At 47.8% G+C, this 144,179-nt stretch overlaps 3 protein-coding genes and 1 long non-coding RNA gene across 6 annotated transcripts; 2 read left to right on the top strand and 2 right to left on the bottom strand.

The window, feature by feature from the left end:
- Nucleotides 1-5,936: 5,936 nt before the first annotated feature.
- On the bottom strand, nt 5,937-10,611 carry LOC112873765 (26S proteasome non-ATPase regulatory subunit 4 homolog). 3 transcript variants are annotated; one of them, XM_025936811.1, is made up of 10 exons: nt 10,381-10,611; nt 10,156-10,269; nt 9,922-10,027; nt 8,951-9,071; nt 8,667-8,876; nt 8,252-8,590; nt 7,625-7,723; nt 7,177-7,274; nt 6,995-7,072; nt 5,937-6,455 (listed from the first exon to the last, which is right to left on the bottom strand). In XM_025936811.1, the coding sequence occupies exons 1-6, from the start codon at nt 10,390-10,392 to the stop codon at nt 8,305-8,307; spliced, it is 849 nt and encodes a 282-aa protein (XP_025792596.1). In that variant the 5' UTR covers nt 10,393-10,611; the 3' UTR covers nt 5,937-6,455; nt 6,995-7,072; nt 7,177-7,274; nt 7,625-7,723; nt 8,252-8,304. The 3 variants fall into 3 exon arrangements, with proteins under 3 accessions (XP_025792596.1, XP_025792597.1, XP_025792599.1); XM_025936812.1 differs by having other exon boundaries at nt 8,951-9,065; XM_025936814.1 differs by lacking the exons at nt 5,937-6,455; nt 6,995-7,072; nt 7,177-7,274; nt 7,625-7,723 and having other exon boundaries at nt 8,416-8,546.
- Nucleotides 10,612-33,863: 23,252 nt separating this feature from the next.
- Nucleotides 33,864-34,431, top strand: LOC112877944. Its single transcript, XR_003225615.1, has 3 exons — nt 33,864-33,879; nt 34,090-34,292; nt 34,398-34,431. It is a non-coding gene; the product is annotated as an uncharacterized LOC112877944 (long non-coding RNA).
- Nucleotides 34,432-34,825: 394 nt separating this feature from the next.
- Nucleotides 34,826-56,008, top strand: LOC112873084. The gene is made up of 7 exons (XM_025936110.1): nt 34,826-34,970; nt 35,064-35,276; nt 35,374-35,466; nt 35,966-36,070; nt 36,170-36,394; nt 55,238-55,621; nt 55,716-56,008. Exons 1-7 carry the CDS (start codon nt 34,944-34,946, stop codon nt 55,983-55,985), a joined length of 1,317 nt encoding a protein of 438 aa, XP_025791895.1. The 5' UTR covers nt 34,826-34,943; the 3' UTR covers nt 55,986-56,008.
- Nucleotides 56,009-56,083: 75 nt separating this feature from the next.
- Nucleotides 56,084-138,227, bottom strand: LOC112873083. The gene is made up of 3 exons (XM_025936109.1): nt 138,070-138,227; nt 56,551-56,823; nt 56,084-56,472 (listed from the first exon to the last, which is right to left on the bottom strand). Exons 1-3 carry the CDS (start codon nt 138,225-138,227, stop codon nt 56,346-56,348), a joined length of 558 nt encoding a protein of 185 aa, XP_025791894.1. The 3' UTR covers nt 56,084-56,345.
- Between the last annotated feature and the right edge of the window lie 5,952 nt (nt 138,228-144,179).

The following is a 144,179-nucleotide window of genomic DNA, read 5'->3' as shown; positions in this document are numbered from 1 at the left end:
GTGAAACAAATGAAAAAGGAAAATCATACCATTTTGTGATATGTTTATTTTGCGCAATCATCTAGTTGCAGTTTCATCCATCGTTTGTCCTTTTATAATTGCACCAATTTTCCTCAGGTGGATAGCTAGATAATGTCCACAACAATCTTGATTGCTAACACATCTGTATTTGCACCAAATTTCCTTGGGTAGTAAAATAGAAGTTGTTTTCAGAATGATGGCCTATAAAACGATCACATTTATAATGCTATTCATAACTACATGAGATTATATCTTTTAATAAAAAATAGATAATACATGTCTACATGCATTAAATGATATTCATACTCATGTTATTCCTGCCGGAGCAGAATTGCAATATTGGATCAGTACTAGATACTTTAGTACATCCATTGTGTAAACATTTATTTTCAGACAATGAAATGGTAGAAGGGAGTGTACCAGAAGCAGATGTGCATGTTGTTTGCGCTGCTCAGCTTCAGCCCACAGAAAATAAGCTCGTGGTCCGGCTGTTTGTGGTGATTTAAACTATTGGTAGTATCATCTAGCTTTGCTTCATTACTAGAGCATTGAAAAACTTCAACTGTTCCTTAAGTATAAGATGTCAGATATAAGAGTTGCACATTTGTATTTTTCCAAAATATTTGCATAGCACATTAAGTTCATGATGAATTCCAGGCATTTTCCCAATTAGCCACAGCGTCTGTACGTACATGATTTCCTATGTCTTGTCTTTAGATCTTAGTAGTGAAATAAGATGTGACATATCCGTATCATTTCATGTGCCTATTTACAGATTATACAGTCACATGATTGTTCGGCCCTGCCTTTTTTAAATGCACACTCATTTATATTGTTTGCGAGAACCGTCCAATTTAACAACATTTTAAGCGAACCGCCGGCCATTATCATGAAGAGAACTAACACGCGCTCGCACAAATAGTGTGCCACGGGTTAACCCACATCTAGATTATAAAGGACCAACCCATCATTCGCCAAAAATGATATCAAATCCGGTAGTCCCGGTACGTGCTCCACCATATGCCCAAGATCATGCATATACACATACCGTCACAAGCCCATATATCACCGATGATCCACAAAAAGCAAGTTTTAATAAAAAGTTAAACAAATAGTCGTTACAAGAGTAATACAGAGAAAAGTTCCAAATCTGAAATTTAAAAGTTCAATTACGAGATACAAGCCTTGGACTCACAATTAACATTAGAGAGGGTTATATTCAAAATGATATCCCCAATTACGATTGTGCAGCGGAAAAATATAACAAGATAGAATAATGGCGTCTTTGCTCAAGGACACCATCATAACCGCATTGGCCTACTCCTCACCCGCGCCGGACTCGGCGGGGTAGAAATGGCCAAACACCACTTCCGGCTCACCTGCATCTTAGTTAATAAAGCAGCATGAGTATAAAGGTACTCGCAAGACTTACACGAATAAATAATAACCAAGAATTATGCACATGAAGGCTTACAAAATAAGGCTTTAAGGTTAAGTAATTTACATAAGCATGAGCTCTCTAATTCCACCACCTAGCTTCCTAGCATTTTAATTAACTTGCCCAACCCACCTCAAGTTTTAGTTAATTGAATTATCCAACCACTAAATATCATACATGAGGTAACAAATACCTGTCCAACAAAAATCGGTACTTCTACGAGGAATTCATAGGATAAAGAGCTTGCTCATGACCGAGAGCGCGGCAATTCGAATTGATTGGTTAACCTTGCAAGGGTTTACTTCTTTACCCACACGACGTGAGGACCATGCAACTTACCCAACCGATCACGTTAGGCAAGGGGGTACTCGCGTCAACCTTTTCCGACAAGTTCTAATCGTTGAACATCACGCCTAACGTGCGCAGAGAGTTACTTAGGTCCACTGGGGACAGCCCTAAGTCTCTCTATAAAGCCCTATGGCCACGCGTCTAGGATCGTGCATCAAAGATTAAAACTAGAAGGTAATCGGTTTATCCACCCCATGAATGGATATGTGGTACTACGATGAATGCTCAAAACTGAGGTCATCCACAGACGGTCCTTAACCTATTCAAGCGGACTATGCCTCCGAGACTCCTTTCTCTAGGCCCTACCTTTCGCTCGAATCGTGAAACAACTTCCCAACTAAACCGTCCCGAACTTCCAACCTTTTTAAACTGAACAAGCGCGAAAATAGCTAAAAGTGGTGTAGTGAGCAAGGTGACCCTATTCCAATGTTTCTTGCAAACTAAAAACCAATTCAAGCAGACGGTCCTTAACCGATTCAAGCGGACTATGCCTCCGAGACTCCTTTCTCTAGGCCCTACCTTTCGCTCGAATCGCGAAACAACTTCCCAACTAAACCGTCCCAAACTTCCAACCTTTTTAAACCGAACAAGCGCGAAAATAGCTAAAAGTGGTGTAGTGAGCAAGGTGACCCTATTCCAATGTTTCTTGCAAACTAAAAACCAACTCTAAGCATGGCTAAGCATTTGCTTAATCAATTAGTTGTTAACTACACATGTCAAGGATATGAAAGTAAAAGCAAGGAAGTCATAGTATGAAATTAGGATCAAGGAATCATATAGCATAAACATATAGCATAAACATGTATACTCAAGTGAGATAACTAATCTAAACAAATTAAGCGGGTCAAGGAATCATGCTTAGTTGCTTGCCTTGGTTATCTTCTTGCTCAACGACAAACTCGGCTCCCGGCTCGGCTTCGACGGTCTCGGCGGGCTCAACGGGTTCGTCCTCTAGCGTTTCGGTCACTATAATGCATGAATGAGATGTATGCATTAGAATGATGCCGATGATGTGAAAATGATATGGTATGTATGATATGAAATAGAAGAAAAATATCACTCCAAACAAGGAAGCAATACCAATGATAAGGACAAGGAAACTCGATCACTACACTTTAATCATAAGGACCAATAACCGAAATTCGCTCAAACAAGATACTTAACAAGCATAAATCATAATTTAGATTAGGCACACAGGGAATCTCAAAAGGAACTCATGACAGTTGAATTTGCAGCAAAATTATTTTTATAGAATTACTTATGCATTTTACAATTTTCAGCTGCCCTACACAAGTTAAATCCTAAAAGGCATGCACAATATTTCCATAAATCCACAGAAAATTACCAGGAAGCATAGACATGACAGCAAAGGTAACAGAAGTGGTTTTGACATTTTATCATTTTTCAAACCCAAGTTATGAAATTAATAAGCTTGCAGGGCAGAAAACTGTTAAACACACTAAACCCTATCAAACAGCCTAGAGCTATTTGCACAAGCTGCACCATCAGTTAGCACATTTCACAGGGAATCTAACAAGGTTTAATTTGGAATTTTTAGAGCATCACACAACAAGTTAAGCAATTAACTTGATTTAGAAATAATAAAATATAACTCAAAGCACAGGACTCCAACATGGTCAACCATAATTTTTCCTGGTAGATCTATCACAGGGTAAACAAAAAAAACAAGTTTCACCATTTTTCGAGGTCTACACAAATTTCTACGCATTTTACAAGATCACAGTATAATTCAAATAAAAGAAAACGGGCAGCAACCGCTAGATCCACCCGGATCTAGCGCTCCTGGGCGCCGACAGGCGGGCCTAGGCTGCCAACCCCGCCCAGGCGGAGTCAAGGCCAGCCGCGGCCTTGAATCGTCATGGGGCGCGGCTAGCGCGCGCCCGCAACACGACCCACGCGCGGCACGATGCCGTAGCGGCCGACGAGGGCGGCACGGCCCAAGGCGCAACGGGGTGGAGGCGCGCGCGCCCAAGCAGCACAGCACGGCGGTGGTGCTCACCCACGGCACGGGCGAGCGGGGCGAGGCGGTGAGCAGCGGCGGCGGATGGAGGCGCATGTCGGGGAGCGACTATGGGCGAGAGAGAGGCGGCGGAGGGTCGGAACCGAGTGAGGAGGAGGAGGGGACGGTGCACGCCCGGGCAATCGGGCGAAGGCTCACCGACGGCGGTGGATGGTGGCGGCCGGCGGGCGGAGGGAAGAGGAGGCGGCGCTCGGGCGGAGCTAGGGTTTTGTGGAGAAGAGGAGATGACGCGTTTGAATGGGAAGGGAGAGGAGAGAGCGGGCGGCCGCGGGGTTAATCCCGCCCGAGGCCACGCTGGCCCAACCGGCGGGCGTCGAAGCGACGCCGCCGCGCAGCCGGCCAATGGGCGGGAGCGGAGGCGCGAGGAAGACGGAGGGAGGGGCTGATGGGTGGGGCTAGGGGCGCGGGGAGAGACTGACCGGTGGGGCCGGGCAGGAAAAATAACCGAAAAAGAAAAGCTCTAACTTCCAAATTCAAAACTGCCACTTCTCAGGCTTCAAAAATCGTCAAAAATTTACTGGAGGAAGATTAAATTACCAAGAACATAATGCAACAACAAACACTCAAAAAAGCTATCAATGATTTCTCACAAACATTCGAGCAAAACCATAGTTTTCAAATTTTCCAAGAATTTTATGACTCGGGTTAAATATCCAAAAAATCTCAAAAATTATTAAATGTTCAACATTTGAAATCTAGTATTTGAATAAAATGTTTGGGGGCATAGCCACATAGCAAAATTTGAACTTTCTTCATAACCTTCACTTAAACAAAGCAAGAAAATGACTTAACCCTAGCCAATTACATGCACATGATGCTTCATTATGCTTGGATGATGCTCATGGTGATTTTGTTTAATTTGTTAATCATGTTTAGTGTCTTTGGGTCGTGACATTGTTAAAATCATGATTAGAGCGGGCAAAGCGCGCCAAATGTTCTAGTATCCTTAATTAGGATCCATCAAGTTAACACACATGCATGCATAAAATTGTATTTATTATGATTATTAGGATCAAAGAGTATGATCAAAGATACTTGCCTTCCTCAAAGTTCTGCTGCTGCTGCTTAGAGTTTTAAAGCCTTTGTCTCAAGGAACCTCGAACTGCGCACGTTCTATCGCATCACATAAGTACGTACAAGCAAACAAGAACAATAAATAAAAATAGTACACCAAACAGTAGAAACAGAACAAAACAAGGATATAAAACTATTGTACTCATCACAAGGATCACATGGATCACATGAGCACAAGAATCAACTAAATCGGAGTTAAAATAAAGAAGTTGGGACTAAAATAAGATTTCAGAGGCTTATCTGCAAAGAATTTGAACTTATACGGATTAAATCTAAAGAAAATAAGGCTAAAAATAAAATTAAACTTAAAACTAAGGGTTTAGATCGAAAGAAACTGAAGCTACGCTCAACTAAACCTGAACCATGCTAAGTTAATGACTCCAACCGAGTGAATAGATTCCAACATGAGGATTTAGTCGACTGAACTACCCTCAACTATGATAAAGCCCCAATGTGTATTTCATCTCCCAACATAACTAGAAATAGCATGTGTATTATACTAAGCCTGTGTTATGCTTGGGCTGCCTATTCATTTTTTTCAAAAACAAATAAAGTACTAAAGTGGGTTGGGCTGATTTTTTGCAGCCTTGTTTACCCATGCTCCTCGGCCCTGGTGGATCCATGGGCTAGGCTTAGCCCAGTAGGGTTGGACCGTGCCAAATTTGCTCATGACTAATTCGAACTATGGAATAATTAGATACATTCTGCAACCCTGCTGGTGGGAAACCGACAAAGAAGTTTTTGGTTTCCATGACGGAACACGGCCGACGGGAAAGGTTTAAACTTTCACTGACGGTAGCGCGACTGACAGGGAAACTTTCTCCTGCCGGTTTACAAAGACACCGACAGGAAACTCTTACCTGTCAATCAGTCGCTGACACAGCATCCGTGACGCTCGCTGACGCAGCATCCGTGACGTTACCGTCAGGAAAGACCATCTGTGATGGTATATGGTTTCAGGGAAAAACTTGTCTGGGGTAGTGACATAATACTTCAACAACTTGCAAACACGCAGTCCTAATGTTGCCTCTCGCATAACAGTTTATATTCATGGTAACATTGTTCTGCAGCGGCGATATGATGAGAATTCAGAAAGGTCAGACATCCAAAGGATACACCAATGTAATGTAACTTCTCTCCCAACAGACTACTATCTGCTCTCCCATCTCCATCAGTGGTCATGGTCAACCTCAAGAAACGGTCAGATCCAGTACAGAACATTCCTTTGATCAATTTTCGAGAATGCTAAGTGAAAGCTGACGGTAAAGCTACCACCACTTCCATCTCAAAGCTGGATCCACTGACCACTATATACTGAGAAGAAAACCCCCGGAAATCATCGGGCACACACTTACAGTAGTTGCACAGCAGAGCTGCACAGGCACGATGGAGAGTTTCAGTCAAATCCCACAATGGAGCTTGCAAGGGGCAGCTAACTATTGACTTTTGTCACCCTCAGGTTCATCTTTCTTCTCCTCAGTCCTCACGCTTCTTGTGTTGCTTCTTTTTATGCTTCTTGCGTTGCTTCTTTGCCTGCACCAATTGAAGCAGACATGTCATCGTTCCACCACCGAGATTTTAGGTACACCATGACAGGAACATGCAGATTGTATAGTGAACAGATATACTAGTGGCGATGCAAAAGAAAAATATATTTTTGGTCAAGAAAGAAAAACTAGCATATTATAGGCACGATACAGTCCTGAATGCATAGAGTTCAGCTAGAGATAGAGAATAATAATCCTTTTCTATCGAGCAATGCAAAACAAAAATTTTATAGGCACTCAGTCATGATTTATTGTTACTCATACAGAAGCATACTGCTGTCAAAACTTCAGTGTATTAGCTAAAATTTCACTATTGTTTAAAGATCACCTACTACACTACTATTAGAAAAATGCAAACTACATGATTTGTAGAGCTGATTCTAAGAATGCAGCAAAGAGAAATTGAGATCCATAAACGAATTTTCAGACAAGAGGTGTGCTAATGAACCAAAAGCGCATGATATAACTGGCTTTTCATCAACGTTGCCAACAAGCTGAGCCCCTTATAAGAAAAGAAAAACATACCTCACTCGGGCCAATCAATAATTCATGCCATTCCTGCAGATCCTTGTTAGATAGATTGTCAAGGTTGATACCAGGAAGCTGCAAAAAAATTATGAGAAGTGTTTATTGGTATATCAATAGTTGGTCCTGGTATTAGAATAAGCATAATGGTTACTGAAAGAATATCAAGTCCCAGGCCTCACTGCAAAAGTGACAGATTGCGCAAATGGTTGATCCCCAAACACTTCACTCATGTCAGATTGATTGCCAGTTTCTTCTTCCTGAACAGACGTCTGAAGAACTGCATGGCACACAGAACATGAGAAAACTTAAACTATCACTGAAAAAATGTGAGTATCACGGTGTATTATTTCTACACGTATTTCAAGGACAATCTTGACAAGGTAACTTGCTTTTATTAGACAATAGTGGAATTCACCTTTCAGAAGAAAAAAAATCAAAATAGTGGAACTCCGTTTTGTATAAGTGGGTTAACCACTGTAGGATGGATAAGGACATTGACTTATGTAACTATTATTTCCAAATAATTGTAAGCTTTGATCTTAGATTTTGTTCACAAATCCTTTTAATCACTGGATGATGGTAAAATATGAAGATATAGATAGATGTTGTAGTAACCAAACTACTGACCTAATTCCACCTCATCTGCAACACCTAACAGTCGTAAAGTTCCATGGTTGCCATCTTCTATCAACATCGCACAAGCTTGTTGCAATGATCCACCTCACCCTGTATTACACCAATACTATAAATTTTCCACATGACCAACTATAAGAAGAAACAATGTCCTTAATCATTCAAATCGTGTTGAAAGGATGAGCATCCTCAAATCCAACCAATCTAAAAGAAATATACAGAACTTGGGTATCGCAAAAAGAAAAGAAGCAGTCATATGAGCATATGAATTCCACATATTCGGGTCAGATGCTTTAGACTGATAACACAGCATGGCCTTAGCTTACCGCATAAAAGCTTAATGAAGCATTTATATTAACAATGCAAAGATCAGTTAACAACTTTTTTGAGAAATATGCCACATTATTTTAAAATAGCATTGACCTGTCACTTCTTATCTGTTCTAACAGGATTGCAAAGAATTCTTATCCAATGCATATTCAGCAAATAGTCTGGATACATGAAGCCATTGAACAAAACTAACGAGCCTTTCCTTCCCAAATCTAACGAACACTGAAATAACCACACATAGCAGAAAAGTCTATTCTGGTGGCCTGAACTTTGATCAAAGGCAGAGAATACCTTCTGGCTGAGGTGGTTTCACAGTGTATAGTTTTACGGAAGTATAGATTGGATTAGCTGAATGACACTAAGCATACTGTCTGCAGATTTCTCTTGTCTTCAGTATATGGGTTTGGTTTAGATTCTGCGTCAGCCATAACAATGTCATCATTCGAGGTCAAAGATTGGCCTGTGCTTTTAGTTTCAGAGGATTCTTCTGCAGCATCTTCTTGCCTTGCTCTCTCTTCTTCTATAGAGACCTGAAACGCTAGTGCCAGCTCTGGGTCTACATTTGGGTCCACACCGAATTCAAAACCTGCAGCCAAAACACTTTCTTGGTCTTCTGCTAATATTGATGAACTGCAGGAGGACAGAGCTATTAGAGATAAGATGCTGCTGCATCAGGTTAGAACCTGATAACACAATACATGCTTACCTGAGGATGACATTAGAAAGGAAATCTTCTCCTGGAAGGACATGAATTATATGACTGTTGCCACCACTACTCACTGCAGCAACAAGAGCTTCTAGTTTCTCATGCTTTTCACCGTCAGACTCACCGAAGTCAACAACATCAAGAGCAACATTGTTCTTCTTCAGCTTTTTCCCGATTGCCTCTAGCACATCCTTATCATCTATTACTGGGCTGCAAGGGAGAAATATAGAAATCGAATAATGAAGTATGATCAGTAAAACAGCACTGAAGCCATCAGACTATACCTGCCAACGAAAACAATTATTCTCTGCTGCTGCTGTTTGTTCTGCCGATCCTTAAGTGCAAGTTGGGCAACCTGGATAGCAACAGTCAAGTTTGCTTCACCACCAATTTGCAGCCCTGAACCTAAAAATAGACTCTTGAGTCCTCTATAACATGGTGGAAGCAAATTTTCCATAAGCAGCATTTTGAACAATCATTTATGCACAGACAAGATAAAAAAAAATATAATACCTAGAAAGTTGTATTATCTGGTATCTACAGGGGGACAAGAAGATCCCAGAATCTCGTAATTCCCTTTATGTCAAACATATAACACAGAAACACTCCCTGGATGCTGAAGTACTTACATATTATAAGGCTCCAATAGTTTTCCTACAACATAACTGGAAAAGAAATGACTGATGAAGGTGCGTATTTCAGACCTTGTTGATGTACAAATTACAAATAAAAGACAGTGGAAGAGATAATTTCTTCATTATGCCATATTGTAATGAAATGGAATCCACTAACTAGGTTAGCAAGTCAACCAAATTCAGCAATTGCAGTATCAACTAATATATAAGTGTCTGCAAAGTGAGGATCACTAGATATGTGCAGGAAGCGAGTCCTCTAACTGAATGCAGGGTGCTCATGATGCTTAATTTTCAGTATTCAACTATAACTGCTACATAGATGAACAACAGGATGCATTACCATGTTGCACAAGCAGCATTGCAGAGATATTTACTCGGTAACACCTCTTTCTGTTTCTTACAACATAAATTCTGGAAACGTCAGCTAACTGGCTAAGGTTATAACTAGCACTGGTAGTACACAGAAAACATGTAGTCACATTACGCCATACAAGTTACAACTTGAATTATTTGATAGATTGCGCAGCGACTCAGCGAGCAACCTTGTGCAGTTTGGGATTTATCAAATGACATGTTGATACAGCAAATTAACTCAGGTGGCTAGCGGGGATTTCGCGTACCGTGCATGCGTGCGAGGACTTTGCCGATATCGTCGGTGGGCTTGACGATCACGCTGACGCCCCTGCCTGCCATGGCCAGCACCCCCACCGAGCTCTCCCGGTTCGCCTGAGCGGCCCAAATCCACCGCTCCCCGAGAATAAACCCGTCAGACCCCGCACCCCAAAACTCTAGCGAACAACAGAGTAACAACCTGTGGCGGCGACGCGCGCGCGGGCAAGGGAGAGAAGCGAGACCTGCATCTTGGCGTTGCAGATGGTGGCGACGGCGTCGGACTGCTCCGCGAACCGCGACCGGCGATAGTCCCCGTTCCGCATCCAGTCCGAGTTGTCCACGCAGATCATCGTCGCCTGCGATTGGATTCGGACCACCACCGAGACCGTCAGGAATGGTCAAAAATCGCTGGGCGTCAGCAGATTGGGGCAGGAAGGGGAGCAGGATGGGCGGGGAGGCGTACTGACCTTGAGCACCATGGCGGCGGCGGCGGAAGCAGGGGAGCGGCCGGCGAGGCGGTCTAGTGGGTGGTGGGTTCTCGGAGACGAGCGATGGTGTTGCTCGGAAGCGTGAGGGAGGAGGATGGATTTTTGAGTAGGGTGCCTACTCGGAGACGGTTTGCGAGGAAGGCGAGAGAAGGTTTTGTTTGGACGGGCACCTCCGCGTACTGCGCGTGCTTCACCACCGGATCAGCAACCTGCGGGCTACCGCCTACCATGGTCAGACCACCACCTTTTCTTCTAGACACAAGGAAATCAAATTTTAAGATATTGGACTGCAGCAGATTCTATTTTCCCCTTTCATCTCATCTCCTCAGCTCATATGTGCGATCTACATGTCAGTGCATCGATCTTTATTTTTCTTTTCATTTTTTCTTAACTAATAGAGATATATGTGCCACGTGCATGTGTTTTTAAAAATATAGTAAACAAAAAGTTTATATTCACAGTAAATGAACAAATATTGAACATATTAAGTTAATACCAAGAAAACTTACAACTCTCCATATATTTTATCAATCAAGCAGGAGTTTTGTATTTAATTAGATCAGCACCGTTTGAATCAATAGTTTGTAGACCTCAAATAATTGTGAGCGAATTGGTAATTTTGATCAAAGTAAAGTAACCATATAACACCTTTCATGTCACCGAATCATAGGACAAATGATAAAATATCGAACGGTCAGACCTTTTCTGAATATGTGCATATTAAATTGGACAGGAAGGGATAATGAGAACCATCTAGGATGCAAAAAGCTAATGGTACAAAAGCAAAAACTTATTTACCTATACTAAAAAATCAATGAAACTCACCCGATGTAAGAAGTTGATTTTTAGTGCTCATCACTCAACTTTGTTAAAAAAAATTTGAACAAGCCAAATTAGTGCAGATGATCACTAAAAATATAAATAAAGTGATTTAATTGAAAAAAGACTTTATATAGCACGTCTCGAAGGCACGTGCTATATATCGAACGCCTGTGCACTCAAGTCACTCAAGTTACAACGTGACTGCATTACCCCCTCCCCCAGCAGCGCCCGCCTCACCCCACCCTGACCGCTAGGCCAGACCTCGCTAGTTGACCGACCCAGGCTAAATTGGAAAAACTCGACCCGACGCGTCATTGACGGGGCTTAGGCCCAAATTTGAGCTTGGGCCAAAATTTCAACCCGTCTTGAACCCAAAAGGCGAGGGTTCCTCTGAGCCCGGTGGCAGAGGACAGCAGCAGCAGCGATAAGGGGATATTTAAATATTTGCCATCCTTGCGGAGGGTGCTTCTTTGAGATGCTAGTTTTGTGCGAGCTCCTACATTTTTGCCACCGGACGCGTTAAAATGCAACAGTTTTTTGGCAGAACCAATCTGAATTACATCGACTCAAGTACGTAAGTCCTCTTGCAAGGGCTCCAACGTACTTCAAACGGTGTAACCCCTTGGCCTGTCGGGTAACGTCTCGATTAACCACCGAAAGCAGGATCCAACAAGGTACCTCGCACGAAGGCGAGTCCAGAGATACAATTATCATCATATTTTACATCACAAGCACTTATATTACAAGAATTTATAGAGTAGCATAAGTTCTAGACTGATAAAGTTATTACAAACCAGTTTTAAAAATTTAAGTTCACAGCAGCGGAATTCAAAGTACGATAACTGTACACATCGCCAGTATGAACATCATGCTAAGCCATGGCATGACATCACTCGTTATGATCGGTGTTGGCCGGGGACGGGCCCCACTCCACGGATCAACCATCAGGCAAAGCATAGGGCCAAGGCATGGGAAGAGTAGGGTCTTCAGAGACATTACCTGAAATAAAGTCAAAATGCAAGGCTGAGTACTCTAATACTCAGTAAGGCTTACCCGGAATTAGGGTATACTTAGTCCATAACTAGACCATGAAGGTTTTGCAAAGGTTCTGGGTTTAGCTTTTGCTGAAAAGCAACAAGAGTAGATCCTTAATTTCATATTTTAACTTTCAGTTTCTAATTCCTTTAACCATTCTAGGTAAGCACCTATAGCTACTCAAGCAAGGTAGAGCTTCTTTAAAACATATCTCAGTATTACTCCTCATAAGGTTTCTCTTGTTACTCTATGTGGCAAAAGAGTTAAGTAGTCTCAATCTCCGCAAGAAACGGACGATTCTGAATCGAATTTTAACCCTTGCAAGGTAAACCTAACTCACACGCTTGGAACACCAACGGGTCGTTCCAAAGTAACCGTTTGTCTTTCATTCCGGATCGTGGAACAAAGCCACCACAAGCGACTGCAGGACCATACGCACATTCAATGTGCAGGACATACGTATGTATCGCGACTATATGACCGTATTCCCGTCTGCTCTGCAGAACGTACTCTCACAGTCGGTGCATGTAAACATAAAATAAAAGTCAAGTGGTGGGGGACGAGTTCACTTGCCGGGCCGATTGGTTACTAGGCTTACCGCTTACCATATTTCACGGCATGTGGCTAGTACTTTCAAACACTTAACTGCCACTACCACACACTGCGACCTTAACCAATTTCATCAACACAGACGGGGTATCCTTTCTTTCCAAGATACTACACGTAATCCCGTCCGTCATCCTTATAGTGATTGCAGTATTGTAAGCAACCAATTCCTATATCGTGCGAGTGACAGGAAATCACTCAACTTCTACCGGTCCTATTAGCATAGCACTAGTCGGACTCAGTTTCTAACATTCAGTACACGGGTTTCTAGGAATATGCATCTAGGGTTTTGTCAGACTCGGGGCCACCGGGCTGGGCACGTTACGAAGTTTAAGAGATTAAGCCCGTCTTATCTCTTATTCATTTTTTTTATCTCTTGTTTATCCCGTTTAAATAGGAGATAGAGCTAACCAACACGGAGAGGATCTACTCGAGATGTGTTCTGGCGTGATCCCTCGACGGGAGTTGGTTAGCATCTTTGTAACTCTGACCTCTCGGATATATAAGGGAGGTCAGGGACCCCCCTCAAAACAGAAGATCATTAGGTCAGTCTACACCAAAGAGAATACAAACCACCATACAGGACGTAGGGTGTTACGCTCCGTGCGGCCCGAACCTGTCTAAAGTCTTGTGTTCCTTGCACCTTCGAGTTCCTGATCTCGGCGTCCCCTCACCCAAAACTTACCACCTTGGGTATATCCCTCGGTGGGCAGCCGGTTAAACACCGACAGCTGGCGCGCCAGGTAGGGGAGCGCGTCGAAGATCCATCGGCGAGCTCGATGGCATCGTTCAATTTCGCCAGGTCAGATCCCTCTCAGGGCACGACGTTCGTTTTTGGCTCGTGGGTTTGCATCGCAGATGGTGCGGGCAACTTTCGGCGATTCCTCGTCGACATGACGCCGAAAACCGTCGCTGCGAATCCTCGCAGCGGCCTCAACAAGTTCATCGACAAGCTTGACAACTTGTCGCTCTATGCTTCCGCGGCACAGATCGAGATGGAATCTGTTCCAAGCTCGACTTCTTCTGGTGTCGCGACAACTTCCCCTGGTTTGGACTCGTTCCAATCTAGGGATCTGCATAACCGATCTCAACTCGGCTTGTGCGAATCGGCCACTGATCTTCAGGAGGCCAACGCCTCTGGGTCCCTCTCCATGTTAGAGAAGGACCTGGACTTGCTACTCCAGGTCGGAAAGCCTGAAGCCACCGCGTGTCGGGGGGCTTCGGGTTGTTCCGGTACCGGTGATCTGGTGGTCACCTCTCTGTCGGAGGGGCACGTGGTGCACTGGAGGGGCATGACGCTCCCCAATCTACTCGAGGCAGAGGGTCGACTCGTGGCCCACCTTGAGCCCTTGCCTTTTCAAGAGGGCAGGCCATTGGCCACCGTGGCGGAGGGGTCGACTGAACTAGTCGACGAAAGTTCTCATGAGCTTTCCTCCCGCAAGGTGCTGATGGCCGAAGAAGGCGAGGGCGATGGGGACCTCCTCATCGTCAACTTTGAAGCAATCTCTGAGGATGAGATCACAGCCGACGCCGGTGACGAGAACGACGCCGATCGCGAAGCGCGGAGGGCCAGGAACAGGGCCCGCGCGATCCGGCGGAGGAGGGCCAACGAGCGAAGGCGATCTATGCATCGCGAGCTCAACCCTGAGTTTGCCGCCGTAAGCGAGCGGGGTTTCCGGACTCCGGTGGCCAACATCACCAGGGTAACGGCCATCCTCGAGCGCAGCCATGATCCGGAAGTGCGTCAAGCTCTCCTTTATGCACAGAGGGCCTGGATCCAGTTGGATCAGCACAACCCGGCGCCCACCATCAGGGAGGAGCGCGTGGGTGAGAGCCGGAGCCAGGCTCATAGCCGAACGGCTGGCGGCCGTCCTCGACACCAGCCCAGCAACGACAACGCTCGCGGGAGCCAGATCCCTGGCGGGAGGCAGCAGCCACCGCAAGGGGGTCAGCCACGACAAGCCAATCATCGACTTCCTCCGGAGGATCTGCGCTAGCACATCAATGAAGGCCGTGATGCGCGGACCGTGATTTCTTCCAGGCGCAAGACCCGCGAAGAAGTCGAAAACGAAGGTACTGACTGTAGCAATTGATTTCCTGCTTTCTCTGCACGTTTCAGCAGCTACAAGTACCCAGAGGGTTTCAAACCCATTGGCATCACCAAGTACGACGGCAAGCAGGCTCCTCAGCAGTGGCTCCGTTGTTACTCCACGGCTATCGAGGTAGCAGGGGGCTCAAACGTTACCAAAGTCGTCTACTTCCCGATGGCTTTGGATCCTGCGCCGCTCACTTGGCTGGAGAGCCTCGGCAGCAACTCCATCGACTCCTGGGAACGACTTAAGAAGGTCTTCATCGACAATTTTCAGGGAGCGATTGCTCGTGCAGGTACTCGACATGATCTTGCCCAGTGCAAGCAAGAACGCAACGAGCTCCTGCGGTCCTACACGCGTCGCTTCTTCGACGTCCGCGCCACCATCGTGGCTATCGATCATCCTTCGCGGGGCAAGAAGTCGACGACACAGGAGGAGTTCGAGAAACTCCTGCAGAAGAAGTGCCCATGGCATCCGGGCGCTAGCCATGCCACCATTGACTGCTTCCACCTTCGGAGGACGTTCAGCAACACCGGTGGTGGAAAGAAGAATAAGAAGCCTGCTGACAAAGAACCCGAGGATGACGACCACGATGACCAGGGGCGCAATCCGAAGTTTCAGGATGCCTCGAAGGTTGTCAACGTTATCTTCGGAGGAGATGAGGATTTCGGTTCCAGGCGGGACCAGAAGCTGCTTCTTCGGGAGATCTTGTCCATTGAGCCGGCGGTACCACGACCACTCCGTTGGTCAGAGGTCCCCATCTCGTTCTCTCGTGATGACCAGTGGATGAGCTTTTCAGAGCCCGGTAAGTTCCCTTTGGTCCTGGATCCTGTGGTGGCAGAGGTTAAGCTTACCAAGGTCCTCATCGATGGCGGAAGCGGGCTCAATCTCATCTTCGTCAGCACTCTGAAGAAAATGGGCCTGGATTTCAAGGACATGCTGGTTCCCAGCAAGTCCCCCTTTTACGGCATCGTCCCAGGCAACGCGGCGCATCCGCTTGGTACGGTGGTCCTCCCAGTCACCTTTGGCACGCGGGAGAATTATCGTACCGAGTTCATCAAATTCGAAGTGGCTACTTTTGAATCTTCTTATCATGCAATACTGGGTCGTCCGGCACTTGCCAAGTTCATGGCAGTGCCGCATTATGTCCATCTGCTTCTTAAGATGCCAGGACTCGATGGAGTGCTCACCCTCCGCGGCGACTTGAAGAAGTCATACGACTGCAATCAGGAGGCGATCCAATATGCTTCGACTACTCGCGCGCCAGATGCTTCGGGAGAAGTACTCACGGCCGCGCAGTAGCTTTCCCAGTCCGGGCTGGAAATTCCCCCCAAGAAGGCCAGCAAGTCAAGCATCCAGTCGACTGATGGCGTGGCCCTCAAGACGATCCAGCTTCAGGAGGGAGATTCATCTAAGACCGCCGTCATCGGTGCGGGCTTGGATGACAAATAGGAATTCGCGCTCATCAACTTCCTTCGGGCTAACCGAGACATATTCGCGTGGAAACTAGCGGATATGCCAGGGGTGCCCAGGGAGTTGATCGAGCATGCCTTGAATGTACACCCGACGGCTACGCCCAAGAAGCAACGCCTGCGGAGGCTTGCTCACAACAAGCGTGAGGCCATTAAACGAGAGATCGCTAAACTCCTCGCGGCTGGATTCATTAAAGAAGTAATCCATCCAGAGTGGGTAGTGAATCCCGTTCTTGTAAAGAAAAAGAATAACGAATGGAGAATGTGTGTCGATTACACTGATCTCAACAAGCATTGCCCTAAAGATCATTTTGGGCTGCCGCGCATTGACCAAGTTGTCAATTCGACAGCTGGTTGTGTCCTTCTTTGTTTCCTTGATTGTTACTCAGGCTATCACCAGATCGCGCTTAAGGAGGAGGACCAAATCAAGACTGCTTTCATCACCCCGTACGGGACTTACGCTTACAAAACAATGTCCTTCGGGTTGAAGAATGCAGGAGCAACATACCAACGTGCGATCCAGATGTGTTTCGCGGATCAGCTGCACCGGAATGTTGAGGCCTATGTGGATGACGTGGTCATCAAGACCAGGGATTCTGATAACTTGATCGCAGACTTGGAAGAAACATTTAGCAGTCTACGCAGATATCGGTGGAAACTCAATCCCACCAAGTGCGTTTTCGGAGTACCTTCAGAGAAATTGCTCGGGTTCATCGTCAGCAACCGGGGCATCGAAGCCAACCCTGTAAAGATCACGGCCATTACTGATATGGAGGCTCCGGCCACAATCAAGGATGTGTAGAAGCTGACAGGTTGTATGGCGGCCCTGAACAGGTTCATCTCCCGACTCGGGGAGAGAGGACTACCTTTCTTCAAGCTCCTAAAACGCCAAGACAAGTTTCAATGGACGGAGGAGGCCGAGCGGGCTCTACAAGACTTGAAAATTCACCTCCAGTCACCTCCGATCCTTACAGCTCCGCTACCGGAAGAGGATCTACTACTCTACATCGCGGCCACAACCCACGTTGTCAGCAGTGCTATTGTAGTCGAGCGAGGCGAAGAAGGCCATGCGTTTGGAGTGCAGAGGCCTATCTACTTTGTCAGCGAGGTCCTCTCCGAATCAAAGGTACGGTATCCAGCTGTTCAAAAGCTCTTATATGCAATTTTAATTACATCAAGAAAGTTGCGCCATTACTTCGACGAGTACAAGATCACTGTGATTACGGATTTCCCGCTGGCGGATATTCTCCATAATCAAGATGCCACGGGACGCATATCTAAGTGGGCAGTGGAACTGGGGGCTTTGTCAATCGACTTCAAGCCACGCACTGCAATCAAGTCACAGGCTCTAGTCGACTTCATGGCTGAATGGAGGGAGAATCAAGTCCCAACCCCAGTGGATAAGTCAGAGCACTGGACCATGTATTTTGATGGGTCCCTGAAGCTCGACGGTGGGGGCGCTGGTGTTTTGCTTATCTCCCCACGTAGCGAACACTGAAGTACATCCTTCAGATCCTATGGAAGGTATCCAATAATGAAGCCGAGTATGAAGCCTTGCTTCACGGGCTTCGTTTGGCGATATCACTAGGGATCAAGCGACTACTCGTATATGGCGATTCTCTTCTTGTTGTTCAGCAGGTCAATAAGGAATGGGACTGCAACAAGGAGACAATGGATGCATACGTACAGGAAGTGCGCAAGCTGGAAAGCAAGTTTTCCGGCTTGGAGGTTCACCATGTGCTACGGGAGAACAATGTTGGTGCGGATATCCTGTCCAAGTTGGGGTCAACGCGCGCTCAAGTCCCGCCGGGAGTTTTCATCTAGGAGCTCGATCAGCCATCCATCAAGCCTTCTCCGCAGGTAACCATCGACTCGGGTTCCCAACTACCTGATCGAGAGGTTATGGTGCTGGGGGAGGACTGGCGAGCGGCCTTTATCGACTTCATTCAAGACCAATGGCTACCAGCGGGAATTGATGCCAAGAGTGCAGAAGCGGCACGCATCTTGCGAAGAAGCAAGGGCTTTGCCCTGGTCAACGGCAAGCTCTACCGGCGTGGCGCTCGGTCAGGAGTTCTCATGAAGTGTGTCACGAAGGAAGATGGTTACGACATACTGCGGGAGATCCACGAAGGCATCTGCGGCAACCATGCGACTTCAAGAACGCTAGTTGGGAAAGCATACAGGGCCGGCTTCTGGTGGCTCACTGCAGTCACCGACGCGTAGGATCTCGTGCGCAGGTGCCAAAATTGTCAATTCTTCGGCAAACAGACGCATGTTCCGGCGCACAGCCTCATCACTATACCGCCATCTTGGCCTTTTGCTTGTTGGAGTCTCGACATGATCGGGCCCTTCACGACGGCGCCAGGCGGTTTTACCCATGTTTTGGTGGCTATCGACAAGTTTACTAAGTGGATCAAGTACAAGCCAATCGCCAAGCTCACGCCAGGTCGAGTTGTTGATTTCATCTCAGATATTTTGCACCGTTTCGGCTTCCCCAACACCATCATCACGGACTTAGGGTCAAATTTCATGGCCAACCAGTTCTGGGGGTTTTGTGAGAATGCTTGCATCGAAGTTAAGTATGTCTCAATCGCACACCCACGGGCCAATGGACAAGTCGAACGGGCAAACGGCTTGATAATCGACGGTCTAAAGAAGCGACTATATGATGAAAACAGCAAGAAGGGAGGCAAATGGGTACATGAGCTGCCGCATGTCGTCTGGGGGCTTCGGACTCAGCCGTCCAAAGCCACAGGCCAAACACCTTTCTTCCTTTTATATGGATCTGAAGCCATTTTACCAGCCGATATCATGTGGAAGTCCCCAAGGGTCGAAATGTACAATGAAGGCGAGGCGGACGAGGCGCGGCAGTTAGAACTCGATTCTGTGGAAGAAGCTTGTTGCACCGCTCTTGTCCAGTCAGCTCGGTACCTGCAGGGGATCCGGCGATATCATGATCGCAACGTCAGGGAGCGGTCATTCAACGTTGGCGAACTGGTCTTGCGCCGTATTCAAGACGAATCGGGCCTACACAAGCTCAACTCAAGGTGGGAGGGCCCGCAGGTCACACGGCCAGGATCATATCGACTACAATGCCCCGAAGGTCAGGACATCCCGAATTCCTGGAACGTCCAAAACCTGCGCAAGTTTTACCCAAAAGCAAATGCCCGGTGATATCCGAATCCTCGAGGGCTTGGAAGATCTCCTTTCCTCGATACATATTGGAGGCTACGAGCCACAATATTCGGGTTGAACATTCCTTCTCTGGCGCACGACAGCCACGGCCACGTGCAAACACTTGTGAAAATCGGCCACTCGTCGTGAATGATAAGAAAGTTATGGCTACATTCATAACTTATCGCCTTTATTTTTTATCGCACCAACTGCTCCGGCTAACTCCTCCACATATCGAGTTCCGCCGCGACCTTGGATGGTCGCACGTGACCGCAGTCGCATTTTTTCCAACTCAGTTGATCCGCTCGACTGGCTTAGAAACAGCACGTTGGAAAGGCTCGCATAAAGAGCTACCTCGACTACATCCTGAGTGGCTGCACTCAGACCAGTCTTGTTTTTGCCAAAAGAATGGCCAAACCACGGCAACGACCGCACCTGCTCCTAACAAGCTCGATCCGTCCATCCGGGTCTTACTCAGCTTACGGAGCACGCTCACAGCAGGAGCGACTAATCGACTACACTCAGAGTCGTCGCACTCGAGGTAGTCCCATTTTTTTTTGCCCTATCCACGGCAATCCCGCGACGATGATCGCGTTCCTTCCTAACAAGTTTAGACCCACGAGATCGGGTTGTGGACAACTTGTTAGACGAGTTCCTACATGGAGCTATGGCTACCTCCAGGGTCGTTGCACCCAGGATAGTGTCTACTACTTACGCCTTGTAAACCTGGACATCAATCCAACACAGGCACAAACACAAGTAGAGACATCAAAATAACCATATATACACGGAAGTGAACGCTTGTTTCTCATACCCTAATCCTGCAGTACACTGTGTACAATTTGTTCTGCTACAGGCTGGGTTTCTCGCAGGTACTCATCGAATTGCTCGTCCATGCAGTCCGCCGCCATCCCCTGCGCAAAAATGCCCAGCTGCGCGTTTGGCACGAAGGACTTCATGTACGCGAGCGCATTGCTCACGCACGCGACTGGAGCTTCGGATAAGAACTTGAGCATTTTCTTCGGGGCTTCGCGAAGTCGCTCCAGCAGGGGCCGCGGGCTCGCTTCGCCTTCTTCTGGGGGATCCACCATGTCCACCAGCTCCTGGGCGGCCCCCCGGAAGTGCTCCAGCTCCTCGCGCAGCTGCTCATTCTTCTCGCCCAGCATTTTGACCTGCTGAAGGCAGTCGACGAACTGACGTTCAGTATCGCCAACCACCTTCTGCAGCCTTTCGACTTCATCTGTACGATGATACAGTATATTCTTCACGTCAGTAAGCAGCTCCTCTTTGTATTTCGTTATTTTCCTAAGCTCTGCGGCAAGGGTACTTCAGCTTCTAAGGGACTTACTAAGGAAAAGTACTCGAGGGAAGCGAGAGCTTACCTTGGTGCGCCTTTTTCTCTGCCTTGAGCTACTCCTGGTACTCTGCTTGTTGCTCCTTGTGCTGTTGTTGGAGCTCGGAGTTGGCCTTCTCCATGTTTTTCAGGTCATTCTTGTGCAGCCAGGTCTCTCGAGTCCTTTCTTGCTTCAGTATATCAAGCTCTCGCTGCAGATAGCAATTCTTCGTCTTCTCCTCGGAGATGCGCTTGTTCAGGGCAGCTAACTCTCGCGCGTCATTCACAACCGCGCGGAGTTTCTCCGACTTCTTCTGGGACTTGGTGATTACATGCTGCACAAAAGGCGGAGATTGAGTCACAATCAACTCACCAATGTGCACAGCTTGCGCGCATTATCCAAGTATTACCATGGAAAAATCGTATAACTCCTTGAAGGTGCTCTTGAAAGTCTTCAGATTTTCGGCCGTCAGCAGGAGGTCGTCCACCAGGTCGGTGGTGATGATGTTCTGGTACCCTGGCCCGGTCCTCAGCACCTCACGGGGGCTCCCCGAGGGCCCGGCGGTATCTCCGGACGGCGGCTGTGGGACACCTGCAAGTATACAATGTAGTTAACACATTGTGCCCAGACCTCGGTAACCAGTCGTGGGCAGGTAAGCGCGTACCTGTGCCATCGGTAGGAGCGGCATCAGGGGTCACGACTTGTTCTCCGCTACCAGGTCCGGCTCCTTCTGGTCGGGGCTCGGGAGGCGGCAAGTCAGGAAGCGCTGCATCTGTCTCAGGGGCCAGCTCCGCGGGCACTTGTTCTCCAGACGCCGGGGGCTCGGAGGCCGCAGCAGCCGGGTCCGGTTCCGCACCGGAGGGTTCAGCCCGCGCCGATGGCTCCAGGGCTGCAGTAGCCGCGCCCGGATCCAGCCGAAGCTGCACCGCGCTCGCAGCCCTGATAATGGCAAAGTCATTATTACCCAAGTGGGCAAGAGCAAGATCTTCAAGCGGCCAAAGAAAAACTCACAGTGTCGACTTCTTTTTGGCGGCTTTCTTCACCCGCCAGCCCCGTCGAGGAGCATCTGTTGCCGGTGGCGAGGCTCGGTCGGCCGACTGAGGGGCCCCTGCCACGGCAATAGTCACCGCATCGCTGGCGGATGGGCCCGTCTCCACCCTTTCGAGCTCGGTCCCGGGTGGCAGAGCAGGGAGACTATAAGTGGATACTGTAAGTATTCAGCCTCATTGATACTTAGCAACTCGCCAAAACAACAATTCGATACCTGGAGGACTCGTCTTCTTGCGCCTTGCGTTTGCGCACTTGCCACTGGCCCTTTGGCACCGGAGGTAGAGCGCCGGCCAACTCCACGCTCTGGTCGGAGGAGTTGTCCCGGTGCGGTTCCCCTTCGGCTCCTCTTTCCGCATGCGAGTCCACGCATTCGGTGGACTCGCTGCTGCCTTGGGCCGCGGCAAGGCGAGCCTTCTTGGCCGCCGTGGCAGTAGCAGGGCGCGGTTCTCCTTCGGCTTCTCCTCCCGCCTGCGAGTCCACGCGTTCGGCGGACTCGCTGCTGCCTTGAGCTGCAGCAAGGCGAGCCTTTTTGACAGCAGAAGGGAGGAGATGATATGCTCAGGGGAGGTCAGGCTGTGGCGGGTAGCTACAATATAGCTCCGTGTGTCCCTACAGAAAGTTCTTCAGTTAAGCAATGGTACAATAGCAGGTTTCTTCAACAAAAAGAAGTCGAATACTTACCGGCTTGGGCGGATTTTGTGCGGAGAACAATGTGGGCACGTACGGCACGGTGTTCACGTCTAGCAGCACCCGTTGAACTCTCTGGAGCGCGACTTCATCTGGCAACTCCTCTGTGCACATGCGAGAAGGGTCAGCGGGGCCTGTGTACTCGAAGCCCAAGCAACAGCGCTGTTGGATGGGTTGGACGCGGTGCTTGTAAAATGAGAACATGACGGAGGCGCCGGTCACTCCCCTCTTCTTCTGTGCTTCGATGGCTTCCAGCAGCTCTCTGACTGGAATCATCTCCATGCCGGAGGGTTCAAGGTTCCATTCCCCCCTCACCACAGGTGGTCTGTTCGACTTCGCCGGGAGTTGGGGAGCATGGTTTTCAATGTAAAACCACTAGTTTTTCCACCCAGGAAGGTTTGAGGGGAATTTGTAGGAAAGGTATTTCTTGCCGGCCTGCTGACGCAGTTGGATGCCGGCGCCCCCCACTACAGCAAGTTTCTTTGTGGTAGGCTGGGGCTTGACGCGGAAGAGGAAGCGGAATAGATCCCAGTGGGGCTCGATTCCGAGAAATGCTTCGCAGAAGTGGATGAAAATGGAAACATGGCAAATGAAATTAGGGTTGAGGTGATGGAGCTCAAGCCCGTAATAATAAAGAAGGCCACGAAAGAAGGAACAAGTGGGGAGGGCCAATCCCCGTTCGGCAAAATGGAAGAATGTCACGATTTCGTCGACATTCTCTATGGGGAAAGGTTCACGGAAAGAGGGGCGCCAGTTAACAAGGTTTTTCTCTTGCAGCAACCCCTTGGAAACTAGTTTGTTCAGATTGTTGAGGGAGTACTTACTGTGTGTCCACTCTGCGGTCGACGGCTCCGCCTCTTTTTTCTTCCCCCCAATCTCCGACTTCTTGGACGCCATCTCCGATGCGCTAAGCCTCGAGATGCTCGGGGGCTGCGGGGAGAGGGGTGGGGAGGTTGGAGTGGAAGGATCTCCTTGAGGGGATGGCGGCGGCATTTGGCTCGGATTGGGGTTTTGGTAGTTTTTGGCGGAATGCGGACTGAAAGCACAATTTTCCCTCCTATTGCCGCGGGGTTAAGTAACCAGCGGGATGGGGAAAAGTTACTGTTCTGAAGTTCAAGAGTCGTTTTGTGGAATATTCCGAAGGTGAGGGGTCATTTGGTGATCTGATTGGATTAAATATTCGATTAATCATTTTTTCAGGGCTAATTAGCCCGAAAAAAGGGGTTTTTCAAATCTTTGGTCTAATTACATCATTTGTATCATCACTTTGGTCTCCTCTTAACGTGTCATTGTTTAGCCTGTATGCCACGATTTTTGGACCCTTATCTCCAATTTTGTGGGATTTGGATTCAAGGCTCGGGGGCTGCGGGGTACGTGGCATCGACTACTTATTTTTCAAATTTCTTTGAAGGATAAGGAGGATTACAGATTAATGGGACCCTCAGCCTGATTCTCCGATTCAACCTAAGGCTTGGGGGCTACTCCATATGGAGTGCGATTTTTCAATCGCACACCATAGCAGAAATAAAATTCGGGGCATGAGCACCTCATAGCTTCGATGCAGCCAAGGAAGTACTCGAAGGAGGATTTCACGACGAAGCTTCAGAAGAAGTCGAAGACTGCTTCGAAAGTACTCGATAAGCCTGCAGTATTCAGCTACGAAGAGCTCGGGGGCTTGTCAGACCCGGGGCCACCGGGCTGGGCACGTTACGAAGTTTAAGAGATTAAGCCCGTCTTATCTCTTATTCATTTTGTTTATCTCTTGTTTATCCCGTTTAAATAGGAGATAGAGCTAACCAACACGGAGAGGATCTACTCGAGATGTGTTCTGGCGTGATCCCTTGACGGGAGTTGGTTAGCATCTTTGTAACTCTGACCTCTCGGATATATAAGGGAGGTCAGGGACCCCCCTCAAAACAGAAGATCATTAGGTCAGTCTACACCAAAGAGAATACAAACCACCATACAGGACGTAGGGTGTTACGCTCCGTGCGGCCCGAACCTGTCTAAAGTCTTGTGTTCCTTGCACCTTCGAGTTCCTGATCTCGGCGTCCCCTCACCCAAAACTTACCACCTTGGGTATATCCCTCGGTGGGCAGCCGGTTAAACACCGACAGGTTTCCAGACAACTCCTAAGAACTTAATGCACAAGTATTTATATATATAAAGGTAAATTGCAGTGTAAATAAAATAGTGGATTTATGTCCGGGGCTTACCTTCACTGGCGAGGCTAGGGTCAGAGATGTTAACAATTTCTTCCGAACTCGGGTTCGGAGCTTCAGTTAATTCTCCGATGATGTTCCCAGAGTCTTCAGAGGTCTCCACTTTGGGTTCCGGGAGAATCTGATAGTCTCCGTCGGTGAGAAGCGTCGAGTCTACATGTGATGAAAATGATGCAGTTTAGGAAATGTATAGATTGTTATTCTACTTCACGATAAAGTTGCAATCCAATGAACATAACATTACATTTTAGCAAACAGCACAATTGCCCTTTACTGGGCAGTCATTTATCGAGTATTAACCCGTTTACTTAGCTACATTGGGTAACATTGGTGGTAACCCTAAACATTTAATTAACTATATGAAGTAGCATGTTTGATTATCTTAGATAATTAAATTAATTACATTTAACATCTTTATTTATTTGACTAGTTAATTATCTTTAATAACCCTAAGTTATTAATTAATATGGATCTACTTAACAAGTTCTATTTATTTTGGTTGTTCTACACCTGATCATGGGTTGAGAATTTTTGGTCATGCTACATTACTCAAGAGCAATATCTCAAAATATTTTCATAATTTTTCATGAACTAGAGCTATGGTTTATGAATTTTTCTTTGAATCTAAACTTAAATTCACTACTGGAGTTATACTTGGATTCTAACTCTCAAAGTTTTATTTTGGATTAAGCATACAGAAGCAAAGCTAAGGTAAAATTTTCAGCTTTAAACATGAAGGAATGCATCTAGAATTAAATTATGAACTTTCTATCAACATACAACAAAGGTACTCGGATTTCTAAGAAAATGAGCAGTAAAGAACTCGTAATTTTTACACAGAGCTATATATGGTACATACAACCTAGGTTCCAAAATTCAGCTACAACACATGCATATAACATGAGGTACAAATAAAACACTCATTTCCTAGTATTTAATTTAGATCAAAAACTACACACATACAGCTTAAACTTACTATACAAAAGTAGTCGAGTATAACTTAAGGATTCAAGCAAAACTAGTTTGGCATTTTTCTGAATTTTCTACAATTTTCTATACATTTTTGAAGTTTACATCTTTTGAATTGGGGGGGGGGTGCAGAAATCTTGCAGAAAGACCCTTAGAATTTTTGAAATCTTCACACATATGCCCCTAGCTCGTCGGGGAAGAAGATCAGGGGGATTGCCGGCCAAATTCCGGTGAGGGGAGTGGCGGGGGGTGGAGAAGGACTAGTCTACAGGCACCAGGAGCTCACAGCGCATCCATGGGTGGGCTTGGGAGGAAGAGGGGATGGCCGGAGGTGAGGTTCCCACGGCGGCTGAGGCGGCGGCGGAGGGGAGCTCGTCGGCGAGGAGGTTCCCGGCGAGGAGGAGGGCCAAGCTCGGGCTTGACAGCTGCAGCAGGATGAGGGGAAGCTTTTGGGGTGGTCGATTTGGACGGAGGAGGGATGGAGGTACAGGCTTGACGGCGACAGGAGCTTACCGGCGAAGAGGGGATCGACGGCGAGGTAGTTTCGGTGGAGGTCCGGTCACGGGGAGTGGCTTGGGAGCGTCAGTGAGGTGAGGGGAAGCTTCCTAGGGGGTTGTAGTGGTGCGGGGTGGACTAAGGTGAGCTGCCCACGACGAGCAGGAGGGCGCCGGAGTTGAAGGAGGAGGCGGCGGCGGCGTTCAGGTTTCTGTGTGTGCACGGCAAAGGGAAAACGGGAGGAATGAGAAGAGCTGGAACCAGAGGAGCCCACGGCAACTAAAGCTGGGTGAGGGAAAGAAGGAGACGCCGGCATTTGCCACGGCGACGGCGAGCTGTCGCTCGGCGGGAGCTCGGGCAGGAGAGGAGAGGGGCGTGTCAAGCGCGCGGGAGGCCAGAAGAGGGGAGCTAGAGCGGCGCTCGGGCTGGGGATCGACGCGTGGAGGTGGAGCACGGCAGGAGGTGGTGAGGAACGGCTGGGAACGGCAGGCGGCGGTGCTGCAGAGGAGTAGAGGCAGAGCAGAGCATGTGCCAGAGGAGGAAGAAGAGGGGAGGAGGTCCGAGGGACCTCGTTGGAAATTGCAAAACCTCAGGGACTTCACTGTAAACATAATTTTCACACTAATCCAAAGCTCTAATGAGGAAATGGTCAAAATAGAGGTTGTAGAACTTTTCAAATCCTACAACTTTGCTTTAGGGCTCAAGTTTAGAAACCTAAAGTATACTGCTTTATTTTACACTTTTGCACTCAATTCAAACTTAACAAAGTTTTTGTCCTTAGTAATGTAAATTTTATGAAATCTTGGGCTTATCTGCAAGCATTTATGATTGGTCATGATGACTTTCACCTTTTTCATTTTGACCCTTGGTAATTTTTGGATGTTACTTTTATACTTCAACTAAATTACATAAGAGGACTTGTACTTTCATAAATTTACACAAATACCCTTATTTTCATAACTTTACTTAGTTTTCACACAATTAAATCCACACCAAACATTCTTCCTATTGGTTGGCTCTATTTGACACTTAGGGTGTCACAACCTTCCCCCCTAAAAGGAATCTCATCCCGAGATTATAGGAATGATGTAATAAGAGGGTAGATAGCTAAGAATTCTTGAGGAAGTCTGGGAAGTTCTTCTGAAGATAGTCTTCGGTTTACCAGGTAGCTTCTTCTTCTGTATGATGATTCCACTGGATCTTAAACATTTTGACTGTTGCTCTTCTAGTACTTCTTTCCTTGGTATCTAAGATTATGATTGGATGCTCCTTATAGGAAAGATCGGGTTTGATGTCGATACTTTGTGTATCAACGATTTCGGTAGGAACGCTGATACACTTCTTCAGCTGAGATACATGGAAAACATTATGAATAGCTGCTAGCTGAGGAGGAAGTTGAAGTCGATAGGCTACGGGTCCACAAATTTCAAGGATTTCAAAAGGACCAACGTAGCGAGGAGCGAGTTTGCCCTTGATACCAAATCGTTGAACACCTCGAGTAGGAGACACTCGCAGGTAGACAAAATCACCTAGTTCGAACTGTATGGGTTTCCTCCTTTTGTCTGCGTAGCTCTTTTGTCTTGATTGAGCTGCTTTTAAATTGTTCCGAATGATCTTCACGTTTTCTTCTGCCTCGGTGACAAGATCAGGCCCAAAGATTTCGCATTCACCAGTCTGAGACCAATTTAAAGGAGTTCTGCATTGACGACCATATAAGGCTTCAAAAGGAGCCATTTTGATACTTGACTGATAATTTTATTATAGGAGAATTCTGCCAGAGCTAAACATTTGTCCCAATGCTTGTCGTATTGGATCATGCAAGCTCAAAGCATATCTTCTAGGATTTGGTTTATCCTCTCTGTTTGCCCATGTCTGCGGATGATATGCGGAGCTTCGGATTAACTTGGTTCCAAGAGTTTGTTGAAATTGCTCCCAGAAACAAGCAACAAACTGTGCTGCACGATCAGAGATGATCGTTTTAGGTATCCCATGGAGATGCACGATCTGGTCTAGATAAATTTCAGCATACTTCCTAGCAGTGTAAGTGGTATGTACTGGAAAAAAATGAGCGGTTTTGGTTAATCTATCCACGATTACCCAAATGGAATCATGCCTCTGGGAAGTATTGGGTAAACCTACGATAAAATCCATACTGATATCTTCCCTTTTCCAAGAAGGAATAGGTAAAGGCTGCAGCGTACCGGAAATCCTTAAATGACTGGCCTTAACTCTCTGGCGGACATCGTACTCAGAGACGTACTTTGCTATTTCTCTTCTCATACGAGTCCACCAGAAATTCTATTTCAAGTCTTTGTCGGTGTTTAACCGGCTGCCCACCGAGGGGTATACCCAAGGTGGTAAGTTTTGGGTGAGGAGACGCCGAGATCAGGAACTCAAAGGTGCAAGGAACACAAAGCTTAGACAGGTTCGGGCCGCAAGATGCGTAACACCCTACGTCCTGTATGGTGGTTTGTATGCCTTGGTGTAGGATGACCTAATGATCTTCTATTTTTAAAGGGATCCCTGACCTCCCTTATATATCCGAGAGGCCAGGGTTACGAAGATACCAACCAACACTAGCTAAGGAATCGTACCAGAACATATCTCGAGTAGATTCCCTCTGTATCGGTTAGCCTTATCTCCTATTTAAACGGAATAAATAAGAGATAAACAGAATGAATAAGAGATAAGTCGAACTTAATCTCTTAGACCTCTTTAAACTACGTCATATACCCAGTCCCGTGGCCCCGGGTCTGACAAGCCCCCGAGCTCTTCGTAGTTGAGTACTGCAGGCTTATCGAGTACTTTCGAAGTAGTCTCCGTCTTCTTCTGAAGTTTCGTCTTGAAATCCCCCTTCGAGTACTTTCTTGGCTGCATCGAAGCTATGAGGTGCTCATGCCCCGAATTTTATTTCTACTATGGTGTGCGATTGAAAAATCGCACTCCATATGAAGTAGCCCCCGAGCCTTAGGTTGAATCGGAGAATCAGGCTGAGGGTCCCATTAATCTGCAATCCTACTTATCGTTCAAAAAATTTGAAAAATAAGTAGTCGATGCCACGTATCCCGCAGCCCCCGAGCCTTGAATCCAAATCCCACAAAATTTGGAGATAAGGATCCAACAACCATGGCATGCAGGCTAAAAATGAAAACTTGCGAAATTACCAAAATGATGGTATAGATGATGGGTATTAGATTATTAATTTGAGAAACCCCTTTTTTCGGGCTAACTAAGCCTAAAAAAATGGTTAATCGAATATTCAATCCAAACAATCCACCAAATGACCCCTCGACTGCGGAATATTCTCAGAAGTGACTCCTGAACTTCGGAACAGTAACTTTTCCCCACCCCATTGGTTATTTAACCCCGTGACAACAGTAGGGAAAAAACCGCACTTTCAATCCGCATTCCGCCAAAAGCCACCAAAATCCCCAATCTGAGCCAAGAGCCGCCGCCATCCCCCCAAGGAGATGCTCCCGCTCCAACCTACCCGCCACTCTCCCCGCAGCCCCCGAGCATCTCGTGGCCAGCGAATCGGAGATAGCGCCCAAGAAAGCAGAGATCGAAGAGAAGAAGAAGGAGGTGCAGCCTTCAACCGCAGAGTGGTCACACATAGGGATGGCAACGGGTACGAAATATCCGCGTACCCGCGGATACCAAACCCGACGGGCGCGGATACGGGTACGAGTCTGTGCCCGCGGATACGGGCGCGGGTACAACTCTAAACCCAACGGGTATTTTCTAACGGGTTTGAAAAATTGATATCCGAATCCGCAAATCCGCAAACCCGCTGACATGTGGATCCGAATAACCCGTATATATATAAATTTTAGGGTTCCAGAGGCTCCCCGTCCCGAACTCCCGATTCCCCACCCTCCAGCCGCCGCCCCCTCCCCTAGTCCCCTCCGCACCCCCCCGACCGCACCCCCCCCCGCGCTCGCGCTCCCCCGCCGACCGGGCTCCGCCTTCCGCCGGCCGGAGCCCTACCCCCCAGCTCCGCCCGCGCGCCCCGCCGGCCGCCCCCCACCCCCCGGCTCCGCCCGCCGGCGGCGCACGCGCCCCGCCCCCGTGGCCCCGTCCCCGGCGCTGCGGGCCGGCTCCGCCCGCCGCGCCCCCCGGCCCGGCTCCGCCTCCCGCCCCTGCGGCCCCATCCCCGGCGCTGAGGGCTGGCTCTGCCCGCCGCGCCCCCCCCGGCCCGGCTCCGCCCGCCCCCCCGCCCGCTGGAGGCGCCGCGGCCGCCGCCCGGCCGGCAGCGTGCCTCCTCCCCTCCGCCCGCCGCACCCCGCCTGGCTCCTGTCCCCTCCCCCCCGGCTGAGGCCCGGTGCCCCGGTCTCCTGCCCCCCGGCCAGCGCAGGCCCCCGCCGCGCCCCCACACCCCCCCCCCACCCGCGGCGGCGCAGCAGGCTCCCGCCCCCGCTGAGGCCCGGCCTCCCGCCCCCCGGCCGGCGTAGGCACGCGGGTACGCGGATATCCGCGGGTTCGCGGATATCCGCGGATAGCGGATACGGATGTCATTTCGTGCCCGTGGCGGGTTGCGGGCGCGGGTGCGGGCACGGGTTTTAGCGTGCGGATACGGGTTTAGAAAGTTAATATCCGCGCGGATTTTACCCGTTGCCATCCCTAGTCACACAGTAAGTGCTCCCTCAACCACCTTAAGAACCTAGTTTCCAAGGGGTTGCTGCAAGAAAAGACCCTTGTCAATTGGCGCCCCTCTTACCGCGAACCTTTTCCCATGGAAAATGTTGACGAAATCGTCACATTTCTCCATTTTGCCGAACGGGGATTGGCCCTCCCCTCTTGTTCCTTCTTCCGAGGCCTTCTGTATTACTACGGGCTTGAGCTTCACCATCTCAACCCAAATTCTATTTGCCACATTTCAATTTTCATCTATTACTGCGAGGCTTTTCTTGGAATCGAACCCCACTGGGATCTTTTCCGCTTCCTCTTCCGTATCAAACCACGACCCACCTCCAAGAGCCTTTCCGTTGTGGGGGGCGCCGGCATCCAACTGCGTCAGCAGGTCGGCGACAAATATCTCACATACAAATTCCCCTCCAACCTTCCTGGATGGAAAAACCATTGGTTTTACATCGAAAACCATGCTCCCCATCTGCCAACGAAGTCGAACAAACCACCTGTAGTGAGGGGAGAATGGAACCTTGAACCCTCCGGTGGGGAGATGGACCAAGTCAAAGAGCTGCTGGACGTCATTGAGGCACAGAAGAAAAAGGGAGTGACCGGTGCCTCCGTCATGTTCGCATTTTACAAACATCGCGTCCAACCCATCCAGCAGCGCCATCGCCTGGGATTCGAGTACACAGGCCCCGCTGATCCTTCTCGCATGTGCGCAGAGGATTTGCCAGATGAAGTCGCGCTCCAGCGAGTTCAGCGTGTGCTGCTAGACGTGGACGCCGTGCCGTACGTGCCCACATTGTTTTCCGCACGGAATCCGCCCAAACCAGTAAGTATTCGACTTCTTTTTGCTGAAGATAACCGCTTTTGCTTCGTTACTTAACTGAAGAACTTTCTGCAGGGACACACGGAGTTGTACCACAGCTACCCGCCGTGACCTGACGTCCCCCGACCACCACCTCCTCCCCTCTACTGCCGCTGAAGCCAAGAGGGCTCGCCTTGCTGCAGCTCAACGCAGCAGCGAGTCCACCGAAGGCGTGGGCTCACAGGCGGGAGAAGGAGCCGAAGGAGAAACGCGCCGAGACAACTCCTCCGAACAGAGCGTGGAGTTGACCGGCGCTTTGCCGCCGGTGCCGCAAGGCCATCGACTGGTGCGCAAGCGCAAGCCGTAGGAACTTGAATCCACCGGGTAAGAGTCTATCGGTTTGTTGTAATGCGGTACCTTAATTCTGAGTCGTACTTATGACATCCTCCTGTAGTCCTTCCGCGTCCCTCGCCCAAGCTGGGCCCGAAGAAGAAGAGACGAGCCCCCCGGCCGCCGCCGCCGTCACCATCACTGTGGCGGGGACCACGCCACAAGCTGGTGAAACCCCGCCGCCAGTAACGGGGACGCCGCGTCGGGCCGTGCGAATGAAGAAGGCCATTAAGAAGAAATCTGTACTGTAAGTCTGCCTCTTGTTGCACTACAAACAATTTGATCTTTCTACTTATGTGTTGACTAACTTCGACTTCATTAGTGCTGCAAGTGCCGCGGACCTCCAGCTGACGCCAACTTCGACTGCCCCAGCCCCTGGGTCCTCGACCCGGGAGGAATCATCAAGTGTTGGGCCAGTCGCCGCTTGTAACACCCTAATGTAATTTTCCCAAATTTTAAGGAATTTATTTGGGCTTAAATAAAATTTCCAAGGTTTTCTCTAATTTATCTCGCATTTAAAGTAATTTTATAACGCAAGGAAATAAAAATCTATTATAGGGTCAACTTGCTTGTGCATTCATGCTGGTGCATTGTTTTATTTGTGTTGGGTTTGAATTCAAATAAATTTGAATTCAAATGGAATGGTTTGAGGGTGGAAAAGGAAAAAGGAAAAGAAGAGGGAAAGAAACCAGCCCAAACCCTCTCAGCCCGGCCCACTCCCCTCTCCCTCTCTCTCTCTCAAGCCCTTTCCCCTCCTCACTCCCGCATGGGCCACGCCGGCCCACCCCTTTTTTCTCCCTCTCTCTTTCCTCTCCATGGCCGACCCATTCCTTTCTCTTAGCCCGAGCGTCCCTTCTCTCTTCCCCTCACTGCCACCTAGGGCCCACACGTCAGTCCTTTCCCCTTCCTCCTCGCGCTGCCCTCTGTTCCGCTGACCCCCGCCCCGCCGGCCGCACCTTGGCAACCTGGGCCCGCCTCTCTGCCTCGCACCCGCGCTGCACCCCGGCCCACGACCGAGCCCCCCCTTTCCAGAAGCTTCGCCGCCGAGCCAAAGCCGCGCGGGGTAGTTGCGCCTGATCCGATTTCCCCGCGTGCAACGATCCCCGCCGGGATTCTTGCGCCAGCTCGGGCACGCACGCCAGAGTTTACCTGTTGCCCTTAAGTGATCCCCCCGCACGCCCTGGAGCCCAAACACTGAAGCGCCGCAAGCACTAGCCGCCGCCGCCGCCCTTTTGAAGCTCAGCGGAGGCGCCCTGCTCCGCCGAGGTCCATCGGCCCCGACCCGCCTCCGGTCTTTTCTTCCCCCCTCGGTGAGCACCCCAGTGTTCCCAGGCCCTTTTTGCACTGGCTGTCGTTGTCTCTAGCCTCCCTCAGTGACCGGACCGCCGTCCACCCGTGGCCGCCGCCGCGGTGCAGGGCCGAGCAACTCAGGGAGAGTGCTCATGCCTCTAGGGAAGAAGCAGGCACCAGGGCGAGCACCCATGCCTCCAGGGAAGGAGCCAGCAGGGCAAGCACTCATGCCTCCAGGGAAGGAGGCACCAGGGCGGAGGGGTGATGCCAATCGTGGTGAGATGCCAGACATCCCGCCCCCCACCACCAACTCCAATCCCGCACACTCAACCCTAACCCTTGGCGAGATGGTGACCAAGAATCCACCAGGGAGGACAACAGCTGCACATCCAAGGCAGCCTGCAGGTGATTTCTCTAGCATCTCCCCTCCATCGACCTTTTGCTTCCTGTCGGGTCTATTAGGGAGGGTTCTCGTGTGCTCGCGTGGGTGCTGGCTGGTCAGATTGTGTACTTTCATTACCTCTTCGAGGGTTGGTCGAGCAGATTGTTGTGATGGGGTCCTATCTTTTATGGTTGTTGATAAATAGTAGTATTACATTTTTGTTTCTAGTAAAGGCTTTTCTGAATATGAGAAGGAAAGAGCTCAACATATTATGAGGAACAACCAAATATTTCAAAGACTTGGGATCGGTCAATTGGCATCACTACTTAAGAATGTAAGTGCAAATGTGGAGGATGATGGTCCTCAAAAATCAGGATCCGAGTACAGTCCACATGACAATGAGGGGCTTGAGGATGATGATGAAGTGATCAGCAAGGTATAGTTTGTCTTCTGTACACTACAATGTTTCTGTAATGGATATCATCTTGTATTGACTTTCCATTTATAATTTTACTGATTATATATTCCTCTAATCTACTAGAGTGTCAAAGTATCTTCTCAAGGAACACGAGGATCAAAAAGGGTGAGACCACCTAGGTTGCAATTGGAGCGTAGAGTCACAAGACAGAATTCTGCTGCCACCATAAGCTTAACCGCCTCAACAGAAGAAGCATTAGCAACTGTACAAACTGAGAATTTGAACCCTACTGCTGATGAAGGCAAGTGATAATATAGACATGTTTTATGTAACTTTGATGCCTATAAACTTTATATCTTATTAGTAAGTACTAAGTTATCATGCAAGGATAGATTACAGCATTTTTATTTGACACTTGCTTTTGTAATCTTGCTAGATGAATTGGTTGAAGTTACAGAGCAAGTACGAAGAGGAAGAAGTATGGGGAAAGATTTAGATGGGATAACCAGAGGGTTAGGAAGCAAAATATGTATCCATGTTTCTAAAGGGAAGAGAAGGCCGGCGGTACCACTCCAAGCGGCAAAGCTTGCGTCAGAGGCTGGAATTGTACTTAGACAACATGTACCAATCTTTCCTCATTGGAAGCATTACAAGAAGAATGATCTTGAAATGGATAACTATATTGGCAAAGTTGCTGTAAGTCACTTAAAGTATTATAATTGCACAATAAGTATCATTTTCTCCTTAGTATTCTTAGTCACTAATGTATTTTCTGTATTTGTTTGTTAGGGACAATTTAACATGGACACTGACAACAAGGCAGTGAAAGATGCATGTATTGACTTGTTAAAGGGTGGACAACGTCAAAGGAGGTATAACTTAAAATTGAAGTACTTCAATGGGTTATCACAAGATCAGGTGCCGAGAACATCACCAGTGGCTTGCATGAGTGATGCACAATGGCTTGAATTGGTGGCCATGTGGTCAAAGGAAGAACACAAGGTATTGCTATGAAAAATCATGATTTAATTTCTATTTTGTATAGGATAAGTGTGCATTTGTCTACTAACATAACCTAAAACAATTCTACTATGTATAGGAGAAGTGTGCAAAAAACAAAATTAATCGTGAGTGCGTCCAATATCAGCAGCGCACAGGTTCACAGTGCTACGAGGCACAAGCTTATGTTGCGGTAGGAAACTTGTTAATGCATGACCTGTTAGAAGTAATCCTTGTGTGACTTTGTTGCGTCTTGACATTGGAGGTTGGCATCAGTAATTTAGTATGTTTTATATTTCTCTAAATAGTAAGTAGTAGAGGTCAAAGGTAGTAGATAGCAGTAGCCAGCTGCAGTAGTAGTCAATTTTGTTTCTGCTAGCAGCAGCTTTGTGTAGCTGGTTATTACTTCTAAAACTTGTGCGTGTGTATGTGCTCATACCTGAAAAATATGTTATGTGTGTAGCTGGTTATTACTTCTAACTATTGTGCGTGTGTATGTGCTGAAACCTGAACATTATGTGATCCAAAGTGGGCAAAGTGATCTGCCCAGAATTATTGTGCGTGTGTATGTGATGTATGAGATTTGGAGAGTTAGGGAGAATATAGTATTGTTGATAGGGGCCTACATAACCTGTATTAGGACTTAATTTGATTTAAGCTTATATTTTCAAATGGATTCCTCACTATTTCAGAAACAAGAAAGATTTAAAGATTCAACGCCCACTGCAATTGACCTCTTTAAGGAAATGCATTGCAGCAGGAAAAGAGATTTCAGTGAGCAAGTAAAGCAAGCTATTGTAAGTTCTGAATCTTGTGATTTTTGTAGGCTGTTTACTTCTATGTGCTTGAGATAATTGCTAGGTGCTATAATTGATTTTCTATTTATTTATTACAAGGTTGATATGGAATCAATTATTGATGAATCTATAGAAAATGGAGAGCAGCAGAAGACTTGTATTGAAGCTGTCTCTCAAGTTCTATCCAAGAATAGCACCTTTCTTGAAAATTTGGGTCTTAAGAAAGTATCTCGGAAAAAATCCAGAATTGATGTTTCTTCTCACATTGAACGTCTTCAGTTTGAACTAGATGCTAAGACACAAGAATCAGCAGGACTTCGTGAAGTAGTTGACGCTTTGACATCAAAAACAGATGAACAGTCGCAAGAAATTGACGACTTGAAGAAGTCATCAGCTAAGACAAATGCTTTGCTTCGTCAACTAATTTCCTTTAGCGCTGGTATATTCATATTCTTTGCTCTTTCTTATAGCTAGATGGTTTCAAGTGTTCGCTCATTTCATCACGTGTTCCATTCCTTGATTGTACAGGTGGGTTCAATGGAACAAACTAAAGCTATGATGCATAGAGCAAAGGCAAATTGGTATGTAAGATTTGTTACCTCCTTACAATTGTGTATGACTCTTAGCTGTTTATGAAGTGGTTGAGAATGATGATTTCCTTAGACGTTGTCTTATAATTTTCTTTGTGTTGAATCTGATCGGTTTGTTACATGCTGTTTGTGTGAGTTTGGGAAGGGGGTACAACTCTATATACATGCATGATGAGTGTGATCTGTTGGTTATGCACTTAATGATTTGTGGGGAAATGAATGGCGTCACTTGTCAATTCCTGGCCACTTATAGCTGGCATTTCATTACCTCCTTTTCTCTGTCCAGCTCTATAAGGTTCAGCTTAAACTTGTCGATTTTGTGTGTCCAGCTCTATAATGCAATGCTGAACTATTCGTTGATATTATCGTGATGATACCTGTGGCACTATTAAGGACGGCCGCAATATATAGTACTATCTTGATTGATAATGCATGCCGAGTGTAGAAATAAGCTGCAGTTTTATACAATGAGTATGGACCTAAGTGGAACATTTTTCTCCTATAGCTTCGGACTGATATATACAATTCACTTGATACTTGTTTTATTCTGATTAATACATGTGTTTCCAGGTTGCATAGAAGCAATCATTTTGCAGCACCATGGGGCTTCTTTTGGACATGATTCAAGTAGTTTGCGCGGCAACATGAAGTCGTCGTTGTGACATGGAATTGAGGCAGTTTTTGAGATATATTTGGCTGTTGGCAATGAATTTGTAATCCTTAAGTCAACTTTTGAATGAATACTTGTAATGCTTAGCTGTTGAGCACCATGGATGTTTATTGCTGTAAAAGTTTGAATTGCATAATATTTGAACCAGTTTGCTAATGTATTACAATGGATTGATTATTGCAAATTGGTCTCATTTGTGATGGTCTGATGATTGTGTTTTCTTTCAATCTGTTGAATTAAATTAGCTTATTAATGGGCTATATTAAAGTAGATCTTGACTCAACTTATAGTTGGCCTTTAATGGGTTGAAATATAAAAATATGTGTACTAACTAATCCATATATACAAACCCACTAATAATTATGACGATTAAATTTGTCACAATTTTGTTGCCACATCAGCTGCCACATAAGCTGCCACCTCAACTGTGACATGTCATGCGCCATATGGCAACACCATATTCATTTAATTATGACATTCTGATTACATATTATGACGTTTTAAATCGTCACAAATGTTATGACGTATTACGGATCGTCACTAAAGTTTATGACGTTTCTTTACGAAAACGTCACTGAAAGTGCTTAGTGACGCACCTTCTATGACATATTATTTTCGTCACCGTAGCGTCATAGAAGCTAACTTGTGACATAAAAATGACTTTCTGTGACATATATATAGCGTCATACAATGTCACATTTCTTGTAGTGATCATTCGAGGCAGAACCCACTCTAGAGGCGGAGATCAGGCAGCATCAGAAGGATGATAAGAAGCTGCAGGAGATCCGTGAGTTGCTCAAGGTTGGCAAGGCACCGCATTTCAGAGAGGATGATCAGGGTACCTTGTGGTACAAGGGTCGTATATGTGTGCCGGATGTGAATGATCTCAGGAAGTTGATCTTGAGTGAGGCTCATGATACAGCATATTCCATTCATCCGGGCAGCACGAAGATGTATTACGATTTGAAGGGACGATTCTGGTGGTATGGAATGAAGCGTTCCGTTGCGGAGTACGTGGCTATCTGTGACACTTGTCAGCGTGTCAAGGCAGAGCATCAGAGGCCGGCAGGTCTATTGCAGCCGTTGAAGATTCCAGAGTGGAAATGGGAGGAAATCACTATGGACTTCATTGTGGGATTGCCTCGTACTCCGAAAGGGTACAACTCCATATGGGTAGTAGTGATTGCCTCGAGGAGTTCAACGTTTCGGCATCAAAGGAAAACTTGCTCCTCGATACGTTGGACCCTTCAAAATCCTTGAGATCTGCGGACCTGTAGCTTATCGTCTTCAACTTCCACCTCAACTAGCAGCTGTCCATAATGTTTTCCATGTCTCCCAACTCAAGAAATGCCTCCAAGTCCCCACAGAGATCATAGATCTACAGGCTATCGCTATAGAACCTGATCTTTCTTATGCCGAGCATCCCATCAAGATCCTAGATGCCAAAGAAAGAAGTACCAGAAGAGCGACGATCAAGATGTATAAAATTCAGTGGAATCATCACACTGAAGAAGAAGCAACTTGGGAAACCGAAGCTTATCTCCAAAAACATTTTCCGGATTTCCTGAACGACAATCTTTAACCTTGAAAACTCCAACTCTATCTTGTTCCGAAATCTCGGGACGAGATTCTTTTTAGGAGGGAGGGTTGTGACACCTCAGGTATATGGGAGCCAGACTTAGTGCATTGCATGTAGGATGTACTCTTGTGTGTTGTTTAAGGACAAGATTTTAGGGTGTTTTCTATAATTTTAGAAAAATATAAGGCTTAATGTGCAAAATGTGTGTGAGGGTGGATAATTTTGAAATATAGGAAGGGCTGATTTGCAATAATGTTTTACCTTTAAACCACTGTAAAAAGTGAAAACAAATCAGGGAGTTGTTTGAAATGTAAAATTTAAAAAGGTTTTAAAAGAAATTTAACTAGTTGTATGGTTTTTAAAATAACTTTGAATCTTCAACTCTTATGAAGTCGAACCCTAAAGAAAAGTTGTAGAACTTTTTATTCTCTATACTTTTGCTTTTTGGAGCATTTTCATTTGAGCTCTAGTTTGAAAGTTACTCAGGCTTTACAGTGGAGTCCCTGGGTTTTTCAGTATTTGCAACCAGGTCCTCATCCCAGCTGCTCTGCTCTGCTCTGCTCTGCCCGAGAGCTGCTGCCACCGCCGCTTAACTCCGGCGAGCTGCCCCGGCCGCCACCTGCCCCCGCGCCGCTCGCCAGTGCCACCTCCACCTCCAGCGCATCACCCCCCGCCGCTTGTCAGGCCCTGGTGGCCATTTCCCGAGCCGCCACGCCGCTCCCCTGCTCTCCCCGGCCGCCACGACGTCGCCGGCATCCAGCTCCTCCTTGCCGCGCCCCAGTGCTTCTCCGAGCATATAAAGCTCTTCAGCACCTCGTGAGCAACCCCTTTCGCCTTTTTCCCGAGCTCACATCACCCCCGGTCATCTTCTTCCTCGCATCGCCGCCGTCCAAGCTTCGCCGCCGTTCGGCCTCGCCGTCGGTAGCCTCCTCCAGAGCATCCCACCCTCGATCCAGACCCCCATCAGCACCACAGCTACTCCCTAACACTCATCGCATCGGCCAATTTCTTGTTCCTCCACCGGAGACGTCTGCCCGCGAGCACGTCGGAGTTCTTCCTCCGCCGCCGTTCGGCCTCGCCGTCGACAGCTCGATTCCGAGCCTCCCCTTCCCGATTTCTTGCTCCACCAGCGCCACATCACCCTCCTGAAGCTCACAGCATCGGCTTTTTCCAATCCCTCCACCGGAACGTCCTGTCCACGTGCACGCCGTCGTTTCTCCGCCGCCATAGTTTGGCTTCGTCGTCGTTCCGCTTCTCCAGTGCTTCCCCGCCCCGGTCAAGTACACGATCGGCACCACATCATCCTCACGAAGCTCTCCAGGCACTTCTCGACTACTTTTCGGCCCTCGGCCACCGGAACACCGCCACCGAGCTTCCAAGCTCCGCCGCCGCCTCTGTCACCGCCGTTCCGCCGCTACAACCCCTCCCCTGCCCAACTCCGGCCACCCACGTGACCGCCGTAAGCCCCTGAGCATTTTCCCTCCCTTTTCCCTCACCGCCGACGAGCTATCTCGCCAGAATCGCTCGCCGTTGATCTGTCCCCGAGAGGAAAACCGGCCAGGGACCTGATTGCTTAGTTTCAAAACTTTCCAGGGGTCTCTTTGTGAAGAATCAGTGCCTTTGTCATTTTTTCCCTTCCAGCCAGTTTTGAAAATTCATAGGAAAGTGTAGAAAAATCCAAAAATGGCAAAACTAGTTTTGTTGTGTTCATAAAATTTATATCTACAACTTTGGTTACTAAAGTGTAGTTTGAAATCAGTTAGTTTTGCAGTTATTTAAATGTTTTCAAAAGGGGATCTTTTGTGTATAACTTATATGATTTAAGTTTGTTTCCTGCAATTCTTGGTTACTAGTTAGTTCAAGCAGTGTTTAATTTTGTGTGAACTATCCAAGATCAGTACAATTTTGTAAATTGAGTAATTTTCAAAATTGGTCAAAATAAGTTCAAACAACTAAGATTTAAGTATAATTACTACTAAATGTGTTTGAACCTATGATTAGGAATAATTTGCTTAGCTTTGTGATATTAGTGTTTGATGATTTTGTCATTGTATTGTTGATGTTGAGTGTGTATTGATCTGTTAAATTACAACTTTATCGTGAAGGAAAGACTTAACATGTTTGTTACTAAAAATCAATCCTTGCATATCATGTAGACTCGTCGACGCTTGAAGACGGAGACTACGAGTTGATCTTGGAACCCGAACCCGGGCTATCTGAAGACTCCGTCCAAGTTACTGAAGAAGTGACCGAAGCCCCGAACCGACGTTCGGAAGTTTTTAACTCGCCTGACCCTAACTTCACTTCCGAAGGCAAGCCCCGGTGCACATCCCAATATTTAAAGTTATTACAAATTCATTAATATATTATATATTTTGCATTACGTCTAGGAGTTGAGATGAAACCCTAGTTGCATGATATCTTAGGAAACCAATGGATTGTACCGAGTCCTTATCGCTTAGGTGCTCTGCTAAATAGGACCGGTAAAAGTCGAGTGATTTTCTGTCACTCGCGCGATATAGGAGTTGCTTGTTTACAATTCTGCAACCACTATAAGGATGACGGACAGGGTCATGTGTTGTATCATGACCTGGAAGTTTACCCTGTCTGTTTTGATAAAAGCTTTAAGGTCGAAATGTGTGGTAGTGGTGGCTAAGCGTTTGAAAGTACTAGCCACATGCCGTGAAATATGGTAAGCGGTAAGCCTAGTAACCGATCGGCCTGGCAAGTGGACATACCTCCCACCACTCGTATTTTGGTTTTTCTTGTTACTCGATTCGACGTGTGGGAATACGTGTTGCAAGGGCAACCAGGAGTACGGGTTTGTAGTCGCGCTACAGCCGTACGTCCTGCACACAATGGGTGTGCGTATGGTCCTGCAGTCGCTTGTGGTGGCCCTGATCCACGACCCGGAATGAAAGGCAAACGGTTGCTTCGGAATCATCGTTGGATGTTCCAAGCGTGTGTGTTAGGTTTACCTTGCAAGGTTGAAATTCAGTCCGGATCGTTCGCCTCTCACGAGAATTGAGATTGCTTATCCCTTTTACCACATAGAGTAAAAAGTGTAAATGATGATGGAAGAATCTTGTTGATTGATAATCTCTATCTTGCTTGTTTAGTATAGGTGCTTACCTAGAATGGTTAATCAAGCTAGAATCTGAAAGCTAAAACTTGAAATAGATTATACTCTTTGTTACTTTTCAGCTGAAAAATAAACCCAGAACCTTACCATACCTTCATGAGTCTAGTTAAGGGCTAAAGTATACCCAAACCCGGGTAAGTCTTGCTGAGTATTAGTATACTCAGTCTTGCTAAAACTGCTTTCAAGTATACCGGTTGAGAACCAGGTTGATAGTGCGTCCTGCCCCTTTGCTGTTCCACCTGGTTGGTCCGTGGAATGGGATCCGTCCCCGGCCAGCATTGACCCCTCAGAGTGACACCATCGACTGGGCTACACATGGTGCTGCTGATGGCGACGTTGTTAGTCGCGTTATCTTTTCGCTATAACTTTGGTCAATGGGTGTTTACCCGTTACTTTTAATAACCCTTTGTTTATTTTGCTCCAGACAGGGCTGAAGAAAAACTGGTTTGTAATAACACTGCTTACTATGTGATAAAGGCTTGCGCTGTTATGTACCTGGAGTTCACCTTGTATGAGTATAACCTACTCCGATCCTGCGTAACCGTGGTTGCATCGGGCGTTGACCCGACAGACCCATGGGTTGTTCCGTTTGAAGGACATTTGAGATCATCTGGTCTTTGTAAATGATGATTAATGCACTTGAACCGGAATAATTCAGACGGTTCTGCCACAAAAACCTTCGCAGGCGTTGCTTTTTTGGCGTAGCCTTCGGGTGTACATTCAAAGCATGCTCGATCAACTCCCTGGGCACCCCTGGCATATCCGCTGGTTTCCATGCGAATATGTCTCGGTTAGCCCGAAGGAAGCTGACGAGCGCGAGTTCCTATTTGTCACCTAAGCCCGCACCGATGACAGCGGTCTTAGATGAATCTCCCTCCTGAAGCTGGATCGTCTTGAGGGCCACATCATCAGTCGACTGGATGCTCGACTTGCTGGCCTTCTTGGAAGGAATCTCCAGCCTGGACTGGGAGAGCTGCTGCGCGGCCGCGAGTACTTCTCCCGAAGCATTTGGCACGCGAGTAGTCGAAGCGTATTGGATCGCCTCCTGATTGCAGTCGTAGGATTTCTTCAAGTCGCCACGAAGGGTGAGTACTCCACCGAGTCCTAGCATCTTAAGAAGCAGATAGACGTAATGCGGCACTGCCATGAACTTGGCAAGTGTTGGACGACCCAATATGGCATGATAAGAAGATTCGAAGTTAGCTACTTCGAATTTGATGAACTCGGTACAATAGTTCTCCCGCGTGCCGAAGGTGACTGGGAGGACCACCATACCCAGCGGATGTGCCGCGTTACCTGGGACGATGCAGTAAAAGGGAGACTTGCTGGGAGCCAGCATGTCCTTGAAATCCAGGCCCATTTTCTTCAAAGTGCTGACGAAGATGAGATTGAGCCCACTCCCGCCATCGATGAGGACCTTGGTGAGCTTGACCTCCGCCACCACAGGATCCAGGACCAAGGGGAACTTACCGGGCTCCGAAAAGCTCGTCCACTGGTCATCACGGGAGAACGAGATGGGGACCTCCGACCAACAAAGTGGTCGTGGTACCGCCGGCTCGATGGACAAAATCTCCTGGAGAAGCAGCTTCTGATCCCGTCTGGAACCAAAATCCTCGTCTCCCCCGAAGATGACGTTGACAACCTTTGAAGCATCTTGAAACTTCGGGTTGCGCCCGTGATCCTCTTGATCATCATCCTCGGGTTCTTTGTCAGCAGGCTTCTTGTTCTTCTTTCCACCACCGGAGTTGCTGAACGTCCTCCGAAGGTGATAGCAGTCGATGGCGGCGTGGCTGGCACCCGGATGCCATGGGCACTTCTTCTGCAGGAGCTTCTTGAACTCCTCCTGCGTATTCGACTTCTTGCCCCGTGAAGGATGATCGATAGCTGCGATGACATCATCTGGCTTTCGTTTCCGGGGTGGACCCGAAAAGTCCCGCTGGCCTTTGTCGTTGCGGTTGTCGTTTGGGCGCCACAGATTGCTGTCTTGACACCGCGGAAACCGCTCCGGCATCTTCTCCTCCTGCTCGGACCAATCGTGCATCATATCATGAAGGCCCGCAACAGTCTTCGGCCTGTTCCGCCCGAAATCCCTGTATATGCCCGGGTCGGTGATTCCGTTGTAGAAACAATCGATGATGCTCGGACCAATCCTGCATCATATCACGAAGGCCCGCAACAGTCTTCGGCCTGTTCCGCCCAAAATCCCTGTATATGCCCGGGTCGGTGATGCCGTTGTAGAAACAATCGATGATGTCGTCCTCCGAGATGTTGGCGATGGTAGCGCGAACGTCGAAGAAACGACGTGTGTAGGACCGCAGAAGCTCATTACGTTCCTGCTTACACTGAGCAAGATCGTGACGAGTACCTGCACGAGCAATCGCTCCCTGGAAGTTGTTGATGAAGACTTTCTTGAGGCGTTCCCAGGAGTCGATGGAGTTGCTATCGAGGCTTTCTAGCCATGTGAGCGGCGCAGGGTCCAAAGCCATCGGAAAATAGACGACTTTGGTAATGTTCGAACCCCCTGCGACCTCAATGGCCGTGGAGTAGCAACGGAGCCACTGCTGAGGGGCTTGCTTGCCGTCGTACTTGGTAATGCCAATTGATTTGAAGCCCTCTGGATACGTGTAGCTGCTGAAACAAGCAGAAAAAGCAGCGAACCGGTCGCTACAGTCAGTACCTTCAGTTTCGACTTCTTCAAGGACCTTGCGCCTGGAGGAGATCACGGTCCGTGCGTTGCGACCGTCATTGATGTGCTGGCGCAGGTCCTCTGGAGGAAGTCGATGATTGGCCTATCGCGGTTGACCCCCTTGCGGTGGCTGCCGCCTCCCGCCAGGGGCCTGGCTCCCGCGAGCGTTGTTGTTACTGAGCTGGTGTCGAGGATGGCCGCCAGCCGTTCGGCTGTGAGCCTGGCTCCGGCTCTCCCCCACGCGCTCCTCCCTGATGGTGGACGCCGGGTTGTGCTGATCCAGCTGGATCCAGGCCCTCTGTGCATAAAGGAGCGCCTGACGCACCTCCGGATCATGGCTGTGCTCGATGATGGCCGTTACCCTGGCGATGTTGGCCACCGGAGTCCTGAAACCCCGCTCGCTTACAGCGGCAAACTCAGGGTCGAGCTCGCGATGCATAGATCGCCTTCGCTCGTTAGCCCTCCTCCGCCGGATTGCGCGGGCCCTGTTCCTGGCCCTCCGCGCCTCACAATCGGCGTCGTTCTCGTCACCGGCGTTGGCCGTGATCTCATCTTCGGAGATCGCTTCAAAGTTGATGATGGGAAGGTCCCCACCGTCCTCGCCTTCTTCGGCCATTAGCACCTGGCGGGAGGAAAGCTCATGAGAGCTTTCGTCGACTAGTTCAGTCGACCCCTCCGCCGCGGTGGCCAATGGCCTATCTTCTTGAAAGGGCAAGGGCTCGAGGTGAGCCACAAGTCGACCCTCTGCCTCGAGTAGATTGGAGAGCATCATGCTCCTCCAGTGCACAACGCGCCCTTCTGGCAAAGAGGTGACCACCAGATCACCGGTGCCAGAACAACCCGAAGCCCCCCGACACGCGGTGGCTTTAGACTTTCCGTCCTGGAGCAGCAAGTCCAGGTCCTTCTCTAACATGGAGAGGGACCCAGAGACATTGGCCTCCTGAAGATCAGTGGCCGATTCGCACAAGCCGAGCTGAGATCGGTTATGCAGACCCCTAGATTGGAACAAGTCCAAACTAGGGGAAGTTGTCGCAACACCAGAAGAAGTCGAGACTGGAGCAGACTCCATCTCGATCTGTGCTGCAGAGGCATGAAGCGGCAAGTTATCGAGCCCATCGACAAACTTGTCAAGGTTGCTGCGGAGATCCGCAACGGGAGTCTTTGGCTTCATGTCGACGAGGAATCGCCGAAAATTGCCCACACCATCTGCGATGCAGACCCATGAACCAAAGACGAATGTCGTACCCTGGGAGGGAACTGACCTGATGAATTTGAACGATGCCATCGAGCTCGCCGGTGGATCTCCGACGCGTTCCCCTACCTGGCACGCCAGCTGTCGGTGTTTAACCGGCTGCCCACCGAGGGGTATACCCAAGGTGGTAAGTTTTGGGTGAGGAGACGCCGAGATCAGGAACTCAAAGGTGCAAGGAACACAAAGCTTAGACAGGTTCGGGCCGCAAGATGCATAACACCCTACGTCCTGTATGGTGGTTTGTATTGCCTTTGGTGTAGGATGACCTAATGATCTTCTGTTTTTAAAGGGGTCCCTGACCTCCCTTATATATCCGAGAGGCTAGGGTTACAAAGATACCAACCAACACTAGCTAAGGAATCGTACCAGAACATATCTCGAGTAGATTCCCTCTGTATCGGTTAGCCTTATCTCCTATTTAAATAGAATAAATAAGAGATAAACAGAATGAATAAGAGATAAGTCGAACTTAATCTCTTAGACCTCTTTAAACTACGTCATGTACCCAGTCCCGTGGCCCCGGGTCTGACAGTCTTGGTACATCTTCGTACTGCCAGGGTGCATAGAAAACTTAGATAAATGTGCTTCATCCATTATCTGCTTGCGAAGCTGATGGTTTTTGGGTACAACCATACATCCATTAAACCGTAGAATTCCCTTAGGATCCTCTTGGAAACATTTATACTTTTTTTCTCCTTGGGCTAATTGTTGCTTGATAATTTTGACTCCTTTATCATGTTGTTGTGCCATAACAATACTATCTTGAAGTATAGGCTCAACTGCTATATGATTCAGACTACCTTGAGGAATGATCTCCAGATTAAGCTTCCTCATTTCCCAGCACAGAGTATTGTTGAAAACTTCTACTGATAAGCAATGACAATGTGACTTGCGGCTAAGTGCATCTGCAACCACATTGGCTTTGCCTGGATGGTAGTGTACTTCAAGATCATAATCCTTTATAAGCTCTAACCAACGTCTTTGCCTCATATTCAAGTCCGTTTGCATAAAGATGTACTTTAGACTCTTATGATCTGTGTAAATATGGCACTTGGTACCCACAAGATGGTGTCTCCAAAGTTTAAGTGCATGTATAACAGCTGCAAGCTCAAGATCATGAGTAGGATAATTCTGCTCATGTGTCTGAAGTGCCCTAGAGGCATATGCAATCACACGGTTATCCTGCATAAGTACACATCCAAGTCCAGTGCCTGATGCATCACAATAAACATCAAAAGGTCTGGATGTATCTGGCTGAGCCAAAACTGGAGCAGTGGTAAGATGTGCTCTTAAAGTGTGGAAAGCTTCTTCGCATTTCTCATTCCAGGAGAATTTCACTCCATTCTTCAACAGTTCTGTCATGGGCTTGGCTATCCGGGAAAAATCTGGAATGAAACGACGGTAGTAGCCAGCAAGACCGAGAAAACTGCGGATCTGATGGACTGAAGTAGGGGGCTTCCAATCCATCACTTCCTGAACTTTACTCAGGTCAATAGATATACCATCCTTGGAAATGGTATGACCCAAAAATTTGATGGTATCAAGCCAGAATTCACATTTAGAGAATTTAGTATACAGGTGGTGATCTCACAAATGTTGAAGAACAATATGAAGATGTTTAGCGTGATCTTCAAGATTTTTAGAATAGATCAAAATATCATCGATAAAAACCATGACGAATTTATCGAGTTCCGGCATGAAGATAGAGTTTTTGAGGTACATGAAATATGCCGGTGCATTGGTAAGACCAAAGGACATAACCAGATATTCATAGAGTCCATATCTGGTGGAGAAAGCTGTTTTTGGAATATCACTTGGCCTAATCTTTATCTGATGATACCTAGAGTGAAGGTCAATTTTGGAGAATATCTTGGCTCCGGCTAACTGATCAAATAGAATATCAATGCGGGGAAGAGGATACTTATTCTTGATAGTAACTGCATTGAGGGGGCGATAGTCAACACATAGTCTACGATTGTTATCCTTTTTCTTAACAAACAAAGCAGGGCATCCCCAAGGTGAAGCACTTGGGGCGAATATAACCCTTATCTAGGAGTTGCTGAAGCTGAAGTTTTAACTCTGCCAGTTCATTGGGCAGCATACGATAGGGTCTCTTAGAAATGGGGGCTGTGCCAGGTTGTAGCTCTATAACAAACTCAACATCTCTATCTGGGGGCATTCCAGGTTACTCATCCGGAAAAACATCTAGGTATTCACACACAACATGAATATCCTCTAACTTGATCCCTTCTCTTAGCGTCCGTGTCAGCATGATAGCCCGTATACTGGCACAGGTGATTGAAAGCCTGTGCGTATTGAAGCACAGTGCGGCTTCCTTGAGTAAGTGCCAAAAATTCATTGAGCTTTCGCTCAATGAGTCCTTCCGGGATATGGTGTGCCCTAAAGGCGGCCTTGAATTCTTCCCAAGTAACAACATGCCCATCCGGTTGCATGGCATAGTAGTTGTCCCACCAAATGCGAGCATTACCACGGAGCTGTTGGGCTGCGAAGAGAGTTTTGTTTGCTTCGGAGCATGGGACGGAGAGTAATGCAAACTTAGACTCGATGGTACGAAGCCATGCATCTGCATCAAGGGGTTCTTCAGTCTTATGGAAGAGCGGGGGCTGCGTACTGAAGAAATCCTGATATCCAGCCGAAGGATGATCTTCACGTCCACGTTGAAGAGAAGGGAACTGATGCTGCTGGGCCTTCACTAGCATGTCCAGGAGTTCGGTCTGATGGGCCATCACTTCCGCTAGATTTGGCGGTGGCGGAGGTGGTTGTTGTGACCCACTAGCCTGGTTTTATCTGAATCCCTCTGGGGTTCCGCATGTAGCACCTACCATCTGAAATATAGAAGTTGTCCATTAGCATTCACCAATACTTGCTTCTACTTTCAGAAATCACATGGTACCAAAATAACATATACTGAAACTGAGCATGGTAATAAATCCAAGTCACCAAGGGTTAACTCAACCATTCAAACAGCAACTCAGACTTACATTACCAACTGAAACTTATTCCATATTACATCACATTGTTCCTTACTACAAACCAAACCGTACATAGGTTTGCCACATATACCACAACAAGTGGCTCGTAGGTCATTTAACTACTCACTTCCATGTCACATTATGTCACACTATCTACGCCTAGGATGTCATCAACTCAAACGAGACTAGAAGTCATCGAGGTTGCCCACGGATGACTGACTACCGGAAGAGGAATGATGAGGACTAAGAACAAGATCTCCATGTTCAGAGTCAATCTCAGAGACTCCTTCGACTTCTTCAGGATCTTCTTCTTCTTCTTCACTCTCAAACTCATCAACATCAGGCTGCACTGGTTGCTCATGAAGCATGTTGATATGATCAATAGCTTGGCCAAGATTAAGATTAAGCTCATGAACTTGTTCCTGGAGGAAATCAATGACAGTGTCGCGCTGGACAATGAGAGCATCACTCTCAACAATCTACTCTTCTCGATGCTGAATGGTTTCTTCCCGTTGAGTAATAACCTCTTCTTTAGCCGTGACAGTGGCTTGAAGTCCCTCTATCTGCGTACTCTGCCAGCCAACCTGATTACGATACCCTTGGGCTATATTGGTCAATCGATATATACCATGTTGCTGAAGTGTCTGGTAGCAGTACTGTGCATTCATGAATCTAACCGCAGCGCGTAGAGTCTCTCTAGCCAGATTTCCCAATAAGTGGTCACAGTATGTCACCCTGAAAGTTCATTCTGGGTCACGAGAATCCATTGCAGGAAATAACCCGATAGGATATCCTGCAACTTCCTCAGGATGCTGATCGCAGAAGATGTGGATAGCTCCCATTGCTGCCGCTTCAAAAGTATCAGCGAGGCGATGCCCAATCACATTAACTTCAATAGGTTGCCACAGAGATAAAGTTGGGTGCGGAGGAACAATCATCTTCACCCTGCAACAAGGAACACCTTCTTCATCATACTCTACTCCATCATAAGGTGGAGGCTCGGTGTAGCCAAACACCTGGAGAGATTCCCACAAAAGATGAGGAAAACCCTCCCAATGCAAGGCATTGGTACGAGCGTGTCCTGCGGAATCCCAAAAGAACCTTGGAAGCTCGGCCATCTGAAACAAGGATTCAAATGGTGAGATTACAAGTTTTCAACCATACACCTTGAGAATACTGCAGAAAAAATGTGAGTTAGACTAAGGGAATGATTGGAATGCCGCTATCCGGCTAGAAACTCACAGGATAAAAGAAACAAGATGGCCTATTCTGATAATAGCAGAATCTGAAAATCAGAAGATTATTCTAGATCTTGAGAATGAAACGATAAAGGGCAGATCACTATAACCCAAGGCTGTTGGTATGACTATTGCAAGGCAGCACTAATGATTAACAACACTCTAGTCATCCATAAAACAACAAACCATGCCACTCATTCAATCAAATCAAGGAATATGCATGCACATACTACGCGTCCTCACAACTCAAGATAATTGCCAAATACGTTTGGACTTACGTGATTAGTTTTGGTGGCACAATATATTCGTCTCTCCCTATAATAGCTAGTCGAATATCCTTATTCGTCTTAACCTATTTAACCGTGGTTAGCGTACCTGCAGAAAACCATAATATATATGAACCTTCCATGCCAGCACTCATGAAAGTGTCCTCAAACATTATTGTCACTATAGAAACAGCATCTGTACAATTACCGCCGTACAGACGATGTTAACATACGTTATCGAAACAACGTATTCACGAAATATCGCAAAATGCAGGGGTATTGTTTGTTGATACCCTGCGCTTAACCATATACTCCCAATATAGTCAACCGAAGTTGGTACATTGGCAGCATCTCAAGTAGGCCACTGCTTGAGAAACAGTGTTCGGTTCGCATCACTGACGGGAAGGCTAACTCCCCAGTTAGTTGAGGATCCTTACCTTCTTACCTTATCGTCGAAAGCGTCGTTACAGGATGTAAAGTTGATTGTGCATAAATTTAAGGTTTAACATAAAGTAGTGCTGGAAGTCAGAGGTATATACATATACTATAGCCACCTCTAATTCCCATATGAAATATTACCCTAGGGCTTTACGTACTAAGCACAATCCTTAACGGCACCAACGTAGTTTTGCAAAATACTTGGTTGGTCAAATTTTCTACTAAAAGACATTTTTAAGGATAATTATATCTCCAAGGTACACTTGTTAGCTCTAATACCAGCTGTGGCAGAACCAACCTGAATTACACCGACTCAAGTACGCAAGTCCTCTTGCAAGGGCTCCAACGTACTTCAAACGGTGTAACCCCTTGGCCTGTCGGGTAACGTCCTGATTAACCACTGAAAGCAGGATCCAACAAGGTATCTCGCACGAAGGCGAGTCCAGAGATACAATCATCATCATAATTTACATCACAAGCACTTATATTACAAGAATTTATAGAGTAGCATAAGTTCTAGACTGATAGAAGTTATTACAAACCAGTTTTAAAAATTTAAGTTCACAGTAGTGGAATTCAAAGTACGATAACTGTACACGTCACCAGTATGGACATCATGCTAAGCCATGGCATGACATCACTCGTTATGATCGGTATTGGCCGGGGATGGGTCCCACTCCACGGACCAACCATCAGGCAAAGCATAGGGCCAAGGCATGGGAAGAGTAGGGTCTTCAGAGACATTATCTGAAACAAAGTCAAATGCAAGGCTGAGTACTCTAATACTCAGCAAGGCTTACCCGGAATTAGGGTATACTTAGCCCATAACTAGACTATGAAGGTTTTGCAAAGGTTCTGGGTTTAGCTTTTGCTGAAAAGCAACAAGAGTAGATCCTTAATTTTATATTTTAACTTTCAGTTTCTAGTTCCTTTAACCATTCTAGGTAAGCACCTATAGCTACTCAAGCAAGGTAGAGCTTCTTTAAAACATATCTCAGTATTACTCCTCATAAGGTTTCTCTTGTTACTCTATGTGGCAAAAGAAAGCAGTCTCAATCTCCGCGAGAAACGGACGATTCTGAATCGAATTTTAACCCTTGCAAGGTAAACCTAACTCACACGCTTGGAACACCAACAGGTCATTCCAAAGCAACCGTTTGCCTTTCATTCCAGGTCGTGGAACAAAGCCACTACAAGCGACTGCAGGACCATACGCACATCCAATGTGTAGGATATACGTCTGTAGCGCGACTACATGACCGTATTCCCGTCTGCTCTACAGAATGTACTCCCACAGTCGGTGCATGTAAACATAAAATAAAAGTCAAGTGGTGGGGGACGAGTCCACTTGCCGGGCCGATTGGTTACTAGGCTTGCCGCTTACCATATTTCACGCATGTGGCTAGTACTTTCAAACGCTTAACTGCCACTACCACACACTGCGACCTTAACCAATTTCATCAACACAGACGGGGTATCCTTTCTTTCCAAGATACTACACATAACCCCGTCCGTCATCCTTATAGTGATTGCAGTATTGTAAGCAACCAATTCCTATATCGCGCGAGTGACAGGAAATCACTCGACTTCTACCGGTCCTATTAGCATAGCACTAGTCGGACTCAGTTTCTAACATTTAGTACACGGGTTTTTAGGAATATGCATCTAGGGTTTCCAGACAACTCCTAAGAACTTAATGCACAAGTATTTATATATATAAAGGTAAATTGCAGTGTAAATAAAATAGTGGATTTATGTCCGGGGCTTGCCTTCACTGGCGAGGCTGGGGTCAAAGACGTTAACAATTCCTTCCGAACTTGGGTTCGGAGCTTTAGTTAATTCTCCGATGATGTTCCCGGAGTCTTCAGAGGTCTCCACTTCGGGTTCCGGGAGAATATGATAGTCTCCGTCGGCGAGAAGCGTCGAGTCTACATGTGACGAAAATGATGCAGTTTAGGAAATGTACAGATTGTTATTCTATTTCACGATAAAGTTGCAATCCAATGAACATAACATTACATTTTAGCAAACAGCACAATTGCCCTTTACTGGGCAGTCATTTATCGGGTATTAACCCGTTTACTTAGCTACATTGGGTAACATGGGTGGTAACCCTAAACATTTAATTAACTACATGAAGTAGCATGTTTGATTATCTTAGATAATTAAATTAATTACATTTAACACCTTTATTTATTTGACTAGTTAATTATCTTTAATAACCCTAGGTTATTAATTAATATGGATCTACTTAAAAAGTTCTATTTATTTTGGTTTTTCTACACCTGATCATGGGTTGAGAATTTTTGGTCATGCTACATTACTCAAGGGCAATATCTCAAAATATTTTCATAATTTTTCATGAACTAGAGCTATGGTTTATGAATTTTTCTTTGAATCTAAACTTAAATTCACTACTGGAGTTATACTTGGATTCTAACTCTCAAAGTTTTATTTTGGATTAAGCATACAGAAGCAAAGCTAAGGTAAAATTTTCAGCTTTAAACATGAAGGAATGCATCTAGAATTAAATTATGAACTTTCTATCAACATACAACAAAGGTACTCAGATTTCTAAGAAAATGAGCAGTAAAGAACTCGTAATTTTTACACAGAGCTATATATGGTACATAAAACCTAGGTTCCAAAATTCAGCTACAACACATGCATATAACATGAGGTACAAATAAAACACTCATTTCCTAGTATTTAATTTAGATCAAAAACTACACACATACAACTTAAACTTACTATACAAAAGTAGTCGAGTATAACTTAAGGATTCACGCAAAACTAGTTTGGCATTTTTCTGAATTTTCTACAATTTTCTATACATTTTTGAAGTTTACATCTTTTGAATTGGGGGGTGCAGAAATCTTGCAGAAAGACCCTTAAAATTTTTGAAATCTTCACACATATGCCCCTGGCTCGTCGGGGAAGAAGATCAGGGGGATTGCCGGCCAAATTTCGGTGAGGGGGGTGGCAGGGGGTGGAGAAGGACTAGTCTACAGGCACCAGGAGCTCACGGCGCATCCATGGGTGGGCTTGGGAGGAAGAGGGGATGGCCGGAGGTGAGGTTCCCATGGCGGCCGAGGCGGCGGCGGAGGGGAGCTCGTCGGCGAGGAGGGTCCCGGCGAGGAGGAGGGCCAAGCTCGGGCTTGACAGCTGCAGTAGGATGAGGGGAAGCTTTTGGGGTGGTCGATTTGGACGGAGGAGGGGCGGAGGTACAGGCTCGACGGTGACAGGAGCTTACCGGCGAAGAGGGGATCGACGGCGAGGTAGTTTCGGTGGAGGTCCGGTCACAGGGAGTGGCTTGGGAGCGGCAATAAGGTGAGGGGAAGCTTCCTAGGGGGTTGTAGTAGTGTGGGGTGGACTAGGGTGAGCTGCCCACGGCGAGCAGGAGGGCGCCGGAGTTGAAGGAGGAGGCGGTGGCGGCGTTCAGGTTTCTGTGTGTGCACGGCAAAGGGAAAACGGGAGGAATGAGAAGAGCTGGAACCAGAGGAGCCCACGGCAACTAAAGCTGGGCGAGGGAAAGAAGGAGACGCCGGCATTTGCCACGGCGACGGCGAGCTATCGCTCGGTGGGAGCTCGGGCAGGAGAGGAGAGGGGCGTGTCAAGCGCGCGGGAGGCCAGAAGAGGGGAGCTAGAGCGGCGCTCGGGCTGGGGATCGACGCGTGGAGGTGGAGCACGGCAAGAGGTGGCGAGGAACGGCTGGGAAGGGCGGGCGGCAGTGCTGCAGAGGAGCAGAGGCAGAGCAGAGCATGTGCCAGAGGACGAAGAAGAGGGGAGGAGGTCCGAGGGACCTCGTTGGAAATTGCAAAACCTCAGGACTTCACTGTAAATAGAATTTTCCCACTAATCCAAAGCTCTAATGAGGAAATGGTCAAAATAGAGGTTGTAGAACTTTTCAAATGCTACAACTTTGCTTTAGGGCTCAAGTTTAGAAATCTGAAGTATACTGCTTTATTTTACACTTTTGCACTCAATTCAAACTTAACAAAGTTTTTATCCTTAGTAATGTAAATTTTATGAAATCCTGGGCTTATCTGCAGGCATTTATGACCGGTCATGATTTACTTTCACCTTTTTCATTTTGATCCTTGGTAATTTTTGGATGTTACTTTTGTACTTCAACTAAATTACATAAAAGGAATTGTACTTTCATAAATTTACACAAATACCCTTATTTTCATAATTTTACTTAGTTTTCACACAATTAAATCCACACCAAACATTCTTCCTATTGGTTGGCTCTATTTGACACTTAGGGTATCACATTTTTATCATTTTCTCCGACGTGGCGGGACACGTAGGCACCCGCGTCTAGTGCCTGCGCGTGGCAAAGGATAGTAACGGGACCGGACTGCCCCTGCCCTTGTCCTTATCCCCTTCCCCAGCCCGTGCTTGCCCATCCATTCCCTTCCTCTTCCTCCTTCCCTTTCATTCTCTGCCTGCTAAGCTTGCTGTGCCACGCCAATGTCGCGTTGGGGGGAGTCGCAGTCGTCGGCAAGAAGCCGTGCTGGGCTAGGCCGAGGTCATTATTGACTGCTGTCTACGGGGTGGGGGAGGAGACTGGACTGCCGCTAATACCATGCCCATTCTGCGGGAGGGCGCGGGTGATAGAGCTTAGGGCGAACACAACTGAGAATGGCAATGAAGGTCGGGTGTTCTTCAAATGTCCAAGGAGAGGAGCTCAGGTGAGTTATAAAGGATTTGGTTTTGGATTGCCTTCTCATCCGATTTGCATGTGCTAGGTATTGATGTATTGTTCTTCTTGTGTTTGATTTTTAGATGGGTGGTAGATGTGATTACTTCAGCTGGCAAAGGGAGTACTTGGATATGTTAGTGTCTCTGAAGATCATTCAGATCCATGCCATAGTGGATGGAGAGCCCATTGGTGCTCCTGGGAATGCAAGCAGGGAGGCAAGCGATTTAGTTTCAGGCAGATTAGAGAGAAATGCAATGGAAGAAAAGGTTGATAGTTTGATTAGGGCAATCAAGATGTTGGTAGTGGTTATGGTAGTTGGTGCTGTTCTTGCCATTATGTATCAGCTTAAATGAAGAAGAAATTGTCAGTTGTATCAGTTCCATGTGCGCAGAATGAATGATTAACTTGCAATGGCAATTGGGTTGGACCAGTTGAATCAGTTTGCATTACAGGCATTAAACACTTCACTGGCCATTCACACATTACAAGTTTAGTGGCCATTAAACACTTCACTGGGCATTATACAGTTCACTGGCCATTCACACATAACAAGTTTAGTGGCCACTACACAGTTCAATGGCCATTGCACATTTCACTGGCCATTTCACACATCTCAGTTCGCTGGCCATTTTCAGTTTTGGCCATAACGAATCCAGTACACAAAAGTGTTGGCCGTCTTTCTGCCACAAAATGACACTACCAACCATCACAGCTTATTGTTTGGGAGGATTTGTTGGTGAGTCCTTTGTCACCTTTGTAGCCAGTTGCTTTTTTCTTGGAGTCATCTTCTTTGGTGGCTGGTACAGGCACATTTCAGTTGTTGTTTCCATAGCTAGCCTCCTGAAAATTGGAAGTGAAAAAGATTAAACGTAGTGACATGCTTAAATTGAGGAAAGTTAAGCAGATTGTCGTGCTTACCTCTTTGTAGTTGGTCCAAGGGGTTTAGTTGCTTGTGCAACATCTGGTCCCGTTGCAGCAGCATCCCTTGCAACAACACTTCGGTTTGCACCTTCTGCTTCCCTTGCAGCAGCTTCTGCTACTTCAGCTGCGTGCCTGGCAGCTGCTTGTGCTGCTTCTGCTTCCCTGGCTGCAGCTTGTGCTTTCTCCCTGGCAACAGCTGCTCTAGTCCTTGGCGTTGTTGCCTCTCTTGGTGCATTATGTTCAGTAGTGGTGTCCACCTCCGCCTTCTTTCTGCGTTGTCGGTCAAAATCCACCGGCGAGCAGCGACAGGCAACACGAGGAGCCGGAAGGCTCCCGGGACTGCTGATGGGTCCCGGTCCCTCGGTCAACGGCCCAGAAGTCCGGCACACGGCCTGGCTTGGTGAAGTGCTAGGCGTGCCACCTGACCTATACCTGATCAGGAAGGTGTAGAAGTCGTTATCAGTTCTTTTCCTGCACGCACAGCCATATCAAACATCAGTCCGAGCCGCGATCGGCTCTTAAAATGACTCCCAAGATCGGCTAGAAGAGCCGATGGAGCCTTTGCACTGGGTCGGACCTGTCTTTGTACCAGGTTGGATCTTCAGGTAACTCTCAGAATCGGCTAAAAGAAGCTGATTGCCTCGTTTAACAGATCGGATCTATTAATATTCGAATACCTTGTACGAATCTGATAGAAAAGATAAGAGCATGCTCTGTAATTACCAAGCTAATCCAATCTACGACAGTAAAGGTTTTCACCGTGTAACCAGAACATCCTACGCGTGGTTAAGCCTAACGAACACGAAAGATAGCAGGACGCTAACCTAAAAAGAGGCCTAAAAACCAACTAACAAGTCGATTCCCGGAACAATCCCTTCTTAGATTACCATAAAGCACCAATCATGCAGCTGGAACATCTAACCCGTTTGAAGGGCCTAATCATACGGATATTAAACCGAATTCTTATAATGCAAAGAACTACCGTAACAGATTAGATCTACTAAGCGATAACAGAGCAAGGTGCTGCCCTTGCACCCGAAATCACGTACAAGGGCAACTAAACGATTATGAATATCAAGCAGAACATAGATGGGCTATTCGGAACTAACGCAGTACATAATCGTTTAAGATAACTAGTGTTACTCGCCATCAACAACGCTTTAGTATGAGAAACACAAAGATAAGCAGATAAACGCAACGCTGCTCCGATCATGCGGAACATAATCGGAGCAGCATGTCGATTACCTGGAGAAAGCCCTCGAGGGAAGGGTGGCGGTGTGCCAAGAGTTTGTTGTGAATGTTGGATATCCTTTATTGAATCTAATGATACATATTTATAGTCCAGAGACTTGATCTTCTTAACTAACCCTAGTTGATTACGAAACAATCTCTAACTTACTATATTTAAACTATCCTTACTAAATACACGGCCATCCCAGCCCTTAACACGCTCGCACAGGAGCCGATTCGCAAACCGTCACGATGATCTCCTTCAGCCCATGTTGCTCTCGGCCCATCCCTTGGCCCAATCAAATTATGGCGTGTCACACCCGATTTATAAGAACATAAACCGAGCAATCATATATGCGCCAGGATCAAGTCACGCATATATACAACAGAATCATCAAGATATCACAACACGTATCTCGAAATAAAAGCATATAAATCATAAATGAATATCTTTATTACAACTGAATCAAGAATCAGTTCAAGGAATGCGGAAGCGTAAAATAAATACATGAAGAACAGGGCGCCACAGGGACGTCGGCCGGGAGACAACGCCTAGAAATCGTCGAGTCCGCTGATGTAGTCCTCCACGTCGCCAGGTACTGAGCAGCAGTCGAAGATATCCCAGAGAGAGCAGAAGAGTAGAGAAGGCAAGTGTGAGTACACAACTTGTACTCAACAAGTATAACACGAATTATGAGGCTCTAAGGTTAGCTGACTCAACTGCATTAACTTTTAATCTTGGCAAATTTTATTGAAGCTATTTACTACAAGTGGATGAATTATCATAACCCAACTTACATAATAATTAATCAAACTTTATCATGAGTCTACTGAAAACCAAGCAAAACCACCAAAGGTAAACCCCACTAATCAGACGGAGGATCTGGGCCGCTCATGACCGTGAGCACGGCTAGTATACCAGTTTTACACTCTCGAGAGGTTGCACAACTTTACCCACAAGTCATGAGCTACGCTAGTTGTTCATCACACTTACTTAGGTGAGATGACTAGCAAGCACACTACGAGACCGCTACAAAGGATCACGTTAGTAAGGTGTAACCGCTAAGGTTTCTGGACCAGCAACGATGGGGCCCACCTCATGGGGGTACAAGCACACAGCACAGACCAAGCCGGAGGAGCAGGGACCATTGAAGCTTACCACCTCTCTTGCCCCGTAGGTAAGTTACTTCCAAACCAAAATGACCTAATTAGTAAGTCAAGACCATCCCATTCCAGTCTCGTGGTTGCGCGGTTGTCCCAGGTTGTCGCTCTATGAACCGGTCGTTATGGAGAGTGGCCAACCAAGCACTAAGCACCGTGCTGGCCCCCTGAACCATGTTTCTATAAAAACATCTTTTAACGAGACGTGAGCCGCTCAAGCACACAGCACAGAGGGCCACTCTCAGAATCAAGTTGCATATACCATTAATCAAATTTAATTACAAAGGACCATTATATGTGAGAGCGCAGCACCTAGCACAACTAACCAGAAATGCAACCCAAGGTATTATATAAAGGATAAAAGTGGCTAGGAAATGCAGTAAGAAATTGTATTTAAAAGTGATAGAATGTTCATGTTATACTTGCCTTCCTCAAAGTTCTCCTGCTGCTGCTCAAAGGGCTCTGAAGAAAGTGGCTCCTGGTACTCCTCCGATGGCTCAACGTCTACTCACGATCGAAACGTCCAAGCATGGTCCACATAAGCACATACATGCAAACAAGGGCAAAAGATAAGAAATAGTACAACAATACAGCAAAACAGCACACAAAACTAAGCTAAAACTATTCTACGCATTATAACGATCGCATGAGCATGAAAATCACTTAAAACGGAGCTAAGACGCGAAATCTAGGGCTAAAACAAGATCCAGGGACTTAACCGTAAGAAAACAGAAGTCTCCAGGGCTTCTGTGCGAAAACCGAGGGCTTAAACCTAATTAAAGGGTAGACTTAGGGTCTAATCCGCGAAAACACAGGGGCTGGACTGCGGACCCAAAATCTAGAAAGCTCAGGGGGCTCCGGTGCTAAAAACAGGACTTAAATGGAATTTCTTTTGAACAGGGGTGAACTGCGGGTTGATTTCAAATAAACCCAGGGACTCTTTAACAAAAACGGCAGGCCGAACCGGTATCTTCTAACTGAGACCGTCAGATCCGGATCTAATGGCTCGGATCTGATCTGGGATGGATCTAATCTGGCGCGTCAGCTTCGGATCCTACGGCTCGGATTGAAAATGAGGTCGAACAGGTACGCGTGGATCTGATCCGTTGGATCACGATCCCGCGGCTCGGACCCTATCCATCTGCGATCTAATCCTGATCATCGGCTACGGATCGGGCGGCTGGCGCCTAACGCGAGCGAGGGCGGCGGCGCCAGGTCGCCGGAGTCGAGTTCCCACGGCGGAAGTTCGCCGGCGTTGGCCGATCTCATCTTGGATGAGGTCTGGCCCGGGAGGTAGAGCAGGACACGGCGAACTCATCTAGGCACTCGAGACAGCTGATTAGGGTTTGGGCCGGGGCTCCCCACGGTGGGGGTGGCACTAGGTCGTCGGCGTGCCGTGGTTGGGTCGCGGTGGGGGACTAAGGGCCGCAACGCTTAGCGCAACGGGATCCGGGGAATGATGTGTTGCTCACCGAGGCTCAGGTTCGAGCAGGGCGGCCGTGCGGGGCGTCGACGTCGAAGTCCCACGGTGGCGCACGAGCGGAGGTCGGGGACAAGATCGATGCGGGCTGTTCCGGGTTCCTGAGCTCCACGGGTAGGCGTATGGAGTCCCTGCAAAGCAAATGGAGGGGTCAGTGTCAGACCCGGGGCCACGGGACTGGGTACATGACGTAGTTTAAAGAGGTTTAAGAGATTAAGTCCGTATTCATCTTGTTTATCTCTTATTTATTCTGTTTAAATAGGAGATAAGACTAACCGATACAGGGGGAATCTACTCGAGATGCGTTCTGGTATGATTCCTTAGCTAGTGTTGTCGGTGTTTAACCGGCTGCCCACCGAGGGATATGCCCAAGGCGGTAAGTTTTGGGTGAGGAGACGCCGAGATCAGGAACTCGAAGGTGCAAGGAACACAAGACTTAGACAGGTTTGGGCCGCACGGAGCGTAACACCCTACGTCCTGTATGGTTTGTATTGCCTTTGATGTAGAATGACCTAATGATCTTCTGTTTTGAGGGGGGGGTCCCTGACCTCCCTTATATATCCGAGGGGTCAGAGTTACAAAGATGCTAACCAACCCCCTCCGAGGGATCACACCAGAACTGATCTCGAGTAGATCCTCTCCGTGTTGGTTAGCTCTATCTCCTATTTAAACGGGATAAACAAGAGATAAACAAAATGAATAAGAGATAAGACGGGCTTAATCTCTTAAACTTCGTAACATGCCCAGCCCGGTGGCCCCGGGTCTGACAAGCCCCCGAGCTCTTCGTAGCTGAGTACTGCAGGCTTATCGAGTACTTTTCGAAGCAGTCTTCGACTTCCTCTGATGATTCGTCTTGAAGCCCTTCTTCGAGTACTCCTTTGGCTGCATCGAAGCTACGAGGTGCTCATGCCCCGAATTTCATTCCTGCTATGGTGTGCGATTGCAAAATCACACTCCATATGGAGTAGCCCCCGAGCCTTAGGTTGAATCGGAGAATCAGGCTGAGGGTCCCATTAATCTGTAACCCTCCTTATCCTTCAAAGAAATTTGAAAAATAAGTAGTCGATGCCACGTACCCCGCAGCCCCCGAGCCTTGAATCCAAATCCCACAAAATTGGAGATAAGGGTCCAAAAATCATGGCATACGGGCTAAACAGTGATACGTTAAGGAAGCTCGCCTTGCTACAGCTCAAGGCAGCAGCGAGTCCGCCGAGCGCGTGGACTCGCAGGCGGGAGGAGAAGCCGAAGAAGGGCCGCGCCCTGCTGCAGCCACGGCGGCCAAGAAGGCTCGCCTTGCCGCGGCCCAAGGCAGCAGCGAGTCCGCCGAATGCGTGGACTCGCATGCGGAAGAAGGAGCCGAAGGCGAACCGCACAGGGACAACTCCTCCGACCAGAGCGTGGAGTTGGCCGGCGCTCTACCTCCGGTGCCAAAGGGCCAGCGGCAAGTGCGCAAACGCAAGGCCCAAGAAGTCGAGTCCTCCAGGTACTGAGTTGCTGTTTTGGCCAGTTGCAAAGTTTCCATAATGCTGAGTACTGACAGCGTCCCCTTGCAGTCTCCCTGCTCTGCCACCCGGGACTGAGTCCGAAGTGGTGGAGGCAGGCCCTTCTACTGCCGCGGCGGTGACAATCGCCGTGGCAGGGACCCCTCCATCGGCCGACCAGGCCTCGCCATCAGCAACGGGCGTTCCCCGACGGGCCTGGCGGGTGAAGAAGGCTGCCAAGAAGAAGTCGACACTGTGAGTTTTCTTTCGATCGCTTGAAGATCCTGCTCGTGCTCACTTGGATAACAATGTTGTCGATGTCACCAGGGCTGCGAGCGCCGTGCAACTCCAGCTGGAACCAGGCACGGCTACGGCGCCTGCCTCGGCTGCCGCAGCCCCCGAGCCCCCAGCGCCTGAGGAGCCGGTACCCGCGGAGGTGGCCCCTGAAGCGGATGCGGCGCTCTCCGACTTGCCGCCTCCCGAGCCCCGACGAGAGGGAGCCGGGCCCAGTGGCGGGGAACAAGTCGAAATCCCTGATGCCGCTCATACTGATGGTACAGGTACGCGCTTACCCGCCCGCGGCTGGTTGCCGAGGTCTGGGCATAATGTGTTGACCATGTTGTGTGCTTGCAGGTGTCCAGCCGCCGCCGTCCGGAGATGCCGCCGGACCCTCGGGGGGCCCCCGTGAGGTGTTGAGGGCCGGGCCAGGGCACCAGAACGTCATCACCACCGACCTGGTGGATGACCTCCTGTTGTCGGCAGAGAACCTGAAGACCTTCAAGAGCACCTTCAAGGAGCTATACGACTTCTCCATGGTAATACTCGGGTAATGCTCCAGATATGCACATTAGAGAGTTGTTGAGGACTCATTCTCCCCCTTTTGCACGGCATGTGATCACCAAATCCCAGAAGAAGTCAGAGAAACTCCGCGCGGTCGTGAGTGACGCGCGAGAGCTAGCTGCCCTGGACAAGCGCGTCTCCGAGGAAATCACGAAGAATTGCTATCTGCAGCGAGAGCTTGATATACTGAAGCAAGAAAGGACTCGAGAGACCTGGCTGCTCAAGAACGACCTGAAAAACATGGAGAAGGCCAACTCCGAGCTCCAACAACAGCTCACGGAGCAAAAAGCGGAGTACCAGGAGCAGCTCAAGGCAGAGAAGAAAGCGCACCAAGGTAGGCCCTGGCTCCACTCGAGTACTTTCCCTCAGTAATTCCCCATTAGATGCTGAAGTACCCTTATCACAGAGCTTAGGAAAATAACGAAACACAAAGAGGAGTTGCTTACTGACGTGAAGAATATGTTGTATCGACGTACAGATGATGTCGAAAGGCTGCAGAAGGTGATCGGCGACACTGAACGTCAGTTTGTCGACTGCCTTCAGCAAGTCAAAGCGTTGAGCGACAAGGACGAGCAGCAGCGCAAGGAGCTGGAGGACCTCCGGGGGGCCACCCAGGAGCTGATGGACATGGTGGATCCGCCAGAAGAAGGCGATCCAGGCCCGCGGCCCCTGCTGGGGCGACTCCGCGAAGCCCCGAAGAAGGTGCTCAAGTTCCTATCCGAGGCTCCGGTCGCGTGCGTGAGCAATGCGCTCGCCTATGTCAAGTCCTTCGTGCCGAACGCGCAGCTGAGCATCTTCGCGCAACGGATGGCGGCGGACTGCACGGACGAGCGGTTCGAAGAGTACTTACTAGAGGCCCAACCTGTAGCAGAACAAATTGTACATAATGTACTACAGGATTAGGGTATATGAAACACTTAATCATTCTCGTATGTAAATGCTTCCCTCGACAACTCTACTTGCTTGCATATCTGAGCTGAATTGGGATCCAGGCTTACGAGACTCAAGTAGTAGGCGTGTCCCTGGGTGCAACGACCCAGAGGGCAGCTAGAATTCGTCTAACAGAGTAGCCACAACTCGATCGAGCGGGTCTAGACTTGTTAGGAAAGAACACGAGCAACGTCGCGGGGTTGCCGTTCATAGGGCAAAGAGGGGACTACCCCGAGTACGAGACCTCGGAGTGTAGTCGAGGAGCGCTCCTTCTGTGAGCGTGCTCCGCAAGCTAGGCAAGACCCGGACAGACGGATCAAACTTGCAAGGAGCGGGTGCGGGCAGTGCCGCGAGATTGCCATTCTTTTTTGGCAAAAACGAGACTGTTCTGAGTGCAGCCACTCAGAATGTAGTCGATGTAGCTCTTTATGCGAGCCGTTCCAACGTACTAGGTGTAGGCCAGTCGAACGGATCAACTGTGTTGGAAAAAGTGCGACTGCTGTCGTGTGCGACCATCGAAGGTCGCGGCGGGACTCGATATGCCGAGGAGTTAGCCGGAGCCGAGGGCTCTGTGGGAAACGAATGTCGAAAGGGGATGACCGTGGCCGTAGCCCCCGCGTCATGCGTGACAAGAAGTCGATATATATATGTTTGCACGTAACACTGGCCATTGTGGAAGTAAGAAGGCATGTACAACCCGAGTCGTGTGGCTCATGGCCCCCGAAGTGACTCGGGAGAAGGAGATCTTCTGGGCCCCCTGGGAATTAGCGAGCACCGGGCCTCGACTTAAGGGTAGAACTTGCGCAGGTTCTGAATGTTCCAGGAGTTCGGGACTTCGCGACCCTCGGGGAATTGTAGTCGATAAGACCTTGGCCTTGTGACCTGCTTGACGACGAACGGGCCCTCCCACCTTGAATTGAGCTTGTGGAGGCTGGACTCGTCCTGAATACGGCGCAAGACCAAATCACCGACGCTGAATGACCACTCCCTGATGTTACGATCATGGTATCGCCGGATCCCCTGCAGGTACCGGGCTGACTGAACAAGGGCGGTACAGTGAGCTTCTTCCACAGAATCGAGCTCTAGCTGCCGCGCCTCGTCCGCCTCACCTTCACTGTACATTTCGACCCTTGGCGACTTCCACATGATATCGGCTGGTAGAATAGCTTCGGATCCATACACGAGGAAAAAAGGTGTTTGTCCTGTGGCTTTGGACGGCTGAGTCCGAAGCCCCCAGACGACATGCGGCAACTCGTGCATCCATTTGCCTCCCTTCTTGCTGTTTTCATCATACAGTCTCTTCTTGAGGCCGTCAATGATCAAGCCATTCGCCCTTTCGACTTGTCCGTTGGCCCTGGGGTGTGCAACCGAGACATATTTGACTTCAATGCAAACATTCTCGCAGAACTCCCAGAATTGGTTCGCCGTGAAGTTTGACCCCAAGTCCGTGATGATGGAGTTGGGGAAGCCGAAGCGATGCATGATATCTGAGATGAAATCGACGACCCGGTCTGGCGTGAGCTTGGCTATCGGCTTGTACTCGATCCACTTAGTGAACTTGTCGATAGCCACCAGAACATGGGTGAAGCCGCCTGGTGCCATCGTGAAGGGCCCGATCATGTCAAGGCTCCAACAGGCAAAAGGCCAGGATGGCGGTATGGTGATGAGGCTATGAGCTGGGACATGCGTCTGTTTGCCGAAGAATTGACAATTTTGGCACCTGCGCACGAGATCCTCCGCATCGGTGACTGCAGTGGGCCACCAGAAGCCGGCCCTGTATGCTTTCCCAACCAGCGTTCTTGAAGCCGCATGGTTGCCGCAGACGCCTTCGTGGATCTCCCGCAGTATGTCGTAACCATCTTCCTTCGTGACGCACTTCATGAGAACTCCTGACCGAGCGCCACGCCGGTAGAGCTTGCCGTTGACCAGGGCGAAGCCCTTGCTTCTTCGCAAGATGCGTACCGCTTCTGCACTCTTGGCGTCAATTCCCGCTGGTAGCCGTTGGTCTTGAATGAAGTCGATAAAGGACGCTCGCCAGTCCTCCCCCAGCACCATAACCTCTCGATCGGGTTGTTGGGGACCCGAGTTGATGGTTACCTGCGGAGAAGGCTTGATGGATGGCTGATCGAGCTCCTGGACGAAAACCCCCGGCGGGACTTGAGCGCACGTTGACCCCAACTTGGATAGGATGTCTGCACCAACATTGTGCTCCCGTAACACATGGTGAACCTCCAAGCCGGAAAACTTGCTTTCCAGCTTGCGCACTTCCTGTACATACACATCCATTGTCTCCTTGTTGCAGTCCCTGTGGCAGAACCGCTCGAATTATTCTGGCTCAAGTGCGCTATTGATCGCCGTACAACCGCAATCAGACCAACGCACTTCAAACGGAACAATCCTTTGGTCTGTCGGGTCTCCGCCCGATACAACCACGATTCAGCAGGATCGAAGCAGGTTTACCTCGCACGAAGGCGAGTTCACATCCCGGAATAGCTCATCAACTTTTAATTTACAACCATACATACATTATTACAAACCGAGTTCAAAGATAAATAAATTTATACAAACCATGTTCAAACTGACAAGCGTAACAGCTTGTCTAAACTCACAGCGGAAGAAAAATTTTCTACGCGACTACACATGTCGCGAAGGCGTACACCAAGCTTAGCCCAGGGCCTGGTGTCACTCCGGAGGGTCTGTGCCGGCCGGGGACAGGTCCCACTCCACGGACCAGCCAAAAGGAACGGCCGTTGGCCACACAAGGTTGTCCATGGGATTCTCATAGGTCGTACCTGAAAACAGATATTGGCAAGGCTGAGTATTCTAATACTCAGCAAGGCTTACCCGGGGCTGGGTATACTTAGCCCATACTAGACTCATGAAGGCATTGTAAAGGCTCTGGGTTTATTTTCAGCTGAAAAGTAACAAAGAGTATGTACTACTTTCAAGTTTTAGCTTTCATCTTCTAGTTGAGTAATTATTCTAGATTAGCACCTACACTAAGCAAGCAAGGTAGTGATTATCATTCATCAAGATTATCCATCATTAGTTCCACTTCTTACTCAATGTGGCAGAAGGGATAAGCAGTCTCATGCATCGTGAGAGGCGGACGATTCGAATCGAATTTAACCTTGCAAGGTAAACCTAACACACACGCTTGGGAATACCGGCAGGGCATTCCGAAGCAACCGTTTACCTATCATTCCGACTCGTGGGCAGGCCACCACAAGCGACTTGCAGGACCGTACGCACATCACTCGTGCAGGGCATACGTCTGTAGCGCGACTACAAAACCCGTATTCCTGTCTGCCATGCAGAACGTACTCCCACAGGTCGGTGCGTGTGAACATAACATAAAGTTCGAGTGGTGGAAATATACCCACTTGCCGGGCCGATTGGTTACTAGGCTTACCGCTTTACAAATTTTAACGGCATGTGGCTAGTACTGTTCAAACGCTTAGCCACCACTACCTACACATATCGACCTTATCAATTCTTATCAAAACAGACAGGGTAAAACCTCCGGTCATGATAACACACATGACCCTGTCCATCATCCTTATAGTGGTTGCAGAACTGTAAACATGCAACTCCTATATCGCGCGAGTGATAGGGAATCACCCGACTTCTACCGGTCCTATTAGCGAGGCATCTAACCGATAAGGACTCGGGAGCATTACATTGGATTCCTAGGATTCATGCATCTAGGGTTGCACTTCAATTCCTAAACTTAATGCAGGATATAATATAGATAGATAAATATTGCAGTGTAACTGAAATAATGGGATATGTCCGGGGCTTGCCTTCTGGAGTGGGGGTGGGGGCAGGAGAGTTAGAGGTTTCCGAACTCGGGTTCGGGGCTTCAGTTAATCCTTCGACGACTTGCGCTGGATCTTCTGGAAAGCCTTGGTCTTGCCCTGAGACCAGTTCGTAGTCCCCGTCGTTGAGTGGCGTTGACTCTATATGAGATGCAATAAATCAAATAAGGTGAAATTTAATTTAGAAGTTCACATTTCAAATATTATAACTCATCCAATTAATACACAAACATGTATAAAATAAAGAGGTTTTAGATTTAAAACTCTATTTATAAAGATATGGTAGAGTTTATTGTAATAAGAACTAAAACATTTAAATTAAATTTGAAATGAACCAAAATTTGAATTAAAAACTTTTAAATAAAAGATTATAGAAATTTGATTATATATTAAACATTATAAAATATCACATTAGTGAATGATAAAAGATTCCAATTAGAGAAAGGTTATATATTGGGTTTATTTCAAATTTAAAAGTTTCAAAATAAAAGAGGTTAAGTTTAAATCAAAGTTAAGTTTGCAACTTGCACGAAGTTATTTAGGGTTCATAGAATATTTATACAAAATTTCATAAGTAGCCAAACATGAAATGACAAGGTTAAGTGTTCATTACCCCTTAACCTTAGATTTAAAATATAGATAGAAATATTTTGTTTCAAACTAAGCTCTATTAACAAAAGTCATAGAGTTTGGAACCTATTTTCTAACAAAACTGGTTTTACTATTTTTGGATTTTTCTATGAATTGTTACGGATTTTACAAGACAGGAAAAGCTCTCACATGAAATAACAAGTATCCTTTACAAACTAGTCCCTGCATTTTACAACTAACCCCCTGGAAGAAAAACCTTCCAAGCAATTGGGTCCAGGCCATGGCCGGCGGTGGGGGGGTACGGGTCCGGCCAAATTCGGCCGTAGGGGTCGCCGGCGGTGAGGGGAAAAGGGAGGGGGAGCACGAGGGGGTCTTGGGCTACCTGTAGGTGGTCTCGGGAAGGCTCGGGGTGGCCGGAGTCGAGCTGTCCACGGAGGGCCGGACCGGCGGCCGGAGGCGCACGGCGGCGGGGTGATTCCGGCGAGCGAAGGAGGGAAGGGCCGGGCCGGGAGGCTGCAGTGGGGCACAGGGAAGCCTACAGTGCGGTCAATTTGAGGAGGAAAAGAGCGGAGGGACGAGCTCCACGAAGGACCGAAGCTCACGGCGGCGCAATGGGGCGGTGGCGTGGTCTGTTCGCGCGCGGGGAAGACCTAAGGTGTCATTTTATAGACAAACGGATTGACGGCGAGCCGCTGGTGTCGTAGAGCAGAAGAGAGGAGAAGATAAGGCTTGCCCACGGGGATTTTGCGGCGGCGGCAGTGACTCCGGTGTGCAGCTCTGCACAGGTGCCGTGGCGCGCGGCTGGGCGCCAACAGGGGAGGGGTGGAGCGGTGGACGAGCAGAGGGGCGACGCGTGGACGGGGCAGAGCAGGGGGATGGACGACGGCGGCCAAGGGTGAAGTACTGCGCCGGCGGCAGGAGCACCAGTCGTGCAGCGGCGCAGAACAGGGGAGCAGGGCGCAGGGAGGAAGAGGGGGGGGGGTGAACTGAACCAGGGACTGATCTGTGAATTCAGAGAAAGGCAGGGACCTTACTGTAAAGAGCTTGCAACTTTTAAACCAATGCTCAAATGAAGATGGTCCAAAAAGCAAAAGTGCATGGTTTTTCAAACTCTACAACTTATCTTTAAGGTTCATCTGCATTTGAGCAATAGTTTTGGAGATAATATAGACTTAGTAATAATTTCATATTTTATGTAAATCCATAAGTAAAGTTACTTTTACACATATACCCTATGGTAAATTCATATATATTTTTGCAATTTAACCACAGATATCACTTTTGCAAACTAACCCTTATGCTTTTTTAAACCCTTACCCCATCTCCATCCATTTTGCATAAAAGGACCTCTAGTAAAAATTAATTACACAAACTTCACTTTTTCCATAACATTGCATACATAAAACACACATTGCCATACTTTGGACATAAAAGCATACCAAAACTCTAAAGTGTGACCAAGCTAATTACCTGAGTGTCACAGCCTTCCCCCCTAAAAAGAATCTCGTCCCGAGATTCCGAAGCAGGATAGGATAAGAAGATCAAGTTCGAAGATTGGTTTGGAAGAAATCGGGAAAGTTGTGTTGAAGATAAGATTCGGTTTCCCAAGTTGCCTCTTCCTCGGTGTGATGATTCCATTGAATCTTGTACATTTTGATAGTCTCTCTCCTGGTACTTCTTTCTTTCGTGTCGAGAATTCTGATTGGATGTTCTGTATAGGTCAGATCTGGTTCGATTTCGATAGCTTGGGAATCGATGACCTCGGTGGGAATCTTAACACACTTTCTGAGTTGGGATACATGAAAGATATTATGGATGGCCGCTAATTGAGGTGGAAGTTGGAGACGGTAAGCTACAGGTCCACAGATTTCAAGGATTTCAAAGGGTCCGATGTATCGAGGAGCAAGTTTCCCTTTTACACCGAATCTTTGAATTCCTCGGGTAGGAGATACTCGAAGATATACGAAGTCTCCAACGTGAAACTGTAATGGTCTTCTTCGTATATCCGCGTAGCTTTTCTGTCGAGATTGGGCGGCCTTTAGATTGTCCTGGATGAGCCTGACCTTATCTTCTGCTTCCATAACTAGATCGGGTCCAAAATTTTACGCTCGCCGGTTTGTGACCAACTCAGAGGAGTTCGGCATCGGCGACCGTATAATGCTTCAAAGGGGGCCATCTTAATACTTGTCTGATAGCTATTATTGTAAGAGAATTCTGCTAGTGACAAGTACTTATCCCAATTTTTATCGAATTGGAGTACACAAGCTCTGAGCATATCTTCTAAAATTTGGTTTATTCGCTCAGTTTGCCCATCCGTCTGGGGATGATAGGCGGAGCTTCGAATTAATTTAGTCCCAAGAGCATCATGGAGCTGCTCCCAGAACCGCGCAACAAATTGTGCTCCACGATCAGAAATGATCATTTTAGGTACTCCATGAAGTCGAATAATCTGATCTAGATAAATCTCAGCATACCTTTTGGCATTGTATGTGGTGTGCACGGGAAGAAAATGTGCAGTTTTGGTTAATCGATCAACGATTACCCAAATAGAGTCATGCCTCCGAGAAGTGTTGGGCAAACCAACAATAAAGTCCATACTGATATCCTCCCACTTCCACAAAGGAATAGGTAGAGGTTGAAGGATACCAGCGGTCTTCAAATGACTAGCTTTGACTCTTTGGCAGATATCGCATTCCGACACATATTTAGCAATTTCTCGTCTCATACGAGTCCACCAAAAGTTCTGTTTCAGATCCTGATACATCTTCGTACTGCCAGGATGTATAGAGAATTTGGATAGATGGGCCTCATCCATGATTTGTTTACGGAGTTTATGGTTTTTCGGTACAACAATACGCACATTGAACCATAATACTCCTTCAGGATCTACTCGGAAGCATTTATACTTTCCTTCTCCTTGCATTAATTTCTGTTTAATGATTCTGACCCCTTTATTACGCTGTTGCGCTAGAACAATGCTATCTTTAAGTGTGGCTTCAACCGAAAGATGGTTTAAGTCACCTTGGGAAATGATCTCTAAGTTGAGCTTACTCATTTCCCAACAGAGAGTTTTATCGAATGCTTCAATGGATAGGCAAGAACAATGCGCTTTGCGACTAAGGGCATCTGCAACGACATTGGCCTTGCCTGGATGATAATGCACTTCTAAATCATAATCCTTGATTAGTTCTAGCCAACGTCTCTGCCTCATATTCAGATCTGCCTGGGTAAAGATATACTTGAGACTTTTATGATCAGTATAAATGTGACATTTCGTACCCATTAGATGATGTCTCCAGATCTTTAGGGCATGAATAACAGCTGCAAGTTCGAGATCATGAGTAGGGTAGTTCTGTTCATGAACCCTAAGTGCTTGTGATGCATATGCAATTACTCGGTTGTCTTGCATAAGTACACAACCAAGTCCAGTTCCCGATGCATCACAGTAGATGTCGAAAGGTTTTGAGACATCTAGTTGAGCTAAGACTGGAGCAGTCGTAAGATGATCTCTAAGAGTATGAAATGCATCTTCACATTTTTTATCCCAGGAGAATTTTACACCTTTCTTTAGTAGTTCGGTCATAGGTTTGGCTATTCTGGAAAAGTCAGGAATGAAACGGCGATAATAGCCAGCTAGACCGAGAAAACTACGAATTTGGTGGACGGAGGTTGGGGGTTTCCAATCCATCACTTCTTGTACTTTACTGGGATCGACGGATATTCCGTCACTAGAAATGGTATGGCCCAGAAATTTGACTGTATCAAGCCAAAACTCACATTTAGAGAATTTGGCGTACAGATGATGGTCTCTTAATCGTTGAAGGATGACATGGAGGTGTTGAGCATGATCTTCTAGAGTTTTAGAATAGATCAAGATGTCATCAATGAAGACCACGACAAACTTGTCGAGCTCTTGCATGAAAACGGAATTCATAAGGTACATGAAATATGCTGGGGCATTGGTGAGACCAAACGACATAACCAGATACTCATATAGACCATATCTGGTAGAGAAAGCTGTTTTGGGAATATCACTGGGCCGAATCTTAATTTGGTGGTAGCCGGAACGAAGATCTATTTTAGAAAATACCTTGGCTCCGGCTAACTGATCAAAGAGAATATCAATGCGGGGTAGAGGATACTTATTTTTGATAGTCACCGCATTGAGAGGACGATAATCCACACATAGCCTCAAGCTATTGTCTTTCTTTTTCACAAATAAGGCTGGACAACCCCATGGTGATGCACTTGGACGGATGAAGCCTTTGTCTAAGAGATCTTGGAGTTGGGTTTTTAATTCAGCCAACTCATTAGGAGGCATACGGTAAGGTCTCTTAGAGATAGGGGCTGTACCAGGTTGGAGTTCTATAATGAACTCAATATCTCTATCCGGAGGCATTCCGGGTAGGTCATCTGGAAAAACATCTGGATATTCACAGACGACTGGAATATCTTCAAGTTTGACCTTAGATGCAGCATAGGTACAAGAGTTGAAGGATTTTGGTTGTGGAAGATAAAGAATAGTAGGCTCATTTTCTGGCATATTTATCTCTACAGTCCGAGAGGGAATATCTAAGGACACATGATGTTGGGTCATCCAGTTCATACCCAAAAGAACATCCATCCCCTTTAGGTCTAAAACTAGTAGATCTGTTCTGATTAGATGGCTACCCAGCTGAATTGGTACCTTTCTACAGATTTGATTAGACAAGGTCTTACCGCTAGGAGTTACAATCCTATAAGCTTCATTTATATCGCAAATATCCAAACCCACTCTAGTTCCACAATCCATACTGATAAAACTATGGGTGGCTCCAGTATCGAAAAGAACAATAACGGGATAATGATTGATAGAAAATGTACCCGTCATTATCGGTGTCCCCTCAGGAAGTTCGAAGAGCGTAGTAAGATTCACTCTCCCTTGACGGACCTGCACCACCTGCCTCTTACCTTTCCCCTGGTGGTTGGGATTAGATGCCTGCCCTTGGAATGGTTTCCTAGGTTGAGGGCAGTCCTTGATGAAGTGGGACGGGCTTCCACAGTTGAAACAATGATAGTTGCTGTTTCCTGGAGTAGCTGGTGGAAAGCTCGGCCGCGGACCTTGTCGTGGCGGCTGTTGATTTTGCGGCAGCGGTGGTCGGTTGAATGGTGCTTGTTGGGGAGGTCGAGCTACCCATCTGCCAGATAAATTGCCTCGAGGCGGAGCTCGAGGAGCGTTGCTTGGAACCAACCGATACCGTGGCGACTGTGGAGTTGCAGGCCCTGTGGGTGCTTTTCGTTTCTTTTCCGCTCTATGGGCGGTGATGCAATCTTCCTGAGTAATGGCCATGTTGACCAACTCATTGAAATCGTTGGCCTTCACTAAATTCAACCATTCTTTGAGCTTGGTGTTTAGGCCTCGACGGAAGCGATCACATTTGCGGGCATCAGTGTCCGCATGTGATCCCGCATACTGGCACAAGTGATTGAAAACTTGCGCTTACTGGGTGACAGTGCGGGTACCCTGAGTCAAATTCAAAAATTCATTGAGCTTCCGCTCAATGAGTCCTGCTGGTATATGATGTGCTCGAAAGGCAGTCCGAAACTCATCCCAAATGACCACGTGTTCGGCGGGTTGCATTGCATGAAACTGGTCCCACCAAAGACGTGCATGGCCTCGAAGTTGCTGGGCTGCGAAGAGCACCTTGTTCTCCTCTGAACATGGAGCTGACAGTAAAGCGAACTTAGACTCGATAGTCCGCAACCAGGCATCTGCGTCCAGAGGCTCATCGGCCTTATGGAATAAAGGAGGTTGGGTGCTGAGAAAGTCCTGATAAGTGGCCGATAGAGGTTCTCCTCGGCCTCGAGGTTGCTGCTGGAAATGGCCCATCTGAGCTTGTACAAGTTGATTTAGAAGCTCAGTTTGCCGGGCCATAACCTCGGCCAAGTTCGGAGGTGGCGGTGGTGGTTGCTGGGAACTACCAGGTTGTCCTGCCCGGAATCCTTCCGGGGTTCCTCGAGTAGCTCCAACCATCTGAAATAAAGGAGACATCCATTATCAACCATAATCTTACTCCAATTTCAGATAATACATAGTTATCAAACTGAATTGTAATGCATATACTCCATTCAATCCACTTATAACAGGCACACAGATGTTGAGCAGGATAACCGAAACTCAGGACTTGGATTACTATAAAGATGCTACTATCTTACAGCAGCACACTCAAATAGTTACAAACTTTTACCCAAAAGTACATGCCACATATACAACAAGTGGCTTTATAACTAGATATTCTACACACTACTTATATTACATCTTATACATTTATTACATCTAAACCATCACCCTGTCAACCAAAACTAAAAGTCATCAAAATTGCCCACTGATGACTGGCTTCCAGAAGAGGAATGATGGGGACTGACGACAGGATCCCCATGCTCATAATCAAGTTCGGAGACCCCTTCGATCTCCTCAGGATCTTCCTCTTCAGCTTCAGGTGCTGCCGGTGCAACTGGAGGAATCGGAAGCTGCTGCATTTCCTCAATCTGGGCTTGAGCATCATCCACCGCAAGAATCAGATCTTGGACTTGTATTTGTAGAAATTCGATAACCGTATTCCGCTGAGTGATTATATGATCACTTTCATTAATCTGATCCTCCCTATGGTGGATGGTCTCGTTTTGAGTAGCGATTATTCCATTCTTCTCAATTACCACTGCTCGAAGTTGATCTGCTTGAGTAAAATATCTGGCAGCTTCTCCGTGGAGATTTCGCGCAGCAGTAATCAGATGACCCATCTCACGGCGTAGCAGCATATGATAGTGGTACTGCACGCCCGTGAAACGCCTCATCCCTTGCACTACTTCTTCTGGTGGACCTTCCAGTCTATGACTTTCAGGAATCGTCCCGAGGTCCCGCTCTGCTTCACCAGGATCTGTTGTAGCAAACAAACCAATAGGTTGTCCTACAACTTCCTCGGGGTGTTGACTGCAAAAGACATAAATGGCTTCTAGGGCCGCTGCTTCAATAGTGTCCACAATTCTGTAGCCCATCGCGCTGATCTCAATAGGCTGCCATTGTGAACGAAATGGATGCTGAGGTATAATCATCCTGACATGGGCCCTATGGATCCCGCCTTCCAAATGTTCAACAGCATCATACTGAGGGGGTTCTGTATAATGGAAGGCCTGCAAAGATTCCCATAGCAAGCGGGGAAAACCCTCCCAATGAAGGGCATTGGTGTGGAGATGCCCTTCCGGATCCCAGAAAATTTTGGAAGGTTCTGCCATCTGCAACCAGGATGCAAATGGTAAAACTTGTTATCTTGTTAGGAGAGTGCAAGATAAACAGATCAAGATAACCAATTCTGTTAACAGCAAAGGCTGAAAATCAGATGGAAAACTAAGATCCCATATAAGATACCCAACCTAAAGCTATCCTTAATACTTCATTAACCCATTCCAAACAACATATCCTTTATATATGAAAATTCCTTTTGTTAACAAACGATGCATGCACGCACTACTCGTCCTCACAACCAAAACAACTGCCGAATATGTTCGGACTTACGTAGTTAGCTTCGGTGGCATAACCATACGGCACTCCCTATATATAACTAATCGATAAACCCTACGCATCCTAATAGCGTAAGCGTGGTCAGTGTACCTGCAGAAGAATACACAGATATATATATATATATCTCATGAACCTTTCATGGCAGCACGACATGAAAGCGTCCCCAAACATTACTGTTCACTATAGAAACAGCATCTGTACAATTACCGCCGTACAGACAATGTTAGCATACGTTATCGAAACAACGTATTCACGGGGGGTACCGCAAAATGCGGGGGTATGAACAGCGATCGCCATACCCTGCGCCGAACCATATACTCCCAATATAATCAACCTAAGTTGGTATATTGGCAACATCTCAAGTAGGCCACTGCTTGAGAAACAGCGTTCGGTTCGCATCACCGACGGGAAGGCCAAGCTCCCTCAGTTGGCTGAGGATCCTTACCTTCTTACCTCCGTTCGTAGATGTCGTTACGGAAAGTAAAGTTGGATTGTGCAGGAATTTAAGTTTTGACAGAAAGTAGTGCTGCAAGTCAGATTTATATATATAGATACTAATAGCCACCTGATACTTTCCCATATAAACCCTTAGGGCTTTACGTTCTAAGCACAACCTTAACGGATCCAACGTATTTTGTAAACTCATTTGTTGGCAAACTTTTATCCAGAAAACACTTTTTAAGGGCTTTTCCGGATGTAAAGGTAAACCTACAGCTCTGATACCAGCTGTGGCAGAACCGCTCGAATTATTCCGGCTCAAGTGCGCTATTGATCGCCGTACAACCGCAATCAGACCAACGCACTTCAAACGGAACAATCCTTTGGTCTGTCGGGTCTCCGCCCGATACAACCACGGTTCAGCAGGATCGAAGCAGGTTTACCTCGCACGAAGGCGAGTTCACATCCCGGAATAGCTCATCAACTTTTAATTTACAACCATACATACATTATTACAAACCGAGTTCAAAGATAAATAAATTTATACAAACCATGTTCAAACTGACAAGCGTAACAGCTTGTCTAAACTCACAGCGGAAGAAAAATTTTCTACGCGACTACACATGTCGCGAAGGCGTACACCAAGCTTAGCCCAGGGCCTGGTGTCACTCCGGAGGGTCTGTGCCGGCCGGGGACGGGTCCCACTCCACGGACCAGCCAAAAGGAACGGCCGTTGGCCACACAAGGTTGTCCGTGGGATTCTCATAGGTCGTACCTGAAAACAGATATTGGCAAGGCTGAGTATTCTAATACTCAGCAAGGCTTACCCGGGGCTGGGTATACTTAGCCCATAACTAGACTCATGAAGGCATTGTAAAGGCTCTGGGTTTATTTTCAGCTGAAAAGTAACAAAGAGTATGTACTACTTTCAAGTTTTAGCTTTCATCTTCTAGTTGAGTAATTATTCTAGATTAGCACCTACACTAAGCAAGCAAGGTAGTGATTATCATTCATCAAGATTATCCATCATTAGTTCCACTTCTTACTCAATGTGGCAGAAGGGATAAGCAGTCTCATGCATCGTGAGAGGCGGACGATTCGAATCGAATTTAACCTTGCAAGGTAAACCTAACACACACGCTTGGGAATACCGGCAGGGCGTTCCGAAGCAACCGTTTACCTATCATTCCGACTCGTGGGCAGGCCACCACAAGCGACTTGCAGGACCGTACGCACATCACTCGTGCAGGGCATACGTCTGTAGCGCGACTACAAAACCCGTATTCCTGTCTGCCATGCAGAACGTACTCCCACAGGTCGGTGCGTGTGAACATAACATAAAGTTCGAGTGGTGGAAATATACCCACTTGCCGGGCCGATTGGTTACTAGGCTTACCGCTTTACAAATTTTCACGGCATGTGGCTAGTACTGTTCAAACGCTTAGCCACCACTACCTACACATATCGACCTTATCAATTCTTATCAAAACAGACAGGGTAAAACCTCCGGTCATGATAACACACATGACCCTGTCCATCATCCTTATAGTGGTTGCAGAACTGTAAACATGCAACTCCTATATCGCGCGAGTGACAGGGAATCACCCGACTTCTACCGGTCCTATTAGCGAGGCATCTAACCGATAAGGACTCGGGAGCATTACATTGGATTCCTAGGATGCATGCATCTAGGGCTGCACTTCAATTCCTAAACTTAATGCAGGATATAATATAGATAGATAAATATTGCAGTGTAACTGAAATAATGGGATATGTCCGGGGCTTGCCTTCTGGAGTGGGGGTGGGGGCAGGAGAGTCAGAGGTTTCCGAACTCGGGTTCGGGGCTTCAGTTAATCCTTCGACGACTTGCGCTGGATCTTCTGGAAAGCCTTGGTCTTGCCCTGTGACCAGTTCGTAGTCCCCGTCGTTGAGTGGCGTTGACTCTATATGAGATGCAATAAATCAAATAAGGTGAAATTTAATTTAGAAGTTCACATTTCAAATATTATAACTCATCCAATTAATACACAAACATGTATAAAATAAAGAGGTTTTAGATTTAAAACTCTATTTATAAAGATATGGTAGAGTTTATTGTAATAAGAACTAAAACATTTAAATTAAATTTGAAATGAACCAAAATTTGAATTAAAAACTTTTAAATAAAAGATTATAGAAATTTGATTATATATTAAACATTATAAAATATCACATTAGTGAATGATAAAAGATTCCAATTAGAGAAAGGTTATATATTGGGTTTATTTCAAATTTAAAAGTTTCAAAATAAAAGAGGTTAAGTTTAAATCAAAGTTAAGTTTGCAACTTGCACGAAGTTATTTAGGGTTCATAGAATATTTATACAAAATTTCATAAGTAGCCAAACATGAAATGACAAGGTTAAGTGTTCATTACCCCTTAACCTTAGATTTAAAATATAGATAGAAATATTTTGTTTCAAACTAAGCTCTATTAACAAAAGTCATAGAGTTTGGAACCTATTTTCTAACAAAACTGGTTTTACTATTTTTGGATTTTTCTATGAATTGTTACGGATTTTACAAGACAGGAAAAGCTCTCACATGAAATAACAAGTATCCTTTACAAACTAGTCCCTGCATTTTACAACTAACCCCCTGGAAGAAAAACCTTCCAAGCAATTGGGTCCAGGCCATGGCCGGCGGTGGGGGGGGGTACGGGTCCGGCCAAATTCGGCCGTAGGGGTCGCCGGCGGTGAGGGGAAAAGGGAGGGGGAGCACGAGGGGGTCTTGGGCTACCTGTAGGTGGTCTCGGGAAGGCTCGGGGTGGCCGGAGTCGGGCTGTCCACGGAGGGCCGGACCGGCGGCCGGAGGCGCACGGTGGCGGGGTGATTCCGGCGAGCGAAGGAGGGAAGGGCCGGGCCGAGAGGCTGCAGTGGGGCACAGGGAAGCCTACAGTGCGGTCAATTTGAGGAGGAAAAGAGCGGAGGGACGAGCTCCACGAAGGACCGAAGCTCACGGCGGCGCAATGGGGTGGTGGCGTGGTCTGTACGCGCGCGGGGAAGACCTAAGGTGTCATTTTATAGACAAACGGATTGACGGCGAGCCGCTGGTGTCGTAGAGCAGAAGAGAGGAGAAGATAAGGCTTGCCCACGGGGATTTTGCGGCGGCGGCAGTGACTCCGGTGTGCAGCTCTGCACAGGTGCCGTGGCGCGCGGCTGGGCGCCAACAGGGGAGGGGTGGAGCGGTGGACGAGCAGAGGGGCGACGCGTGGACGGGGGAGAGCAGGGGATGGACGACGGCAGCCAAGGGTGAAGTACTGCGCCGGCGGCAGGAGCACCAGTCGTGCAGCGGTGCAGAACAGGGAAGCAGGGCGCAGGGAGGAAGAAGGGGGGGGGTGAACTGAACCAGGGACTGATCTGTGAATTCAGAGAAAGGCAGGGACCTTACTGTAAAGAGCTTGCAACTTTTAAACCAATGCTCAAATGAAGATGGTCCAAAAAGCAAAAGTGCATGGTTTTTCAAACTCTACAACTTCTCTTTAAGGTTCATCTGCATTTGAGCAATAGTTTTGGAGATAATATAGACTTAGTAATAATTTCATATTTTATGTAAATCCATAAGTAAAGTTACTTTTACACATATACGCTATGGTAACTTCATATATATTTTTGCAATTTAACCACAGATATCACTTTTGCAAACTAACCCTTATGATTTTTTAAACCCTTACCCCATCTCCATCCATTTTGCATAAAAGGACCTCTAGTAAAAATTAATTACACAAACTTCACTTTTTCCATAACATTGCATACATAAAACACACATTGCCATACTTTGGACATAAAAGCATACCAAAACTCTAAAGTGTGACCAAGCTAATTACCTGAGTGTCACAGTCCCATTCCTTATTGACCTGCTGAACAACAAGAAGAGAATCGCCATATACGAGTAGTCGCTTGATCCCTAGTGATATCGCCAAACGAAGCCCGTGAAGCAAGGCTTCATACTCGGCTTCATTATTGGATACCTTCCATAGGATCTGAAGGACGTACTTCAGTTGTTCGCCATGTGGGGAGATAAGCAAAACACCAGCGCCCCCGCCGTCGAGCTTGAGGGACCCATCAAAATACATGGTCCAGTGCTCTAGCTTGTCCACTGGGGTTGGGACTTGATTCTCCCTCCATTCAGCCATGAAGTCGACTAGAGCCCGTGACTCGATTGCAGTGCATGGCTTGAAGTCGATTGACAAAGCCCCCAGTTCCACTGCCCACTTAGATATGCGTCCCGTGGCATCTTGATTATGGAGAATATCCGCCAGCGGGAAATCCGTAATCACAGTGATTTTGTACTCGTCGAAGTAATGGCGCAACTTTCTTGATGTAATTAGAATTGCATATAAGAGCTTTTGAACAGCTGGGTACCGTACCTTTGATTCGGAGAGGACCTCGCTGACGAAGTAGACAGGCCTCTGCACTCCAAACGCATGGCCTTCTTCGCCTCGCTCGACTACAATAGTACTGCTGACAACGTGGGTTGTCGCCGCGATGTAGAGTAGTAGATCCTCTTCCGGTAGCGGAGCTGTGAGGATCGGAGGCAACTGGAGGTGAGTTTTCAAGTCTTGTAGAGCCCGCTCGGCCTCCTCCGTCCATTGGAACTCGTCTTGGCGTTTTAGGAGCTTGAAGAAAGGTAGTCCTCTCTCCCCGAGTCGGGAGATGAACCTGTTCAGGGTCGCCATACAACCTGTCAGCTTCTGCACATCCTTGACTGTGGCCGGAGCCTCCATATCAGTAATGGCAGTGATCTTTACAGGGTTGGCTTCGATGCCCCGGTTGCTAACGATGAACCCGAGCAATTTCCCTGAAGGTACTCCAAAAACGCACTTGGTGGGATTGAGTTTCCACTGATATCTACGTAGACTACTAAATGTTTCCTCCAAATCTACGATCAAGTTATCGGAGTCCCTGGTCTTGACGATCATGTCATCCACATAGGCCTCGACATTCCGATGCAGTTGATCCGCGAAACACATCTGGATCGCACGCTGATATGTTGCTCCTGCGTTCTTCAACCCGAAGGACATTGTCTTGTAGGCGTAAGTCCCGTACGGGGTGATGAATGCAGTCTTGATTTGGTCCTCCTCCTTGAGCGCAATCTGATGATACCCCGAGTAACAATCAAGAAAACAAAGGAGGACACATCCAGCCGTCGAATCGACGACTTGGTCAATGCGCGGCAGCCCAAAATGATCTTTTGGGCAATGCTTGTTGAGATCGGTGTAGTCGACACACATTCTCCATTCATTGTTCTTTTTCTTTACAAGGACGGGATTCGCTACCCACTCTGGATGGATTACTTCTTTAATGAATCCAGCCGCGAGAAGTTTAGCGATCTCCCATTTAATGGCCTCACGCTTGTCGTGGGCAAACCTCCGCAGGCGTTGCTTCTTAGGCGTAGCCTTCGGGCGTAGCCTCCCCTGGCATATCCGCTGGTTTCCATGCGAATATGTCTCGGTTAGCCCGAAGAAAGCTGACGAGCGCGAGTTCCTATTTGTCACCCAAGCCCGCGCCGATGATGGCGGTCTTGGATGAATCTCCCTCCTGGAGCTGGATCGTCTTGAGGGCCACATCATCAGTCGACTGGATGCTCGACTTGTTGGCCTTCTTGGAGGGAATCTCCAGCCTGGTCTGGGAAAGTTGCTGTGCGGCCACGAGTACTTCTCCCGAAGCATCTGGCACGCGAGTAGTCGAGGCGTACTGGATCGCCTCCTGATTGCAGTCGTACGACTTCTTCAAGTCGCCGCGGAGGGTGAGCACTCCATCGAGTCCTGGCATCTTAAGAAGCAGATAGACATAATGTGGCACTGCCATGAACTTGGCAAGTGCCGGCCGACCCAGTATTGCATGGTAAGAAGAGTTAAAAGTAGGCACTTCGAACTTGATGAATTCAGTACGATAATTCTCCCGCGTGCCGAAGGTGACTGGGAGGACCACCGTACCAAGCGGGTGCGCCGCATTACCTGGGACGATGCCGTAGAAAGGGGACTTGCTGGGAACCAACATATCCTTGAAATCCAGTCCCATCTTCTTCAAAGTGCTGACGAAGATGAGATTGAGCCCGCTCCCGCCATCGATCAGTACCTTGGTAAGCTTGACTTCCGCCACCACAGGATCCAGGACCAACGGAAACTTACCAGGCTTGGAAAAGCTCGTCCACTGGTCATCACGAGAGAACGAGATGGGGACCTCCGACCAACGGAGCGGTCGTGGTACCTCCGGCTCGATGGACAAAATCTCTTGGAGGAGCAGCTTCTGATCTCGCCTAGAACAGAAATCCTCGTCCCCCCCGAAATTGACGTTGACCACCTTGGACGCATCCTAAAATTTTGGGTTGCGCCCGTGATCCTCCTGATCATCGTCCTCAGGTCCTCGGGTTGCTGAACATCCTCCGAAGGTGGTAGTAGTCAATGGCAGCGTGGCTGGCGCCCGGGTGCCACGGGCACTTCTTCTGCAGGAGCTTCTCGAACTCCTCCTGAGTTGTCGACTTCTGGCCCCGCGAAGGACGATCGATAGCCGCGATGACATCATCTGGCTTTCATTTCCGGGGTGGCCCAGAAAAGTCCCGCTGGCCTTTGTCGCTGCGGTTGTCATTTGGGCGCCGCGGATTGCTATCGTGGCGCCGCGGGAATCGCTCCCGCATCTTCTCCTCCTGCTCGGACCAATCATGCATCATATCACGAAGGCCCGCAACAGTTTTTGGCCTGTTCTGCCTGAAGTCTCTGTATATGCTCGGGTCGGTGATGCCGTTGTAGAAACAGTCGATGATGTCCTCCTCCGAGATGTTCGCGATGGTGGCGCGGACGTCGAAGAAGCGACGCGTGTAGGACCGCAGGAGCTCGTTGCGTTCTTGCTTGCACTGGGCAAGATCATGTTGAGTACCTGCACGAGCAATCGCTCCCTGGAAATTGTCGATGAAGACCTTCTTAAGTCGTTCCCAGGAGTCGATGGAGTTGCTGCCGAGGCTCTCCAGCCAAGTGAGCGGTGCAGGATCCAAAGCCATCGGGAAGTAGATGACTTTGGTGACGTTGGAGCCCCCTGCTACCTCGATAGCCGTGGAGTAACAACGGAGCCACTGCTGAGGAGCTTGCTTGCCGTCGTACTTGGTGATGCCAATGGGTTTGAAACCCTCCAGGTACTTGTAGCTGCTGAATCGTGCAGAGAAAGCAGGGAATCGATCGCTACAATCAGTACCTTCGTTTTCGACTTCTTCGCGGGTCTTGCGCCTGGAAGAAATCACGGTCCGCGCATCGCGGCCTTCGTTGATGTGCTGGCACAGATCCTCCAGAGGAAGTCGATGATTGGCTTGTTGTGGCTGACCCCCTTGCGGTGGCTGCTGCCTCCCGCCCGGGGCCTGGCTCCCGCGAGCGTTGTCGTTGCTGGGCTGGTATCGAGGACGGCCACCAGCCGTTCGGCTGTGAGCCTGGCTCCGGCTCTCACCCACGCGTTCCTCCCTGATGGTGGGCGCCGGGTTGTGCTGATCCAACTGGATCCAGGCCCTTTGTGCATAAAGGAGCGCTTGACGCACTTCCGGATCATGGCTGCGCTGGAGGATGGCCGTTAGTCTGGCGATGTTGGCCACCGGAGTCCGGAAACCCCGCTCGCTTACGGCGGCAAACTCAGGGTCGAGCTCGCGATGCATAGATCGCCTTCGCTCGTTGGCCCTCCTCCGCCGGATCGCGCGGGCCCTGTTCCTGGCCCTCCGCGCTTCACGATCAGCGTCGTTCTCGTCAACAGCATCGGCTGTGATCTCATCCTTAGAGATCGCTTCAAAGTTGACGATGAGGAGGTCCCCATCGCCCTCGCCTTCTTCGGCCATCAGCACCTGGCGGGAGGAAAGCTCATGAGAACTTTCGTCGACTAGTTCAGTCGACCCCCCCCCCCCCCGCCATGGTGGCCAAAGGCCTGCCCTCTTGAAAAGGCAAGGGCTCAAGGTGGGCCATGAGTTGACCCTCTGCCTCGAGTAGATTGGGGAGCGTCATGCCCCTCCAGTGCGCCACGTGCCCCTCCGACAGAGAGGTGACCACCAAATCACCGGTACCGGAACAACCCGAAGCCCCCCGACACGCGGTGACTTCAGGCTTTCCAACCTGGAGTAGCAAATCCAGGTCCTCCTCTAACATGGAGAGGGACCCAGAGGCGTTGGCCTCCTGAAGATCAGTGGCCGATTCGCACAAGCCGAGTTGAAATCGGTTACGCAGATCCCTAGATTGGAACGAGTCCAAACCAGGGGGAATTGCCGCAACACCAGAAGAAGTCGAGGATGGAGCGGACTCCATCTCGATCTGTGCTGTGGAAGTGTGGGGCGACAAGTTGTCGAGCCCGCCGACGAACTTGTCGAGGTCGCTGCGGAGATCCGCAACAGAGGTCTTTGGCTTCATGTCGATGAGGAATCGTCGGAAACTGCCCGCACCATCTGCGACGCAGACCCATGAACCAAAAACGAATATCGTGCCCTGAGAGGGAACTGACCTGGCGAAATTGAAAAATGCCATCGAGCTCGCCGGTGGATCTTCGACGCGCTCCCCTACCTGGCGCGCCAGCTGTCGGTGTTTAACCAGCTGCCCACCGAGGGATATGCCCAAGGCGGTAAGTTTTGGGTGAGGAGACGCCGAGATCAGGAACTCGAAGGTGCAAGGAACACAAGACTTAGACAGGTTCGGGCCGCACGGAGCGTAACACCCTACGTCTTGTATGGTTTGTATTGCCTTTGATGTAGAATGACCTAATGATCTTCTGTTTTGAGGGGGGTCCCTGACCTCCCTTATATATCCGAGGGGTCAGAGTTACAAAGATGCTAACCAACCCCCTCCGAGGGATCACACCAGAACTGATCTCGAGTAGATCCACTCCGTGTTGGTTAGCTCTATCTCCTATTTAAACGGGATAAAAAAGAGATAAACAAAATGAATAAGAGATAAGACGGGCTTAATCTCTTCAACTTCGTAACATGCCCAGCCCGGTGGCCCCGGGTCTGACAGGTGTTGGTTAGTATCTTTGTAACCCTGGCCTCTCGGATATATAAGGGAGGACAGGGACCCCTCTCAAAACACGATCTCTAGGTCATTCTACACCAAAGGGAATACACATCACCATATAGGACGTAGGGTGTTACGCAGCTTGCGGCCCGAACCTGTCTAAGCTTTGTGTTCCTTGCACCTTCGAGTTCCTGATCTCGGCGTCTCCTCACCCAAAACTTACCACCTTGGGCATATCCCTCGTTGGGCAGCCGGTTAAACACCGACAGCTGGCGCACCAGGTAGGGGAGCGCGTCGAAGATCCACCGGCGAGCTTGATGGCATCTTTCAAATTCATCAGGTCAGTTCCCTCCCAAGGTACGACATTCGTTTTTGGCTCGTGGGTCTGCATCGTAGATGGTGCGGGCAATTTTTGGCGATTCCTCATCGACATGAGGCCAAAGACCTCCGCTGCGGATCCCCGCAGTGACCTCGACAAGTTCGTCGACGGGCTCGACAACTTGCTGCTCCATGCTTCTGCAACAAAGATCGAGGCGGAGACTGCTCCAGGCTCGACTTCATCCAATGTTGCAGCAACTTCCCTTGGGTCGGACTCGTTCCAATCTAGGGATCTGCATAGCCGATCCCAACTCGGTTCATGCAAACCGACCACTGATCTCCAAGAGGCCCACGTCTCTAGGTCCCTCTCCATGTTAGAGAAGGACCTAGATTTTCTGCTCCAGGACGGAAAGCCTGAAGCCACCGCGTGTCGGGGGGCTTCGGGTTGTTTTGGCGCCGGTGATCTGGTGATCACCTCCTTACCGGAGGAGCGCATTGTGCATTGGAGGGGCATGGTGCTCTCCAACCTACTCGAGGCAGAGGGTCGACTTGTGGCTCACCTCGAGCCCATGCCCTTTCAAGAGGGCAGGCCATTGGCTACCGCGGCGGAGGGGTCGACTGAACTAGTCGACGTAAGCTCTCACGAGCTTTCCTCCACCCAGGTGCTAATGGCGGAAGAAGGCGAGGACGATGGGGATCTTCCCATCATCAACTTTGAAGCGGTCTCCGAAGATGAGATCACAGCCAATGCCGGCGATGAGAACGATACCGATCGTGAGGCGCGGAGGGCCAGGAACAGGGCCCGCACAATCCGGCGGAGGAGGGCCAACGAGCGCAGGCGGACTATGCATCGCGAGCTTGATCCTGAGTTCACTGCCATAAGTGAACGGGGTTTCAGGACTCCGGTGGCCAACATCGCAGGGTGATGGCCATCCTCGAGCGCAGTCATGATCCGGATATGCGTCAAGCACTCCTTTACGCGCAAAGGGCCTGGATCCAGCCGGATCAGCACAACCCGGTGTCCACCATCAGGGAGGAGTGCGTGGGTGAGAGTTGGAGCCAGGCTCAGAGCCGAACGGCTGGAGGCCGTCCTCGACACCAGCTCAGCAACAACAACGCTCGTGGGAGCCAGGCCCCTGGCGGGAGGCAGCAGCCACCGCAAGGGGGTCATCCGCGACAGGCCAATCATCGACTTCCTCCAGAAGACTTGCGCCAGCATATCAATGACGACAGTCAGCCTGGCCGGAACGGCACCGACGGCGGCCAATTGCCACGGCGGCGAGCTTACCCGAGACGATGTCCGAGCAAAATTCCGGCGTACACAAAGGCGAAGGCTGAGGTCAGGGGATTCGGAGTCGATCCTGGGCACGAGGCGGGGCTTCCGCGCCGGCTCTGGTGGGCTGTAGCGTGGCAGGACGGCCGGTCCACGGCGGAGCAGAGAGCGCAGTGCGGCGGAGTAAGGCAGCGGGGGCGCTAGGGCTCGGGTGGCGGCCGTAGGTCTTGGGGTTAGGGTCCCAGGAGGTTGGGGACCCTATTTGTAGGGCGGCGGGGTGTCCTCGACGTGCGGGCCGGCGTGGAGGGCTCGCCGGAGATCACAGGAGCTCGGGGTGCGGCCGGTGATGCGAGGGGAGAAGAGGGGAGAGGGGGGAAGGTGCTACCAGGTGCGGTCGGCTGGTCAGAGAGAAGGAGAGGGAATCGGAGGAACCGGAGCGCGGAAGGACAGGGCCGAGTGAGCTGGGCCGAGCTGGCTGTGCGCGAGGGGGAGGAAAAGAAGAGAGTGGGCCGCAGGGAGAGGGGGCCGGGTGAGCGGGGAAGAAAGAGAGAGGGAGGGAATGGGCCTGCGCGGGGGAAAGGGCCGGCCCAAGGGGGAGAGGGGAGGCAGGTTGGGCTGCCTTCTCTAATTTCCTTTCCCTTTTCCTTTTCTAATCCTTTTGAAACCCAAATCTATTTGAATTCAAATGAACTTTTGAATTCAAACCCTATGCACTCATTCCAATAAAACATATGCACCAGCATGAATGCACAATCATGTTGTTCCTAAAATAAATTTTTAATTCTTTGTATAATTTAACTAGGTTAAATGCAAACTAAGCACAATAAATCTTTAGAAAAATAATGTAGCCAAATTAAATCCATTATAAATCTTGAAATTTTACATTATGGTGTTACAAACGTACCCCCCTTACAGGAATCTCGTCCCGAGATTCAGATAGGCTGGCTAGCAAAGAGATCAGGATATGTCTTCCTCAGCTCATCCTCTTGCTCCCAAGTAGCCTCATCCTCTGTGTGATGACTCCACTGAACACGGCACATCTTGATCTTCTTATTCCTGGTAACTCTCTCAGACGTCTCCAGAATCTTCACCGGATGCTCGGTGTAGGTCAGATCCTCCTGCACTTCCAACCCTTCCAATGGTGCTTGCTCTTCTGGCACTCTCAAGCACTTGTTCATCTGAGATACATGGAAGACATCATGCACTCCTGAGAGACTAGGAGGTAACTCCAAACGATATGCTACCTCACCCTTCCGTTCTAGCACCTTGAACGGACCGATGTATCTAGGGGCTAACTTCCCCTTCACATTAAACCTGCGGATTCCTCTCATCGGCGAGACCTTCAGATACACATGATCATCTGCTGCAAAGGTCAGATCCCGACGACGCACATCCGCATAGCTTTTCTGACGAGTCTGAGTGACCCTCAGATTCTCTGGTACCAGCTGCACCAGCAGTTCTGCCTCCTCAACAATGTCCGGACCGAACACCTGCCTCTCACCAATCTGATCCCAATACAGTGGAGTCCTGCACTTCCGACCGTACAGGGCCTCAAAAGGAGATTTCTTCAGATTGGCCTGATAGCTGTTGTTGTATGAAAACTCTGCAAATGGCAGGTATTTATCCCAGCTGGTACCATACTGAATAGCGTAGGCTCGAAGCATATACTCCAACACTTGGTTGGTTCTCTCTGTCTGCCCATCTATCTAAGGATGATAGGCGGTACTGAAGCGTAGCTTCGTATCCAGTGAATCATGCAACTGCTCCCAGAACCGTGAAGTGAACTGAGATCCTCGGTCAGATTTGATCTTCTTCGGAACACCATGCAGACAGACGATCCTGAAGATGTACAACTCTGCGAGTCTAGCACCGGAGTAAGTAGTGTTTACCGGAATGAAGTGGGCAATCTTCGTCAACCGATCCACCACTACCCATATAGAGTTGTACCCTTTCTGAGTACGAGGCAATCCCACAATGAAGTCCATAGTGATCTCCTCCCATTTCCACTCTGGAATCTTCAACGACTGCAATAGACCTACTGGTCTCTGATGCTCTGCCTTGACACGCTGACAAGTGTCACAGATAGCCACATACTCCGCAATGGAATGCTTCATCTCATACCACCAGAATCGTTCCTTGAGGTCATAATACATCTTTGTGCTGCCTGGATGAATGGAATACGCCGTATCATGAGCCTCACTCAAGATCAGCTTCCTGAGATCCTTCACATCTGGCACACATATCTGTCCCTTGTACCACAAGGTACCCTGATCATCTTCTCTGAAATGAGGTGCTTTGCCAATCTTGAGCAGTTCACGGATCTCCTGCAGCTTCTTATCTTCTTTCTGATGCTGCCTGATCTCTGCCTCTAGAGTGGGTTCTGCCTCGAATGATGTACTCGAGGTGTGATGCAAGAAACTCAGACTCAACTGCTCAAACTCCTCGCATAACTCCTGAGGCATCTGCAAAGCCACAGCCATGTTGACATAGCTCTTTCTGCTCAGAGCATCTGCTACAACATTGGCCTTGCCCGGATGATAGTGAATCTCCAGGTCATAATCCTTGACCAACTCTAGCCATCTTCTCTACTACATGTTCAGCTCATTCTGAGTGAAAATGTACTTCAGGCTCTTGTGATCGGTGTAAATGTCATAACCTCTGCCCGAACAAGTAATGCCTCCATATCTTCAGAGCATTCACAACTGCGGCTAACTCCAGATCATGAGTGGGATAATTCAGCTCATGCCGGCGCAACTGCCACGAGGCATAAGCGATCACTCTCCCTTCCTGCATCAGGACGCAACCCAGACCATCCCTCGAAGCATCAGAATAGACTGTGAACCTCTTGCTCTGGTCTGGCAGAGTAAGGACTGACGTCGTAGTTAACCTCTTCTTCAGCTCCTCGAAGGCCTTCTGACGCTCATCAGTCCAAGAGAAATCCACACCCTTCTCTAGCAAGGAAGTCAAAGGCTTCGCAATCTTGGAGAAATTCTCAATAAACCACCGATAATATCCTGCTAAGCCTAGAAAAGAGCGGACTTCCTCACTGTCTGCGGTACCACCCAGTCAAGCAAACCCTTCACCTTGCCGGGGTCCACAGCAATACCTCCCTTGGAGATGACATGACCGAGGAATGGAACCTCGTCGATCTAGAATTCGCACTTGCTCAGCTTGGCATACAGCTTGTGCTCTCTGAGCCTCTACAACACTAGCCTCAGATGTTTCTCATGCTCTGCCTCTGACTTGGAATATACCAGGATATCATCAATGAATATCACCACAAAGGTGTCCAGATAATCCATGAAAACCTTGTTCATTAGATGCATGAAGAAAGCCGGAGCATTGGTCAAGCCAAAGGACATGACCGTATACTCGTATAGCCCATACTTGTAGGTGAATGCCGTCTTCGGGATATCCTCGGGACGTATCTTCAGCTGGTGATAACCTGAACGCAGATCAATCTTCAAGAATACACAAGCACCGTGAAGCTGATCAAAGAGATCCTCAATACGAGACAATGGATGCTTGTTCTTGATGGTGACTGCATTCAGATCCCGATAATCGACGCACATTCTCTTCGCGCCATCCTTCTTCTCTACAAGCAATACAGGAAAAGCCCAAGGAGAGAAACTACGACGGATATAACCCTTGGCTAGCAACTCGTTGATAGTCTTTTTAACTTCCTCATGCTCAACGGGTGCCATACAATAGGGCCGCTTAGCAATAGGAGCTGTGCCAGGCAAGAGATCAATAGAAAACTCAATGTCGCGATCAGGCGGCATACCTGGCAAATCATCCAGAAAGACATCCGAGAATTCAGACACCACGCGAATACCATCCGTGGGTCTAGCCTCCATCTGACAAAGAATTCCAGAGGGCTCCGAAGCACTGACTGTGACTTCCTGTCCATCCGCTGCTGACAAGTGGACAGTCCTCTGAACACAGTCAATCCTGACACCCCATCTAACAAGGGTCTCCATTCCCAAGATCACATCGATACCCTTGGTGTCTAGCACCATCAGATTTACACTGAACTCTACCCCCCTTATGACAACACTGACTCTGGGACAGAAGATATGAGACCTCAGCTGCCCTCCCGGTGAAGATCTAACATGCCCCTCTTTAATGTGCTGGTATGAATGCCATGATGCTCGATAAAAGACCGAGTAATGAAGGAATGCGTAGCACCAGTATCAAAAAGCACTGTAGCAGGGTGAGTATTGACCATGAACGTACCAATAACCACGTGGGGAGCCTCGGCCGCCGACTCAACCGTCACGTGGTTCACCCTGCCCTGGGATGGCGCCTTGGGCTGAGCTGGGCATCCCTGCTGTCCAGACTGCGCCTTCCGGGGACAAACGTTGGCGTAGTGTCCCTGCTCGCCGCAGTGATAGCACACCCGTGGGAATGCTGTAGCCTGCTGTCCGGCAGGAGGCGCTGGAAGCCTCTGGCCCTGTCCCGCATGTGGCTGCTGCTGAGGACGAGGCGGGTACTGCTGCTGTCGCTGCTGGTATGGTGGAAGTGGCCTCTGCTGCTGCTGGTACTGGTACCGTGGCCGAGTGTTGCTGCCAGACGTAGTAGGAGCCATCTTCCTCTTTTTGTCCTCAATCTCCCGGCGTTTGCGCTCGGTGTTGAGGGCAGAATCAACCAGATGGTTGAAGTTGTCAAAGCGGTGGTTCATGAGCGCGTACTCCAGGTGATCATCTAGTCCCTCCCTGAAGCGCTCCTGCTTATCGCCATCATTGGCGACCTCAGCGGGGGCGTAGTGAGCGAGCTGGAGGAAACAATCACAGTACTCGATCACCGTCATAGCTCCCTAAAATGATAAGCACCGGAAAAAGAGAATGGAAATTGCTCAGCATTTCCAATTTCATGAAGACAAACAAGGGTGGGCTTGAGCTCAAAAAGAAATTGCGGGAAGATTTTACTCCAATTTACCTGCTTAAGCGCAAGGAACTCCTTGTGCTTCATCTTCATCACTCCAGCAGGGATGTGGTGGTTCTTGAAGCGCTCCCGGAACTGGGCCCAAGTGAGGGCGTCACGGTCCCGAGCTGGGTAGGACTCCCACCAATCAAGAGCTGAGCCTCGCAGCTGCCCTACCGTGTATAGGACTCGCTCCCTGTCGTCGCACTGGGCAACATCCAACTGGCGCTCCACCGAACGAAGCCAATTGTCAGCCTAGAGTGGATCAGCCGCATGGGAGAACGTCGGTGGGTGACCCCTTAGTAAATCCGCACGCCTGTCGTGGGGCTGCTGTGCTGGAGGAGGTGGCGGCTGAGCGTGGATCTGCTGCAGAGTCTGAACAGTGTTGTTCAGGGTGGCCATCATCTGCATCTGGAGCTGGAAGAACTGCTCCGGAGTCAGAGGTGGCGGCATCGGCAGGGGCTGGTCGGTACCCTGGTTGTTCTGCCCCTGCTGGCCAGAACTGGTGTCGGTGCTCCTGGTGTTCACCATCTGTTTGCAGCAGAACGAAATTTATAAGAGACAGATATGGTACGACTCTGGAAAGAAAACTCTAGCAGGATAAAGTAGAGAGTAAGAAGTGTACGGTCTTACCCCACCCACGGTCTATCTCAATTTCATTACTTCATTCAAGTTTGCATTAAAGTCGATTTGCATGAGCAAGTTTAACTTCTAAACTATGCAAACCGTCACGATGATCTCCTTCAGCCCATGTTGCTCTCGGCCCATCCCTTGGCCTAATCAAATTATGGCGTGTCGCACCCGATTTATAAGAATATAAACCGAGCAATCATATATGCGCCAGGATCAAGTCACACATATATACAATAGAATCATCAAGATATCACAACACATATCTCGAAATAAAAGCGTATAAATCATATATGAATATCTTTATTACAACTGAATCAAGAATCAGTTCAAGGAATGCGGAAGCGTAAAATAAATACATGAAGAACAGGGCGCCACAGGGACGTCGGCTGGGAGACAACGCCTAGAAATCATCGAGTCCGCTGATGTAGTCCTCCACGTCGCCAGGTATTGAGGAACAGTCGAAGATATCCCAGAGAGAGCAGAAGAGTAGAGAAGGCAAGTGTGAGTACACAACTTGTACTCACCAAGTATAACACGAATTATGAGGCTCTAAGGTTAGCTGACTCAACTGCATTAGCTTTTAATCTTGGCAAATTTTATTGAAACTATTTACTACAAGTGGATGAACTACCATAACCCAAATTACATAATAATTAATCAAACTTTATCATGAGTCTACTGAAAACCAAGCCAAACCACCAAAGGTAAACCCTACTAATCAGACGGAGGATCTGGGCCGCTCATGACCGTGAGCACGGCTAGTATACTAGTTTTACACTCTCGAGAGGTTGCACAACTTTACCCACAAGTCGTGAGCTACGCTAGTTGTTCATCACACTTCCTTAGGTGAGATGACTAGCAAGCACACTACGAGACCGTTACAAAGGATCACGTTAGTAAGGTGTAACCGCTAAGATTTCTGGATCAGCAACGATGGGGCCCACCTCACGGGGGTACAAGCACACAGCACAGACCAAGCCGGAGGAGCAGGGACCATTGAAGCTTACCACCCCTCTTGCCCCGCAGGTAAGTTACTTCCAAACCAAAATGACCTAATTAGTAAGTCAAGACCGTCCCCTTCCAGTCTCGTGGTTGCACGGTTGTCCCAGGTTGTCGCTCTATGAACCGGTCCTTATGGAGAGTGGCCAACCAAGCACTAAGCACCGTGCTGGCCCCCTGAACCATGTTTCTATAAAAACGCCAGGCCGAACCGGTATCTTCTAACCGGGACCGTCAGATCCAGATCTAATGGCTCGAATCTGATCTGGGATGGATCTAATCTGGCGCGTCAGCTTCGGATCCTACGGCTCGGATTGAAAATGAGGTCGAACCGGTACGCGTGGATCTGATCCATTGGATCACGATCCCGTGGCTCGGACCCTATCCATCTGCGATCTAATCCTGATCGTCGGCTACAGATCGGGCGGCCGGCGCCTAACGCGAGCGAGGGCGGCGGCGCCCGATCGCCGGAGTCCAGTTCCCGCGGCGGAAGTTCGTCGGCGTTGGCCGATCTCGGCCGTCCGGGCTCCATTTTGGATGAGGTCTGGCTCGGGAGGTAGAGCAGGACACGGCGAACTCATCTAGGCACTCGAGACAGCTGATTAGGGTTTGGGCCCGGGCTCCCCACGGCGGGGGTGGCACTGGGTCGCCGGCGTGCCATGGTTGGGTCGCGGTGGGGGACTAAGGGCCGCAACGCCTAGCGCAACGGGATCCGGGGAATGATGTGTTGCTCACCGAGGCTTAGGTCCGAGTAGGGCGGTCGTGCGGGGCGTCGGTGTTGAAGTCCCGTGGCAGCGCACGGGCGGAGGTTGGGGACAAGATCGATGCGGGCTGTTCCGGGTTCCTGAGCTCCACGGGTAGGCGTATGGAGTCCATGCGAAGCAAATGGAGGGGTCAGCCCGGCCGGAACGGCACCGACGGCGGCCAATTGTCACGGCTGTCGGTGTTTAACCGGCTGCCCACCGAGGGATATGCCCAAGGTGGTAAGTTTTGGGTGAGGAGACGCCGAGATCAGGAACTCGAAGGTGCAAGGAACACAAAGCTTAGACAGGTTCGGGCCACAAGCTGCGTAACACCCTACGTCCTGTATGGTGATTTGTATTGCCTTTGGTGTAGAATGACCTAGAGATCGTGTTTTGAGAGGGGTCCCTGTCCTTCCTTATATATCCGAGAGACTAGGGTTACAAAGATACTAACCAACACCAACTAAGGAATCATACCAGAACACATCTCGAGTAGATAAACAAGATGAATAAGAGATAAGACGGACTTAATCTCTTAGACCTCTTTAAACTGCATTATGTACCCAGACCCGTGGCCCCGGGTCTGACAAGCCCCCGAGCTCTTCGTAGCTGAGTACTGCAGGCTTATCGAATACTTTCGAAGCAATCTTTGACTTCTTCTGAAGCTTCGTCTTGAAGTCCTTCTTCGAGTACTTGCTTGGCTGCATCGAAGCTATGAGGTGCTCATGTCCCGAATTTTATTTTTAACATGGTGTGCGATTTGAAAAAATCGCACTCCATATGGAGTAGCCCTCGAGCCTTAGGTTGAATCGGAGAATCAAGCTGAGGGTCCCATTAGTCTATAATCCTGCTTATCCTTTAAAGAAATTTGAAAAATAAGTAGTCGATGCCACGTATCCCACAGCCCCCGAGCCTTGAATCCAAATCCCACAAAATTGGAGACAAGGATCCGAAAACCATGGCATACAGGTTAAAAAATGACAACTTGAAAAATTACCAAAATGATGATACAAATGATGGAAATTAGATCATGAATTCGAAAGACCCCTTTTTTCAGGCTAATTAGCCCTAAAAAATGATTAATCGAATATTTAATCCAAATAATCCACCAAATGACCCCTCATCTTTGGAATATTCCTAAAAAATGACTCTTGAACTTCGGAACAGTAACTTTTCCCCACCCCGCTGGTTATTTAACCCTGTGACAATAGTGGGAAAAAACTGTGCTTTCAATCTGCATTTTGCCAACAACCACCAAAATCCCCAATCAGAGCCAAGCGCCGCCGCCATCCCCCCAAAGAAATCCTCCCGCTCCGATCTCCCCGCCCCTCTCCCCGCAGCCGCCGAGCATCTCGTGGCAAGCGAAACGGAGATGGCGCCCAAGAAGTTAGAGATCGAAGGGAAGAAAAAGGAAGCGCAGCCGTCAACCGCAGAGTGGACACACAGTAAGTGCTCCCTCAACGATCTAAACAAGCTAGTTTCTGAGGGATTGCTGCAAGAGAAGAACCTTGTCAACTGGCACCCTTCTTACTGTGAACCTTTCCCCATGGAAAATGTTGACGAAATCGTCACGTTTCTCCATTTTGCCGAATGGGGATTGGCCCTCCCCTCTTGTTCTTTCTTCCATGGCCTTCTATATTACTACGGGCTTGAGCTCCATCACCTCAACCCAAATTCCATCTTGTGACACTCAGGTAAAAAAAAACATGGTCACACCCTAGGCTTTTAATGTGTTGTTATGCGCAAAATGTGGCAAAAGTGTAATTAGAAATTTAAATGCTAAGGGGAAAGGGTTAATTATATATTTATATTTAAATCAGGGTCCTTTTGTGCTAAATGGGTGAACATGGAGAGTAGATTTTGAAAGTATGAGGGTTGTTTTGCAAAAGTTAAAAAACTTGTGTTTAAAACGCAAAAATAGGTGAAACTACCTTTTGGATATAAATGTGGTGTAATTTTAAAATAGGATTTATGCAAAGTTTAGAAATCTTGTTGAATTTCAAATTGATTGCAAATCCTTAGCTCTTCTGTGCATGAACCTTAAAACAAAGTTGTGCATTTTGAAAAACTACACACTTTTGCTTTTGGGCCCATCTCCATCTGGGCATTGGTGTGAAAGTTGTCCATGCTTTACAGTAAGGCCCCTGTATTTTCTGCAGTTTACAACTGGGTCCTCCATCTTCCTCCTCGAGTCCCCGTGCTCCTCTGCTCCTCTGCGCGCGCGCGGCTCCTGCCGCCGGCTGCCCCCGAGCACCTGTAGCCCTACGCAATCCTAATCTCGCTCCACGCGTCGCCCTATCCCACCTCCCACGTCGCCCTATCCCACCTCCCACCGCCCGCGTTACCCTCGCTGGCCATCCCTCGCCCTACCACATCGGGCAGACACTCCCGAGCAGCTGCCACGCTATTCCGACGAGCTTCCGTCGCCGTCCTTCCTTCCCTCTTCAATTTCTTTTGCCCAGAGACGTGTGAAGCTATCCACCAAACCATTCCTCCACTTCTCAAGCCAAACCAGCACCTATCCCCGCCGGATTTCAGCCAGTGGTTCGGTTCTGAGTGCCGCCGTCGATCCCCTCCGGTGAGCCCTGCCTTAGGAGCGAGTTTAGCACTGGATGTGCTATGTTCCAAATTGTTTGCAGGCTCGTGGTGCTTCGGCACCCGTGTATTGGTTTGGGGCGCTGTAGTTTGGGTGGGAACATTGCTTACGACACCGTGCGCCGCAACACCATGACGCCGCCGTGGGGACCTTGGGTCCGGCTGCTGCGAGGCGTAGTTTCTTGCCTGGGAGAGTTCTTGAGGGGGTGTGGGTGCTCCTTGTGCTGATTCCGACGTCTGGGAGGCGCTGGGGTCACCGGAACATGGTCGCCGTCGTGGCCGAGCGGTTGCAGCTGCGGAGGGCCGAGTCCTGCGTCGTTGAGCTACAGCGCGAGCGGGAAAAGGAGAGCAGGGAGTTGCACTGAGCGGCCAGGCAGGCCGTAGGCCCAGGGCTGGGAGCCGGACGGGCTCGCCGCCGGCGAGGCTAGCGGCGCCGCCGCCCATGTGCCTCAGCCATGGCCGTGTGCAGAGGGGGGGGGGAAGAAGAAACAGAGGGGGGCCCCACCTGTAAGAAGGGGAACAGAGAGGGAGGGGTGGAGGTGTAAAAGAGAGAAAAGTCCGGGGGGGGGGTTACTGCAAATAAGTATAGTTAGGTTTCTTTTAAATGGCTGAAGCATGTTTAAACTCATTATAAATTGTAGAAAAATCAAAAAATTGCAAAACTAGTTTTGTTGGAAACTAGATTTCAAGCCCTATAACTTTATTTTAAATCTAAGGTTAAGAGGTAGTTTATACATAACTTTTGCATATTAAATTTGTTTCTTATAATTTTTGGTAAGTAATTACTATGAGTCATGTGTGAACTTGTGTTGAAGTTTTAAACTTAACTCTGTATTGTAATTTAAGTTCTTTTGAGTTTGGGCAATTCAAATTTGAAATGTTTTAAAGTTAACTAAGCATGTTCCTTAAACCTAATTGGTTAATATCTTTTTGTCATACTCTAATATGTTGATGATTAGTATATAATTAAATTTCCAAGACTTTATGATCCTATTTACTTAAGTTTTGAATTTAAACTTGAAATTTAAATTCAAATTCAAATGTTCTAGTTCCTGTTTGCAATAAATTCAGTACTATAATCATGACTCCATTATAAATGGTAATTCAAACCTAAACCCCTTTTATTTCATAGGTTCATGGGTGTTGACTTTGTTGGATTGTAACTTTATTGTGACATAAGATCTTACATTCAAATATCATCTTACTTCAATTGTTGCATATCATATAGAATCAACGACGCTCGACGACGGAGATTACGAGTTAGTCTTGGGACAAGACCAAGGATTTTCTAAAGACCCGATAAACGTCGCCGAGGATCTAACTGAAGCCCCGAACCAAAGTTCGGAAACCTCTGACACTCCTGCCCCCAACCCCACTCAAGAAGGCAAGCCCCGATGCATATCCCAGTAATTCAATTTATTACAATTCCATTATTATATTATATATCTTGCATTACGTCTAGGAGTTGAAATGAAACCCTAGATGCATGAACCCTAGGAACCAATGTGCTGTACCTGAGTCCTTATCGCATAGATGCTCTGCTAAACAGGACCGGTAAAAGTCGGGTGATTTCCTGTCACTCGCGCGACATAGGAATTGCATGTTTACTATTCTGTAATCACTATAAGGATAATGGACAGGGTCATGTACTGTATCATGATCTGAAGATTTACCCTGTCTGTTTTGATAAAAGTGTTAAGGTCAAAGTGTATGGTAGTGGTGGCTAAGCGTTTGAAAGTACTAGCCACATGCCGCGAAATATGGTAAAGCGGTAAGCCTAGTAACCAATCGGCCCGGCAAGTGGGCATACCTCCCACCACTCGTAATTTGGTTTTTCTCACGCACCGACGTGCGGGAGTACGTTCTGCAAGGCAGACAGGAATACGGGTTCATGTAGTCGCGCTACAGACGTATGTCCTGCACAATTGGTGTGCGTACGGTCCTGCTAGTCGCTTGTGGTGGCCTGCTCCACGACCCGGAATGAAAGGCAAATGGTTGCTGCGGAACAATCATTGGATGTTCCAAGCGTGTGAGTTAGGTTTACCTTGCAAGGTTAAATTCGATTCAGAATCGTCCGCTTCTCACGAAGATTGAGACTGCTTTTTCCTTCTGCCACATAGAGCAAAACGTGTAATTGTTGATGGAATAATCTTGATGGATGATAATCTCTACCTTACTTGCTTAGTATAGGTGCTAACCTAGAATGGAAAATCAACTAGAATATAAAAGCTAAAATTTGAAAATAGATCATACTCTTTATTGCTTATCAGCTGAAATAAACCTAGAGCCTTTACAAGGCCTTCATGAGTCTAGTTACGGGCTAAAGTATACCCAAACCCGGGTAAGCCTTGCTGAGTATTAGAATGCTCAGCCTTGCTAGTATCTGTTTCAGGTATAACCTTCAAGAATCCCATGGACAACCCTGCATGGCCAACGTCCGTTCCTTTTGGCTGGTCCGTGGAGTGGGATCCGTCCTCGACTGGCAGTGACCCTCCTGAGTGACACCAGGCTTTGGGCTGAGCGTGGTGTCCCCCTTCGTGACTTGTGTAGACGCATGTTCTTTTCTTTCCGCTGTGAGTTTGGACAAGCTGTTCAGCTTATCAGTTTAAACATGGTTTGTATAAGTTTTATCTAAGTTTGAACCTGGTTTGTAATAATGTTTGAATATTTGTAAATTAAAAGTTGATGAGCTGTTCTGTGATTGTAAACTCGCCTTCGTGCGAGGTAAACCTGCTTCGATCCTGTTGAACCGTGGTTGTATTGGGCGGAGATCCGACAGACCAATGGATTGTTCCGTTTGAAGTGCGTTGAGTTAATGCCAGCTGCATAGCGACCATTAGCGCACTTGAGCCGGAATAATTCAGGCGGTTCTGCCACAGCTGGTATCAGAGCTGTAGGTTCACTTTTACATTTGAAACAGCTCTTATAATATGTTTTCAGGATAAAACTGGACAACAAATGAGTTTACAAAGTACGTTGGATCCGTTAAGGTTGATGTCTAGAACGTAAAGCCCTAGGGACTTATATGGGAAATATCAGGTGGCTATTAGTATCTATATATGTATAGATAGTTCTGACTTGCAGCACTACTTCCTGTCAAAATTTAAATCCATGTACAACTCAACGTTACTTTTTGTAACGACACCTATGATCGTGAGGTAAGAAGGTAGGGATCCTCAGCTAACTGGGGAGTTAGCCTTCCCGTCGGTGATGCGAACCGAACGTTGTTTCTCAAGCAGTGGCCTACTTGAGATGCTGCCAATATATCAACTTAGGTTGATTATATTGGGAGTATATGGTTCGGCGCAGGGTATGGCGATCGCTGTTCATACCCCCGCATTTTTGCGGTACCCCCGTGAATACGTTATTTTGATAACGTATGTTAACGTTGTCTGTACGGCGATAATTGTACAGATGCTGTTTCTATAGTAAACAATACTGTTTGGAGACGCTTTCATGTCGTGCTGCCATGAAAGGTTCATGATATACATGTATGTGTTCTTCTGCAGGTACACTAACCCCGATTAAGAGGTTAGGACGAGTAGGATTTATCGCTTAGTTATTAGGGAGTTCCATATGTGTTTTGCCACCGAAAATTAACCACGTAAGTCCGAGGATACTCGGCAATTGTTTTGGTTGAGAGGATGAGTAGTACGTGCATGCATAATCTGTTATCAAACAAAAGAATGTAATGTATGTGTAATATTGCTAAGGATGAAATGTATGTTGTTTGTCTCTGGAATGGGTTGATAGGGTTCTGATGGCAGCTTTAAGTTGGGTATCTTAAAGTACCTTAGGCTTCCATCTGATTTTCAGTCTTTGCTGTTATCCGAATTGATTATTTTTGTTCCATTTATCTTGTGCTTTTCAGCAAGGTAAAAAGTCTCACCATTTGCATTCCTGTTGCAGATGGCAGCCCCTCCTAACATCTTTTGGGATCCGGCAGGGCATCTCCACACAAATGCCCTGCACTGGGAGAGTTTTCCTTGTTTACTTTGGGAATCCTTAAGGTCGTTCGGCTATACAGACCCTCCACAATATGATGCAGTAGAATATCAGGAGGAGGGCATTTATCGAGCTCGAGTCAGAATGACTATCCCTCAACACCCTCATCGTTCCCAATGGCAACCCATTGAAATTGAAGTGATGGGTTATCGAATCGTGGATACCATTGAAGGGGCAGCACTGGAAGCTATCTATGTCTTCTGTATTCAGCATCCTAGGGAAGTCGCAGGACAGCCCATTGGTTTATTTGCTACGACAGATCCTAATGAGCCAGAATGGAATCTCAGGATAGTCCCTGAGAGTCATAGACTGGAAGGTCCACCGGAAGAAGCACTTCGAGGTATGATGCGGTTTATGAATGTGCAGTATCATTATCAGTTGTTACTGTGTCGTGAGATGGGCCAATTGGTCAATGCTGCGCGAAGTCTCTATAGGGAAGCTGATAGACATATTACCCAAGTGGATCAACTTTGAGCTTTGGTGATTGAGAAAGATGGAATCATTGCTACCCAAAATGAGACTATTCAACATCGAGAAGATCAAATCAATGAGAGTGATGCGACAATCACCCAACGCAACACGATCATTGAATTTCTTCAAGAGCAGATTCATGATCTCATCCTCGAAGTTGATGATGCCAATGCGCACCTGATTGAGCTACAACAGCAGCCTGTACCTCCTGCAGTACTGGCACCTGAAGAAGAAGAAGATCCCGAAGAAATTGAGGGAGTCTCCGAGATTGACTCTGAGCACGGAGATCCTGTCATCAGTCCCCATCATTCCTCTTCGGGTAGTCAGTCATCAGTGGGCAACTTTGATGACTTTTAGTTGGGGTTGAGTGAGTGATAGTCTAGTTATAACTAATGTAGAAAAATGTAACATAAGCGGTGTGTAGACTATCTAGATGTAGAGCCACTTGTTGTATATGTGGCATGTGCCCTTAGGTAAAGGTTGGTATGGTTTAAGTGCATTGGTGTAAAATGTAAGGATTACCAGTGTTTATATAGCAATCTAAATCTTGTGTTTTGTTATCCTGCTCAATGTCCTTGCATCTGTTCCGAGTGGATTGAATGGAGCATATGAATTACATTTTCATTTGGTAATTGCATATCATCTGAAATTGGAGTAAGAATATGGTTGATAATGGATATCTCCTTTATTTCAGATGGTTGGAGCTACTCGCGGAATCCCGGAAGGATTCCATGCAGATCAAGTCCGTGTGTGGCAGAACCAATCTGAATTACACCGGCTCAAGTACGCGAGTCCTCTCTAGAGGGCTACCTCGTGCTTCAAACGGTATAATTCTATTGGCCTGTCGGGTAACGTCCCGATAAACCACCGAACGCAGGATCCAACAAGGTACCTCACACGAAGGTGAGTTCAGAGATATAAATGCCAACACATTTTACACCACAGGCAGATATATTACAAAATTATACAAAGCATCAGTAGCTCCCACTAAGGGGAGATTATTACAAAACAGGTTTATGTTATAAGTCAAGCAACGGAGTTTAAAAGCGTAAACATTGTACACGTCGTTATTACAGATATTATGCTAGCCCTGGCATGATATCATTCGGCGGAATCGGTATTGGCCGGGGACGGATCCCACTCCACGGACCAACCATCAGGCAAGGGGTAGGGCCATGGTGTAATGAAAGCTGGCTCATCAGGGAGATTACCTGGATTAAATCAACAAAAGCAAGGCTGAGTATACTAATACTCAGCAAGACTTACCCGGAATTGGGTATACCTTAGCCCATAACTAGACTCATGAAGGCTTTTAGCTTTAGGTAGAGTTTTCAGCTGAAAAGCAACAAAGAGTAGGTCCTTATTTTCAACTTTTAGCTTTCACGTTTCTAGTTGGTTAACCATTCTAAGTGAGCACCTGTATCTACTCAAACATGATAGAATCTCTAATCCAATCATCATCTTTCATAATTACAAAGTTACTCTTGTTACTCTATGTGGCAAAGGGGGTAAGCAGTCTCAATCATCGTGAGAGGCGGACGATTCCTGAATCGAGATTCAAAACCTTGCAAGGGTAAACCTAACACACACGCTTGGAACACCAAAGGGTCGTTCCTAAGCAACCGTTTGCCTTTCATTCCGACTCGTGGATCAGGGCCACCACAAGCGACTGCAGGTCATACACACTTCCAAAGTGCAGGATGTACGTCTGTAGCGCGACTACAAAACCCGTACTCCTGGTTGCCCAGCAACACGTATGCCTACACGTCGAACTAAGTAACCAAAAGAAGCAAATACATGTGGTGGGGGGTATGTCCACTCCTCGGGCCGATCGGTTACTAGGCTTACCGCTTACCATATTTCACGGTATGTGGCTAGTACTTTCAAACGCTTAACCACCGCTACCACACACTGCGACCTTATCAAGTTCCACAACACAGACGGGGTATCATCTCAACCATGATACCTCACAACTCCCGTCCGTCATCCTTATGGTGATAACAGGAATGTAAACATTACAACTCCTATATCGCGCGAGTGACAGGAAATCACTCGACTTCTACCGGTCCTATCAGCATAGCAGCTAGTCGAACTCAAGTTTTAGTGTTCAATACATAGGTTCCTGGAATTATGCAACTAAAGTTTCCAAACAACTCCTAAGAACTTAATGCATACAGATATATATAAATAATATAGGTTGCAGTGTAATAAAATAGGGTTATGTCCGGGGCTTGCCTTTACTGGTGGGGCTGAAGTCAGTAAAGTTAAGATCTTCTGAACTTTGGTTCAGGGCTTCAGATAATTCCGCGATGAAGTTCCCGGGGTCTTCAGAATAACCTCCTTCTGGTTCCGGGATTAGCTGGTAATCTCCGTCGGCGAGAGTGGTCGAATCTATATGATATGCAAGATGGAGTTTAATGAATGCATACACTTTCATTTCAATTCACGATAAAGTTGCAATCCAAATAAAGGAGCATTACATTTCGACAAACAACCTAACTACCCTGTACTGGGCAGTCATTTATCGGGTATCAACCAAATTAACTAGTTACATTAAGCAACAGGGTGGGTTACCCTAAACGTCTATACTAACTTCATTAGGTAGCATGTTTGGCTATCTAATTGGTTGGTGTATGGTTCTTGGCCTTAACCGATGAGGATGTATCAGGTTTAGCTGACTGATGTGCTTTGGTTGTGCCTAACAGAGGCGTGTCTACTGTGCGATCCTATTGATCCAAGGTTGTGTACTTTGGTCAGGGTAGTCGATTGATAGGTGCACGGGTTTTCTAATTGATCGATGAAAACATCGATCACTTTAGCAGAGGGATGTTTCCTAAAGCGGCTGGGTCCTAACTAATCTGTGTGAGCATCGGCGTACTTAACTGATCGCGTGCGTATCAGCATAGCGGACCCATGCTTTAGCAAAACTAGTCGATCGGTGATTTGACCTTCTAGCCGATTTAGTGTATCGGCACATTCGCCGATTTATACATCGGTTAGAATTAGTCGAGTGATGTATCGGTATAGCTAGTTGACTAATGCGAGTAACTAGCCGATGGTGTATTGATAGACTAGTCAAACTATGTATCCGTATGGTCTGTGTCTCAGCGTATTCAGCCGATTGGTGGATCAGCTGTGTAGCTGATTGTCCTACTCTGCACTGGCTGTGCCTAACTACGATGTGCTTAAGTGTTATCTTAGGTAACTAGATGTGGTTGCGTTGGTTTGATTACGCCAGTACAACAATCAATTGTCATACAGCCAATGGGGTTATCTAAGTTAGACCTATTTCAAGAATTAGGTGTAACAAAACACTAATATTAAACTAAGTTGGTGAGACCATAAGTGCGGAATTAGACTAAAGAGGATGTAGTTGAGGGTATGTAACTGGTAAACATATAGCCGATCCCTCAGCCGATAAATCGGCTGATAACAATGTGTGGATAAAGATGGGAAAACTAAGGATTGACCGGCCATATTTGACTACTATGGGAAACAACTAGAATCGACTTAGATCAGTGGATAATAGAACTTCTAAGATCGGGTGTGCATCACCGATATATCGACTATGTGCAGCCGATACTTTATCTAAATCGGATGGCTAGTTTATCACGGTGCGCATCGGCATAGACGATTTGTGTTTTTAGCTAACTAGTCGTTTTGTGAACATCGGCACGCTAGCTGATCAGGGTATGTAACTATTCAATATTGGAAGTAGCCGATTGTGCAACAACTACTCAACTCGTGTAGCATGAAACTATCCAATTGTGCACTAGTAAACTAGCCGAGAATGTGAACATCGGCCGAGCTGTGCATCAACATATCCAGCCGATTTTCACTCTCAGTGTTCTACCGTAGAGCTCGTGCATATCGGCCGTGTAGCCAATTCCCTACTCTGTACTGGCTAAAGCCAATAGATACGTTCTCTTTTTGGATGTGCCTATTTGATTCTTGACTGGAGTGTTAACCTAAGTAATTAGTGTTCGATCAGCTCGATTATATCAGCAAAACAACCGATTGACGCATAGCTGATGCGATTGTCTAGATCAGGCCAGGTCGGTTAGGGCACTAACATCGGATCGAACCGATAGGGTGGTTAACATCGGGCCGAGGGGCTTTTGCCGGTAGGGAAGAAGTAAAAAGGCTCATGGCCGATAGGGTCACGTCTATAGAAAATCGGCTGAACTAGTAGCCGATTGCTAAGCCTAGTTACAAAGGTGTATCAACTAAGTAGTCGATACACAAGGTATACTAGGATCTTTACATAGGAAGGGGCTCTAACAAAATTGTAATCAAGACCAAAGCAAAGGTATCAGCATCCATATGAATAAGGGTTAATCAATCATCACCAAAAAGTCTGCCATAGGGGCAGCAAGTAATCAGGCATGGTGCACAGTTTATCTTTAGTCAATCTATGGCAAAGACTTTGGCTACCAATAGCTAATTAAGTTTAGCGTTACACAAATAGTAGGCTAAATATAAATCAAACTTTTCATGTTCGAATTAGACCTCTCTTATGTTTTAAGGTTACACAACAAGTCTAATTAATATTCGAACAAGCGGCACAAGAAACATATTGCAATAACAAGCACACATGACTAAATATAACTTTAAGTGGATATGCTTAACTATTTCTTCTATAATACAAATGGAATTGATTAACTTAAAGGAATTTAAGTTACAAAACAAAATTAGGTTTGAAAATTCCACATCAATTCATACTTAATCTATAAAAATTGTATAACAAAAATCATGATTTACAAAGTTAACATGTAGAAGCTATGAATATTACACTCTCTTATCTTAGATTTAACATAGATTCTAAACTATTTGGTTTCATATCAAACTCACTTAATAGAAGTTGTAGAGCTCAAAATCTAGTTTCTAACAAAACTGGTTTTGCAATTTTTAGAATTTCCTACTATTTTCTATTGATTTTACAAGTCAGCAGCATCACTTCACATGAAATAATAAGTACCGTTACACAGAGGTCCTCAAACTCTACTGTTCCTATGGGTCTAGACTTTGCAGAAAACACCCTGACCTTGTCTCAATTGTTGCACAGGGTCCTTCTCATGAACTGGAAGCAGAGAAGGTGCTCGGTGAGGCTTGGTGCCGGTGGGAGGAGGTCATGCCGGGGGCCGGGGAGCTCGAGCAGTTCACCGGGAGTCCGTTTTGAGAGTCAATCGGCGAGGAATAGGGCCAGAAGAAGGTCCTCGGCGGTGGGGGGGGCGGAACTCAGTGGAGCAGGCAGCTCCGGCCGGGGAGGGCAGGGCGGCAGTGCAGCGCCAGTCTGGGGGAGAACAGGGGCAGTGCAGCACCAGTCTGGGGAAGAGCAGGGCGGCGGCCTCACGCGAGGGGGCGGCAGCGAAACAGAATGGAGGGAGGGCGGTCGCGTGGCTCTGGAAATCAGGACGCAAGCGAGCACCGGAAACATGGAGACCTGGAGGGAACAGAGCGACACAGGGGCCACAGCGTCTCCCCGAGCGCGCGGCGCACAGCCCGGTCCCGTGCGAAGTGCAGACCCAGAGGCGCCCGCAGAGGAGCGGCTCCACGGCGGCGTGCTGCAATGCACGGAGACGAAGCGCGGGCCCAACTGCAGAAGGGAGGTGGCGGTGGATGCAGAGGGAGGTGCACGAGAGGTAGAAAGAGGCATGGGCGGCACAGCACGAGATGGAGGCGGCACAAGCGCCTGCGGGAGGAATCGAGGCACGGTGGCCCGAGACGGCCGGAGCGGCAGTGGAATTTGCTCGGCTTGGCTTGAGTAGGATGAGGGAGGCAGGGAAAAAAAATAGCAGCGCTGAGAGAGGATAAGGCCACGGGGAAAAGCGGCAGGAATTTGGATCAGCGCTAGGGCTGAAGCGACACGTGGAAAATTTTGCAGCAGGAGGTGGCGATGATGGTCGGCACAGCGGCGGGCTGCAGAGCAGAAACAGAGCAGCGCCAGAGGAGGAAGAGGAGGAAGAGAAAGGGAATTTCCCGAGGACTTGTTTGTAATTTTAGAGAATTACAGGGATCTCTTGGTAAAAACAAATTTAACCACTGTTCTAGGACTCAAACAAAAATGTGACCAAAATGAAAGTTGTACAACTTTTCAAGCTCTACAACTTTGTTTTAGGGTTTGATCTCCAAAACTCAAAATATAAAGTTTTATTTTAAGACTTGGACTAAATTTGAATTTTATAACATCTTTGTCATTGTTAGTATAAATTATATATAACCTTGGGCCTATTCGCAAATTGCTAAGTAAGTCATGATTACTTACATTATTACCTTTTGGCCTTTAGTAATTTTGAAAGGTTACTTTTGTAAATCACCTATTTCGCAATAAAAGACTTGTACTTTTAATAAATTACACAAATACCCCTGTTTCCACAACTTTACTCAAATTTTTACACAATTTAACTCCTACATTTCTAATGCAACTGTTGGGTAAATATATATTTACTGTTGGGTAAATATATATTTTTACTAGACATAGAGTAAAAAAAATATATTTGCAAAACTACCCTTTACTTAATTTGAAGTTACCTCTTATCAAATTACATTTTGCAAAAACAACCCTAATTTTTCCATAATTACAAAAATACCCTTTTTACTTACACTTAAGATTTTCAAGAACTTCACACAAACACACAAAAGTTTTACACTAACAAGCATACACTCTACACTATCAAAATATAGGTCTAGCATTACAAATACACGAACTGTCACACAGTGGTTCTCAGCAACCGCCACCGCCACCTCCAAATTTGGTCGAGGTCATGGCCCGACAAATAGAACTTCTCAACCAACTTGTACAAGCTCAGATGGGCCACTTCCATCAGCAACCCCGAGGCTGAGATGAACCCCTATTGGCCAGTTACCAAGAATTCCTCAGTACCCAGCCTCCCTTATTCCATAAGGCAGACGAGCCTCTGGACGCAGACGCATGGCTTCGAACCATCGAGTCCAAGTTCGCCTTACTAATTGCTTCATGTTCAGATGAAAACAAGGCGCTTTTTGCAGCCCAGCAACTTCGCGGCACAGCTCGTCTATGGTGGGATCATTTTTACGCCACGCAACCTGCCGATCATGTCGTCACATGGGACGAGTTTCGGACTATGTTCCGAGCGCACCATATACCCGAGGGACTCATTGAGCCCAAGCTCAATGAATTTTTGAATCTAACTCAGGGAACCTGCACCGTCATGCAATACGCACAAGTTTTCAACCACTTGTGACAATATGCGGGATACCATGCAGACAATGATGCCCGTAAAAGAGATCGTTTTCGCTGAGGCCTGAATACCAAACTTAAAGAACAATTGAATTTGGTAAAGGCCGACAATTTTAATGAGTTGGTCAACATGGCCATTACTCAAGAAGATTGTATCTCAGCCCACAGAGCAGAAAAGAAACGGAAGGCACCTACGGGGCCTGCAACTACGCAACCATCAAGGTATCGGTTAGTCCTGAGCACTGCTCCTCGAGCCCCGCCTCGAGGCAATTTGCCTGGCAGATGGGTAGCCAGACCCTCCCAATAGGCACGATTCAACCGACCACCGATGCCACAAATTCAACAGCAACCACAACAAGGTCCGTGGCCGAGCTTTCCGCCAGCCAACCAAGGAAACAGCAACTATCGTTGTTTCAACTGCGGAAGCCCGTCCCACTTCATCAAGGACTGCCCTCAACCTAGGAAATCCTTCCAAGGGCAGACATCCAGTCCGATCAACAAGGGTAAGGGCAAGAGACAAGTGGTCCAGGTCCGCCAAGGAAGGGTGAACCTCACCACACTCTCCAAACTTCCCGAAGGGACACCGATAATGACGAGTACATTTTCTATCAACCATCACCCCGTTATTGTTCTTTTTGATTCTGGCGCCACCCATAGTTTTATCAGTAAGGATTGTGGGACTAAAGTAGGCTTGGATATCTATTCTATAAATGAAGCTTATAGAATCATAACTCCTTGTGACAGTTCGTGTACTTGTAATGCTAGGCAAATATTTTGTTAGTGTGAAATATGTGTTTGTTAGTATAAAGCTCATTTGTGTTTATGTGAAGCTTTTGAAAATTTAAAGTGCAAGTAAAAAGGGTATTTTTGTAATTACAGAAAAACCTAGGGTTGTTTTTGTAAAATGTATTTGGATTAAGGTAATTTTGAAATAAGTAAAGGGTGGTTTTGCAAATATGTTTTTCTTACCTTATGTTTTGCCAACTGAGGGAGCTTGGCCTTCCCGTCGGTGATGCGAACCGAACGCTGTTTCTCAAGCAGTGGCCTACTTGAGATGCTGCCAATGTACCAACTTCGGTTGACTACATTGGGAGTATATAGTTAGGTAAGTGGGTATGAACAGCAACATCCCCGCATTTTGCGGTACCCCCGTGAATACGTTGTTTCGATAACGTATGCTAACGTTGTCTGTACGGCGGTAATTGTACATATGCTGTTTCTATAGTGAGCAGTAATGAATGGGAACGCTTTCATGACATGCTGGCATGAAAGGTTCGGTATATATATATACATATTGTGGTTTTCTGCAGGAACGCTAACCTCGTTGCGTAAGCTTGAACGTAAGAACGACTAGCTATTACAGGGAGAGACGTATTTATATTGTGCCACCGTAACTAACCACGTAAGACCAAGATTACTTGGCAGTTATTTTTGTTTGTGAGGACATGTAGAACGTGCATGCATCATGTCATCTTGGATGGATTTGATTGCCTTGCTTGTTACATTGTTGTGTTAAAATATATTGCTTGCATCTGAATGCCCGCCTAGACTTTGTGTTGTAAGAGCCAACGTAATCTGCTAAGCTAACTTAGAGTTTGGAAAGTCTTTTGTGAATCAAGCGGATTGGGTCATGTTTGGACCTTATCACCGATCTTAGCTTGACCACTAAATCAAACCCTTGATATTGTTTTGGATCTGTTTCGGCAGAACCATTGAGTTCTTTCCTTTGATGGTTACATCTTGATAATCATCAGCAAACCCTTCAATCCATCATTTAGTGATTCATCCATCCTTTCATGATGTTGTACCTTATCTTGTTGGCTATTCTGGTTACAACATCTGAAAGTTGCACCTTCAATTTTTGCTCAGATGATTTTAGATAAATTAAAAAGATTTACGAAAATAATTACTTTTTGAATACAATTCTCCCAGCAAAAGTCGTGCATCAAAACATATACCATTGCTGGTCAGTGCATGGTGTTACATCATCATCGAAAACCTATAGACTGACTAACGGGTGTGCTTTTAGTACAACTTCGAGTTGTCTTCGGTTTCCTCAATCTATCTTGTTGCTGTTGGCACTACAGGGTTGTTATTCTTCTTTTGTGGTGGTGTTCAATCACATGACCATGATGCCGTGTCGGAACCTAAGGCCTCAGCTGTGCTGCAGCCACATGATTGAGCCATTAGGGGCGCACTGGTGACTAGGTATATGTGACGTAACCCCACTGCAAACTCTTCTTGTGCAACCTTACTAGTGTCCTAACTTTTGATCTTCGCTTAAGGATATAGGACTACCCCGGTGTTAGTTACGAGAGAGCGGTTGCAGGGTGCGAGTCGGATGCGTCACTAACTCATGAGGGTATGCATCATACTTTATGCATTTCTTACATGCATACATTGCAAGCATCGTCATTCTTGCATCATGGTGTAAACATTGCATCATGGTAATTACATTGTGTCATATGCATCATCTCAGTCGTGCATGGGATCCCTCATCCTCATGTTGCACCATCATTGCAATCATACATTACAACAGTGCATCATGTTCATGATTATATATCGAGCATTGCACTCTAAGCTGAAGCATTTTATCATTATCTCTTGATTGCATCAGTATAAATAGGCATGTTTTGCAATCAATATCATCTAAATCATTCAGATAATAAACTCTGAGCAGAAATGTTTCAAACATCACTTAGTAACCTCTTATGTTATCCTCACTTGCTATCCATGAGCTTTGGGATGAATGTCGCCGACATTTATCATCCTCATGTTGTGATCTCAATTCTATAAGAACTTTTCCTCTCTTATCTTGTCATACTCATCCATGTACAATCGATCTATGCTCTCATCATACTTATCTCGTCATACTTCAACGACTTTTACCATCAACATCAATCCTCTCTGGTGTGATTATTTTTTGCTACTTTTGATGGGTGATTTGCTTCTCTTCCCTTAAGAGTCTTTCGTCCGAATCTCGGGACGAGATTCTTTTTAGGGGGGGAGGCTGTGACAGTTCGTGTACTTGTAATGCTAGGCAAATATTTTGTTAGTGTGAAATATGTGTTTGTTAGTATAAAGCTCATGTGTGTTTATGTGAAGCTTTTGAAAATTTAAAGTGCAAGTAAAAAGGGTATTTTTGTAATTACAGAAAAACATAGGGTTGTTTTTGTAAAATGTATTTGGATTAAGGTAATTTTGAAATAAGTAAAAGGTGGTTTTGCAAATATGTTTTTCTTACCTTATGTTTTGTAAAAATATATATATTTACTCAAAGTTGCATTGGAAATGCGTGTGTTGAAATATGTAAAAATTTTGGGTAAAGTGGTAAAAATAAGGGTATTTATGTGATTTTATAAAAGTACAAGTCCTTTTATGCAAATGTTTGATTTACAAAAGTAACTTTCAAAATTTACTCAGGACTAAAGTGTAAAAGTGCAAGTCATCATGACATGTCTATCCAACCATTATGACGAGTCTATCCCGTCATTATGACGTGTCATAAATGCTTGCATTTAAGTCCTGAAATTTTATGAATTACATTTCTAGGACAAAAGCAATTCAAATCCGACTTTTGTACAAAGATTCACGTGTAAAGATATAAATTTTGAGTTTTTGAACTTAAGCTCTAAAGCAATGTTGTAGAGTTTAAAAAACTCTCCAACTTTCATTTTGGGCATTTCTTCATTTGGGCTTTGGATTGATGGGAAATTTTGTTTTACAAACAGGTCCCTGCAGTTTTCTATATTTATGCATAGGTCCCTAGGGAAATCTGTTCATCCTTCTCCTCTATTTCATTTCTCCCCTGGCGTCTCTGTTCTTTTTCCTTCCCCACCGGCGCATGCTCTGTCAAATCCCCTTTTCCCTTCCTCTTCTCCATCAAGCGCTCGGCCGGCGCAGGGCGTGCGCAGGCGGGCGAGCGCGCGGCCCCAGGCGGGCTGGCAGCGGCAGCTGCGGCGCGAACCGGCAGGCGCGCGCGCGAAGCGGAGCGGGCGGCGCTGCGCTAGGCGGGCCCAGGCAAGGAGCGGCGGGCCTGGGCAAGCGCGGGCAGGCGACGGCGGGCGGAGGCTAGCCAGGCGTGCGAGCGGCGCAGGCGCAGAACGGCGCGCACGGCTCGGCCAGCGGCCGGGCGAGCCAGCGTGGAGCGGACCCAAGCGGCGGCAGGCGGGCGAGCAGCAGGCCCAGGCGGCAGGAGCTCGGGGCTGGACAGGCGCTGGGCGAACGGCCCCAGGCGCGCGGCGCTGGCGGCGCGGGAGCAGCGCACGGCCAGGCGCGGGCGAAGCCCAAGGCGGCAGCGGCTCGGGTGTGGTGCGCACGGGCGGCCACGGCTCGACGCAGTGGTGACTGGGCCCCGGGCGAAGGTGAGCGGCAGCCGCAGCAGGCGCAGCGCAGCGAAGGCAGGCCAGGCGTTGGCGCGCGGCTCGGGAGCAGACGAGGCACGAGCGGGAGCAGGTGATGCGGCTCGGTCGCGCACGGCAGTACCTTGGCAAGGACGGTCACGAAGGGATCTGCGACGCGGCTAGGCCGAGGCGAGTGCGGGCCCGACAACAGGAGGAAGAAGAATAACCACGCAGGGCGACGACGTGCAGAGCGATGATATGTGGAGGTGGCCACCGGATGCGATGAACTCAGAGGAGCCACGCACGGCGAGCTCCCTTCATCCTTGAGGAGGCGGAGGGGCAGTTATGGCAAGGCGAACCGGAGGAAAGGCGGCGAAGCGAAGGCGAAGGTCCGAGCGGATTTGGAACTAGCATGTCCGCGGATGCAAGCGAGAGTGTTCTACCGGTGGCCAACTCAGCTCGTTTCTGCAGGCGCGTGCGTATGCAGAACAACAGACCACGCGCAAGCAAGTTGGAGGCCGATGGAGTGGAAGCAAAATGGGAGCAGCGGCCTTGCGAATGGTTGCGCAAGTATGCCGACAATACACGCACCGGAGCAGTCAGGTCAAGGAGGGTTTCTTCTTGCGTGGGAAGAGGAAGTTCAACCGTGAGCAGGAAAACCCTAGGGTTCGCGGAGAAGTCGATATAGCGAACCCATTCGGCTCCATCGTCTTACTCCACGATCCACGACATCCAGCAGCTCCTATTCCTCGTCGATCACCGAGCGAGACCACAAATCACCGCGGGGATTATCCCTTCGGCCATCTTCCACCTACGGCAACCATTCCCGGCAAACTTCTTCGTCATCCACGAAATCTCATCATCGTCGAGCTCTTCTCGTCGCCAATCCTATTCACCGCGGGAATTCACTTTCCGTGTGTTCTCCTTCATAACCAAGGCTACCCCAAGGTTTGCCCTGATTCACTGAATCTTCTTAATGCCGGCGACTCCTCTGCCGGAATATCGTCGTTAACTTCCTGTTATCTGTTTTCCCGGACCAGGGACTTGATTGCTTTGGTTTAGAAAGTTCTAGAGTGTTTTCTGTAAGATTTCCAGAGCTTTCTTTATTTCAAACCAATGAACTTCTACATTACATAGAAATTTGTAAGAAGTTCATAAAAATGCAAAATCAGTTTTGTTTGAACCTTTAGATTAAAATCTACAAGTTTTATGTTATAATCTTGAATTGAAAATCTTGATTTGTGATCTAGGTTAAATATTAGGAAATGAATACTTTATTTGTGTCTTTTGTGATATGCATGTGTTGTAGCTGAATATAGATTATAAGATGTATGTTTTAGGTGGAGAAGTGTGATAATTAGTTAATCCATCACACGAACGCTCATATCCTTGCCGTCAAGACGTTATCCTTGTCTTGATTACCGTTTCCTTAAGTTTCTCTTCGTGTAAAGGTCTTTGTTATTTCAGGTACATCTGTTGCTTAGTTTATATATCTCTGCAATTGCGTTTCAACATCAGCTTTTAGTTCAGCTGCTAAGCATCCGTTTTCCTTAAGTCTAAGATGTTTCTGTGTAACAGCTATCAGTCGATACTTCTACCATCGGCTGATTAGCTGATTCAGTCATTACCTTTCTAGTATCGGCTACTGCCAATACAATCCTTTTGATCTGTCCTACATCGACTGCATAGAGTCGATGTATCGGAGATGCACACGCGATCTTAAAATTCTTGCCATCGGCCGACCCAAGCCGATTTTGGTTGTTCTTCCATATCGGTCAAACACGGCCGATCGATCCTTAGTTTCCCCATCCTTATCCGCACACTTCTATCAGTCGATTTATCAACTAAGAGATCGGCTATATACCTATCGGTCACATATCCTTAACCATACTCCAATCAGCTGTACGTCACTCAATAGTTGTGCTGACGTAATTAAGCCAATGCAACCACACCTTGTTACCTAGAATAACACTTAAGCACATCTCAGTTAAGACACGACTGCTTTAGGAATCACCCCTCCGCTGAGGTAATCGATGCTTTCATCAATCGTCTAGAAACCCGATGCACTCCTCAATCGGCTAAACCCTCGTTGTTTCCAATCGACTCTGTTGTAACCCTCAACAAGTAGACGATTCTAATTAGTTGTTCCCCCTAAAGCTCTGTCTAGGTTTAGTTCAGATCTTTTTGGTTGTTATGTGAATAGTGTGTAATATGAGTGCTGGATTGCAACTTTGCTATGAAATAAAATAGATTTGTGTGCACACTTGAATGTAATGTTGCATTACATGTAGATACGACTACTTCAGCAATGGTACCTACGAGATCTCCCCGGAGTCTACGAAGGATGTTCCTGAAGACCAGATCAACTGAAGCCCCGAACCAAAGTTCGGAAGATATTAACATTTCTGACTTCGGCCCCACCAGTAAAGGCAAGCCCCGGTGCATAACCCAATATTTTAAATTACTACATTATGCAATCTATAGTTATATATTATATCTTGCATTAAGTCTAGGAGATGAAATGAAACCCTAGATGCATAAATCCTAGGAACCAATGTAATGCACCTGAGTTCACATCGAATAGATGCTCTGCTAATAGGACCGGTAGAAGTCGGGTGATTTCCTGTCACTCGCGCGATATAGGAATTGTAATGTTTACATTCCTGTTATCACTATAAGGATGACGGACGGGAGTTTTGTGAGGTATCATGGTTGAGGTGATACCCCGTCTGTGTTGTTGAAATTGATAAGGTCGCGGTGTGTGCCGATCGGGGTTAAGCGTTTGAAAGTACTAACCACATGCCGCGAAATATGGTAAGCGGTAAGCCTAGTACCCAATCGGCCCGAGGAGTGGACATACCTCCAACCACATGTATTTGGTTCTTTTGGTTACTTGATTCGACTGAGGAAATACGTGTTGCAAGGGCAACCAGGAATACGGGTTTTGTAGTCGCGCTACAGACGTATGTCCTGCACTTTGGAAGTGCGTATGGTCCTGCAGTCGCTTGTGGTGGATCTGATCCACGAGTCGGAATGAAAGGCAAACGGTTGCTTCGGAACAATCGTTGGATGTTCCAAGCGTGTGAGTTAGGTTTACCTTGCAAGGTTAAATTCGATTCAGAATTGTCCGCCTCTCACGATGACTGAGACTACTTAATCCCTTTATCACACAGAGTAACAAGAGCAACTATATGATAAGTAATACTGATGGTTGAGATAAAGAGCTCTACCTTGCTTGCTTAGTTATAAGTGCTTATCTAGAATGGATAATCACATAGAACTTGAAAGCTAAAAGTTGAAAATAAGGATCTACTCTTAGTTGCTTTTCAGCTGAAACTAAACCCAGAACTATTATAAGCCTTCATAAGTCTAGTTATGGGCTAAAGTATACCCAATCCCGGGTAAGCCTTGCTGAGTATTAGTATACTCAGCCTTGCTAGTTATATGTTTTGCAGGTAGTGTCTGGAAGACCCTACTCTTCCCTTGCCTTGGCCCTTTGCTCTTCCAGAAGGTTGGTCCGTGGAATGGGATCCGTCCCCGGCCAGCACTGGTGATATCGAGTGATGTCGTGCCCGGGCTTAGCATGACATCCGTCTTGACGACGTGCTGTAATCATCGCGTATGTTTTCCGTTGCTAAAAACCATACCTTTAACAGTTTGTAATGTTTTCTCTGAGTTTGAAACTTCGTACTACTTTTGGAAACTCTTGTGATGTATTTTCCTATGATGTAAAATGTGATGGTGATTGTATCTCTGGACTCACCATCGTGTGAGGTAACCTTATTTGATCCTGTGTATCGGTGGTTTATCGGGACGTTACCCGACAGGCCAAGGGATTATACCGTTTGAAGCACGTTGGAGCCCTCGGGAGTGGACTCGCGTACTTGAGCTGGTATAATTCAGGTTGGTTCTGCCACACTCCTGGCGGTAAGATTTTATCCAATCAAATCTGTAGAATGGTACCCATTCAGCTGGGTAGCCACCCAATCAAAACAGATCTGCTAGTGTTAGACCTTAAGGGAATGGATGTTCTCTTAGGTATGAATTGGATGACCCAAAATCATGTGTCCCTAGATATCTCTTCCCGAACCGTGGAATTAAATTTCCCTAAACATGAGCCTACTGTCCTGTATCTTCCACAACAGGAGTACACCAATTCTTGCACCTATGCTGCCACCGGGATAAAGCTAAAGGATATATCCCTATCGTCTGTGAGTATCCAGATATCTTTCCAGACGATTTGCCGGGAATGCCCCCAGATCGAGATATTGAGTTTATTATAGAACTACAACCCGGTACAGCCCCTATCTCAAAGAGACCCTATCGTATGCCTCCTAATGAGCTTGCGGAGTTGAAAGTTCAACTCCAGGATCTCCTTGATAAGGGTTTCATTCGTCCAAGTGCATCACCATGGGGTTGTCCAGCCCTGTTTGTCAAAAAGAAAGACAATAACTTGAGGCTGTGTGTTGATTACCGTCCTCTCAATACGGTAACCATCAAAAATAAGTATCCCCTACCCCAAATCGACATTCTCTTCGATCAACTAGCCGGAGCTAAGGTATTCTCCAAAATTGATCTTCGTTCCGGCTATCATCAAATTAAGATTCGGCCCAGTGACATTCCAAAAACAGCTTTCTCCACTCGATACGGTCTATATGAATATTTGGTCATGTCGTTTGGTCTTACCAATGCTCTCGCCTATTTCATGTATCTCATGAATTCTGTTTTCATGCAAGAACTCGACAAGTTTGTTGTGGTCTTCATTGACGACATCTTGATCTATTCCAAAAGCCCAAAAGATCATGCCAAACATCTTCATGTCATCCTTCAGCGATTAAGAGACCACCACCTGTACGCCAAATTCTTCAAGTGCGAATTTTGGTTAGATACAGTAAAATTTCTGGGCCATACCATTTCTGGTGACGGTATATCCGTTGACCCCAGCAAAGTGCAAGAAGTACTGGATTGGAAACCTCCTGCAACAGTCCATCAAATTCGAAGCTTTCTTGGTCTAGCTGGCTATTACCGTCGTTTTATTCCTGACTTTTCCATAATAGCCAAATCTATGACCGAACTATTAAAAAAGGTGTTAAATTCGCTTGGAGTCAAAAATGCGATGAGGCATTCCATATTCTCAGAGATCATCTTACTACTGCTCCAGTCTTGGCTCAACCAGATGTGTCAAAATCCTTTGACATCTATTGTGATGCATGAGGAACTGGACTCGGTTGTGTACTTATGCAAGACTACCGAGTAATTGCATATGCATCACGGGCACTCAGAGTTCAGGAACAGAACTATCCTACTCATGATCTCGAACTAGCAGCTGTCATTCATGCCTTGAAAATTTGGAGACATCATCTAATGGGTGCAAAGTGTCGTATATATACCGACCACAAAAGCCTCAAATATATCTTTACACAAGCAGATTTGAATATGAGGCAAAGACGCTGGCTAGAACTGATCAAGAATTATGATCTAAAGGTACATTATCATCCGGGCAAGGCCAATGTCGTTGCAGATGCACTCAGTCGCAAAGCACATTGTTCTTTCTTATCTGTTGAAGCTTTCAACGAAACTCTTTGTTGGGAAATGAGAAAGCTTAATCTAGAAATCATTCCCCAAGGTGACTTAAACCATCTCTCAGTTGAAGCCACGCTTAGGGATGACATTGTTGTAGCTCAGCAGCGCACTAAAGAAGTTAGAATCATTAAACAGAAGATAACACAAGGAGAAGGGAAATATAAATGCTTCCAAGTGGATCCAGAAGGAATATTATGGTTCAACGAACGTATTGTTATACCCAAGGACCATAAGCTCCGTAAACAAATAATGGACGAAGCCCACCTATCCAAATTTTCTATGCACCCTGACAGTACAAAGATGTACCAAGATCTGAAACAAAACTTTTGGTGGACTCGTATGAGACGAGAAATCGCCCAGTATGTCTCCGAATGTGATATCCGCCAAAGAGTCAAAGCCAGTCATCTGAAAACTGCTGCTATTCTTCAACCTCTACCTATTCCCTCTTGGAAGTGGGAGGATATCAGTATGGACTTTATTGTAGGTTTGCCCAATACATCTCTAAGGCATGACTCCGTTTGGGTAATCGTTGATCGATTAACCAAAACTGCACATTTTCTTTCTGTACACACTACATATAATGCTAAGTATGCCAAGATTTACTTGGAACAGATTGTTCGTCTCCATGGCATACCTAAGACAATCATTTCTGATCGTGGGGCACAATTCGTCGCTCGGTTCTGGGAGCAACTCCAAGATGCTCTTGGAACTAAATTAATTCGAAGCTCTGCGTATCATCCTCAGACAAATGGACAGACCGAAAGGGTAAATCAAATTTTGGAAGATATGCTCAGAGCCTGTGTCCTTCAGTACGACAAAAATTGGGACAAATGTTTGCCACTGGTAGAATTCTCATACAACAATAGCTATCAGACCAGTCTCAAAATGGCCCCGTTCGAAGCATTGTATGGTCGCCGATGCCGAACTCCTTTGAGTTGGTCACAAACCGGCGAGCGTAAAATCTTTAGACCAGACCTTGTCAATGAGGCAGGAATTATACAAATGAATCTGAAGGCAGCCCAATCTCGACAGAAAAGCTACGCTGATATACAAAGAAGACCCTGCTTACAGTTTCAAGTCGGAGACTTTGTATATCTTCGAGTATCTCCTACTCGAGGTATTCAAAGGTTCGGCGTAAGAGGAAAACTTGCTCCTCGATACATCGGACCCTTTGAAATCCTCAAAATCTATGGACCCGTAGCTTATCGCCTTCAGCTTCCCATTCAGTTAGCAGCTGTTCATAACATTTTCCATGTATCCCAACTTAGGAAGTGTATCAAGATTCCTACCAAAATCATCGATCCTCAGGCTATCGAAATCGAACCTGATCTAACTTATACAGAACACCCCTTTAAAGTGCTAGACACTAAAGAAAGGAGCACTAGAAGAGAAACCATCAGAATGTACAAGATTTAGTGGAACCACCACACCGAAGAAGAGGCCACATGGGAAACTGAATCTTATCTTCAGTATAATTTCCCAGATTTCTTCCAAGCCAACCTCCAAAATTGATCATCTAAATTCTTCTGTTCTGGAATCTCGGGATGGGATTTTTTTTTTGAAGGGAAGGCTGTGACACTCAGGTAAAAAAAACATGGTCACACCCTAGGCTTTTAATGTGTTGTTATGCGCAAAATGTGGCAAAAGTGTAATTAGAAATTTAAATGCTAAGGGGAAAGGGTTAATTATATATTTATATTTAAATCAGGGTCCTTTTGTGCTAAATGGGTGAACATGGAGAGTAGATTTTGAAAGTATGAGGGTTGTTTTGCAAAAGTTAAAAAACTTGTGTTTAAAACGCAAAAATAGGTGAAACTACCTTTTGGATATAAATGTGGTGTAATTTTAAAATAGGATTTATGCAAAGTTTAGAAATCTTGTTGAATTTCAAATTGATTGCAAATCCTTAGCTCTTCTGTGCATGAACCTTAAAACAAAGTTGTGCATTTTGAAAAACTACACACTTTTGCTTTTGGGCCCATCTCCATCTGGGCATTGGTGTGAAAGTTGTCCATGCTTTACAGTAAGGCCCCTGTATTTTCTGCAGTTTACAACTGGGTCCTCCATCTTCCTCCTCGAGTCCCCGTGCTCCTCTGCTCCTCTGCACGCGCGCGTGGCTCCTGCCGCCGGTCGCCCCCGAGCACCTGTAGCCCTACGCAATCCTAATCTCGCTCCACGCGTCGCCCTATCCCACCTCCCACGTCGCCCTATCCCACCTCCCACCGTCCGCGTTACCCTCGCTGGCCATCCCTCGCCCTACCACGTCGGGCAGACACTCCCGAGCAGCTGCCACGCTATTCCGATGAGCTTCCGTCGCTGTCCTTCCTTCCCTCTTCAATTTCTTTTGCCCAGAGACGTGTGAAGCTATCCACCAAACCATTCCTCCACTTCTCAAGCCAAACCAGCACCTATCCCCGCCGGATTTCAGCCAGTGGTTTGGTTTTTCGTGCCACCATCGATCCCCTCCGGTGAGCCCTGCCTTAGGAGCGAGTTTAGCACTGGATGTGCTATGTTCCAAATTCTTTGCGGGCTTGTGGTGCTTCGGCACCCGTGTGTTGGTTTGGGGCGCTGTAGTTTGGGTGGGAACATTGCTTACGACGCCGTGCGCCGCAACACCATGACGCCGCCGCGGGGACCTTGGGTCCGGCCACTGCGAGGCGTAGTTTCTTGCCTGGGAGAGTTCTTGAGGGGGTGTGGGTGCTCCTTGTGCTGATTCCGACGTCTGGGAGGCACTGGGGTCACCGGAACATGGTCGCCGTCATGGCCGAGCGGCTGCAGCTGCAGATGGCTGAGTCCTGCGTCGTTGGGCTACAGTGCGAGGGGGAAAAGGAGAGAGGGAGTTGCACTGAGTGGCCAGGCAGGCCGTAGGCCCAGGGCTGGGAGCCGGGCGGGCTCGCCGCCAGCGAGGCTAGCGGCGCCGCCGCCCATGTGCCTCGGCCATGGCCGTGTGCAGAGGGGGGGGGGAGAAGAAACAGAGGGGGGCCCCACCTGTAAGAAGGGGAATAGAGAGGGAGGGGTGGAGGTGTAAAAGAGAGAAAAGTCCAGGGGGGTTTTCTGCAAATAAGTATAGTTAGGTTTCTTTTAAATGGCTGAAGCATGTTTAAACTCATTATAAATTGTAGAAAAATCAAAAAAATTGCAAAACAGTTTTGTTGGAAACTAGATTTCAAGCCCTATAACTTTTATTAATGAATTTTGGTCTGAAACTAAATAGTTTTGCATCTATTTTAAATCTAAGGTTAAGAGGTAGTTTATACATAACTTTTGCATATTAAATTTGTTTCTTATAATTTTTGGTAAGTAATTACTATGAGTCATGTGTGAACTTGTGTTGAAGTTTTAAACTTAACTCTGTATTGTAATTTAAGTTCTTTTGAGTTTGGGCAATTCAAATTTGAAATGTTTTAAAGTTAACTAAGCATGTTCCTTAAACCTAATTGGTTAAAATCTTTTTTCATACTCTGATGTGTTGATGATTAGTATATAATTAAATTTCCAAGACTTTATGATCCTATTTACTTAAGTTTTGAATTTAAACTTGAAATTTAAATTCAAATTCAAATGTTCTAGTTCCTGTTTGCAATAAATTCAGTACTATAATCATGACTTCATTATAAATTGTAATTCAAACCTAAACCCCTTTTATTTCATAGGTTCATGGGTTTTGACTTTGTTGGATTGTAACTTTGTTGTGACATAAGATCTTACATTCAAATATCATCTTACTTCAATTGTTGCATATCATATAGAATCAACGACGCTCGACGACGGAGATTACGAGTTAGTCTTGGGACAAGACCAAGGATTTTCTAAAGACCCGATAAACGTCGCCAAGGATCTAACTGAAGCCCCGAACCAAAGTTCGGAAACCTCTGACACTCCTGCCCCAACCCCACTCAAGAAGGCAAGCCCCGATGCATATCCCAGTAATTCAATTTATTACAATTCCATTATTATATTATATATCTTGCATTACGTCTAGAAGTTGAAATAAAACCCTAGATGCATGAACCCTAGGAACCAATGTACTGTACCTGAGTCCTTATCGCATAGATGCTCTGCTAAACAGGACCGGTAAAAGTCGGGTGATTTCCTGTCACTCGCGCGACATAGGAATTGCATGTTTACTATTCTGTAATCACTATAAGGATAATGGACAGGGTCATGTACTGTATCACCGACGTGCGGGAGTACATTCTGCAAGGCAGACAGGAATATGGGTTCATGTAGTCGCGCTACAGATGTATGTCCTGCACAATTGGTGTGCGTACAATCCTGCTAGTCGCTTGTGGTGGCCTGCTCCACGACCCGGAATGAAAGGCAAACGGTTGCTGCGGAACAATCATTGGATGTTCCAAGCATGTGAGTTAGGTTTACCTTGCAAGGTTAAATTCGATTCAGAATCGTCCGCTTCTCACGAAGATTGAGACTGCTTTTTCCTTCTGCCACATAGAGTAAAAAGTGTAATTGTTGATGGAATAATCTTGATTGATGATAATCTCTACCTTGCTTGCTTAGTATAGGTGCTAACCTAGAATGGAAAATCAACTAGAATATAAAAGCTAAAATTTGAAAATAGATCATACTCTTTGTTGCTTATCAGCTGAAATAAACCCAGAGCCTTTGCATGGCCTTCATAAGTCTAGTTATGGGCTAAAGTATACCCAAACCCGGGTAAGCCTTGCTGAGTATTAGAATGCTCAGCCTTGCTAGTATCTGTTTCAGGTATAACCTTCGAGAATCCCATGGACAACCCTGCATGGCCAACGTCCGTTCCTTTTGGCTGGTCCGTGGAGTGGGATCCCTCCTCGACTGGCAGTGACCCTCCTGAGTGACACCAGGCTTTGGGCTGAGCGTGGTGTCCCCCTTCGCGACGTGTGTAGACGCGTGTTCATTTCTTTCCGCTGTGAGTTTGGACAAGCTATTTAGCTTGTCAGTTTAAACATGGTTTGTATAAGTTTTATCTAAGTTTGAACCTGGTTTGTAATAATGTTTGAATATTTGTAAATTAAAAGTTGATGAGCTGTTCTGTGCAGGCGTGGGGCCAGCCACGGCAGCTCCAGCCCCCGAGCCGTCGGCCCTCGAAGAGTCGATGCTCGCGGTGCCAGCCCCCGAGGTGGATGCGACGCTGCCCGACTTGCCGCCTCCCGAGCTCCAACAAGTCAAGACCGGAGCTGGTGGCAGGGAACAAGTCGAGGCACCTGATGCCGCTCCTACCGATAGCACAGGTGAGCATCTGACCGCCCCGGCTGGCTGCCGGGATCCGCGTGCTGTCAGCTGAGAATATTTGTGACTGCAGGTGCTCAGCAGTCGGCTTCTGAGGAAGCCGCGGGAAACTCTAGGAGACCCGTTGAGCTGCTCCTGACTGGGTCAGGTTATCGAGATGCCGTCACCGCCGAGCTGGCGGATGACCCGTTGCTATTAGAAGACAACATAGAAAACTTCAAGAAGGCGTGTGACTTTGTCATGGTAAGACCTGAGCACTTTCCTGCTGGTGACCACGGCGAGTTGCTTATCTGGATTTCCCTCCTTATGCAGAATGTGATCACTGACTCCTGGAGGATATCAGAGAAACTTCGGGGAGTTGTGAGTGACCACAAAGAGCTTGCTGCGCTGAAGAAACGTGTTGACGACGAGAAGACGGAGAACTTGCATCTCGAGAAAGTCAACGCCGAGCTCCAGCGACAACTCGAAGAACAGAAGAAGGAGCTCAAGGCACAAAAGCACGCGCACCAGGAGCAGCTCAAGGAGCAAAAGAAAGCGCACCAAGGTAAGCCATTGCTTCCCTCGAGTACTTGCACTGTACGACTCACCTCGGATTCTGAAAAGCTTTCCACCACAGAGCTTAGAAGAATCTTAATGAGTAAAGAAGAGCTACTTACTGATGTGAAGAACCTGCTCTATCGCCGTACAGATGACGTCGAGAGGCTGCAGAAGGTGATCGGAGACACTGAGCGACAGTTCATCGACGGCCTTCAGCGAATCAAGACGCTGGGCGAAGAACTCGAAGACCTCAGGGGGGCCGCTCGGGAGCTGGTGGACATGGTGGATCCACCGGAAGAAGGCGAAACAAGCCCTCGGCCCCTGCTAGAGTGGCTCCGCGAGGCCTCGAAGAAAGTATTCAAATTCTTCTCTGAGGCTCCTGTCACATGCGTCAACAACACCCTCGCAATTTTGAAGTCCTTCCTGCCAAACGCGCAGCTGGAAATATTTGCTCAAGGAATGGCGGCGAACTGCACTGAGGATCAATTTGACAGATACCTCCTAGAAGCCCAACCTATATCAGAACGTATAGTTCAAAGTGTAATGTAGGATTAGGGTACTGAAAACAAGTATTCACTTCCTTGTATATATGGTCTCTTGTGATGTCTCTACTTGTTTGTGTGCCTTAGCTGAATTGCAATCCAGGCTTACAAGGCTTAAGTAGCAGACACTACCCTGGGTGCAACGACCCTAAAGGTAGCCATAGCTCCATGTAGGAACTTATCTAACACGTTGTCCACAACCCGAACTCGCGGGTCTAAAACTATTAGAAAAGAACGCGAGCATCATCGCGCGATTGCCATGCTTAAGGCAAAACTACCCCGAGTGCATCGACTCTAGACGTAGTCAGGGTCGCTCCTCATATGAGCGCGCTCCGCAAGTTAGGTAAGACCCGGACGGACGGATCGGACTTGTTGGGAGCAAATGCGGGCGTCACCGCTGGTCTGCCGTGCTCTTGGCAGAAACAAGACTACCCTGGGTGCCACCACTCAGGATGTAGTCAAGGTAGCTCTTTGTACGAGCTCATCCAACAAACTGGGTATAAACCAGTCGATCGGATCGATTACATTGGGGAAAATGCAACTACTGTCGCGGGCGACCATCCAAGGTCACGGCGGAAGTTGATATGTAGAGGATTTGGGAGGAGAGGAGGGTTCCGTCAAAAAATGAAGTCAATAAGATATGATCGTGGCCGTATCCTCCGTAACATTCACGACAAGAAGTCGATTTATATAAGTACTGCACATGACAGTAGCCTCCTTGTGTTCATAAAGGGATGTACAAACCGAATCTCATGGCACATAGCCTCCGAATTGATTCGAGGAAAAGAGATCTTCTAAACCCCCTGGGGATTCAGCTGTCACCAGGCATCTTCTTATGGGTAGAACTTGCGTAGGTTCTGGATGTTCCAGGAGTTCGGGATGTCCTGACCCTCGGGACATTATAGTCGATATGACCCTGGCCTTGTAACCTGCTTGACGACGAACGGGCCCTCCCACCTTGAGTTGAGCTTGTGTAGGCCGGATTCATCCTGAATGCGACGCAAGACCAAATCACCAATGCTGAATGACCGCTCCCTCACGTTGCGATCATGATATCGCCGGATCCCCTGCAGGTATCGGGCTGACTGAACAAGAGCAGTGCAGTGAACCTCTTCAACAGAATCGAGCTCTAACTACCTCACCTCGTCCGCCTCGCCTTCATTGTACATTTCGACCTTTGGAGACTTCCACATGATATCGGCTGGTAAAATAGCTTCAGATCCGTATACGAGGAAGAAAGGCGTTTGTCCTGTGGCTTTGGACGGCTGAGTCCGAATTCCCCAGACGACATGTGGCAGCTCATGCACCCATTTGCCTCCCCTCTTGCTGTTTTCATCATAAAGTCTCTTTTTGAGGCCGTCGATTATCAAGCCGTTCGCCCTTTCGACTTGTCCATTGGCCCTTGGGTGTGCGACCGAGACATATTTAACTTCGATGCAAGCATTCTCGCAGAACTCCTAGAACTGGTTGGCTGTGAAATTTGATCCCAAGTCCATGATGATGGTATTGGGGAAGTCGAAACAGTGCAAAATATCCGAGATGAAGTCGACAACCCGATCTGGTGTGAGCTTGGCTATCGGCTTGTACTCAATCCACTTGGTAAACTTGTCGATAGCCACCAGAACATGGGTGAAACTGCCTGGCGCCGTTGTGAAGGGCCCAATCATGTCGAGGCTCCAACAAGCAAAAGGCCAGGATGGCGGTATAGTGATGAGGCTATGGGCTGGAACATGAGTCTGTTTGCCGAAGAATTGATAATTTTGGCACCTGCGCACGAGATCCTTCGCGTCGGTCACTGCAGTGGGCCACCAGAAACCGGCCCTGTATGCTTTCCCCACCAATGTTCTTGAAGCTGCATGGTTTCCGCAGACACCCTCATGGATCTCTCGCAGTATGTCGTAACCATCTTCCTTTGTGACGCACTTCATGAGAACTCCTGACCGAGCGCCGCGCTGATAGAGCTTGCCGTCGACCAGAACAAAACCCTTGCTTCTGAGCAGGACGCGTGCCGCCTCCGTGCTCCTGGCGTCAATTCCCGCTGGTAGCCTTTGATCTCGGATGAAGTCAATAAAAGCCCCTCGCCAGTCCTCCCCCAGCACCATAACCTCTCCATCGGGTTGTTAGGGACCCGCGTCGATGGTTACTTGCCGGAGAAGACTTGATGGATGGCTGCTTGAGCTCCTGGATGAAAACTCCCAGCGGGACCTGAGCGCGTGTTGACCCCAATTTGGACAGGATATCCGCGCCAACATTGTGCTCCCGCAACACATGGTGAACCTCCAAGCCCGAAAATTTGCTTTCCAACTTGCGCACTTCCTGTACATAAGCATCCATCGTCTCCTTGTTGCAGTCCCATTCTTTGTTGACTTGTTGAACGACAAGAAGAGAATCGCCATACACAAGTAGTCGCTCGATCCCTAGTGATACCACCAAACGAAGCCCGTGAAGCAAGGCTTCATACTCGGCTTCATTGTTGGATACCGCCCACAGGATCTGAAGGACATACTTCAATTGTTCACCTCATGGAGAAATAAGCAGAACACCAGCGCCGCCGCCGTCGAGCTTGAGGGACCCATCAAAGTACATGGTCCAGTGCTCTGGCTTGTCGACTGGAGTTGGGACTTGATTCTCCCTCCGTTCAGCCATGAAGTCGACTAGAGCTTGTGACTTGATTGCAGTGCGTGGCTTGAAGTCGATTGACAAAGCCCCTAGTTCCACTGCCCACTTGGATATACACCCCGTGGCATCTTGATTATGAAGAATATCCACCAACGGGAAATCCGTGATCACAGTGATCTTGTACTCGTCGAAGTAATGGCGTAGCTTTCTTGATGTGATTAAAATTGCATATAAAAGCTTTTGAACAGCTGGATACCATACCTTGGATTCGGAGAGGACCTCGCTGACGAAGTAGACAGGCTTCTGCACTCCAAACGCATGGCCTTCCTCGCCTCGCTCGACTACAATAGCACTGCTGACAACATGAGTTGTTGCCACGATGTAGAGTAGTAGATCCTCCCCTGGCAATGGTGCTGTAAGGATCGGAGGCGACTGAAGGTGATGTTTCAGATCCTGCAGGGCCCGCTCGGCCTCCTCCATCCATTGGAACTTATCTTGGCATTTCAGGAGCTTGAAGAAGGGTAGTCCTCTCTCCCCGAGTCGGGAGATGAACCTGTTCAGGGCCGCCATACAACCTGTTAACTTCTGCACATCCTTGATTGTGGCCGGAGCCCCCATATCAGTGATGGCCATGATTTTTACAGGGTTGGCTTCGATGCCCGGTTGCTAACGATGAACCCGAGCTATTTCCCTGAAGGCACTCCAAAAACGCTCTTAGTAGGATTGAGTTTCCACCGAAATCTGCGCAGACTGCTAAATGTTTCCTCCAAATCTGCAATCAAGTCGCTAGACTCCCTGGTCTTGATGACCACGTCGTCCACATAGGCTTCAACATTCCGGTGCAGCTGATCCACAAAGCACATCTGGATCGCACGCTGATAGGTCGCTCCTGCATTCTTCAACCCGAAGGACATGGTTTTGTAGGCATAAGTCCCGTACGGGGTGATGAACGCGGTCTTGATTTGGTCCTCCTCCTTGAGTGCAATCTGATGATAACCTGAGTAACAATCAAGAAAACAAAGAAGGACACAACCAGCCATTGAATCGACAACTTGGTCAATGCGCGGCAGCCCAAAATGGTCTTTTGGGCAGTGCTTGTTGAGATCGGTGTACTCAACACACATTCTCCATTCATTGTTCTTTTTCTTTACAAGAACGGGATTCGCTACCCACTCCGGATGGATTACTTCTTTAATGAATCCAGCCGCGAGAAGTTTAGCTATCTCCCGTTTGATGGCCTCACGCTTGTCATGAGCAAACCTTCGCAGGCGTTGCTTTTTAGGCGTAGCCTTTGGGTGTACATTTAAAGCATGCTCGATCAACTCTCTGGGCACCCCTGCCATATCCACTGGTTTTTACGCAAATATGTCTCGGTTAGCCCGAAGGAAGCTGACGAGCGCGAGTTCCTATTTGTCACCTAAGCTCGCGCTGATGACAGCGGTCTTAGATGAATCTCCCTCCTGAAGCTGGATCGTCTTGAGGGCCACGTGATCAGTCGACTGGATGCTCGACTTGCTGGCCTTCTTGGAGGGAATCTCCAGCCCAGACTGGGAAAGCTGCTGCGCGGCCGCAAGTACTTCTCCCGAAGCATCTGGCATGCGAGTAGTCGAAGCATACTGGATTGCCTCTTGATTGCAGTCGTATGACTTCTTCAAGTCGCCACGGAGAGTGAGTACTCCACTGAGTCCTGGCATCTTGAGAAGCAGATAAACGTAATGCGGCACTCCCATGAACTTGGCGAGTGCCGGACGACCCAATATTGCATGGTAAGAAGATTCGAAGTTAGCCACTTCGAACTTGATAAACTCAGTACGATAGTTCTCCCGCGTGCCGAAGGTGACTGGGAGGACTACCGTACCAAGCGGGTGTGCCGTGTTACCTGGGACGATGCCGTAGAAGGGGGACTTGCTGGGAACCAGCATGTCCTTGAAATCCAGGCCCATTTTCTTCAGAGTGCTGATGAAGATGAGATTGAGCCCGCTCCCGCCATCGATGAGGACCTTGGCGAGCTTGACCTCCGCCACCACAGGATCCAGGACCAAGGGGAACTTACCGGGCTCTGAAAAGCTCGTCCACTGGTCATCGCGAGAGAACGAGATGGGGACCTCCGACCAACGGAGTGGTCGTGGTACCGCCGGCTCGACAGACAAAATCTCCCGGAGAACCAGCTTCTGGTCCCACCTGGAACCAAAATCCTCATCTCCCCCGAAGATGATGTTGACGACCTTCGAAGTGTCTTGAAACTTCGGGTTGCGCCCGTGGTCCTCTTGATCCTCATCCTCGGGTTCTTTGTCCATAGGCTTCTTGTTCTTCTTTCCACCACCGGAGCTGCTGAACATCCTCCGAAGGTGGTAGCAGTCAATGGCGGCGTGGTTGGCACCTGGATGCCATGGGCACTTTTTCTACAGGAGCTTCTCGAACTCCTCCTGCGTCGTCGACTTCTTGCCCCACGAAGGACGATCGATAGCCGTGATGATATCATCTGGCTTTCATTTCCGGGGTGGACCCGAAAAGTCCCGCTGGCCTTTGTCGCTGCGTTGTCGTTTGGGCGCCTCAGATTGCTATCTTGATGCCGCGGGAAACGCTCCCGCATCTTCTCCTCCTATCCAGACCAATCATGCATCATATCATTAAGGCCCGCAACAGTCTTCAGCCTGTTCCGCCCGAAATCCCTATAGATGCCTGGGTCGGTGATGCCATTGTAGAAACAATCGATGATGTCGTCCTCCGAGATGTTCGTGATGGTGGCGTGGACGTCGAAGAAGCGACGTGTGTAGGACCGCAAGAGCTCGTTACGTTCCTGCTTACACTGAGCAAGATCGTGACGAGTACCTGCACGAGCGATCGCTCCCTGGAAGTTGTCGATGAAGACCTTCTTGAGGCGCTCCTAGGAGTCGATTGAGTTGTTGCTGAGGCTTTCCAACCACGTGAGCGGCGCAGGGTCCAAAGCCATCGGGAAGTAGATGACTTTGGTGATATTCGAACCCCCTGCAACCTCAATGGCCGTGGAGTAGCAACGGAGCCACTGCTGAGGAGCTTGCTTGCCGTTGTACTTGGTGATGCCGATCGGTTTGAAGCCCTCTAGGTACTTGTAGCTACTGAAACGTGCAGAGAAAGCTGGGAATCGGTCGCTACAATCAGTACCTTTGGTTTCAACTTCTTCGCGGACCTTGCGCCTGGAGGAGATCACGGCCCGCGCGTCGCGACCTTCATTGATGTGCTGGCGCAGGTCCTCTGGAGGAAGTTGATGATTGGCCTGTCGCGGGTGACCTCCTGGCTGTGGCTGCTGCCTCCCACCAGGGGCCTAGCTTCCGCGAGCGTTGTCGTTGCTGAGCTGGTGTCGAGGACGGCCGCTAGCCATTCGGCTGTGAGCCTAGCTCCGACTCTCACCCACGCGCTCCTCCCTGATGGTGGACGCCGGGTTGTGCTGATCCAGCTGAATCCAAGCCCTCTGCGCGTAAAGGAGTGCTTGACGCATATCCGGATCATGACTGCGCTTGAGGATGGCTGTCACCCTAGTGATGTTGGCCACCGGAGTCTTGAAACCCCGTTCGCTTACGGTGGCGAACTCAAGGTTAAGCTCGCGATGCATAGATCGCCTACGCTCGTTGGCCCTCCTCCGCCGGATTGTGCGGGCCCTATTCCTAGCCCTCCGCGCCTCATGATCGGTGTCGTTCTCGTCGCCGGTGTTGGCTGTGATCTCATCTTCAGAGACCGCTTCAAAGTTGACGATGGGAAGATCCCCATCGTCCTCGCCTTCTTCCGCCATTAGCACCTGGCGGGAGGAAAGCTCGTGAGAGCTCGCGTCGACTAGTTCAGTCGACCCCTCCGCCGCGGTAGCCAATGGCCTGCCCTCTTGAAAGGGCAAGGGCTCGAGGTGAGCCACAAGTCGACCCTCTGCCTCGAGTAGATCGGAGAGCACCATGCCCCTCCAATGCACAATGCGCCCCTCCCGCAAGGAGGTGATCACCAGATCACTAGCGCCAGAACAACCCAAAGCCCCCCGACACGTGGTGGCTTCAGGCTTTCCGTCCAGGAGCAGAAAGTCCAGATCCTTCTCTAACATGGAGAGGGACCCAGAGATGTTGGCCTCCTGAAGATCAGCGGCCGGCTTGCATGAGCCGAGTTGGGATCGGCTATGCAGATCCCTAGATTGGAACGAGTCCAACCCAGGGGAAGTTGCCGCAACACTGAAAGAAGTCGAGCTTAGAGCAGACTCCATCTCGATCCTTGTTGCGGAAGCACAGGTTGGCAAGTTGTTGAAATCATCGACGAACTTGTCGAGGTCGCTGCGGAGATCCGCAGCGGAAATCTTTGGCTTCATGTCAATGAGGAATCGTCGAAAATCACCCACACCATCTGCGATGCAGACCCACGAGCCGAAAATGAATGTCGTACCCTGAGAGGGTACTGACCTGGTGAATTTGAAAGTCGCCATCGAGCTCGCCGGCGGATCTTCGACGCGCTCCCCTATCTGGCGCACCAGCTGTCGGTGTTTAACCGGCTGCCCACCAAGGGATATGCCCAAGGTGGTAAGTTTTGGGTGAGGAGACGCCGAGATCAGGAACTCGAAGGTGCAAAGAACACAAAGCTTAGACAGGTTCGGGCCGTAAGCTGCGTAACACCCTACGTCCTGTATGGTGATTTGTATTGCCTTTGGTGTAGAATGACCTAGAGATCGTGTTTTGAGAGGGGTCCCTGTCCTCCCTTATATATCCGAGAGACCAGGGTTACAAAGATACTAATCAACACCAGCTAAGGAATCATACCAGAACACATCTCGAGTAGATTCCCCCTGTATCGGTTAGCCTTATCTCCAATTTAAACGGAATAAATAAGAGATAAACAAGATGAATAAGAGATAAGACGGACTTAATCTCTTAGACCTTTTTAAACTGTGTTATGTACCCAGTCCCGTGGCCCCGGGTCTGACAACGGCGGCGAGCTTACCCGAGACGACGTCCGAGCCAAATTTCGGCGTGCACAAAGGCGAAGGCTGAGGTCAGGGGACTCGGAGTCGATCCTGGGCACGAGGTGGGGCTTCCGCGGTGGCTCTGGTGGGCTGTAGCGCGGCAAGACGGCCGGTCCATGGCGGAGCAGAGAGCGCAGTGCAGCGGAGCAAGGCGGCGGGGGTGCTAGGGCTCAGGTGGCGGCCGTAGATCTTGGGGTTAGGGTCCCAGGAGGTTGGGGACCCTATTTGTAGGGCGGCGGGGTGTCCTCGACGTGCGGGCTGGCGTGGAGGGCTCGCCTGAGATCTCGGGAGCTCGGGTGCGGCCGGTGATGCGAGGGGAGAAGAGGGGAAAGGGGGAAAAGGCGCTGCCAGGTGGGGTCGGCTGGTCAGAGAGAAGGAGAGGGAACCGGAGCGCGGAAGGACTAGGCCGAGTGAGCTGGGCCGAGCTGGCTGTGCGCGAGGGGGAGGAAAAGAAGAGAGTGGGCCGCAGGGAGAGGGGGCCAGGTGAGCGGGGAAGAAAGAGAGAGGGAGGGAATGGGCCTGCGCGGGGGAAAGGGCCGGCCCAAGGGGGAGAGGGGAGGCAGGTTGGGCTGCCTTCTCTAATTTCCTTTCCCTTTTCCTTTTCTAATCCTTTTGAAACCCAATCTATTTGAATTCAAATGAACTTTTGAATTCAAACCCTATGCACTCATTCCAATAAAACATATGCACCAGCATGAATGCACAATCATGTTGTTCCTAAAATAAATTTTTAATTCTTTGTATAATCTAACTAGGTTAAATGCAAACTAAGCACCATAAATCTTTAGAAAAATAATATAGCCAAATTAAATCCATTATAAATCTTGGAATTTTACATTAGGGTGTTACATGGCAATAATAATCACCTGTGCCAATATGCAGGTTATCATGCGGACACTAACGCCCGCAAACGAGATCGCTTCCGTCGAGGCCTGAACACCAAACTTAAGGAGCGACTGAATTTGGTAAAGGCCGACAACTTCAATGAGCTGGTCAATATGGCCATCACCCAAGAGGACTGCATCTTAGCCCACCGGGCAGAAAAGAAATGGAAGACACCCACGGGACCCTCAACGGCGCAACCGCCAAGGTATCGGTTGGTCCAGAACACTGTTAACCGAGCCCCGCCCCGGAGCAATCTACCAGGCAGATGGGTGGCCCGACCACCCCAGCAGGCTCGATTCAATCGTCCGCCGACACCACAACCCCAGCAGCAACAGCCGCAAGGCCCGCGGCCGAGCTTCCCGCCATCCAACCAGGGAAACAACAACTATCGTTGTTTCAATTGCGGCAGCCCGTCCCATTTCATTAAGGATTGCCCCCAACCCCGAAGATCTTTCCAAGGGCAGACATCCAACCCGAACAGCAAGGTCAAGGGCAAGAAGCAGATGGTACAAGTCCGCCAGGGGAGGGTGAATTTCACGACTCTCTCCGAACTCCCCGAGGGTGCGCCAATAATGACGGATACTTTCTCTATCAACCATCAACCCGTGATTATACTTTTTGATTCTGGTGCCACCCATAGTTTTATCAGTTCAAAATGTGGAACAAAGATAGGCTTGAATCTTTATCCTACTAGTGAGGCCTATATGATAGCAACTCTTGGCGGTAAAATTTCCTCAAATCAGATCTATAGGAAGGTACCAATTCAACTGGGTAGTAATTTGATCAAAACAGATTTATTATTATTGGACCTAGAGGGAATGGATATCCTCCTAGGCATGGATTGGATGACTAGGCACCGAGTATCATTAGATATCTTTTCCCGAACTGTGGAGATAGATTCACCTGATCATGAAGCTATCATTCTCTATCTTCCACAACGAGAATACAGTAATCCTTATGCCTATGCTATAGAAGGGATCAAGTTAAAGGATATCCCTATTGTCAGCGAATATCCAGACGTCTTTCCAGATGATTTACCTGGAATGCCCCCGGACCGGGATATTGAATTTATCATAGAACTCCAACCCGGCACAGCCCCCATATCTAAGAGGCCCTATCGTATGCCACCCAATGAACTGGCCGAGTTAAAAATCCAACTCCAAGACCTCCTTGATAAGGGCTACATCCGTCCGAGTGCTTCACCATGGGGTTGTCCAGCCCTATTTATGAAAAAGAAAGCTAATAGCTTAAGGCTATGTGTAGATTATCGTCCTCTCAATGCAGTAACCATCAAAAACAAGTATCCTCTGCCCCGCATTGACATTCTATTCGATCAGTTAGCTGGAGCCAAGGTATTTTCTAAGATTAATCTTCGTTCTGGCTATCATCAAATCAAAATCAGGCCGAGTGACATTCCAAAAACAGCCTTTTCCACCCGATATGGACTTTACGAATATCTGGTCATGTCGTTTGGTCTTACCAATGCTCGAGCATATTTCATGTATCTCATGAACTCTGTCTTCATGCAAGAACTTGACAAATTTGTTGTGATCTTCATTGATGACATTCTGATCTATTCCAAGAATCCGGAAGATCATGCGAAACATCTCCATGTTGTTCCTCAAAAATTGAGAGACCACCACTTGTACGCCAAATTCTCTAAATGTGAGTTTTTGCTAGATACCGTGAAATTTCTGAGACATACCATCTCCAGTGATGGTATATCCGTTGATCCCAGTAAAGTACAAGAAGTGATGGATTGGAAACCTCCAACATCAGTCTACCAGATCCGCAGTTTTCTTGGTCTAGCTGGCTATTATCGTCGTTTTATTCCTGACTTCTCAAGAATAGCCAAGCCTATGACTGAGCAATTAAAGAAGGGAGTTAAATTCTCCTAGGATCAGAAATGCAAAGATGCATTCCATACCCTCAGGGCACATCTTACCACTGCCCCATTTTTAGCTCAACCCGATGTCTCAAAACCCTTCGACATCTATTGTGATGCTTCGGGAATCGGACTTGGTTGTGTGCTTATGCAGGACAACCGAGTGATTGCTTATGCATCGCGAGCACTCAGGACTCATGAACAGAACTATCCTACCCATGATCTTGAACTCACAGTTGTCATCCATGCAATCAAAATTTGGAGACATCATCTGATGGGTACAAAGTGCCATATCTATACTGACCACAAAAGCCTCAAGTACATCTTTACACAATCAGATCTAAATATGAGGCAAAGATGCTAGCTAGAGCTTATCAAAGACTATGATCTAGATGTACACTATCATCCAGGCAAGGCCAACGTCGTTGCGGATGCACTTAGTCGCAAGGCACATTGCTCTTGCTTATCAGTAGAGGCTTTCAATGAGACGCTTTGTTGGGAGATGAGAAAACTCAATCTTGAGATCATTCCTCAAGGCAGCCTGAATCATCTCTCAATTGAAGCTACACTTTGGGATAACATTGTTCTGGCACAACAGCATAACAAAGAGGTCAGAATCATTAAGCAGAAATTGGCCCAAGGAGAAGGAAAGTACAAATGCTTTCGAGTAGATTCCGAAGGGATTCTATGGTTCAACGAGCGTATAGTTGTACCCAAGGACCATAAACTTCGTAAGCAGATATTGGACGAGGCTCATATGTCCAAATTCTCTATGCACCCTGGCAGTACCAAGATGTACCAGGATTTGAAACAGAACTTTTGGTGGACTCGTATGAAGCGACAAATTGCAAAGTATGTCTCGGAGTATGACATCTGTCAAAGAGTTAAAGCCATTCATCTCAAAGCTGCTGGTATTCTTCAACCTTTACCCATTCCCTCTTGGAAGTGGGAGGATATCAGTATGGACTTTATTGTTGGCTTACCCAACACCTCCCAAAGACATGATTCTATTTGGGTAATCATTGATCGATTAACCAAAACTGCCCATTTTCTTCCCGTGCATACTACGTTTAATGTCAAAAAGTATGCCGAGATCTATCTAGATCAAATCGTTCGTCTTCATGGAGTACCCAAAACGATCATTTCTGATCGTGGAGCACAATTCATCGCTCGGTTCTGGGAGCAACTTCAATATGCTCTTGGAATTAAGTTAATCCGAAGCTCCGCATATCACCCTCAAACAGACGGACAAACTGAAAGGGTAAATCAGATTCTAAAAGATATGCTTAGAGCCTGCGTACTTCAGTATGACAAGAATTGGGACAAATGCTTGTCACTGGCAGAATTTTCTTACAACAACAGCTATCAAACCAGCCTCAAGATGGCCCCGTTCGAAGCATTGTATGGTCGCCGATGCCGAACTCCTTTGAGTTGGTCACAAATCGGCAAACGTAAATTTTTAGACCGGATCTTGTCACTGAAGCCGAAGAAAAGGTGAAGACTATCCAGAATAATCTCAATGCCGCCCAATCTCGACAGAAAAGCTACACTGACATACGAAGGAGACCGTTACAATTCCAGATTGGAGACTTCGTATATCTTCGAGTATCTCCTACTCGAGGTATTCAAAGGTTCGGCGTAAAAGGAAAACTCGCCCCTCGGTATATCGGACCCTTTGAAATTCTCAAAATCTGTGGACTCGTAGCTTACCATCTTCAACTTCCTCCTCAATTAGCGGCCATCCATGACATCTTCCATGTATCTCAACTTAGGAAATGTGTCAAAGTTCCTACCGAGATTATCGATCCCCAAGCCATCGAAATCGAATCTGATCTAACCTATACAGAACATCCAATCAGAGTGCTAGACACTAAAGAGAGAAGCACTAGAAGAGAAACCATGAAGATGTTCAAAATTAAGTGGGACCATCACACTGAAGGGGAAGCGACTTGGGAAACCGAATCCTATCTTCAACGAAATTTTCCAGATTTCCTTCAAGCCAACTCCTAAATCTAATCATCCAATTCCATTCTATTCCGAAATCTCGGGACGAGATTCTTTTTAGGGGGGAAGGCTGTGATATTCAGGTGCTTAGAATGAAAACACATGAAATGCTAGTAGAAAGTATGTATGTTTGATTTTGTATAGGTGTGCTAACATTTGAATGCAAAGGGAAAATGGTATTTGTGTAATTTTGTAAAATATTGGTCCTTTAGTGTTAAATGGGTGAGAATGGGAGGTAGAATCCAAATATATGAAGGTTGTTTTGCAAAAGTCAAGAACTTGCTTTTAAATCATAAATATAGATGAAACTATACATAGGATGTAAGTGTAGTGTAGTTTTTAAATAGGATTTAATTAAAGTTTAAAACTTTGCCAAGTTTTATGTTAGTCTCAAATCCTTAGCTCTTTTGCAACTAAACCTTAAAGCAAAGTTGTAGATCTTATTGAACCCTACACTTTCGCTTTTGGGGCACTATTTCATTTGAGCTATGGTTTGAAAGTTATCTAGGCTTTACAGTGGAGTCCCTATACTTTCGGGAATTTGCAAACAGATCCTCCTTCGTCTACCTCCAATCCCCCTACTCTGTTTTTCTCTGCGCCGCCCCCGCCGCCCTCGCCGGCCATGTGTCGCGCACCTGCTGCCTCCGCACCGCTCTGAGCTGTGCCACGTGCCCTCCTACGCCTTGCTCGCCGCCTTCCCGGCCTCGCGCTGGCCTGCTTCTGCCTCTCCACGTCGCGCCGCCGTCGCCCGAGCCACCACGACTCCCGCCGGCCGCCAGCTCCTGCTCCCGCGTGACCACACCTTCTTCTAGGCCTTAAGCACGTCCTGGAGCTTCCCACGAACTCCTTCTTGCGCTCACACAAGTGCATTTCCAGGGGATTTCCTTTTCCCGACCACCACACCCCGCCGGAGCACCACCGATGCCTCGGCTCGCCATCGTCAGCTGCCCACGCCGCTTCCCATCCCCAGTCCAGCACTCCTAGAGCACCACCGCGATTCCCTGTAGCTCACTGACCCATCCAATTTCGCTTTCCCCGCACCCGAGCATCGTCCCCCGCAGCGCCGGCGAGCTCAAGCTCCGCCGCCGCTTGCCCTCGCCGTCAACCCGACGCTACAGAGCCCCTCAACCCCAACTAAGAGCACCAGCAGCACCACATCATCCCGTAGAAACTTTCTAGCTACTCCTCCACCACCCTCCGACACCCCAGCCACCAGAACACGGCGCGGGGCGACTGCAATGACGCCATAGAGCGCGGCGAGGGCGTGGAAGGTGCGGTCCCACCACAGCGGTGAGTTGTTCACATCGTCCCACCAGGTGTCCAGGGCTGCCGCCGTCGCCGCCGAGGATGAGGCCGCCATGGCCGCGCAAACACCAGTACCCTCGCCTTCTCCACGGAATCGGACCGAGCGGCAGAATCAAATTAAATCAGATCAAATGCTAGGTTAAGCGCGCGCTTAATACGAAGCAAACGGAAGCGTGCGAGTGATTGGAAGGCCCGAGTTGGAAGCAATCAAAATCCGTCGATACAGATTGGTTAGGATCGGGGGAGATTGGAATTCGTTCAGTGCACAGGCGAGAGGAGGCTTGCCGTGCGGTGAGGAAGGAGACGAGACAAGCCAATCCCCAGCGCACTGCCGTGAACCCGGTGTATGGGCTTCGGAGTGTTTGTAGCCGTCCATCAGAGGATCTGTGGATGTGATGTGGGAGGCAGTTCACGATGAGTATGTTGGCGGGGCTTGGTCCAGCTTGGCATCGCCATCAGGCCCTTGTGGTGTTGTCTGGATTGTCCACTAGGCAAAGCCAGACTGATAGAGGTCACTGGCCTCAGATGGAATCGAATTTTTTGGCGGGTTTGACTTGTCTTGTGTTGTTAGAGCAATTTTGAATTGTGGGTCAAATAAGAAATTCTTGGTTAGATTAGTTTTTACTTAGGATTTGGATTTAAATGACATAAAAGGTCTGATTGTTTGAACGGGAATCAAATAAGAATTCTCGTGTTTTTTATAGAACACGTGGTTACTGTACGGTCCGGATGAGCTATATATAGTTGTGATTCTTAGAAAAGCTGAGATTTTTTTTAGGTGCAAAATAGCCAAAGACAAGGTTGAACGATACGTGCCCGTTTTCACCCATCAAAATGCGGAGGGGAGGGCTATCTTTGCCTTTTCTTTTGCTATTATTCTGTGGTATTGCACATTTTATTACCTTCAATTTACTTATATTTGGTTATTTAAACCGTAGGGTGCTCATCGCGCCTGATGCTCTAGTCAGAATGATTAAATGCCCCTCCCCTTTGCCCTCCCCGCTGCATCCCATGGAGAAAAGATGGGCACTTGTCGTGCAGCCGCGCTTTGGCTATTTTGCAAAAAAAAGAAACTCCGACTTTCTAATGATTACAACTAAATCTAGCTCGCCTGAACCTTACAGCACCCACACTCGTGTATTTTTTACGTAGACTCTCAAACTAATATTTATTTTGACACGGCGAAGGGAAAATTAATAATGATATTGTGTTTGAAAAAACCCTGCTACGCAGTTTTTCATTCACCTCCTCGCCCCAAACCCTAACCCCTTTTCCTCTCCTGCTCCCTGCCGGCGCCTCTCTCTCCCTCTCTGCTCTTTGCCTCCCTGCTACCGTTTCCCCTCTCCTCCCTAGCTCCCTCTCCTCCTGCCTCCATTGCCCTCCCCGCTGCCGCTCCTCTACTCTCTGCCGCCGCCGTCGGGGCGCGCTCCTGCGGGATCCAGATCTGGCGCAGGGCGCGGCTCGAAGGGAGGGGGCGCGGGCCGGCCGGCAACAGCGCGGCCCGGGAGAGCGTGACAGCTGTGGCAGAACCAACCTGAATTATACCGGCTCAAGTACGCGAGTCCTCTCTGGAGGGCTACCTCGTGCTTCAAACGGTATAATCCCTTGGTCTGTCGGGTAACGTCCCGATAAACCACCAACGCAGGATCCAACAAGGTACCTTGCACGAAGGCGAGTCCAGAGATATAAAAGCCATTACACTTTACATCACAGGCAGATATATATTACCTAAGGATATAAAAGTAACATCAGTATTCAACGAGGGACATTATTACAAAACGGTTTAAGTTTTAAGTTACAGCAGCGGAGTTTGAAAATACGAACACTGTACACGTCGTTATTACGGATATCATGCTAGCCCTGGCATGATATCACTCGGCGGAATCTGTGTTGGCCGGGGACGGATCCCACTCCACGGACCAACCATCAGGCAGGGGGTAGGGCCACGGGATAATGAATGCTGGCTCATCAGGGAGATTACCTGAAGTAGATCAACAAAAGCAAGACTGAGTATACTAATACTCAGCAAGACTTACCCAGTTATGGTATACTTAGCCATGTATCTAGACTTATGCAGGCTTTTCAGGTTTTGGGTAGGGTTTTCAGCTGAAAAGCAACAAAGAGTAGATCCTTAATTTCAACTTTTAGTTTTCAGGTTCTAGTTGATTAACCATTCTAGGTAAGTACCTATAACTACTCAAATATGGTAGAATCTTTAATCAAACATCATCTTTGATAACCACATAGTTGCTCTTGTTACTCTATGTGGTAAAGGGATCAAGCAGTCTCAACCATCGTGAGAAGCGGACGATTCTGAATCGAATTCAACCTTGCAAGGGTAAACCTAACACACACGCTTGGAACACCAAAGGGTCGTTCCGAAGCAACCGTTTGCCTTTCATTCCGACTCGTGGATCAGATCCACCACAAGCGACTACAGGACCATATGCACTTCCAAAGTGCAGGACGTACATCTGTAGCGCGACTACAAAACCTGTACTCCTGGTTGCCCAGCAACATGTATTCCTACACGTCGAACCAAGTAACCAAAAGAAGCAAATACATGTCGTGGGGGGTATGTCCACTCCTCGGGCCGATTGGTTACTAGGCTTACTGCTTACCATATTTCACGGATGTGGCTAGTACTTTCAAACGCCTAACCACCGCTACCACACACTGTGGCCTTATCCAGTTCAACAACACAGACGGGGTATCATCTCAAACATGATACTCCACAAAATTCCCGTCCGTCATCCTTATAGTGAATAACATGAACGTAAACATTACAATTCCTATATCGCGCGAGTGACAGGAAATCACCCGACTTCTACCAGTCCTATAAGCATAGCAGCTAGTCGGACTCCAGTTCTAGTGTTCAATACATTGGTTCCTGGAACTATGCAACTAGGGTTCCAAATAATTCCTAAGAACTTAATGCATAAAGATATATATAAATAATATAGTTCGCAGTATAAATAAAGTAAGGGTTATGTCCGGGGCTTGCCTTCGCTGGTGAGGCTGGGGTCAGTCAAGTTAATATCTTCCGAACCTTGGTTCGGGGCTTCAGAGAATTCCGCGACGAGGTTCCCGGGGTCTTCAGAATAACCTCCTTCTGGTTCCGGGATTAGCTGGTAATCTCCGTCGGCGAGAGTGGTCGAGTCTACATGACGTGCAAAGGTATAAATTATGGAATGCATATACTTTTAATTTAATTCACAATAAAGATGCAATCCAAATAAAAGAATATTACATTTCAATAAACAACCTAACTACCCTGTACTGGGCAGTCATTTATTGAGTATCAACTAAACTAACTAGTTACGTTAAGCAACAGGGTGGGTTACCCTAAACATCTATACTAACTTCATTAGGTAGCATGTTTGGTTATCTAATTGGTTGGTGTATAGGTCTTGGCCTTAACCGATGAGGATGCATCAGGTTTAGCCGATTGACGTGCTTTGGTCATGTCTAACAGAGGCATGTCTACTTGTAACACCCTAATGTAATTTTCTCCATATTTTAAGGAATTTATTTGGGCTTAAATAAAATTTTCAGGGTTTTCCCTAGTTTGTCTCGCATTTAAAGTAATTTTAAAACGTAAAGAATTAAAATTTATTTTAGGTTCAACATGTTTGTGCATTCATGCTGGTGCATAAGTTGTTTTTGGTTGAGTGCACATGAGTTGAATTCAAATTTGAGTTGAATTCAAATAGAATTGAGTTGGGTTGATAAAGAAAAGGGAAGAAGCAGGAAAGTAGGTCAGTCATTCCTTTCCTTTCTCAGCCGTTCCTTTCCTTTCTCAGTCATTCCCTCAGCCTGACCCCACCTGTCGGCCCCTTCCCCCTCTCCTCCTTCTTCCCCGGCGCTCAACTTCCCCCGAGATCTCAGGCGAGCTTCCTTATCCGGGCCCGCACGCCCAGGGCAGTGCCGCCGCCCTACAAAAGGGAACCCCCTACGCCCTGGTACCTAGAACCCTAACCCCAGCCCTGCAACCCCGGAGACCCCAGCGCCGCCGCCCTTTTTCCTCCGCCGCGCAGACGCCTCGGCCTCACCGTCGACCGGCCATTCCGTTGCACCCCGGACCACCACATCACTCGCAAAAGGTTCCCCTCGCCATCCCGAAGCGCCAAGAGGCCAGCATCGAAGCCTTACGCCTCGGCATCGACCGAATTTTCCGAGGAAACCTTCTCCGGTGAGCTGCTCCGCCGTCGGAATTCCTCGCCGTCGTTGCATCCCAACCCGTCTTGACCCTCTGACCACCTCCACAGGAGTTCCCGGAGCCGATCTACGCCAGCCAAGGACCCCGGCCACCTCGGCATCACCCCTCCCCGCGGGAGCCCGACCTTCTTCGCCGCCGGTCGTCGTCGACTTCCACCTTCCGTCGTAGCTCCAGCCTCCATAACCCCTCGGTGAGTTTCGCCCCCTCTCCCTGGTCCTTTTGCACCAGATGTCGTAGCCTTTAGCTACCCGTAGCACCCGGAATGCCGCTCGCCGGCGTTGTCCGCCGTCCCGAGCCGCCTTCGCCGTCGTTCCACCCTAACCGAGCTCGAATCCACCCCCACAAGTGACCAGCTAGGTTCCCTGTATCGTGCTGAGTCTCCTGGGCTTGACCTCATCGTGAATCATCCCCAGGAACGCGAGATAGCGTGTCTCCGGCGACCCCCCCTCGCCGCCGGCCGCGTTCCGTCTGATCGGACCAGTCCGAACCGCACTGTCCAGATCGGACCAGTCCGAACTCCGCTGTTCAGATCGGACCGTCCGAACCGGAGTGCGTCTGAACCGTTCGATTTAGATCCAACCGCTCAGATTAGAAGCCGCGTACCCCTTCAGCTGTGGCAGTTTTGTTAAAGAGCCCCTGAGCTTCCTTGGAATCAACCCGCGGTCCATTGCAGTTCAATAGTAATTGCAGTTTAGCCCTATTTCTTGCACCGAAGCCCCTGAGCTTCCCAGTTTTAGTGCCCGCAGTCCATGCCACGTGTTTTCACGTGCTAGCCCCTGAGTCTATGCTTTGATTACGTTTAGGTCCTCAGTTTTCGCACAGAACCCCCTGTAAGTCATGTTTTTCTCGCAGATAGGTCCCTGTATCTTGTTTTAAGCGTAGTTTTCGCGTCTTAGCTCCGTTTTAGGTGTTCTTTATATCCGCACGATCGTTGTAACGCGTAGGATAGTTCTAGTCTAGTTTTATGTGCTGTTCTATTGTATTGGTGTACTGTTTCTTATATTTTGCTATTGTTTGCATGTGTGTGCATGTGTGGCCCATGTATTGCCGTTACGATCGTGAGTAGACGTCGAGCCACCGGAGCAGTACCAGGAGCAGCCATCTTCCGAGCAGTTCGAGCAGCAGCCGGGAGAGTATGAGGAAGGCAAGTATAACATGAACCTCCTATCACTTTTAAATACAATTTCATACTGCATTTTAATACTGTATACCTATAAGGACCTCCTAACCACCTTTATATCCTTATATATATCCTATGGGTTGCATTTTGGTTAGTTGTGCTAGGTTGCTGCGCTATAACAAATCTTGGTCCTTTTTAATTAATTTGATTAATGGTCTCGTGCAACTTAATTCTGGAGCCGACCCTCTGTGCTGTGTGCTTGAGTGGTTTGTGCGTCCTTAAAAGATGTTTTTATAGAAACATGGTTTAGGGGGCCAGCACGGTGCTTAGTGCTTGGTTGGCCACTCTCCATAAGGACCGGTTCATAGAGCGACAACCTGGGACAACCGCGCAACCACAAGACTGGAATGGGACGGTCTTGACTTACTAATTAGGTCATTTTGGTTCGGGAGTAACTTACCTGCGTGGGCAAGAGGGGTGGTAAGCTTCAATGGTCTCTGCTCCTCCAGCTTGGTCTGTGCTGTGTGTCTTGTACCCTTGGAGGTGGGCCCCATCGTCGCTGATCCAGAATCCTTAGCGGTTACACCTTACCAACGTGATCCTTTGTAACGGTCTCGTAGTGTGCTTGCTAGCCATCTCACCTAAGGAAGTGTGATGAACAACTAGCG

Source organism: Panicum hallii, chromosome 9 (assembly GCF_002211085.1).
Source record: "Panicum hallii strain FIL2 chromosome 9, PHallii_v3.1, whole genome shotgun sequence".
In the NCBI taxonomy this organism is placed as follows: domain Eukaryota; kingdom Viridiplantae; phylum Streptophyta; class Magnoliopsida; order Poales; family Poaceae; genus Panicum; species Panicum hallii.
Note: the sequence above shows the minus strand (reverse complement) of the source record. Positions and strands in the feature narration are given on the sequence as shown.

Bases quoted from the DNA above. Each gene is read 5' to 3' on its own strand.
- LOC112873084 (XM_025936110.1), top strand. From the start codon at position 34,944: ATGGATAACTATATTGGCAAAGTTGCT. The intron at 35,277-35,373 runs GTATTGCTATGA...TACTATGTATAG, and splicing joins GGTCAAAGGAAGAACACAAG to GAGAAGTGTGCAAAAAACAA. The intron at 36,071-36,169 runs GTAAGTTCTGAA...ATTTATTACAAG, and splicing joins AGCAAGTAAAGCAAGCTATT to GTTGATATGGAATCAATTAT.
- LOC112873765 (XM_025936811.1), bottom strand. The intron at 9,072-9,921 runs GTACGCGAAATC...GTCTATTTTTAG, and splicing joins AGTCCTCGCACGCATGCACG to GTTCAGGGCTGCAAATTGGT. The intron at 8,877-8,950 runs GTATAGTCTGAT...TCTCCCTTGCAG, and splicing joins ATAATTGTTTTCGTTGGCAG to CCCAGTAATAGATGATAAGG.
- LOC112873083 (XM_025936109.1), bottom strand. From the start codon at position 138,227: ATGGCGGCCTCATCCTCGGCGGCGACGGCGGCAGCCCTGGACACCTGG. The intron at 56,824-138,069 runs GTCGGAGGGTGG...CCGACAACGCAG, and splicing joins CGTGTTCTGGTGGCTGGGGT to AAAGAAGGCGGAGGTGGACA. The intron at 56,473-56,550 runs GTAAGCACGACA...TCCAATTTTCAG, and splicing joins CTTGGACCAACTACAAAGAG to GAGGCTAGCTATGGAAACAA.